Source organism: Apteryx mantelli, chromosome 8 (assembly GCF_036417845.1).
Source record: "Apteryx mantelli isolate bAptMan1 chromosome 8, bAptMan1.hap1, whole genome shotgun sequence".
In the NCBI taxonomy this organism is placed as follows: Eukaryota; Metazoa; Chordata; class Aves; order Apterygiformes; family Apterygidae; genus Apteryx; species Apteryx mantelli.
In genome coordinates this window covers 35,533,810-35,641,161 of record NC_089985.1, presented here as the reverse complement: position 1 = coordinate 35,641,161, position 107,352 = coordinate 35,533,810, and the positions used below count along the sequence as shown (strand labels likewise).

At 40.4% G+C, this 107,352-nt stretch overlaps 2 protein-coding genes across 2 annotated transcripts; one reads left to right on the top strand and one right to left on the bottom strand.

Moving 5' to 3' along the window:
* The first annotated feature begins 8,615 nt into the window (after window positions 1-8,615).
* Window positions 8,616-47,484, top strand: TTC39A (tetratricopeptide repeat domain 39A). Its single transcript, XM_013950600.2, has 17 exons — window positions 8,616-8,680; window positions 13,822-13,953; window positions 14,623-14,699; window positions 15,214-15,281; window positions 17,810-17,874; window positions 20,298-20,397; window positions 23,946-24,011; window positions 30,299-30,407; window positions 31,371-31,438; window positions 31,569-31,628; window positions 32,399-32,560; window positions 34,279-34,370; window positions 35,443-35,563; window positions 37,907-38,018; window positions 40,761-40,875; window positions 41,576-41,692; window positions 45,578-47,484. Exons 1-17 carry the CDS (start codon window positions 8,616-8,618, stop codon window positions 45,696-45,698), a joined length of 1,650 nt encoding a protein of 549 aa, XP_013806054.2. The 3' UTR covers window positions 45,699-47,484.
* An 8,666-nt stretch (window positions 47,485-56,150) lies between these two features.
* RNF11 (ring finger protein 11) lies at window positions 56,151-89,034 on the bottom strand. The gene is made up of 3 exons (XM_067301227.1): window positions 88,662-89,034; window positions 57,946-58,115; window positions 56,151-57,363 (listed from the first exon to the last, which is right to left on the bottom strand). Exons 1-3 carry the CDS (start codon window positions 88,782-88,784, stop codon window positions 57,192-57,194), a joined length of 465 nt encoding a protein of 154 aa, XP_067157328.1. The 5' UTR covers window positions 88,785-89,034; the 3' UTR covers window positions 56,151-57,191.
* Between the last annotated feature and the right edge of the window lie 18,318 nt (window positions 89,035-107,352).

Here is a 107,352-nt window from a genome sequence, read left to right as displayed (position 1 = left end):
CTTTTGTCCTCACTTTGGTAACAAACAAAATTTCAGTCATCTTTTGTGGAAAAGCAATAATGGGAAGAAAATTTGAATGTTAGGATGGTTACTCAGATATACTTACTTAGACTTAATGGCTTAAATCTTGAATGTGAATCAGAGTGCAGTGCTGAACTTGCATGTGTTTTTTATCTGTCTTTCTCCTTGACTCTAACTAAAAACGTCATCCTGAACTGGTGGAATCTTGTATGTCAAAGCTGTTGGCTTTGATAAATCAGGGTTTACTGTCAGAAAAGGAAAAAATGCCAGAAAGTTCCCAGAGTGCTGTGTATCTGAATTCGAAGTCCCCCTGGTTTGGGGGGGTTTTGTTTGTTTGTTTGTTTTATCATCACGCAGCTTTTTTTAGTTGGTTTTTCACTCTGTGAAATGGGGAGAATAATAATAATCTGCTTCTTGGGGCACTCGTGCCTAAGAAGAATAACTCTTCAGAAGTGCTTTAAAAATATTGAATGCCAATAAAACTTACTACTAATACATTTTTTTTCTGTTCTTGCATATTGAGCCAACCAGTAGTTCCAAGAGCATTATAAAGGTGTTATTGAATTTGCTAAGCTTGAATTGTTATTTAATTTGAGGGAAAGTGGCATTGTTTTTGGCTAAGGTACCATGAAGCGTGCCTTGCAGATGACCTCTTACTCAATAATTCAGTTTGTTGGAAGCTCTTGGGAAACATAACCTGGAATTTCACGTAAAGCACTGATTAAAGGCAAAGCAGTAATCCCCTGTTTGTTAAAGTGTATTGTATCCTTCCTATGTATATTTTTACGAAAGCTTACTGTTCAGCAATGCAGTTTAAAAAAAGAGCATGCTTTTATTTCAAATTCGACTAAAACATGTTACTGAGTAATTTATTTTGAAAATGCTTTACATAGATTTAATGTTTAAAAAAAAAAAAAAAAAAAAAAGGCAGCTTATATAAGGAAAATGCAGGAGAATGTCTTTTGGGCCAAACTGTGTATTTCATCCCTTCTATGTTCTACACCACACTGCAGTCTGAAAGAAGTGAAATGCAGGTTAGTGTAAAACATCAGAAATCAGACATTACGAAACGCTGTAATAGGATGTGTAGGTAACTATTTTGTGTTCTACTAATTAATCTTTATTCAGATAATTATTACTAGGTCATGGAGAATCCAAACAAATGTGAAAATTCCATAACAGCATTCCCTGCATTCTCACTGAATCTCATTGCAGAAATGATGCAATCTTTCTGGCTTGATCTTGCACTCCTTACAAAAATAAATCCCACTGATTTGGGCTGGTTTTTTTATGATGAACTTGGCAAACCTGAACTTGCATTTTGCATAATTTTTTTTGGTTTTTGTTTTTTAAGTTTGTACCTGAATGTGCTCAACTCCATTGCAAGACAATGGCCTCGTCCAGATCTTGTTGAATTCTCATTAGTTTTAACGTAAACAGGATTAGACCTTTAAAAATTGAGAATAACTATGACAAAAGTGTAGGTTTGACCAGAGGTAGTAAAAATGTGAGAAGTTAGAGGACTTTGAGAAAAGAGCATATAGGTATTGTAAGGCTATGTAAATGTTGACCTTAAGACTTTATTTAAAAAAAAAAGAAAAAAAGAAAGAAACAAACCTGTGTTTCAAAATGATAAAGGTTGTTGAGCATTTGAATTAAAAAGGAACTGTTAAAACTTAAGCATGAATACAGACTGATTTACCATGAAAATTTACTCAACAGACTTAGCTTCTTAATTGCAGTGTGCATGTGAAGTCCTGTAATGCTGAATATATTTGTTTTCTTTTAACTTTAACTGTGTGTTTAATTTTTTGTTTGTATGTTCCAATAGATTAGCACAGTTCTAGGATGCTTGGGTTGATAATTTGTAATTGATCAGATTAAATTGCATTCTTTCCTTCTGTTTGTTGCAGACACTTCTAATAACTAGGAATAATCACCCACTAAATGCTGCAATTCTGCACTTTTGGTGCACTTCTATGAGTGGTCACGCCACTAAAACTCTGTTGCTTGCTGAAAAGGAAATGCAAAAATGACACAAACACTCTTTATCTACCTGAACAAATCTATCTAAATTGATTTATTGCATCGTTTGCCAATTCAAATACAGGATGAGAGCTGTCAGCATAGTGCAACTTAGATCCTGCTTGGTGTAAGTTAAACAGTGGTGGAAGCAAGGGCAGAACATAAGTCTACTGATTCTTTGAACTTTGTTCCGTTCGCTTGGCTGCTTTGTCACATCCCATTGTCTTGTGACCTTTCGCTGAAACATAAGGGCCAAAAGCATGAATGTTTTTTTTAACAAAAGACCTTCGACATTGTCAAGGCATCAACAGCTGTGGTAGTTTCAGAGCAGAGTTAGCCTCAAAAATAAAGCCTGCCAAAATCCACATACAATCTTGAAATATTGACTAAGATCTCCAGAATTCCAGAACTGCATCACTTTCGTATTACCGTACTGAATATTTGGGGAACATGGATACCGAGACCTTTGCTGTTGCTTTATTATTATCAGAAGTAATGACGTTTCTGCAGCACCTAGGAGCCTTAGTCACAGGCAACAAATGTATTGAAGAACAAAAAGATAAATGGAAATTATGCTGAGGTGTTGCTAACGTAGCACATAAAACAGGAAGGGATACGTTAGAATTGATTTTTCTTATATAAATTTCTTTGCTTTTGAATATGAGGAAGTTTCTGTGTTGTTTGAAAACTGAGTTAATAAATTATTGTGAGAACTGCTCACTGGCTCTCCTTTTCATCTAATGAGATAGGTGTTCATATGAAATTATTTCTGATCTCACACGGCTTTGGAAATGCTTGCAGAATAGAAAAAGAATTCTTCCCAAGTGATATGCTTTTCGGTTTCTTTAAATATAGAGATTTTTTTTCAGTCTTTAGATTCAGAAGATTGTTGCTTGAAGTAGTCAACTGTTTAAAAAGGACTTGACAAACTTGAAAAGGCAAAAGAAAATAACCTCAGTTATCTGATACCTCCTAACCTGTCTGTGATTGTCCAGCATTATGGCAATAGAAATAATATCTGTGTTCAGCGGTGATATTTTCGAAAACACGCAGTGGGGAAGATACCTTGGTGCCAGTGACAGTACTTACTGCATTTGGTGGCCTGACACTGTCTCCCGTAACATCCTCATAGACAGGCTGACGAAGTGCATGTTAGATAAATGCGCAGTGAGGTGGACTGAAAACTGACTGAACTGCTGGGCTCACAGGGTTGTCATCAGTGGCACAAAGTCCAGCTGGAGGCCACTCGCTCCTGGTGTCCCCCAGGGCTTGATGCTGCGGACAATAATGTTTAACCTCTTCATTAATGACCTGGATGATGGGATTGAATGCACCCTCAGCAAGTTTGCAGGTGATACAGAATTAGGAGGAGTATTGTGTTGCGTAAGAAATATATTTTGGTGGAACGACTCGGCAACAGAAGCCAACTGTGCCATGTAGACAGATCTGCAGCAGTCGAGCCAGAACCCCGGCTGATATTCACTAGAGCGACTTTGCTGATGTTCGTGAAGAGCATTAAAACGGTGCCAGTTATGATCGGACCCAATTGTGCTAATGCTGGTCAAGCTCCTAAAACAGTATGATCCCTAGTATGATTGCAGAGGTTATGCTGTGAAGTTTCTTTGGGACTGGAAAATAATCTTTCCATTAGATGCTTTTCTCTGATCTTGCCTCTCACTTGCTTTACATGGTTGTGACTGGGCTGCATTTGTAAAAGCATCATGTGCCTCTGTTGCTCCCCACTCTGAGATGCTGATTCTTCCCCGCTAATGAAGAGAAGAGGGTCAGCTCCTGAGTCACCAGCAGTTGGGCTTCTCTGGGGTGGCTTCTCACTAAGTACTGTTTAGCCCAATTGTGCTTGACTATTTGTATTTTGCTGTGTTCCTCCAAATTAAGTTATCTATGCATACTGCCTAAATTGCCTTGTGCAGATGATGTAGATTTGTCAGAGAAATGTTTCCATATCTTAGGGTATGAACTGATTTAACTTGCTTTCAATGTTTCACAATATTGAAGGAGCTGTTGAGTTAATATTGAAGGCATTGCAAAGGTTTGTGGGCACCAATTTTGGACTTAACTTTTTTTGCAAAGTCCTGATAGTTACTGAGGTCAAATGAGTGAGTAGTTCAGCATTTTGCAGAATACAAGGTTTGAGTGTTGTTGTTGTTTTTTTTATTAAAGAAATCCATAAAACCAATGACATTTTATATAAGCATATGTGCTCTTCAGCACTTGAGAGCAACCATACAGTAAGAAACCAGTCGTCATATACACAGTGAAATAAAGAAAACCTATGTAGAAATATGGTAATTCCCATCCTCCAAAAAAAACGTCCTCCTTTTTGACCATGAAAAGATCATGGTTCTATACTTCTGAAAATGCTTTACTTTTCATTAATATTCAAAAAACTAATTTATCATGTACTTTCCTTAGTGCTTATTTATGGTGTTCAGTATTGCTATTGGCATAGAAAGGACTTGATGTTTAAGCAAGAAAAACATTGCCTAGGATGTCCTGAGTGCTCCTGTCTGGAGGCGGCGGGGCTGCAATGGAGGACAGAGATCAAGTCTGATGTTAAGCCATAGGATATCCTGTAATCATGAGTTGTGAAGCACCCCCGGTTGTGGTCTCCAGGGCAGAGAACAATGATTTCATAAGTACTAAAATCACAATGAGAACCATATGCTTGTCCTTGTAAGACCTGCTGCCAAAAGGCAAAAAAAGAAAGAAAAGCTTCTAAAACCAAGGAGGAAACAGCCTAAACTTGAAAATATTCCTCATCTGAACTGTTTAGATTTGTTGGCTTTAGTTTTAAAAGAAAAAAGGAGAGAGAGATGTGGGTGGGCTGAAGGTTGTCTAAGCATGTAATTCTTACCTGAAATCTGCCAAGTCAAGTCTTGAAGAATTTACCAGAAACAAGCAGACCCTTCACCATACAGAACTTTAAAGACTAATTTGGGAAATACAGTATCAGTTAGAAAGTATATAAACAGCTAGTGGAAACAGTGGGTAATCTTCTAGACTAGCTCATGACCATGATGTAGAAGCACCTTGGTTAATTTTAAGTTGTAAGCAGTAGCTATGCCCAACTTGGGGCGGGGGAACAGTAATGTCTTTTGTCTCCTGCTGTAGCACAAGCACATACTGCTGTTCTGAACTTGTAGCAGTTCCTAAAGGGACAGCCTCTGTGTCTATTAAAATAATTCTTATACCTATGCAGGACACCATAAAAACAGCAAAAGGTTTAATCTGGTATGTTAATGTCTTCAGAGTATCTTCCTGACATTCTCCTTCCCTTGTTCATCATTTTTGGGTCCTCCTTCAGCAGTTGATGTCTCCATTAGTGGTACTGCTTTGTGTAACCTAACAAATAGGACCATGTGTAGGATAAAAGACAGGTCTAATTTTTAACATTAAACTATAACCCTTTGGAGAAACTAACTTAGTTCTTAGATAAATCAGATCATAACTGATCAACTTCTACAGTATAGCTGTTGTAATGGAGATACTGCGTCTGCTGCTTGTGGCTGCCTTTCTTACGTATAGCAACAGTACGGCTGATCCACCAACAGGGCAGTTTGTGAGCGCACACCATTTTATTTTGACAAAATCAGCCAGATGAGCTCACTCCAATGATTTAAATTGTTTATGCCAACCCATCTAATTTTTGCCTGAAATTAAAGAGAGTTTACAAAGAACATGTAAAATCTCACCACCTCCCAACTTTATAGGAACCAACAACAAGCAGCAGTTTGGCTTGTGGATTCAAGCCTGCTTTGCGGAGAATCCTTAGTAAGAAGAAATGCTTTCTTGTCTTACCTCCTTGCTTCTCATGTTCGCAGCAATTAAGGCCTCAGTTCTCCTCCATTTCAGCTGGTCTAATTCGACTCTCTGTTCTTGTTCATAGGTTTCTGAAGTGGTTCAGTACCTCATGCAGTGATTTTTGTTTCAAATCTGTAATTACAGGGATATGTGACTTCTGCCTTGTTTGCACAGAATGAAAGACAGCTGACGTGGTCACTAGTTTTTGACAGGTCTGTGACAGCTTGTAGATCAGAGATATGCTGGCAGCGACTGACACCCTCCAGATTAGTGGTATTCAATGATACATGAACTTAATGTATCCTGGGATGGCTTCCAAATCACTCATTCATAGCATACTATAACTGAACTACTGAGGCTCGTAAGTATAATCATAACATGGCTAATGACCAATCAGAGAGTACAGTGTCCTAGGCAGGCAGGCAGGCAGGCTCTGCCCTGCCTCACGGTGTGACTGTCACTCCGAGCTGGTTAAGTAGCACTGAGTGCCTGCCGCTGCCGCATGTTCTTGCTTAAATGCTGACCAGGCATACAAATGACTATGTCAGAAAACACGAGAGACGTACCGGAAAGGTAAGTACCAATGCACGGTGTTTTCCGTTTGGATTAGAGGCGGTTCTGATCTTATAGTTGAAAATAGGAGAGAATCTGCAACCCACTGAAGCATGACTAATCAGTTTGCTAAAATGCTTAGCAATCTCTAGATAAAAGTATTTCTTTTTGCCCTGTTGTTAACAGCAATAAATGAGAATTTGTAGTATTTATGTAAGGTGTATATCTTAGTTCAGGTCTTAAGTTCTTTACTGGGAAACCACATCAAATGTCTGGTTTCCTTAGAGCATTAGAGAAGTGAGCTACTTACGTTATTGCTGCTGCTGCTGGGGATGGCACTGTGTTCATTATTCTTATTCCAGAAAAGATGTCAAGTGATTAACATATCTTATCTGTGCTTTGAACTTCAACAGTGCTTTTTTTGTTTGTTTTTTTTTGTTTTTTTAATCAGCTGTCTGTTTTAAAAGGGAGCATTTTGAAAAGGTTCACTGTATTTTTTTTTTTAATTCTCCTGCATTGAGATAAATTAAAAAAAAAACAGATAAAATGTTACTAACAATAATGTCTAAAGACTTTAAAACAGATGAAGGTGTGTTTATTACAGTGTTAAATATGCTGTTTGGTTCAGGGATGCAGATTTAAAAAAGGCAGATACAAACTGTAATTAACATGCAAACAATAATTGGCAAAGTTTTAATTATTATGGTAAGTAAGGCTCAGAGCAGCTTTCAGGAGTTAGGCGGACATGATACTGCATATTGTATGAGACAGGGTGCTCACGTGTATGCCCAGACTTGGTTAATCAATGTTTGCAAAGCACTTGGGAGGCTCTTGGGAGCAGGGCTGTTTGCAGTGCATCTGAAGCGTGGTGACAACAGCTACTGTGAACACTACTATGTAATGAGTCTCTCAAACTTATAATCCTGATTTTCATATATAGAATATAACTATGCTCTTTTTTTCTTTGTAGTAATTATTCTTAAAAACAAACCCAGAACACTATGCTGAAGTCCGTGGTTATTATTGATGCTGTCAGTTTGTTCTGTGCTCCCCTATTTTCCTTAAGATGATACCAGGATTTTGCTCTCTGTTTTTTTTTTTTTTTTTTTCCAGCAAGCTATGTGTTTTGCCATTTTTTAAGGAAGTAACAGTTTCCAAGTCACAAGACAGTTCACATCAGTTAGAGCTGTTGGAGTCAGGAAACTGGTGAGGGTTTGGGTTTTTTTTTTTGGTACAGGCTTCTATACCGCATATTAATGCAATATAGTTCTTCTGTCATGAGATGCAAGATGCCCATGTTCCACCTGCCTTGAAATTGGCCAGGTTGCCGTGACTTTGTTAGTGTAAAGTCTGATGTTTTCTTCTTTGGATTTTTGTACAGCAATTCTGATGGTGATGAACTTGGGCCAGATTTTTTCAGCTGGTCTGTATTATCCTATTGCCAGTAACCCAGAGACCAGCTGAGAACCCTCAGGAAAGGTCAGGCTGACATCTGAATGTTGTACAGGAGAAAAATACAGACTAAGCTACCAAGATAATCTTCTGACTCTGAGATGCAACAGCCTTTTTTAGGGAAAGTGTGTTCCCAGGAGCGCGCACAATGCAAAATTTTAACCAACTTACAAGACCGTAGTAGTTTATTGGTCAGGAACCGTACTGAGTATGAGCTGAACTCAAGCATCTGTTCCAGTAGCAATGAGTATAATAATCTGATGTAGTACGGAAACATTTCACCTTTAACAAAGCGACGGCATAATCATGATGCAACTAGCCTATTGTCTGGGTCAGACTTGCACCCAGTCAAGGTGTGTGCTGTCACCCAGTGCTGCTGTGTTCCTGCGAGCTGAGCTCATCAAATTACCATGCTCCCACATGGTAACTTCCACATGTGCAAGTACTTATTTATAGCACATGCTTCTCTTTCAGAAAGGAGAAAACCTGAATTGCTTTCCACATGCTGCAGTGTAAAGGTTTGGTTAAAAAAACCCAGTGTCTGAAATGGAAGACACCTTCATCTTTTGCAAGTATTAGAAATGAAATAGCAGATTATTCACATGGGAATAAGGCTAGCGCTGAAGGTGACAAATGCAAATGTAGCAGTGTTGTGCCAGCAGAAGGAGAACAGATGTGCTGAGTTTATTCTCTCTCCTGGCAGGTCACCTACATCAGACCTCAACATGGCATTGCACGAATGCATGGCGGCTCTGGATTTATTTCTTAGCAACAGGTTCTCAGATGCTTTGGCTTCCTTACAAGCAAAGTAAGTTGACTACTTTTACTAGCTTTCCTGTATTTATTTTTCTTTGCTTCTCCATCTTTCATGAGAATGGACTAGACAGCTTGTACTCTGTCAGTAGTCGTTAGACTGTATAGTTCTGGTTCGGAAAGGGGTAGTAAATAATATGCTAAGTTTTTGAGAAGACAGAAGAAGGACTTTACACTTGAGTAAGTAAATAACAGGATTGATCAGAGGTAACTGTAGAAAGTGCTGAATTGCTGTCTAAAGAAATAACCCTTTAACTGTAGAATAGTATGTGAGATTCTTACTCCTGAAAGAAAAAAAAAAATCTATCTTCTGTCTTTTCTTTTTCGTCTTTTAATGTATTTCGTGCATACAGGGGGAGTTTGTGAAATTGTGTCTAAACTGGCAACTGGTCATGAATGTTAGGTTTGGGGCATGTTACTATAGGTTTGAATTCATGTTATAAGTTTGCTTTGTGGCCTGTTTTCTTGTTTGTTTGTTTGATAGATACCTACTTTCAGAAATATTCTGACAACTTATCTTACAATTTAGCGTTATGATCATGTACCCTGTTTCAAAATTAAGTTACATGACTGGCCCAGCTGCAGGTAGTGACATCATAAAATAACTTCTAAAAGTTTTGGCTCTTTCCAGTTTCTGTTATTTTTGTACCTTGTCCTGAAGTTACCTGTGCTCTTGGCTTGTAAGTCTATTGTTATTTTCCATCTCTTCCCCCAGTTTGCTTCATTTATTTTTGAACCATCAGCAAATTACATCATGCCATCTTTCAGGTCACTGGAATATCAAGCAAGTGTAATTCATAGGTAGTGCAGGTTATATATTTTACCACTTCAGTTTGCCATTTCCTTTATCCTTGACTGCGTTTGTTCAGAAGTGTTTCAGGTTGTCAGTGATCTGATGGATCACATAATCTGAACTCCAGTTTCTCACATGCAAAAGTTCAGTGAAAACCCATACAAATGCTTTTCTGTAAATATTATGGCTCATGGTGTCTGCATTCGCGCATACCTGGATTAGGCCTCAGATATCCTGAAAAGTAGCAAGAGTAGCAGGTTGCAACAGCTGCCTTTTCTGCCCGATTATTCTTTTATTCACCTCACTCAGATACGTTATATGCAAGTAGTCCTCAGTGTTGTGCATCTCCTTCCCTTCCTCTTTCCATGTCCTCCTCAAGATATGACTGCTATGGCAGGAGCCACCAAAAGGGACTTAGTGTATATTTGTTATACATCAGGGATGACTACAGTAAATACTACATATCTGCTTTACTGAGGTATCAACCTCAGACTTTTTGGTATCAAAATCTGTAGATTACCCATTTAAGTGTACTCTGTAAAAGTTATTCTTGATAAACTGTGGGCTTGGATATGTTCCTAATACTGGCTTTATTCACAGCAGTATTGTGTTTTGTGTTTATATGTCATCAGAAGATATCATAAAAATGGTAAGAAGAATAACTGTGTTCTCATTAAATTCTGATAGTAAAGCCCCTGTGCCCATCTGGAAACACTTACTCGGGGCTTAGCAAAAAATAGGGAGATACTGTGCTGGAGGCAGTTTCCAAAACACTGCAAAAGCTAGTGAGGCTGTGTGTTTTTTTTCTGTAAATCCATTTTTATTCTATTGCATGTGGTTTTCATTTTACTTTGTTAGGCCCTGCAGAATTCATTACATGGGCTGACATGCTGTCTTTGCACCTGGAATATGAATGTATTGCATGTTGCAAAACCATTTTGAAACTGATTTTTCATGTTAGCGTGTTGTTAAGAGGAGGCCCCTATTCCTGTTGGCCCTTGGCAGTGACAGAATTCTGATCTTTGTGAGTGTAATGCAGAAACAGGAAGCTAGATTTCGCTCCAGATGATATCCATTATAGACACACTCCATCTCCTTAGGGAATGAAAAGGGTTGTAAAGCAGGCACATGTGGTAATATTGAGTATTTTCTTTGGGAATCATCAGTTCCTCACTGTTGCCTTTTAGCATGCTGAGATTTGAAATTGGTTTTCACAGTCCATAAACATGCTATCTTTGTTTAAAAAATACTTCTCAGTTTTTACACGCTTGTAAAGAATTTCTCATCTTAGATTTTGCAGCTTTTCCACTTATGTTGTGGGACATACTCTGCTTTGTATTACATTATTGCAGATTCACTAAATTACTCACATTTGGCTTCCACTCTCAATCTCCAGCTGATTTGTACCATGTGTAGCTGAGAGCAGATTTTGGCAATGTATGAAAGTTAAAACCAGCAGATCTTTCCTAGCAGCTTAAAAATAAATATCCAGGGATGATGTCTAGACTTGTGTTGAAGTAAAGCTCTTTTTTCCTGTTAGAAAAACATATCCTCCATAAAGAAGAGATGTAGTTTCATAAATATTTTAATCTGGCTTTTTTTTGCTTCATGTTACATAACTTTTTTTTCTGTAGCTACCTTTTAGGTTTTAGAGTCAGTTTTCTCTTTCTTATTAATATTCATTACACAACAGTGGCTTCCAACTCTCTCATGGTTTCTGCACTAGGTTTAATTAATTTAACCTCTTATATGGAATATTCATATCAAGTCTAAAAACTCCAATAAATTCTTTAAATTAAATCAACAAACACAACAGTGATTTTCGATATGTATCCTGTTAACTGTGACAATGAATAACATTACTGTGAAACTGTCCAGTTATTGGGGCAGGGAAAATCTCATCTTCTTCCTCAACCCCAAGATGCCTACAGTAAAGGAATTAAAAGCTGAGTAGATTTTTAGGTCTCGTAATTGCAAACATATCATCATCATTCAAAGAGTCATTTTTGGTGAGGTTTCCTCTTCCCCTCCCCGAGACAAATGTTGTTTAATTTAATCAACATTCTGAAGGAAAGCATGAAATAATTACCTGATAGCTTGCTGATGACAAACCATTTGGGAGAACGGTAAATGACAAAGATAAATTCATGACGTAGAGTAATCTGGATCACTGGCTAAGATGCAACACATCTGTGTTGCTGCTTACAGGTTTATACGTCTGAGAATGACAAACATAGGGCAGTTGACTTTGTTCTGGGAATAATCTCCCAAAAGTACCTGGAGGTGTTGGTGAAATGTTAATTTTAGTAGCAAGATGTCTGAAAAGGTAATTTCAGTCCTTGGTTGTATGTATATGGATGTATGAATGAGTATTGCAGGTAGGTGTGGGGAGGTTATGTTACCTCTCTGTTAGTTGCTTATGGAACCTTTGTTAGTGTTCGATGGTACCAGTTTACCACCACTGCAATTTTTAAAATAAGTCCAAATTACAATATTAGATGCTATTGTGTGCATTCTGATTAAAAAAAAAAATTAAAGAGGTTATTAAGGTTTTATTGGAAATACTCAGTTGAAATAGTAACTGTCTTCATTGGGTGGTGAAATATGCTTGCCCTTGCAGAAGAAAAGCAAAAATGAGGTCATTCGGTAGGGTGGAGGGACTTTCTCTGGGAACGGTTCTAACCGAGAAGATGGGTGAGTGTGAAATTGAGAACAGTAAAAGAGCAGGGGGAAGCACATGGAGAGAAAGAATGAAGCTCTAGTATCTAGATCTCAAGAAATATATATACAAAGTAAGTCCGGATCATATCATCACTTTTTTTTTTTCTTTGGTGATTTAGTTGCTCAGTATCACTGATAGGGGATTACTTCAGGTGTAGCAAAGGTTATTTTTTGGCTCTGAAAAACATTAACCAAACATGAGGGGCTCCTGAGGATACTTAGGGGTATTTCCCTCACTCCATCGAGCAACAGAATTAATGTATAACAGTGTATGAATACCTGGAAAACTTAAAAGGATTCAGTTAATCACAGCAAGTTATTGAATCACTGTTTAATTTAGGACTGTCTTAAAAGTTAACCTTAAAATTATCTTTCAGTTCAGTCCAGGTATCAAAATTTGGGGAGGCACATGTATTCCCAGGGAGAGAAAGTAAATGGACTGAGATATCTTTAAAGTTTGGCTTTTCCCCTTTAAACAAAGCCACTTTCTCCTTGAAAGAAAAAGAAAAGGAAGTGGCTTGTCTTGAAAAACAAACATGTGAAGTACACGTATTAAGAATGGGTATACTGAGGGTGGAGGTTTTGTTGAAAGGATATCCTTGTTTTATTGCAAACATATTTGAATATTCCATGTTATATAGAACTAACCGATCCCTTCTAAAAGTGTAAACAATTAAAATAGAAAAATATTGCTGAAGAACAACAATTTTTAAATCATGCTGTTTTTCAGGGGTGAATTAAATGCAAAGTCCACAGAGAGTTTCTGTGGCAGGAATTCATCCCAGATTCCGCTTTAGCTTGTTTCCCAAGTCTTTCTTACTGGATCTCCTAGGCTGGAAGACATTTTGATTCATTTTTATTATAACCTACACGGGTGCTGGGAGAATGCTGAGAGTGTGTGCAATCTATAAACCCTCTTCCTGCCGGAAGAGAGGTCTTTGCAATGGCTGCAGATAGGAGTTACTTGTTTTCCCTGAATCCTTGCCAAAGTTTTTGGCTTTATTTAAAAGAGACACCATCTGAAATCCCACAGAAAAATATTTAAGTTGGACAAATTGGGGTGGGAGATTGTCAGAAGGGAAGAGGAAGAAAAGGCTGTAGTCTTTGGCTAAGACTGGAACAATTTTGATAGGAAGATCTGTGTGATGAAGGTTCTACTTTGGCCACTGTTGTAGTATTGTGTTACTTATCTCCTTGATTCTGTCCTGAGTAACTGTCCCAAAATAGAAGAATAACGCCTGAATTCTTGTCACATGGTAATAGTGTTCATTAGATAATTCATTAACAAAACAATGATTCTTTTGTCCCGAATGGTTATCTGTGTGGTTAATTCCTGTGCTTTTTGTTATGTATGATAAATACCTATCCTCAGCTCAGAATTGGAATATTTTTAGCAGTTACTGCCTCTGGAGCTGTAGACATGATTTACTGTACAAACAGGAATCTGTTAGCATTTCTTGATTGTGTTAACCTCTTGCATGTCCTTTGTGTTTGATTTCTAGTTCATTTAGACCTAGTTCCCATCAGACTAATATGGTCCTGGCTTTGGATTTGTATTAGTTTTTTAAAAGTAATAATAAAATCAAATCAGCTATGCTTCAGCATCTTGTGTTTTCCTGCAGAACTAAAGACAGTATGTATCATGCACTCACTTACGCCACCATATTGGAAATGCAAGCTATGATGACATTTGATCCTCAGGATATACTGAATGCAGGAAACACAATGAAAGAAGCGCAAGCCACCTGTCAAAAGTAAGTGTGGGGAAATTCAGTCGACATAGTCCCTTCAGGGAAAAGTTCTGAAAGATGTATGGATTAAAAGAGGGCATGTCATTTCATAGGAATTGTAGGAAAATTCAGCTTGGAAGGAATGTCATGAGGTCTTCTAGTCCAGCCTCCTGCTCAAAGGAGGGTCAGCTATGAGGTCAGATGATGCTACCCCGGGTTTTTACCAGTCTGGTCTTGAAAACCTCAGTTTCCTGCAATATCTGATTTTTTTCTTGTCAGTTAGATTTTAGTCCTCTCTCCGCTCCCAGTTCTGCAGTGTCTAGAGGCCATTTACTGTTTATAAACAGTGCAAAATCTTCCCATTTGGTGACAATTGTGCTGTAGCCAGCTGCCTTTCTGAACCAGCCATGTTCCTGCTTCTCTACACACATGTACAAAATGAATCAAAAAGCCTGCTTATCTCCTTCCACCATCAAGACATTTTTCTGTGGGGGGTAAAAAAGACAGATCCCAGGATATCCATGTTGGCAAAATTCTATATGGAGGGTGCTCAGGTTTGCATAGATGGTGGGATAGCAGAGGGTTTGTTAACACTAGAGGAATGTTAATGCCTGTATGGATGGCCAGCTGAAAGGTACGGTTCTCTGTTGGTTGTGCTTCTTGTCAGAATGACCAAACGGACTTTTTTTGTAGGTTTAGGAAGAAATCTACAGTAGCTGATTCCTTCAGCAGCCTTGTGCACAGACAAAGCCTTGAACATTTTACTGAAGGTAACGCTACCTCTGACATGCTTTTAATGCTTTCCTCTTTTTCCCCTGGAATTGGAATTGGGTAGAATTGCTGACCCAGCATGTTTTTGCAAGTTGCTGCGTCACTGACAAAACTGCTGACTTGGCGTTTGCAACATGGCTGGTTTGCTGTTTTGGCAAATTGCTGTATCACCACTTTGAAAAAGGGAGTTTTTGCTCATTGTTGACTCGGTATTTCCAAAAATTGCTAGGTGAGGAAATCTCTAGAAAGAAGTGGGGAAATACCTAGAAATGTTCTAGATCCAAGAATTCCTGGAAGGCACCAGGGAAATTTCTAGGAAGGTTCTTTAACCATGTGTCATTACTCTTTGGATTACTTCAGTAGCCTAGAACTGAACATTGCAGCCAATTTGGAAAAGAATTTTCTCAGTCTTTGATTTGAGAGCTTATTCTTATATAAGTGGTCCAAAAATGTTTTAAATTAGTTTTTGTCTGATTGAATTTGTTTTTTCTTTCTCCTTCTGTGTGATGCTAGAGGAAATCCATGCAGAAATTTGCTATGCTGAATGTTTACTTCAGAGAGCAGCACTCACATTCCTACAGGTACAGATTCCTATGTGGTTCTTTGGAAAATAAGCAGCACAATGTCCACATACTGTTTTCCTTTATTAAAATTAGTAAAATGCTAGAAGACCCTAGTTTAATGTATTGGATTTAGACTCTTTCATCTGAACTAAATTTGGATTTTTTCTGAGTTATCTGCTGGGGAGATAGTAGCATGTCTTGTTATGCCTCTGGATTATCTAAAAATGCTTATCTCAATACACATAGCACTGAATACCTCATGATGTCCTTCTCCAGTCGCTTTGGATGTGTGAAATATCACCACAAATATTGTGTGTTGGGATATCGGATAAAAAAGAGATGGTCATTGTAGTTGTGCTGTGCTGGAATGCAAGGGAGATCTTGTTTCAGTTGGACTGATGTTTGCTTTCCCAAGACTGCTTTCTCACTTCTTTATTCTGAACGTGTATTATAGCCTGCCTTGCCATTAGGCTCTACACATGAACTTCACTGGTCAGTGCTTCCTGCCTTTAAAAGATGGAGCACGCTCCCTCTTCTTTGTATTTCATCCATCTGGAATACAGAAGTTTGATTTGCTTCAGGAATCAACATCAGCAATAGTTACTTGGGCTCCAGCTTGCAATTTAAACTGTTAATGATGATTGGAATAACTGGTTTTTCTTCTTGATTTGGCTGTGCTTGCTATATGACAGCAAGCCTCTTCATCTATGGCGAGAAGATAATAAAAGTCGCATTCATGAAGGGGCTTGTGATTCTTGGCTCGAAGATGCTGATAGAGAAAGAAGTGCAGGTGGTAATTTTATTATTTTTGGGAGCTGCCAGATGGGCTCTGATAAATGCTTGTGATAATTTATGAACTAAGTCAGCTTTCTCAGCTATCTACCGTGCCCCTCTGCTGGGACCTGTTGCTTCATAGCAAGGCCAGCAATAGAAATAGTGACCTCTGAAGGCTTTTAGAGTGCTAATAATGGTGCCTCTACGAGAAGATGCTGGACTTTGACTGAAATGGCTATTTCTGCTGCTGTGGGATTAGTGGCTTCTGGCATTGGGGACTGTTAGGGTGATATCTTAAGCTATGGCAGCAGTATTTTTCAGAACTTGCCCATTGTGGCTCTAAGAAGGGATTATTTATTGCAGGGTCTTTTGGTTTTAAATGCTGTTTTCTCAATTATCTTTATTTTAAAAAAAAACATTTATAGATACATGAGCTATTTATGGGTAAGAGAATAATTTCTTGTCCTCTTCTGCGTACAGGATGCCTGTGTATATGCTTCCTTTTCTTTTCTGTGTTTAATTTTTCATGAATGGGTTTTAAAAATTAAACAAAGGCACTTGGTTCCAACAGCTACTGAAGTGGGTTAGTTTTGATCGTTAATGTAAATGACCAAAACACACACAGAAATTAGTCTCAGAATTTTTCAGGAGCTGGAGTATTCTCATTTTGGTTATCCCTGTTTTTGGTAACAATGAGTATTCTCCATTTTTAGTCTGAAACTGAAGTAAATACTGCATTTTTTTTAAAACATCTTCTTTCCTCTCCCCATTTTCTATTCAAAGGAAAATGTACTTTTCATTCAAAGGAAAATATAACCAGGCCTTTAGATATGGTTAGGTATGCCACAACCCCCCCACCTCCCCGCCACAGACGCACCTGCATTTGCTAACAAGAAACTGATTTTTTTCTACTGAACAAAGGAAAACAGGGTCACATCTTGCTTCCTGTACTAGTTCACAGTTCAGCTGCTTCTGAACTTCCTTTTCTGTAACTTTGATGGGATTGAGTTATTGAAAAATCATCTGCTAAAACACATGTAGTCTTTCTATCCTAAAGTAACTGCAGGTATCAAAACCAATCAGAGTGACAGATTAGATGTTATGAATGAGGCAAGAAACTGTTACAAGAAAGTTATGAGGCTGATGAAATCTCTCTGAGATACAGCTATAAACTGAAGGTCCTGCAGAAATATTTTCCTGCAAGTTCTCAGTTTGTTACAGCTTGTAATACTAGCATGGATCTCATATATGCTTGAATATTTGGGTCACAAAGAGCATGGCCTGCATAACTTTGCTTACTCTGCTTCCTTTTTAGTATGTGAAACTATATTCTGTAGACTCCTTAGGGCAGGTAGTTATTTGTATCTGGTGCTGAGCCAGGAAACATTCAGAATTTAACTGTGCTGGAGGTCAAATGACAGAAAGCTATTTTTTGAAACAGACACAAGTGCGTATATCTTAGATGCCATTCATTAGGTTTGTTCCTGTGGCCATTAATGCAAATTTTAATGGCCCAGAGGACATTGGAGGATGCCATCAGAGGCCCATAGAGGAAAAACTAGTCACAGAAGGCATCAAAATAAAGTGAGTATGTCTGAAGACAGTAAAAATATTTTAATTAGAAAGGAAATCCTAAACCCACATATTGTTTCTTAGAGACTTATATTGTCTGTCTCGTGATGATTGTGTTCAAGACGTGTTCATCTTCAGAAAAGAAAAGCCCTTCATAATGCTCACAAATTTGTATTGCTAATGTGTTTCATTTCTAATAGGATGAGAATATGGTTAGCTTCATAAAAGGAGGCATCAAAGTCAGAAACAGTTACCAAACGTACAGGTAAGTCAGAGTGATGGTATGGTTAAACATACTCTTTCAATAAAAAAGTGCCGCTGGTGGAATTCTGTAATTCACAAATTAATCAATTACTGTTGTATTAATTAATTTATTCTTTGCATAAAAAAGGACAGTGATATTGTGTTTGGTTCAGATTGTAAATTTGTCTTAGATGCACAGTGAATGGAAAAAAAGACAGTGGACCCTATCCCTGTTCACTCCTAAGGTTTGCCTACTTTAAATACGATATCATTAACATTATGTCAACAAAAAAACTATTCTAAATGGTGTAGTGTTCATTTTGTCTCACAGCAGAATTTGGATGACTCAGGTCATCAGACATTTGAAATGGCATTTTTGTATAGTTCTGGCTGCAACTTTGCCTTTCGAACGTTCAAAACCAGTAGCTGAAGCACAAATAATTCAATAATAAATGCATGAAACTAAAATAAATTTAAGAGACAATTAAGTGAAGAACTTGTAATTGAAAAGCATAAATGGCTTCAAATAATGACTGAACAAATTCAGAGGAAATAGGTTTACTGGGGCTAGTTACCATAATAGAATGGATGCAATCTCTCCACATCATGAGGTTCCTGAACAGTCAATTCCTAGAGGATGCTTTCCCAAGCATCTCCACTGTCTGAGTGAAATACTGGGTTAGCTGGACCTTTAACCTGATTAAGTATGGCGGATCTACAGAGAAGGTGTATGCCACTGAACACGATAAGCAAAGCTGAAACTCATGCTACACCCAACCCTTAGAGTCTAGAAGCCTAAAACATCTGCTTAAGCAGGTCTCTCTTCATTCAGAAAGGTATATAGAGCCACTTTCAGCATGTGCAAAACGTTTTGAAGTATAGTAGTAAATTGTAAAAAAGGTACGTTGCAAAGTAGTCCATAGGAAATGCGCTTAATTGTGCCTCGATAAATTAACAGCAACTCTAGTATTTGTAAAGACAAAGTCTTATCAATCTAGTAGCTGTTATGTGGTTTCCTTTTGAAGAAGTATAAGTATCAACTTGCATAGTACTAAAACACATATTTGACAAAGGGAAACTTCATATGTGAGATTGCTAGTTAGGATTTTTGTACTGTATGTTTGATGTGTCAAGAAATATTGTTTGTAGTTTTGGTGAGCGAGTGGTGCATCAGGTTACAGGGAAAACTTAATGAAATATAGAATGGAGTATTTTTCACGCCATAGTTTCTGACATAAAAAGCCATCTTTTCTTCCCCCACTGCCTCCAGCACAGTTTGGTAATCTGCAACAACAGCCTCCTTGGCAAAGACAGCAGGATAAAAGTTGCAAACATACAGTTTTTAAAACTGTTTTTCAGGGAGAAAAAGATGCCACACACTATAAAAGATGGAATTAAATCAAATAATTCAGAATGAAACATTTGCTTGTTGTCAGTTCATTAAAAAGTATGAGGAAACTTGTACAGCAGTACAGACTATATGAATAATTTAAAAAGGTGAAAACTAAATATGCATCATACTTTGTTTCATTTTAGGTCATCTTATTTCTTTTTATTTAGGTTTTAAATTTGGAACAGCCACAAAAAGTCACACATGTACCAGACAGAACAGCACCTAGACTGGGTTCTCCAGAAATATACTGAAAGAGGGAAGGATGACAGTGTCCATGGTTGTGTGGGATGAAGGTAGCTCTGAAGGCAGGTCCATTATTGAGACTGCAGTTACAATAAATAATCTTATATCTGTTGGCAACAACCAGCAGATAAAAACATGACAGCCTAAACACAAACACAGGGCTGCTCTTAAAACAATGTCGTCGTCGTCCCCCCAGTGTTTGATGAAATAAGCTAAAACAGTAGTGTGAAAGTAAGGGGATGCTACAAACTTGGGATCTAGGAAAGTTAGAAAAATAAGTGAAAAGTATTTTTTAGTTATCCCATCTGCCCCATTTTAAAATATTTCTTACAATCATATTTTCCTATCTGTAACAAAATGTTCTTCTTCTGAATGAACACGCACAAAAAAGGAATAATTCGTCCAGGGATTAGTGAAACTCAAATCAAATTTAGTAATTTAAAAGTTACAAAATCCTCTCTTCCCTCTGCGCTGCCCATCATCTCCTTTTGTGATACTGAAGGTTGGTGTTGCTCCCAACTGCCATCCTTAAAACATTTTCAGGCAGAAATATGGCTGTAAATTGACTATGTGTGTTTGACAGGAAATCACCTCCAGAACTCCATATTTTTGAATTGATGGTAATGGAATGGTTTGTTGATTAACTCACCAAAATGTTGTAGGTGTTGTTGACCTGGGTGAGATGAAAAATTTGACGTTTTTTGAACTACTGTATAGTTCAAGGTAATTGGGTTACTTTCTTACTGAATTGTAATTAGTATTAACCATTTTATTCACCTACATTGTGACACAGTCTTCTGCATTTTCAGGGAGCTGGACAGTCTCATACAGTCTCCACATTATGTCAAAGGCGAGAACCATCTTCATTTCGAAGGAGGTGTAAAGCTTGGAGTTGGAGCATTTAATCTGGTATGTACCAGCAGTTCTTCACTTGAGATGAAGTCCTGCAAACTCCTGAAAATGTTGTTAACTTAAATACCTGAGAAGTTCTACTGACGTCAGTGAAAACTAATCATATGGTTAAAATTAGGTATGTGCGCTGATACTTGCAGGATCCAAGTCTCTGGTCTGACAATGTCAGATAGTAATAATACACTTTAGAAATAATGCATGAGTCTGCTTCCCGTAACCTGGGTAATGCAGCTCTGTGTGTGTGCAGCCCCACTTGCGCATCCCATGGAGCAATTAAAAACTGAGAAATCATCTCATCTGGCATGGGCTAAGGACATGTTCTTTGACAATATAGCTCACTGTCTGTGCCCAGCTTCCATTTGCCATAAGAACAGCAACGGTGTTCAGTAGCCAAGTGACCAGTGTAGGGAGGTGTTTTGGGGAGGGTGGGGGGATGTAGTCTTGCAAGAAGGGACTGCTGACCTGGGGGAAGCCTCTCACAGGAGCAGCAGGTGCCTGTGCCTGGCTTCCATTTGCCTTTTAACTGCCACTTAGGGAGAAACTGGGGGCTGCAAAAGGGAACTTGGCAGGGCAGGGTGCGTGCAGGGGGCCTGGGATGCTGTTCTGGCTGCTGTTCGCTGTTGTTGCTTGTGTTCTGATAGGGAAGCTGGTGGTCAAATGGTGGTGACATGACACAGGACACAGTCTTGTGTAGCAGCTAAAAGGACAGTTCCTAGCATGTCAGAGGCAGTGACCTAGAGTTCTTGAGAGGAGACATGGCTGTTCAGGCAATGGGCTGCAGAAAGTGCCTGGTACTCTTCCCTGGGGCTGAGAAGGGTGTGAACCTCACCTGTTGGAGGTGTGCCCAGAGCTGTCATTGAGCAGGTGGGTGAAGGAAAGAACTGTAGGAAGGAGGTCATCAGATTATGCTTCATCAGGAAGGGTGAGGAGGAAATTGAGAGGATGCTAGCAGCAATGCTGCAGGGGCAAGAGCTGAGTTCTCAGGCTGCAGACAGAATAGGGTGACCAGAAGCAAGGTCAAACAGGAGGACAGCAACTCACAGAACAAGCAATCTGGAAACCTGTGACTCATCTCAACCAGAAAATGGCCCGTGTCTGGCAAAATTCAGATAACATATACAACGTCCTGGCAATAGAAGGGGAGGACAAGAGAGTTCTAGTTCTGCTGGAAAAGACAACTGGGCAAACAATTCCTGCTCAACCAGTCAAAACCAGCAGGGAGAAAGAAACAGCAGCATCTAGCGTTAGTAATGGGTGACTCCCTTCTGCTGACCTGACATTGAGTCTTAGCAAGTTTGCTGCTTGCCTGGAGCCAAGACCCAGGGTGCTATGGAGAGACTGCCAAGGTTTTTCAAGTGCACAGACTGCTACCCCTTTTCCTCTTCTGTGTGAACACCAGTGACACTACAAAACATGACCTGGAAAAGATCGAGCGGGACTACAGAGATCTGGACTCCAAAGACAAGGGGACAGGTGCTTAGGCTGTTTTTTTCCCCTCATTCCTGCTAGTCGAAGGGAGGGTGCAGTCAGAAACAGACATACCGTGCAGATCAGCACCCTGCTGTGGGGCTAGTTTCACTGGCAGGTGTGGCTAGTTTCGCTGGCAGGATTTCAGCTTGCATGGGATGCTCTTTGAAGACTGGAATACTGAGGAGAGATGGGATTCACTTACCAAAAAGGGGCAAGGACATCTTTGCCCGTAGGCTGGCTAATTTAGTGACTCAGGCTTTAAATTAGCTTTAATGGGGGGTGGTGTCCAAAGCCTGGAGGCAAAGACACAGATGACAAAGTGAAAGTGTATGTGGAACAGAGCAATGGGGGAGGCTCCCACAGGTCTGTAGGGTCTGACAGGTCTGTAGAGTGCCTTTGGGTGGAAATCAGAGGGACTGCCATCAAAGGAGACCTTGTGGTAGGTATGTGCACCTGATCAGGGAGAAGAGGTGGACAAAGCCTTGTTTAGACAGCCTGGATCTGCAGGCCCTGTTCTCATGAGAGTTTTCACCTACCCTGGTATTTGCTGGGAAAGCAACACAGCTATGCGCAAGCAGTTTAGGTGGTATCTGGAAGGTATTGAGGACAACTTCTTAATGCAGTTATTGGATGTGCCATCCACAAGTGGTGTGTTTCCGGACCTACTGCTTGTAAATAAGGAAAATGTGTTCGGAGATATGACCATCAAGAGCATCCTTGGCTGCAGGGAACATAAGATTGTGGCGTTGAAGATTTTAAGGGATGTAAGGAAGATGAGTAGCAATATAAAGACCCTGCACTGCAGAAGAGCAGATTTCAGCTTACTCCAGGGAACTGTAAGAAGGCATCCCATTAGAGTTTGCTCTAGAGCACAAAGTTGCTCAGGAGTGCTAGGAGATTTTCTGAGACCTCCGCAAAGCAAAAGAGTGGTCCATCCCCCTATGCGGGAAAAAGAGCAGGCATAACAAGAAATAACCTCATTAAACAGTGAGCTACTGAGAAAGCTCAAATGCAAAAAAGAAGCATATGAGAGATGAAAAAGGGGATGGGTTCCCAAAGAGGAATATAGAAATATTACTTGGACATTCAGAGATGCAGTTAGGAAGGCAAAAGCCCTGCTGGAGCTCAAGCTGCAAAGAGATGTCAAGAATAACAAGGCTTTTGTAGGTGTGTTAGTAGCAAGTGGAAGTACCAGGAAGATGTAGGTTTGCTGCTGAATGGGGTGGCAGGTTAGTTACAAATAACATACAGAAGGCTGAGGTACTCTGGGCCTTCTTTTTCTTGGTCTTCTTGGGTAAAGTTAACCCCCAAGTCTTTATGCCATTAAGCAACGACGAAGCAAATGGTAAACTACCGAAAGTAGAGCAAGGTTGAGTTAGGGTCCATCTGTACAAATAGCATACATACAAGTTTATGGGACCTGACAGCTTGCATCCAAGGGTGCTAAGTGTAAGTAGGAATAAGTACAACTCTGCAAAATGCAGTAAACAACATAATTTTGAGTTGCTGGTAGTTTTATACACAGGGCTTGACTTTATATGTGAATCACAGGCATGACTGCAGAGTATGATCGTATACTTGTGTTGAAAGTCTGGGGATCCTACAGTCTGATTGCACCTATTGAGCTTGAGTGCTGCACATATACATATATTCATATACAGTAGAACTAGTGCTTTCAGGAAGTGCTTGCCTTACTGTATGTGAGAGTCTGGCACGTGCCCAAATGTTGGATTTACTGCACACATGGAATAGACCTGTACTGTGCAGTATGCACACAGTATTTCTGAAACTTCCCAGAAGTACTGGAGTTACTGAGCATGCGCTGTGGAGAACATATTCCTATGCAGGGACTCCTGGAGAGAGATGCAAGAGCCCTATGGGTAACTGATACTTCTGCTTAAATCATATGTAAAATATAACAGTTGTGTACATTTACCCGGGAAATCCTCAGACATATAAAGAGGTTTTTAGTGATTTTTATTGACTGTTGCTTGCATTTAGAAAAGTTTTATCAGTCAACTTGCAGCTGGGAGGTGGAAACTGTTACTGCATAACTGTTGCATTTCGTTCTGTAGACATTGTCCATGTTTCCTGCACGAATTCTGAAACTATTGGAGTTTGTTGGATTTTCTGGAAACAAGGTAAATATGAAATATTACTGATACATTTCCCTCATTAAAAAATGGAGACAGGAATTTCTCTCTTCTTCCTCACTTTAACTATAATAGTCAGAAATACTCTGATTGGTATTGCAATGTGATCATTGTTGGCATTGATGCTTTTTGCAGCTCAGTTTTCTCTTACATTTCTGTCCAAACTATTACACTTCAAAGACGGCGATACCATTGTTCAGTGAGGAAGGATGAAACATGATAGAAGGCAATGGCTAATACAGTGATGTTGACGCACTTTAATTTTTTTATTTACTTTTACTTACTGGTCTTTGATATATACTTGTGCTTAGAAAGCCATAGCCAAACGTGTATTCTTAGCCTTTAGGAAATTATACAGTCATCACCTTATCTGAATGTCCCTGACATATTCCTGCATGACATCCAGGTGGGGGGGAGGGGAAGACTTTCAGTTTCACTTCTGTTTTTTTTTTTTTTCCTCCATGTCATTAATAGCAACTGATAACTTGAACGTGGTACCTAATTTCCCCAGAATCTGTGCATGAAGAGTAATTGGTCTGACCTGTGTTGTCTGTGCGTGCAGTAGAGGACAGAGGTTTAGCAATGACACAGCAGTAAACTCACATGAACCTCAGTTATAATGCAGGACAGATGCACAGAAAGAGATACTCCTGCTGTGCTAGGTTTTTGTGGATTTGTTGTTTCAAAATAGGATACTAAAATTAATGGAAATTATTCACGTCTTGACCTTGATACCTCATACCTGCCCTTGTCTCTGGTTTTAACACCAGAACATGAGATTCACTGAAACTTGGGTTCCTGGATTATAGGAAAACATAATAAATTTAACCTAAACTACTAGTTACATTTATCTCATAAATGCTGGGTAAGATAAGTGTTTAATGTCCTGCAAACGTGGCAGAAGCTATACAAACATTTTAAACTTAACTCTTTTATAAAGCTTTCTATTTACAAAGCCTGTTTCAAGGAGAAGCATGTGTTTCCTTAATCAAGAGTTGCACCCTAAGGTGGCAGATGGGTGATTGTCATCACCATTTTATTAGTTTACAGGAAGGATCTTAGATCTGAAAATAAAATGTCTTGTTTAAAAGCAAGGAGTTTTTGGCAGAGTGTGGATTAGAACGTGGAAATTCGCAGAAGTTAACCAGCTTTATCTGCCAGTTTTACAGGCAGCAGAGATAAAAATCGAATAGTTCATACCTGTTAACCATGAAAAAAGAGAGCAAAATATTCACCTAGAAAATGTAAGTGTAGTCCACATACCAGGAGAGTTTTGAGACTACTTTGGTGAACGCTCATCTTCTTTTTACTACTGATAAAAACTTTCCCTTCTCATTGAATTTCTTGAATTATGTGGCTGTGAGTGGGCTAGTATTTGTGTTGATGAGTCAGCTCCTGTTCCAGTTTTTTGGTAACTGACTGAAGCATGACCTAGACTACCATCAATACAAGCAAAAACCTCCTTTCTCCACACCATAGAAAAGGAATATTTTAGACACCATTGATCAAAGTTTGCTGATATTCATTTATTTTAACATCCTAAAAAAGTCTTTCTGCATTTAACATTTGTCAGTCAGATGCCCAAAGCCAGAACCAAAATTGCAGCTGTGTGTGTAATCCTTCCCAGTGGTGGTTTTCCAGAGCTTGCAAGAGGAACCTGTCCCCTGCAGTACAGACAAGGGTCTTGAAGGTGAAAGAAACAGTAACAGAGGAGGAGAGGGAAAGTGTGTGTGGTATGTGCTGCACACCCTCCGGAAGAAGGGAATTTTGAATACATCTGTGTTTGATCATTTGGTCTTTTCAATTAAATGCTCATGGTAAGCATCAGGCTGTGTGAAACCCAAGAGCGCCCTGGTTAGTGCCTTGAGCAGCTTATAGTTTACCTGAGAGGGCTCTAGTGCACTGGAGGACGGCTTGCCTTTGGTGTGGGTTATGTGCTTACTAAAACCGGATAGAAAATTGCATTGAGATATCTTCCATAACACTAATGTGTCTTGAAGCCAGCAGACTTGCCCCTAGGGACTCTCCTTGTTTCTCAAACATGTCGTGTCTGCTAGTAAATGAGGACATGCCCAAAGCTTGATTACTTCCTAAGCCATTTGTGGGCACGGTGAACAACGCAATCAACAGCAGTCTGGAACCTCAAACAGTAGGTAGGGTAGATCAAGAAAGTATAAAAGTAGCCTGAAGCCACCGTTGTTCCCTTCCACTACAAGATGTGCCAGTTGTGCCATACTCACTGCTCAAGGTCCTTTTTCCCCTACGTCATTAGTTAAACTAAGGGCTTGTTTGTGTTTAATAGCATAGCCCTGCATTTGGGTATTGAGGTTCGAGGCGCAGGAATGTAGTTGTGCCTGATTTCATGAGAAATTCTTTGTGGGCTGAGGTATATGTTGCACAGAGGCAACTACACGGTGCTCTAACTGGGGAGACTTGCCTTCCCGCTTCATGTTCTTGGAGAACGTGTCCCATCCACACTTTCTGTGTTTAATGGAGACTACCCTGTGACACGAGATCTCAAGAATCCTTGTGCCATCACTTCTGCGTTCTCCCCAAACAGTCAGCCCTTCTTACTGACCCTCTACCAGGTCTCAGGCTCATATTTACTGTTGTTCTTATTTTATAGTATGCTACAAATATTGTGCTGCTAAACCATAGAAAAGTTTGACGTGAATCCTCCATATGTTAAATGCAATTTGGCAGAGGGTCAGCTGACAATGTGATTTCAGGGGAAGGCAGGAGATTTTCAGAGAGAACCAATTTCTTTTAAATTATACTGTTTGATGTGGGAGTGCATTTTTCCCAAAGCAGTTGAGCTGGAGGATATTTTTGATGTCTCAATTTGTAATAAATTGAATTCCAGTTTCCCACTAAGCATTTTTTTTATTTGCGTTTTGGTCTTTTCTGTAGATTTTAAATGAAAGTTAAATCTAAAATGATTTCTCTGAGTGCATTCAAATGCCCTGTCTACCAGTTTAGCTAGTCAGGTCTTCATAGAAGCTAGTAACATCCATCATATTTGCTAAGCCTGAAGTAATATGGTCAAGTCCTGGCATATGAACGCTGATCTTGTTTTGCTTTTTTTGTAAAGATCCCTAATTTAAAAAGGTGAAGAGCTTTTGCTTCAGGAGAGTGATTTTAGTCAGTCACAGCTGAAATAGGTATGAACCAGTCTGTATGTTGTCTAATAATAATTTTGAACATTGTCCTTGTTCTTCCCACACTCACTGTGTGAACCCCCACTGCTCCCGGGGGAAGTCCTGGATGACAGAACTGTGGAGGTCTTGGAGCAAGATTCAGACCACTGGGATATTGCTTTTCCTGTCGTGTAGTGGGAATTAAAAGAGCATGGGATGCTGTGAGTAACTTTCACAGAAAGATAAGTTTGTCACATTGGATCACAACATTTGTCTGTAAGAAAAGTGTGTCATTGCTTCCAGCTCTGTGTTAGACCTGTTGCTCTTCAGAGTAATTTAAATATTGTCTGAATACAAAAACTAAATATGTATTAATGTGTCATTTAAGTATTTTGGAGAAATTACTAACACTTTTTGCCTTGACATCTGTTTTATATAGTAGCAATATGCTCTGTAATAGACTTTGTTTGGAAGCACATTCTTGGTGTTTTGGGATTGCTCATATCACCTGTGGCAGAGTTGAGAGAGGTATTTTTGTGTGTTAGAAGGTGCGTCCGAACAATTACACATAATATATTCCCTTAGTGACTAGCACCAGTGAGTGTAGTTTGTTTACAGAGTTACTTCTTAAGCTCAGGTAATAGCTGCTTGTGCTTTTGGTACTGAGATCCTCAGTTTGATCCCCACGGAAGATTATATGGGTGTAATAGTGTTGCCTCGTGACTCCTCACTTAGCTTAGGTTAGCTGACAAATCTCCATAGGCTCCGTGTGAAGAAACAGTAGGCTCTTGTGAAGATGATTCATAATCTCTGACTTAGGCTTCTGTGCTGAACTGTTCCTTGGAGGAATGCATCCATCTCCACCAGCTACAGAGGGAGCCCAGGGAGACTGGCAGACTAAAATTGGTATCTAGAACATGTTTCCCAGCTACACCCTTCATGATCCCGCTTTACTGGTGATCTCATCATAACAGCAGCAATTTGCAAGAGGTTTTGGGGGAGAAATGTTGTTGCAGCCTTTTTTACAAGCAAATGCTATAATAATAATAACTACTTCTAATTTATTTTTTTCAGACCGTGTCAATGATTGTGTTGTTACTCTAATATAGAAAGTTTGGTGTGTTTGAGGAACAGAGTCAAAAATAAGCATTCTGTAATAACTGTAGAGGACAAAATAGGATCATAGCTGTAACACAGTGTGACCTAACTTGCTCAGTGGGCTTCCCAAAGCCATGCAGCTACTCAGTTTGAGATCACAGTTACTGCTTTCCAGGACACAGTCCTGCATGGGGTGGGTATGGTCTGCATTCATTGTTCATAGAGACAATAACTTTGAGTTTGGTGGTATTAAAATACATTTCTGGGATTAAAATACATAACTGGCATCAGCTTAACAAATTGCTCTATATGACTAATATCACTTGCCTCTCTGTCATTCTTTGTGCTATTCACAAATGTGATCAGCAGCCATTTCCTATGTAGTTTTATATTATATGGAAGATGTCAAGCACTGCAAGACCTAGTACTGATGTCCTTAATGGCTCATTGAAACATTCAGGCTGGGGATATTTCGCTTTAAAAATACACTTTGAAATTTTTTCTGCCAGAGTTTATTCCACAGAATGTTTTGTCTTGTTGCTGTCTTGTGGTGCTATAGTGCTACTTTAAAAAAAAAAAGAAAAAATGTTTGTGGTATTAATCTGGGCACTTTAAAGAAGGTGAATATATCATATTTTGTTAGTTACCTGTATCAGTCAAACTTTTACTCTCAGCAGAAAATGAAGCTGGGTTTATTTGCTAGAGCTTGATTCCCCTAAAATCGTGTTGATTTTCAGTAATGATTTTCCTATTTTTTAATTCTTCTGATACTGCAAGTCAGTATTTTCATTATTTTGTCCAGATGTCAGACTAAATAACCTGCAGATGTGTGCGTAAATGGTCCCTTTCCCCATAACAGTAATTAATCCAATAAATTAAGCTTTATTAAAACACAAAATAACTATGTTCATGTGAAAACAATTAACTACACTAGTATGTAAAAATATACATGTATGACCAAAATTAGAATATGACTGCAGGCTTCAGGGTTTACAAAGTGGTAAAAGTCATGTAGTGTAACACCCTTCCATCAGCAAGGACACCCAAAAGGTGAAAGTCTATGTTCAGATCATGCTCTGATAACTCTCTGTGATACCTTCCACAGTGGCTCCAATAAACATCCCTCAGGGTCGCTATTTTCAGCGTAGCTTGTTTGAGTGGAAATCCTTATAGGCACATACGTTGGATTCCAATAATTTTCCATTACAATCATTCTATAATTTAAACAGAATTTGCCCTGGGACACAGTGGACATCTTATTGTGCATATTCACTGGTAGGCAGATCTCGTGTTTCATACATTTACATCTTTATGTTTGTGTTATTTATACTGTGGAATCAGGCCTAGAATGGGCTGCTAAATGCTGTTGCCTCAGTAGCTTTGAATCTCTAGCACTGCTTAACTCTCTTGCTCTCACTGAACGTGACTGCAGTGTTATACTCGATTGCTCTACTTCTTTCCAAGAGAACAGAAGTATTCTTCTTTCCATCACATTTTTCCATTTATGGTAGTGGGCCTACATCTTTGCTAAGGCTTCTTTTGTTCTTGATATACTTACATGCATCCTTTTGCCCTGTTATCCTTTGCCCTGCTAGTGACACTCTTTTTTTCTTGAGGTCTTTGACTTATGCAGTGAATAACAACAAACACAGATACAATGCACAGTGGTGATACATGCTAGTCGTCAGGCATTTCAAAACTCCTTCTATTTTTTTATTTCTAGAATGATGTTTAACAGCATTTGGATGATGGTAATAAGTTGTCTCATTCTCTTATGTTAACCAGGTAATAATCCCCAACTTGCTGCTTTGTCACAGATGTTTTCCAGAAGCCAAGCAGTAACTCCATGAAAAACTGTTAAATAATTTCATCAGTGTGTTTTTTTTTTCATTGATCATTATATAAGCAATTTATGTCAGTTCATTTTTGGCATTTGGTGAGTGTGCAGTCTATAGATGATACTACAGAAGTTATCCAACTAGCAAAATACAAGTTTGGTTATTATTCAATACTTTGTCCTCCACATGTCTGTTTGCACAGGAGCATGGTCTGCTGCAGCTTCAAGAAGGAGCATCATCATACAGCTTTAGGTCGGTGCTGTGTACCATGCTGTTGCTTTGCTATCATACTTTCATGACCTTTGTGTTAGGTAAGATTGTTTATAATAACTCTTGGATTTGATTAGTTCTTGTGGGACACAGAAGGGAAAAAAAGGTGATTCCATCACCTGTCTGTTGGTGAATTGTTTGTTCAGGACCAGATTAAATATAACTCATTTGTGAATGATTTTACAACAGTGATTATAAGTGAAGAGAGTGTCTTAATCTTCAAGATAGAATTTGGTTTAATACAGAAGAAGGGAGGAGATGGGGATAGCAAAATAAGTCATGAGAACTAAATCTATTTTCTCTAGTCAGATGCATTATGTTAAAAATAATGGTTATAAATGATGACTTTCTGAATACTTTGCTCATGTTTATTTTTCATCCCTGTCTTTTTTGGGAGTATTCCTCCCATGGAAGGAATACTCTTCCCTGTCATCTACTCTTAGAGCGTTCTACAAAATCTGTTGGTCTACGCATAGCGAGTTTTCAAGTTCCCAAGTACAACATTGTCAGGATCTTCCTGAATGTTGGCTCTTCACAGCAGTGGAAGTCATTCACTGTTGCCCAGTGGATCCTTACTCCATCCCATACTGGTCCTCATGTTTTGCTTTTTAACAGGGTTGCCATGGCACAAGGTAGATATCCTGTGTCTCCTTGTTAGCTGAGCAACACTGTCAGGCCAAAATCCTACCTGATCTCCATTTTCTTCTCTCTCTAGCCCAAGATTTAGAATTGGAAAAGACCTAAGGATGTAATGCAGGGAAAGGGGTTGTTTCTGGCAACTCAGAACTGCTGTCAACATTTTGGAAGTGCACCTGTGGAAGCCCCCTTGTGTTTCTTTCCTTTATGCCTGACTAGTGCAGCACCAACCTGTATTTTTGCCTCACTGCTATTAGAGAGAGGAATTTATGTGTTGGCCAGGTGAGGATGGCTAATCAGTACTGTTCCTTCCTGTACTTCTTTTTTTTCTGACTATTTTTATCACTTGCATTTTTTATGCAATCTAGGGACAGGAAAAGGAAATGTTGAAGAGGCAGAAAGACTACTTAAGCCTTACTTGGCTCGCTATCCAAAGGTAAAATGAATCATAATTTAGTTTGATATGACTGTTTAGTGTTTCCCTGCCAAATAACAAAGAACTAGACTGTATGATCAGCCTGAAAATTGTTATAAAATACTTATATTTTTATTATTATTTATTACAGGGAGCCATATTCCTGTTTTTTGCAGGCAGGATAGAAACGCTAAAGGGTAATATTGATGCGGTAAGTCATCCTTTTGCTCTTGGAAAAATAAGTCTTGAAAGCTTTGGAAAAACTCCTCCAAGAAAAATGTTTCCTTTTTGGTTAGTGTGTCTTGTGGCTTTGGCTTATCTGTAATTTTTGAATTACAAATAGAAATTTTGAAAACAATTTTGAACAGTTTGACCAGCTGCTTTTTCTACCCTTCTCAATTTTTGGTGGTAACTTAATCCTCCAGTATTAATGACACGTTTTTTTCATTGACTTCTCTATCCTGAAGTGAGTGGTGCCTTTAATAACATCCAGTGGTATTCCTTTGCCTTCAGTCTGGATGGAGAGTCACATAAGACTTAAAGGAATTAGAGAGGTGAAGAATACATGTCCAAAATACTTTGAGACAGAGAACCAGCTGGTGTGCAGTGCTGTAGCTCTCTTGAAGTCTTTGAAGCTATGACAATAAAAGTCAGCTGAGTATTTTTCCTCTGACTTTAGTTTCCTAATTCCTCTAGGAACAAACACTCATTTTTCCTGTACTTAGGATTGGATGCAACTTCCAAAAATGGGGAGCTCTGTTGTAGGGGTAAACTCGATAACACCAGGATGACTGTGGAGCCATGGGTCTCATCCGATTACGTGAAGCCAACAGACATGATTTGGGGGCGTATTGGGCTCTGATTATTTTGGAAGCTGCATGAGCCATGGAGACAGACCATGGAGTCCCAGTGTCTGTCACAGTGCTGGTGTATGTGCGCTCACGGGTGATGAAGGTTGTGTTTGGAATTCTCTTTGTTCAGGCTGTTAATAGGTATGAAGAATGTTGCGAGGCTCAGCAATACTGGAAGCAGTTTCATCACATGTGTTACTGGGAGCTCATGTGGTGCTTCACCTACAAGCGCCAGTGGAAGATGGCCTTCTTTTATGCAGACCTGCTAAGCAAAGAAAACACTTGGTCGAAGGTAAGTTAAGTGGAACAGTAACAAAATATTTAACAAAGGGTAGAAGGCCCTGTAGTATCTGTTAACTTTCAGTCGGATTGACTTGACTTTTTATAGCTTTGAACTGAGTGAAGATTGTAAAACAAAACCTGGTCTGCTCTAGCTTTTACAAAACAATGTAAAGTGCAAACATTCAAATCTGAACAGTTTCTGAGAAAACAGGTATGTTTGGGGCCTGGTTGGTGGTTGAAGAGCAGACTGTTGAAGATGCTCTGTTGCGGATTGATTGGTCCTTTAGCCAAAACACTGCAATTAGTGGCAAGTTGCCATTTATGGATATGAGCTCTTTTGGTGGTGAGTGAAGCTAGCCCCGATGGTGCCTCTAAGGTAATAAATGAAATTAGAAGAGGTACCTTGCCTTGTGCATCTGAAAGGGAGAAGTTTTCTCATCCAGAACCCTGGTAGCTTTCTTTCCTCCATCTTCACCTGAGCCCCAGGGAAATCTGTCAGAAGGGTCTGGGGGTGGGGTTTTGTTTTTTTTGGGGGGGGGGGTTGTTTCTTCTTAGTGTGATCACAGTGTGTGTGTGGTGGGGGGAGAGGTGTCTCTGTCTGTTTATTCTATTACATACTGGATGTATTGGCCAAGTGCAACCAAAATTGACAAAAGCTCAAAACAGCCAGGTGAGAGAAACTCTTGCAGTGCTTCCACTTAGGTTAAAAATTGCAGTATAAACTCCTTATACCCCAGAGGATTCCAGCATTGCATTGGGCCGTAGGATACCCAGATGCATTAGTCTGAGTAGTTCTACGGAACTGTTGTCTAGGAGGGGAGCCCTACTTAACTAAGAGCTTTAATAACCTGAAACACTGTAGTATTAATATTAACATGTATGTCCTTTTAAAATGCGTGTAGAGTTTTATAGTATATTTCAGGGGGGTTAGGAAGCATCTCTGTTTCTTTATTAATAGGTAACCTACAGTGCAATATGATAGGGGCAAAATAATAACAAATAAGTGAATGATGGCCACACATATGGACTGTTGGATTCTGTTTAAATAAGCAACCACATCTTAAAATATGCTCTTGAAAACTCTTGAAACTTACAGATACTGTATAGTCCTTAAATCAGTACTCGGGAATTCACCAACTCTTATTCTCAACTACTGAAATATTGTCATGTCCTCTGCTGCTTTTCTTTCTTGGTTTCTGAATATATGATTGCTCGGGAATCCCTATGAGATCAGTACATTTCATAATCTGAAGTCTTGAAGCCCTTTAAAAACCAGCTGATGTTCTCTAGGGCTTGATATTTGAGATATGCTACCAAGTTGTGACTGAACATGTAGACCATATGATATTATTTTCTTCTCTGAGCATGACCTTTTCATAAGTTTTCTAGTGTATATTCTTGAGGGTAATAAAAAATTCACTTTACACAAGTATGACATTTAATTGTACAGTTGTTCTTGGAATGTGAACAGAAACTGGTACAAAGAAAATAAAGGCATACATGGTTTAAAAAAAACCCCAAAACTCATCATTTGCTCTTCTCCCCTTTTTGAAATACTGGAACCAGTGTTTGAAAGCAGATTTTCTGCCTAAAATTTTGTAGAATTACTTCTGCTGACAAGCAAAAGCAGCAATGTCTTCCTCTTTGTTGCTGTTTTGTTCTTTACGTCAATAATGGTGATGATGTAAATTCATTTTACTGTACAGGTATTCTTGATTGCATTTGCAGGCTACCTACATTTACATGAAAGCTGCCTACCTCAGTATGTTTGGTCCAGATGACTGCAGTCCTTTTGGAGATAATGAAGTTGAATTATTTAGGTAAAATTTACTAATTCCCAGTTCTGACAGTAATCAATTTCTTATCCTTTCAAGCCACAGTGTCAAGGGAAGAGAGGGAAAATTACTCATTGTGCAGTTAGGAAGATCTGTACAAATAGCATTTGAATTGGTAAGTAATTGGGGAGTGAAACTTTCCCTTTAGATTTATGTGGATCCTGAATTGAGACAGCAGTTTTCTCCTGATCTAGAAATACTTTGGAGGCAGGATATTAGTTTTATCAGCCATACAGTGGCTGCTGCTGTTGTATGTAACGTTCACATGCTTTTTCAGTTGTTTCCTTTAATCAATGTGATGTACAATCTCAAAACCTTAAATAGATCGTGCTACAAAATGTGTGCCTCCTATAACAACTATTGGAGACAACATCAATACAATTTGATTCTTGAGTTTTGTATCTGAGAGGAATATGAATTGGTTAAAAGTGCAAGTGAATATATGTGCTATTGACACAATAAATTAAATCTAGTTGTAATGTTTAAGCTCAAAAATACCTGAATTTTGTTGGGCCGAAGAAAACCAATTAATTTGTTTTTTGAAAAATTTTCTATAAAACTTAAATATCACTTTTTATGTACTTACAATATATTGATACTTTTCAAGCCTTTCATATTTTATCTAATCATTACAAGCAGATTTCATTGGATTTGGGGTCCATTATGAAGTGAGTTAGTTTAGTCTTTGGGAGAATGGGAGTAAGACTAACAAAATCTAGCTTGTCTCTTCCTCAGTCTGTGAAAGACATGGGCCTTGCTGCATGTCAGTGCAGAGTTATAATAATTTAGGCTCATCACCTAATTTATTCACTGCAGGGGGGAAGCATCCCTCTTTCTCCTCCTTGATTAGAGAGGAAGCCTAAAGAGAGATGCTTCCCCTGCATAAAGGCAGCTTTGATGAATATGCATTGCCCTGCTTCCCCAGACATAGCAATAATTCAGTGTGTAACAGCTTTTATAAACTCTCTTCAGTTTGATTTTTTTTTTTTTATTTGAATGTTTTTTCCCCAGAGGTTCATAGAATAAAAATTATTTTCATTTTCTTTTTAACCTTCAGAAGCGTTCCCAGTTTGAAACTGAAAATTGCAGGGAAATCACTGCCTACGGAAAAGTTTGCCATTCGTAAAGCTCGACGATACCTTTCTTCAAATCCTATTCCTTTGCCAGTTCCACCTTTGGTAAGTTAGAAATATTCCTCCCTCTCCATTATTGTAATTTTTCTTTAACTTATAAAATGGAAATGAAAATGAGATTATTATAATAGTATCTTTCCATGTTTCTAAGGTAAAACCTCTGCAGGAGACTGGAATGTTCCCAAAACAAAGCCAAATGAATGCAAGGAATGTTGTAAAACTGGGGCATGCATCAGCCACAGGGAACTAAGCCAGCTGTTTGTCACACGCAAATGTGTTGCGTGTGTAACCCATGATTCCAGCTTTAGACTAACATGCCTTTAACAGCTTTCATTGATTACCTTTTGAGGAACATTGCCTTGGGTCTCTTCTGTCATGTATGTCATTTACTGAGGCTACTAAATGAAGACCTTAAGGTACAAGAGAGGGGGAAAAAAATCAAGGAAACAGTGCAAGAACTAGGGGACTGCATGTAAGCATCTGCTTACATACCCCTGCGTGTTTGCAATTTGGCGCTCTCCAGAGCACCTCATGGGTGGCAGGATGAAATACAGCCAATTCTTTTTGGCCAATCCAGAAAGCTATTCCATTGATTGATTTTTGTGCCTGTAGTGCTGGGAGATTCCCCATGGCCAGGTAAAAACCACTTCATAAGGTGCCCTTTTGCCTAGTACGTAGCATTTACAAAAATCTGTCCCCAAAGAATGGGTAAAAGAACATGAAAAGATTTTGGCTCCACAGGTTTGCCAAGTGCAATGGAGTTAACATTTGCAGTGCTTTGAGCGGTTGTGTTTGAGAAACAGATGGATAATAGTGTATACTCTTTAAGAAAATGCCGGAACAAGGAGAGCTTCTTGGAGATGCCAGTGAGTAGTGATTTCTTAGCCCACAAGCTGGGTATGTGACACAGTGCTTCTTACAGAAATGTAGTCTCTTGTGGATGAATTACAGCATAGCATGGATATTCACTAGAGGCCACTTTCCACTAAGTTCTTAAGACTGAAATGAGAGAAATAATCAGGTTACCTTGATTTGCCTTTCAGGTTTCAGAAATTGTGGCGAGTGAGAAACGTGCACGCCTGGGTTTTGGTCGGGCTGTTGCAATGGGATTGCTGGCGGAGCAGCTTTCTCTGCTAAAGGCTTTCCGTGGTGCGCTGGGGGCACTGCGCCGGCTTTGCTTCTGCTGCAGTTGCATTGCAGAGGCAGCAGATGCCGCAGCTGAACAGTTAAAAACACACTGAGGATGTGTGGAATTGGGGTGCAGAGTCTTAACTGAGCTGTTACTTCTCAGGTTTTTCCTTTCACTGTGAATGGACTTGCTGAGAGGAGGGAGGTCTCAACTCAAATATTTAGCCTAGAATAAATGTAGTTTGAGTACTTCTATGTCTAAGCCATGTTACCAAATCTACATGAGATACAACACAGATTTTCCAGATCAGATTGTGAAGGAAAACATGACTGGAGTTAAAACACTGTTTTGTCTATTCTATCCTGACACCTTTCGGTCCTATAGCTCCAGAACTCAGTTATTCTGTACAGGAACTTTATAGAAAAGCTTTAAATTATCAAATACAGACCAGGTCTTATAAGACAAACAAACAAAAACACATGTCATGAGGACCTGTAGTAGGTCTCTATACTGTTTCCATCTTTAACTTTGTGAGTGCCAGTAGTAATGGGCACTTTAACACATTTGGTCTGGTGAGGCATTCTGAGGGAGAATCCCCAATAACAAATAGGAATTAAACCAATAGCTTTTAATAGCATTTACTCTGAAAAACATTTACAGTATACAGAATACAAAAAAGTTGTTTTTTGAGGGAACTTCAAACAAACCTGAAAAATTTAATAGAGGTTTACAATTCTGCTCTAGAAATTCTGTAGGTTGGTTTAAAGTTTGGCTTAAAGATTGTTGGAGGGTTTTGTTTGATGGTTGGTTGGTTTGTTTTGAAATTCTGAGATTTCATAGTTTCTATGGAAGCAATGTATTATAATTTATTTGTATTTATTACAGACCTGGTTAGGTTAGAACTGAAAAACAAGAGGAGGCCTTATTCAAAGGACATTTATCCATGAGGCATTTGGGTTTTAAGTCTGTTTTTCATGTTGGTATTGGCCTTTATTTATAAGCGAGTTAGTGTTCTACTCGAGCAATCCTCTTTGTCATGTGAAGTAAGTGGCCCTTTAGGAGTTTTCCAGGACTAACTTTTACTCTGAAAATGAGTGTAACTAGTTTTCAGTTACAATGAAAATATGTATTGACAAACTGAGTTTCTAGTTAAGGAATCTGCAAATTTCTCACCATGGATAGAGATAAGCTGAAGTACCTGATATCTGAATTTATCCAGTACCATAATTAACAATGCTGTCTTCTCTCCCTGACCCTAGGAAATGATGTATATCTGGAATGGCTATGCTGTAATTGGAAAATGCCCAGACTTAACAGAAGGAATGTTAGAGACTTTAATTGAAGCAGAAACAGCATTGGCAAGAAGTTCAGGTAAACAGCGATATGGTTTAAGCAGGTATTTTACAATGGGATAGCTGAAGATACTATCTGTGTATAAAGAAAGTCTCATTAGTAAAGTTAATCTGATCGTAGGCAGAAGGCAAATAATGAAACCATAAACTGTTAATGCAGATGGGAATAATTTTCGTCTTTCAGTATAGCAATAACTTATAATGGTAACAAACTGTTTTACATCTGCAGATAGGTGAGAAGAATAGTCTATGACATATATTAAAGGCTTGTTTATTTTGCTATATCTGTTAATTTTAAAAGATCAAAATTAGCATATGCATTGACTTGATTACTTGGACCAGAAAGTTTTGTTATCCTCAGAGACTGTATTTCAGTTCTGAAGGATAAATGAAAGGAGACAAAGTATCAGCCTTGTTTTAAAAATGCTGTCGACTTAGGACAAGACCTTGGAAGGCTGAATGGTATTTGTACGTCAACAGTATGCTGTAGAAAGCTAGGACATCAGGATGGGCTTCCTTTGTATGACGAATGAGCACAAGAAGGGGGATTGTATGGAACTAGAACAGGCTCTGCTGCCACATCTGTCAGTCTGGTAGTTAGCCATCCGTGAGAGAGCTAACTGCTGTTAATTTCTTGCCAATCTTTCCCAGCTCCTATGGGAGTGCAACCACACTCCCATAGGGGAGTTCACAGCCTTCCTCACAGTGTTTCCTCCTACTAAATATGTGATCTTATATACTACCTTCCTGCAAAAGGATCGAGCCCATCGTGACAAAGGAGTGTAGGTTAAATCACTGCATTGCAGTCTTCCTGTGCATATTCCGGGTGTTACACAGGTGTTCGTTTAGAGTTGAAGATGTTGCTCGAAAGAGGGGCTAAAGCTGTCTCCTTTTTAAATCCTTGAAAAAGACAGGAGAGAAGTATTTGCAGTGAAGGTGACATGTTGGAAGGCTTTTCACAAAGCCTTCTTTCACCTTCTCGTTTGGCTACATTATTTTAGATAAGTGATTTATTACTCTGTTTCTTCTTTTCCTGTTTTGTGAATAAGGCTGGCTAACTTTTTGCAGGGATTTTTTGAGGTTGATTCATCTTTGTAAAACGCTGTGAGGACCTGTGGTCAAAAAGTGTGATATATTTTAAAGACATCAACAATTTAAAGTATTACCAGTTTCAAGTAGTGACTTGCTGTTTTCAGGCATCATGCTTTCCTTGAGCTTTCCTGACAGCGTTTGAGGTTTTACTATTGTATTTTCTTGTCTTTTCAAATATTGTCCTCTGTCTTATTGTTAGATTCTTAATGCAAGAATCTAATGCTATAAAATTACAAGCCTGAAAATGTGCGTATGATTAGTGTTATACAGTATAAGGAGTCAAAGGAAGTCAGTTATTGGAAATACATCTAGAAATATAAATCTGATATACATAATTATATCTAGGATAGATCCCTAAATGTTTGTTTATATAATCCAGGGCAGTTTGTCCAGGATGTGTTAAAAGTAGAGAAAATATATGCATGTGATTGTGTTCATAGAAAAGTTGGCCAGAAGGAACAATTGATCTGCTTTTTATTCTTCTAATGAAATAAGGAAAACTTTTTTGTGGCCCTGAGCCATCTGGCTGTGGACATACTTTGTGTGTCGACTTTTGCTCTCTTCCCCATTCCTTCTAAGTTTGTTTTCTGAATAGTCATTGGTCATCTTCCCTGGGTTTTGCTTTGGAGATATACATAGATGGTATAGTAGATTTCTCTGTAGGACTTAGCAATAGAAGTGACTGTGTGTATTGCTGTAGGTGCAGGAGTTTTTCAGTGCATATCCAACTGTAAGATCAAGGCCTCTAACTGCATACCCCAAAGGGGAGCGACTGTTTCATGCTGTGGGTGCCAGCATTTAATCAGCTGGAGCGACAGAGGAAGAACTGTGTGACCTTGAGGAATGCAGTAATAGAAACAGGGTGAAATTCAAGAAGCCAAAATGCGGTATTACACATTTTGCAGAAATTCTTAATAGTTAGTATTTCATGAGTTGGAAATGAGCTTTGCTTATAAATTTAAAACTAAGCTGCCAATGTGGAGAAGTTATTACACAGATGTTTTCAAAATGTACCATGCAAAATTTTCCTGATAGAGAAGGGGTATTAGTGATGACTTTGGGCTAGGCACTGTTAAGACCTAGCATATGTAATTCTGGGCAATCATGGCTAGAAGGACAAACTCAAAGTGAAACAGGTGAAAAGAAGGTACTGTAGGAAAATGAGGGAATGTTAACTGTAGCCAGCAAAGTTAGGCGTATTTTCTTTAGCAAAAGGTGAAGAATTGATAAAAATGTTCCCTATGAACAGATCATGTGGCTAAAAGTCAAGGAGGGAGAAGAGCTGTATTTACTAAAGAACAGTGAAGACAAAGTTGAAAGATTATAAATTGGACCTCAGTATTTCCAAAGTAGAAACTTTAAGAGTTTTTAGGTGTCAGAACAATAAGATTGTGGAATTGCCTTTCAGTTGGGGCGGTGGGGACAGAACAGTTCAACAATTTTTAGACAAAGTTTGATCGGTTTATGAAAACGATGATGCGTGTTTGTGATAGCAGAAAATGGCACTAAATGAATTAAATGAACCAGTTGGTTCCTTCTGTCCTGCCTTCCGGTAAATAAATCATACTCATACCTACCTGTGTAAAAGTTTCCCTGCAGGTAGGAAAATCTCCAATGCTCTAAACAGTTTTCTAAAATGTGCCATCTCATAATTTCCTTCACCTTGCAGCTACAGAGTTACTAGCAGATGACCAGTGCGTGATAAAACTGTTAAAGGGTTTATGCCTCAAGCATTTGGGCAAGATCTCAGAGGCAGAAGATCATTTTACTTACATCCATTTAAAGTAAGTTTTCATAGCTGGCATACAGGAGAACTCCTGAATTTCTCAGTAACTCTTCATTTTAAGCAAGGGCAGATGAAACATTGTTATGAATAGAAGGGAGAGGACTACAGAATCTTTACTATTTATTTCACTTGCTTTGATGTCAAGGGATCACAATTTTAATTGCTGGTGGTGTTAGGCATATAAGAAAGAAGGATTGCAAATCTGCAGTCTTTACTGGGATATTTTCTCATTTTGGGGGACTATACATGCATAAAATCTGTGAGATACCAGTGCTTCCCCACACCACCTTATCAGTCCTGAAGAAGCTATGCCCAAAGAGCCAAACGCAGTCTGCAGAGACAGATGGCAGCACAGTTGTACTTGGAACTTCTCTACCTCATGCAGTGAAAGGCATCTCTTTTTGTCAGTTCACATGGATAGGGCTCATAATATTGTCACCTTTTCTAATTCTTCCCTGATAATAAGGGCGATGTTTTATAATCCTGAGAAATAACATACTGTGCAGCATGGTTATGCAAAATACACATTTAATAACCTGGAAGGTAGTTTTGGATAGAGAACATGACGAGTGTTGTAACAGAGATTGATTACTCCTTCAGATCTTAGCTAATCTCTTATTTATTTGTGTTTGGAGCTGTTAAATGAAGGAAACGGTATATCATTTCAAGATCTTGATGCTATTTCTTTTCCAATGCAGTGAGAAGAAGATAAAATACGACCATTATCTAATTCCAAATGCTTTGCTGGAGCTTGCAGTACTGTACCTGGACCAGGGAAGAAGAGAAGAAGCAATAAAACTACTGGAAAGAGCAAAGTAAGCAAGTGAAAAGCCTGTGCTGATGTCTGATGGGTCAGTATGGTATTTTACTGAAAAGCAAGAAGCAAAACCATTTGATTAATACTATGGGAACTCATTGTTTGTTTATTCACTGAAATCCCTCGTTTTGACTGGGGCCTTTTTAATGGTAGACACTATCTGATTATTCAGTCTATGGCTATCCATCCATTCCTGTAGGAGAAAAAGTAATTTTAAAGATCTTAATATAACTGTCAAGGGCTTCCATGAGAAATAATCCATGTATGACAAAATTAAATAATCTTTGTAGGCTCCTTACTTTTTCATAAAAGATGCATTAAATGAAATCAAAACTCCGTGTTATGGTTGAAATAGCATTACTCAAATTGATGGCTAACAGTGCTGTTTAATTCTATTTGATGAAATACATTTAAAGATAACTCTTCAGGTTGCATTTAGTATCTTTGCTTCATTGTTTTATCTGCATCTGGAATACAGCTGAACCACCTGCCTTTGGTATTTGTGTTGTGTGATTGATTTTTCTGTCAAAGTAAGTTTATCAGGAATAGTTGGACTTGATCACGTATGTCCTTTATTGTAGAACTAACAAAATATATTTGTGCCTCGGTCTCACTCTTAGCTTCTCTGCTGAGCCAAAATTTCTTGGGGGGGAACTATCGAAACCAAACCACCTTTCAAGCATCCTGTCCAAGCAGGGTTGTCCGTATCTCTGCCTGAGTACTGAATGATTCCAGATGTCTGCACGTTTCAATGCACAGGGTCAAATCCACCACTGCTGCAGGTGTGAGTGGCTGCAAAACTGATGTCTGGCCCCAAGCTTCAGAGAGGTCAGATAGTGTTTTTGTGTTGAGGTTTTTGTCCACATCAGTCCACTATGCAAGGAAGAGTGGTGAATCAGTCTGCTAAAGATTATGCCAAAAGCCTGTCAACACAAAAATTGAAACATTGCAGTTCTTAATCTTCTATGCTTGTGAGCCTGGACTCTGTAGACTCATGGAAGATATTAACAATAGCAAAAATTTTGTTAGAAAATGCATTGGAAAGTGTTTCACTCAGTTTCACATTCCTCAAAGCACACATTTCCTTCTGTTCTCATTTTCTTTGTTCAAATCTATCTTAAAAGAGGCCTAGAAATTAATAATTCAGGACTTCTCGTTCTGTCTAGTCCTTTTATCACTTCATGCTGAGCCATTCGCATTCCCACTTGTCGCTCTGTGGCTCAGCGCACAGACCCCTTCAAGGGTGGAAGTCAAGCTTGAAGAGGAACACAACAGATAGCTGCTTTAAGTATGTTGTTACCCAATGTATGAAAAACTCATACACAGGTGTGCCATGCTCAAAGAACCCATGGAAACTGAAATTATATGCAAAATATAGAAGTCTTGTTTCAATCAGTTATAAAAAATGCAGTCCCTAAATGGTCACCTGTGGCTGTTATACTTGATTAGAAGTGCCAGTATTTCACAGTACCAACATGATTTGGGTCCATGTGGCCTTTCTGCAATGTAGGCACCTGTGGTGGGACTCTAACTTCAACCTTAATTTCAGAGTAGACCTTTGTGTACCACGGTATCCTTAGCAGTCCTTCATATACTGTCCAAACTCATTTTTTATTCCAAACTAAAGCTGTTCAACTCACAGGTAGTATCAGTAAGTCGAGAGAATATGCTATGTCTGTCAGGAGAGGGCACTTTTACCTTCTACAAATCATCAGACACAGCCGCAGCAGCAATATCGGGATTAGCGAAGGTTTAACTCCGAATGCACGGGTATTTCTAAGCGTTCAGCTTAAAATGCTGATTTTCTTTTTAGCCCCTAGAGGGAGAACGTGTTGTCCATGGTGGGTTTCGGGAATGCAGAATTAGGTTTGCCATTGGCCAGAGTGGAGATGAGCACTCTGCTTGTGGATGACGCTTGATTTGCTTGAGCTGACTCCATATACTACTGCTGGCTTCAATGCTTCAGCTCTAGGAGAAAGGGTGGAATGAGATGATAAACAGTTTTGTCTTGATCATGCACAGAATCATTTCCATTTGTATTACCATAAGCTACAAGCAAGAATGTCAGCCAACTGATGAGAAAAACAAATGGTGGTTTTTATTTTTTCTTGACAAAGTCTACTTAATTTAAAGCAAAAACTCCAAAGAGTTTCAGATCAGCGTAGAGGACAATCTGTTCATTTCCTCTATTCAGCCAGCTTCTTGAGTGCTGCGTGCATAATATTATAAGCTGATGAAGGATGGCTGTGGAATTCCTCCTTTTCCACAAAGAGACTGCCATGGGGCAGATACCATGTTTTCATGCTTGATTTAAATTATGAATTTTGAACCGAAATGCTTTTAAAATATACGGATTGTTTAATACTTGATGTTATGTTTCTGTAGGGGAAAAATGGCAAATTCTGCTAAAAGAAAATTAGGAAAGTCTTACAACCATTGGTGTCTAGATCCTGCATCTGTCCTACAAGAGTTGAAATGTTCATTCCTAGAAAGTCTACACTTTCTTCAAAGGCTCTTTAGAACATAACTTAGCTACTGGAGGCTATAGGCAGATGACACCGCTGAGCCAGCCACTAGGTGTTTGTGGGGGAAGGAAGAAATTCCTTTTTTTCCTGCCAGTCTTTCCCTGGGCTGGCGTACTGCTCCTTGAAAATCTGTGTGGAGTCTTGCGTGCACCCTCTTTCTCTTTCCAAGTTTCCAGGGCAGCCGATCATCTGGCCTTATTCCCCGCTCACATGATACAGCGGTGCTCCTGTAACACATCTTTGACAACCACAGGATGGAGACAAGGGGTTTCTCTCTTCAGGTTCAGGACTTCTCTCTCTCTCTTTCTCATTTTTTCTCTCTGTCCTTGAAATGTGTCTGCTGAATTAAGATGAGTTCAACATTCGTCTCTTCTTGGGAGTGTTTTGTAGGTAGTACAGGGACGGGGGTGAGTAGGACTGCATAGCATGGCTGAACAGGCTTTGCATCTGCTGAACTTCAGCAGCATCTCTCCTTTCCAGTATCAGAAGCACTTGAAAAATACAAGATTTGGTTTGCTTGTGTTGATTAACATCAGGGAATGATGGCTCATTTATGATCTAAGAGTAACTTCCAGATTGAGAATGATGCTCCCTTAGTTTCTTTGGAAGTCTTAGCTTTATTCTTTTCCCCCACATGTTGCTTTTAAAATGTTTCTTAAGTTCTTTTATTGTGTATTTGGAAAATAAGTGGTAGATGGTTGAAAGCATCCAGAAGAAACAATATCACTGAAACGTATGTCTTTCCTGTTACCACTGTACCAAATATAGGCAATTGAAGTCTTCATCCCTTTTTTAATATATCTAGAAAGTGAATAAATTCTTAATTCATTGTAATTTTCATTCTATACTGCTTAACAGTTAGCAGTGGCTGTCGGTCTCATTCCTGTCCATACTCTAGCTAACAAAGGTCCATATCACTGCTGCCAAGTGGTTAAATCCTTGCCCTTAGCACACACTAACTATCTTATTAAAATGAGGGAAAAAATCCCCAAAATGTTTGTTTTCAAATTTGTCAGTAATACTTTGGGAGGCAAAAATCTAATTTCTGAATGTAAACTAAGTGGATGTTATGGATATTTAATATGGACTCAATACTTTGATTGAGTGGAACAGATTCAATTTCTTATTAAACTATATTTTCCCTGGTAATTGCCAGACAGTGGAACTACAAATAAAGAACAAAGAGCTGCATTGTTTGTCTAGGAGCACATGCCTGTGTTTTAGAGGAGGCAACAAAGGAGCTTGTGAAGAAAGGCTTTTTGCTGTCTACAGTTGTTTTGCTTAAAACAGTAACATAGAGATAACTTGAAAATGTTTAAAATATATATATTCATCATAGTGGTCTGCTTTTGTTTTAGACAAAACTACAAGAATTACTCCATGGAAACAAGAACACATTTCCGAATTCAAGCTGCCCTGCACCAAGCCAAATCCGTCCCAGAAAACCCAATGCACTCCGGAGCCTCAGCAGTGTCGTAACTTTTTCTTCTTTGACATCCTGTTTGTTTGCAAACTTTGGTGCAGAAAACTACTGATACTTCAGAAATTGTTTTTCCTTCTCTTTCAAGTCAGTGAGAAACCAAATCATTTAAAATTTTAAAGGTGATGCATAAAACATTAATCTAATGTAACAACATGGCAAAAAAAATCAAACCAACCGTAACCCTTAAAAAAAAATTTTTTTTTAACAAGTGGCTTTTTGAATACTTACATCTGTGTAATTCACTTCCACTCATGTATGCCTTTTTTTCTGGTGTCCACAACATTTACTAAGCAAGCTAGAACATAAAGCAGAACAATTGAAAAAAACTTTTAAGGATCACAGATTTAATCTGTGTTAGCTATAAATGTTAATTTGAATTTATATTGCTAGCAGTTGAAAAGGAAGCATCACTTTTTCCAGGTACCTATTTAGTTGAAATGGTGTGAGAAAATCTCAGTGCGCAAGAAGCATAACAGGGAGCGGTTTTGAATCCTGGGCATTTCCAGTTGTGCACAGAAAGCTTCTCTTTACTAGCTTTTACTAGTCATTTATTTTGCTGCTGTAAGAAATTTGCTGGTGAAGAAAATGGTCTCTCTTGTGCGGGTATCTTGGCTTTTTCTTTAATTTGATCTTCATGTCAAGCCTGTCATTTGTAATGGCTGAATAATTTACAGTCTACCAAGAAGTTTAGAAAAAAAACAAATGAAGATGACAGTATAAAACTGTATCACTTCTTCTTTGACAAGATTAAAAATGGGAGGACCTTAGGAACCAGTTCTGTTGTTAGACTGAACATGATTTGGAATTTATATCATATTTAAAACACAAGTCCTTGAAGATCACTTAAGAAATAGCAATATGCCACTCACTGTACAACAATACAAAGTTCCTGTGACAGTCAGCTCCTTAAAATGATTGTTCTTAGGCTTACCTAGCCGAGATGTCCATGTTTAAAGAGATCGTATGGCAACATTTCCTTGTTAGGAAGTTTAGGTTGGAGCAAGCTCTCTTGATGCAGTGCTCTGCATTTTTACAAAAGAGGACACTTACTCTTTTTGATCTTTATTGATTTTTTGGGGAATCTGTGAGGAAGGTGCTTTGAGGGGGATTGAGGATAGAGCAAAGGGCTAGCTCCTCTTTCCAATGGTGTCTGCCATAGAATTGCTACTTTTCTGCGAAACTGCTAAAGCCAGCAGTAACACAGATTTGCACTGTATTTACTGTTCTCAAGGCTAGCTCCATGCTTTTACTCCTGGATTTCTTTGGGACAGATTTCTACCTCCCTTTTGAAGGAGATTCTTCCCCATGACCTGTTCTGATATATGGAGATGGGAGGTCCTCTGACAACCCTTTTTTTCCAATGGAAATGTTTGTCAGGAAGATTCCTGTCTATGTATCTCACAGTGAATATTCTTTCTCAAGTGACTGTTCCTAGCAGAAGAGAAAATTGACAGTTTGTAACTTTGCTTTTACCTCCTCTAGGAAAATGACATTGTTTTATAATGCAAATTCATGTGCAAGGAGACAACCGCCTGTTCCTCAACACTGAGAACTTGCATTGTCTTAAAAACAGACACCTTTCATAAAAGTCTTCCCAAGTTAAAATCACAGATGAAGAATGCATTTTTTTTAAAGAAGTGACTTTCTCAGTTCAGATGATCATAAATAAAATTCAGTACGAACAATTACACTATTTACGTATTGTGCATCAAAATTTAAGTGTAAAAATTCAGCCATTCTTTGTATATAATAAAAAAGATTCTTGTTCTACTTCATGCATATAACGCCTCTTCTTCCAGTTGTGTCCTTTTCAAATACTTTGGCGGTCTAAACATCTTTGGAGCAAGCAGTGCCATGAAAATTAGCATATCTTGTACTTTGCAGAAAGTGAACAATCCTTGGGACTGTAGATTCATCTCACAAGGCCACTGAAACACTCTTTGAAATTTCGCCCACATCCGAGTTTCTCTTATGCTGTCAACTACATTGCACAAAGGACAAATACTGTGTAATATGCAATCAACTTCCCTGCTGCTTTGCAGAGGTGAAAATCCAAAGACTTTCCTAGTCATCTTTGGTTCAGCACAAACACCAGTCATATCGTGGACCTGATCTCCAGCTTTGATATCTCCATTAAGAACCTTGTTGTTAGCCATTATCGAGTAGTCTGTCCTTTCACTCTGACTCTTCAGCTCCCAACCAATAGGAGAGAGTCACCTTCCTGGTGCAACGAGGACTCATAGACTGTAATATTCCGAACTCCCTAAAGGAAAGCAACACCTTGCTTGCGGAAGGAGGAATGGAGGATCTGGTATGTGATCACTGTATATTAGCCTTGATTTTAGATATGTTCTCTTTTGACTGGCCCACCCTTGCACCCTGTCCATGAGCGTGCTTCATTTTGATGCTCTTCTCTGGCTGGTAAGCAAAAATTCAGTGTCAGTCTGGCCTGCAAATAATGTAACGATATCTGGAAGGTCTGTCCTGGGGTTGTCTCTCAGGCTGGAGAATCTTCCTGTTGCTTTTACTGAAGCTACTGCGTTCCTCCCGGAGGAGCTCTCCAGAGTGGTAAATGGCTTCATCAATCTGGCTTACCAAGTACAATGAATTAGGGAAAGCAGAATTGGTGGGAGAAGTTCTCAAACAGCTTTAGAGTTCAGTATATTCACCTACCAAAAAAAATAGGGGATATGCTAGTGGAATAAAATCAAGGATTTTCAGCATGACCTAAGATTCACAAAGAGTAAATACTTCTTCAGGTAGGTATAGCCAGTAGCTCATTTGCAGAAGGAGTGATTAATTCCACTTTCAGACTTTTTACAGTCTGGCTAATGCTTGAGAAACCTACTCCATGTGCTAGGTTTTAGCCAACAGCTGCTGGTATCAACTCTCTCTGTCCTCAGTAAAGCCAAAGAAGTTAACCAAAGCCAAGCTAATAGCTCATGTAGCAGAAAATAGTATTCTGCACTTGGCAGGACCTTGATCGTAAAACTTACATATTGTATTTCTTTTTTTTATGTATTTTATTTAGTAGCACTGATGAGTGGTTTCCTGTCAGTAGCTGAGGAGAAGAAATTCATACTTGGTTTCCTGGATCTCTGCAGCTGTTACCGTGACTCACCATGTGATACTGCTGCCTCATCTGAATGTGGTAGTGGCAAGGAAGGGAAAAACAGTAAAATGAGGATCGCCTTCATCGTTACATCTGATATTTGGAATTCACGTACGTGCGGTCTCTCAGTAAACTGAAGGGAGGTATGGGTTGACAAGTCATCAGTGAGCAGCTCATACTGAGTTCTAGGTATGCATCAACACCTAGCTCCTATAACTAACACTAGATGGGATAACCTGTTGGGTGAAGAACAGTGAGGCAAAGCTGAACCTGCACACAGGTTTTCTTGATGATCAGAGGAGAGTATTTTGATGAATTCACAAGCATGATGCAATTTCTATTATTTGGAAGCACCCACTTATGATTGCTTAACTAAACCAATAGCATAGGAGCACATTTTGATTTATTACAGATAAGCAGTTGTATAATCTCCAGTTAATGCCTTCTGTCATGGATGGTTAGTTTAAAGACTGTCCCATTCGGACAGACACTATCCTAGCCTCAGGTTATTTACGCTGGAGTGATACAGCATTCAAAACTTTGCTTAGGAGACTTTGTCATTTATAAAACATAGCAGCACAAAACAGGATCGAGTCAAACCTTTCCTCCCTTTTCGCACTGCTTTCTGCATTCAATTCTATATCAAGTCCATGCCTTTTTATTTCCCTGCTAGTTGATCTAAGGCCTGGCTCCAAACAGCTAAAAGGTAACGGCTTGATAGCTACGGCACCTTGCACAACTGTGGCCCAGCAGAAGCACCTGCAGTAACAGTAGTGCTCCTCCTCATGGCACAAAGCTTTCCTAGAGGGCAGTCCCGGAGTGCAGAAGGCACCCCAGGACCTTAAATGCAACCCTCGCAGCCCCCGGTTCCAACTGCAAGATACGTTTCTCTCCCTTCTCTAGCGTAAAAACGCAGCAGCAATGCACATGTACGTGAGACGACCCGAACGATGCGGCCCCCCTCTGGGAGGAAGAGGAGGAGATAAACAGGTGAGTCATGTTGTTTACTGCTGTACGGGGAAGGAGTTGGAAATGTCATTGATGAACAAGATCTGAAAACCTGAACAGACTAGAAATGAACTTGCTGCTTCTTGAGTTACATTCTGCCAATACCCTCTTGTGATAATATGCAGTGTATGTTGGCGAGTTTTTTAACTGAATGATTTGTCAGCGTAAAGTATTTTTAAAAGATGCTGTAAATTTAAGATGCTCTCTAGGTTCGCTTCAAATGCATCAAAAAAAGCCAGATACAAATATTTTCTTTAAAAAAAAAAAAATCCCAGCAAATCCCTATGTCAAAGACTTATGAACAGAGCTAATAAATTGCATTGCACTGTGGTAAAAATCTGCATGGTGTTTTTTTCCAAATTCAACAATATTTTTGTAGGACTAGGCTATGTTCCATTATTTTCTGGGCTTTTTAAATCTCTGAACCTACTTACTTTCATTGCTGGCTAGACATAGGCAAAATGCTTGTTTAAAACTATGGATTGTGGTGAATTCCAAGTGCTTTCACTGTCCTTGGCTATTTTACAGGAAGAATACAAAACTAAGTGTTCCCAAGCCCCCTGGCACAGTGTCTTTATTGGCTACTTCAATTAAAAAAAAAAAAGCCAAAAAACATTTTATCCCATGTTAGTCAAGTACTGTAACAACTGTTTCAGGTCTGCAGATGAATAGTAGTGTAATAGTCTCTTTTTTTATCTCTTGCTTTTACATTAATTGTGTTTCTGACCTATTAATCCAATTAGTAATGAGCTTCATGAAGGGGCCATGATGTCCAGCTATTTTAGAGGAAATATCTAGTGTTTGAATCTATTAAATTGACATTCAGTACTAGTGAGGGAGACAATGATAGTTAAAGGTTACTACTTATGTATAAATAAGGCATCTAGGGCCTGTGTTTTTGACTTGGACAGTGGAAAATGCTATTCTGTTCTGCAGAATTAGGTAATTTTTTTTGAACTTTCTGAACTTCTCTATTAACAGTGAATCAAAATTGCTGTGGCAAATGCAGAAAAATCTGCAGAAAGACCTATTTCTATGCTCTGGATTTTCTCTTCTAATTATGTTGCAGTTGGCAACTAGCACTAAATGCAGTTGTTTGTAATTATGCCAAAAGTAAATCGTAACTGTAAGAAAAAAGAAAAGCAACACTGTTTTCCCTCTTTTATGCGTGTGACTTATTTTTTATTACCGAGAAAAGCAATATAATCAAGTAAATTGCATATATAAGATATCTTCACCTCTTCGTGACTTCATAGCTTGTGAGTTTGAAAGATGACTAGTAGATGCCAGTGATGGAAAACCCTTGATGAAAGGGCTTTGCTCACAGCCTTTTATTAAGAAAATATATCTAAGGTTATTATAAAAATGCTGCTTTGGGTAGCACAGGTAATGTTTTGTTTAAATACTTATCAAAAATGCTACTTGTCCCTTAAACTTTTGCACAGGCAAGCTGCTGGAATGCAGATGGTGGAGGGCTTTTGGAGTAAGGATTATGTAGGATACAGTAGTTGTGGCTGTTTGGAGTCCATAGTTTCCATAGATTCCATTTCTGTGTCTGTGCTGGCGTTGCGTGCCTACATTTCATGCACTCTGCTTTCGGCAGTGGAGCAATTAAAGAAGCCAGAAAATTAGGAGTCTCTGGGCCCATTAACATCGCGATCATTTAGATTAGCGAGGCAGTTTGGGAACTGTGCGGAGAGGACAGCTTCAACACCTGCGGGTGCTGGAGAGCAACAACCTGTTCTTTGTTCAACTGCTTGGTAACGAAGAGTCCGGTTCTGCTTGTGTGGACCTAAGATGGATGCTGCGCTCCTGCAAGGCGTGTGGGCATCCTTGAACGCTCCTTGCAGGGCCAAGGTTTCCATTCAGTCTGGAAGTCGGCAAGGAAACGAGCAGGTCAGTGCACAGATTTGCGCTCTGCATCGTTCTGGTGCGGGGATCCCTGCCCCAGCCCGTGCGAGGGTGCTGCTGTATGGGTGAAACGCGTCCTTTCTGCCCAGATAGGTTTCTCGCTTTTGCAAACCCTTTTTGATGGACAGCTTTCTAATCTAATGTTATTCCTACCAAACTGTCCAGAAACGGAAAAGGTAGTTACCAGAATGCAAGCTAAAAACTGTAAGATCCAGAAAGGACTTTGATTTGTATTTTAAAACAAGAGCTACCAAGAAAATACAGACTGAGAGTTTCATGGAATTTGGATTAGTATCCTATGATCTGGCTTTGCTCAAACACTCACTTTTCTTCTTTCAGTTCTTTCAGAGAAGCAGCTTGCTGAATTTCTGGTTATTTGGCTCTTTCTCCCAAATGATCCTGAGCAGCATATGCAGTGTTTGCATCCGGGACACAAGCAGGTCCTACAGGACTTCAGTTGCTCTGCTGAAGCACATAACTGATCTGAGCCTTTCGTCTGTTGGGAAAGAGGAGTAGAAGCTGCAGGATTCTGGACGGTTCTCATCGCTCACCGTGTTCCTCTTATTCTGCAGCACAAGTGGGGGCTGTGGAGGTAAGGAACTGCTTCGTGCTGAAGTTGGGGGATATTAGTGCCATAGATGCAATATATAGATTTTTCATTTGCGACTGTGGCACTGCCTAACGGCTGCCTCTGCTGATAGCATCTGAAGATACAAAAAAGGAGCAGCATCTCCAACACGCTGCAGAGTTGTACAAGCACGACCATGCAGCTACCACTGACGGGTGTGTGGCAGAAGGACAGAAGATGCTAAGAAGCTCCAAGTGCCTGTCCTGCAGTGAGAGCTCTGGCAAACACGCGTCTAGTGAGCCAGAGTACACCTAATATGTGTGGCAGCTTCAACGTTTACTGTTGTGTGCCCAGTTCTCTTTGAAATGCTTTATTAAAAAAAATAAATGAATCTCCAAGGTTTGAGGCTGGAAAGAACGGGTTTATGAAGGCATTTCTTCTATTTCAACCGAGAGGACAGAGGTTTGGGCGCTTTTTTGTTTGTTTGTAATATGGTTGGTCCCCTCCGGCTGAGTAAGGCACGTACATACCTCTGCACTGCTAGAAAAAGATACAGGCGTTTTCAAAAATATTTTTTCCATTATGTATCGGTTCACGTCTGCAGTTTTTCCTTAGCTGTTCCGAGTCTATATGCAAAGCGGATATTGTGAGGAATTTGTTGGCAGAATGCAAATACTGTTAGTTCTGTTTAAATCAAAAGAACACTTCTGCAGACTATGCTTTTTATCAAAAGGCATAAACTGCATTGTACGCAAAGAATTCCAAAGCCCCAAATTCTTATCCCAGAATAGGTTTAAATGCAAGATAGTCAGCAAGGGATGCTTAGCAGAAACTATATTCCTCAAAGCTAAAATTCTATATAAAAGGAAAACTTAATCCTTGAAGCTAATTTTTAGTCTGGGTATCAAATCAAGAAGTGTTCTTCTGGACAGATTTTTTTTTGTGTCCAGCTTGTTATAGGTCATCAACTAGTATGTATGCTTTAAATAAAAATGTGGTGTCTCTAATGGTGTCCAAGAGGTGTGTGCACTCATAAGGTGTCTGTAATTACCTGTATTTCCAATTAACTAATTGCCACTTTGTAAGGCCATTTTAATCCAGGCTTTAACTGATGGGAGGCCCTGTATTTTAGGCTTCAGCCATCTATTTGTTTAACTGACAGTGTGACTCAGAAGAATTTTCATCTTTACCAAGATTGCACAAGGACAGGAAATATCAAGGCTTCAATCTGTGACAAGTTGAAGTTCCGGCCTTTCGTAATCCCTTAGCCTGGAAGCGTGCAATTTCCACCACTGCAAGAAAAGAGGGCTGTCAGCTTTCCAAACCTGTAATTGCTTTCAACCTTGGGAAGCTGCAAGATAGTAGGAACTTTTAAAATATTACTCAGTTAAAGCCTTTTTACAGCTCTAGCCCTTCACAGACTTTAAAATTCTCTGGACTTTTTTTTTTTTGTTTATGGAAAAATTTAATGTTTATATCTCTCAGATTTACATCATGAGATGACAATAAGTAATAGGGATTATTGTCTTTAGAAGTAAAATTATTTAAATGGTAATCCCAGTAGCATGCAATCATTTTTAAACATAAAGGTCATTATAGAACTGAGTACCCTTTACTTATCGTTGCTTTTTTTTTTTTTGCTTCAGGTTTGTAGGAATGTTTTCTTCTGCTCTATGAGACAAAACCCACTTCCCCTGCAATCTGAGACCATAACCTAACACTTTCCCTGCTGTTGCAAGCATCTGGGATGTGGGTTGATGCCCTTGCTCCTCCCCTGCTCTGTATCTGTGTTATTGAGTAGTTCAGCTTTTGGTCTTTTTAAGTGTGACCGCAGGTTGCTGTTAGGAAGTGCGGTGTTTGGCAGTGAGGAGCGTGAGGAGCGGTGCGGTGGCCTTTCAGACTCGCTGGCTCTTGGGTTGTTGCTTGAAATTGCAGGGGACTGAGCGTCATGCTCCACTCAGTCCTTTTGGGGTGTGTGCCCCTGTGCTCGTTTTGCCAGGTAGTTTCTAAACTGTGAACAGTGTCGCACTGAACATTTTCGTGATAGAGCAGACCACCCATGAAAGGCTTTAAAGCAACTTTTTTTCTTAGCTTCGCTTGCTGACTATTGCTAAGCCTGATGCAGCTACGCGTTTTCAAATAGGGCATTTACAGTCCTGGTTACTTGTGCACAGTAGCTGTGAGAGTATTTTTTCTTCTTCTTCAAAACACTTTGCAGACATTTAACTGTGGCCCTGCCTGCCCTGAAGCATACAGCCACATCGTAGGGCTGGCTCTGGTCAAGCAGGTCCAGAGGAGAAAGAGCTAAGCTATTCACTGAGCTGGAGTAGACACTGGTTAGGAAACAGCTGTGCTGTGACTGGGCTGCCTAATGCGCTGGAAGTGTAAGTAATCTATTAGACACCTCTGAGGCAGGAGGCAAATATAATCCTCATTTTACAGATGGTGGAATCAAGAGACAGATATGGTTTCACAGCTCTAAACTCAGGTGACTGGAAAGCTCAGGTTACACATTATTTTGCATTAAGTTCAGATAAACTACTATTTTGAATGAGAAATCATCCAGAACAGCATTACACCTAAAAACTTGAAAAATCAATTGATTTATTCGTTATATTTACACAACTGTTTTTTTAAGCTAAAATTTGATTTTTTTGGAATGTTCTTCTGTGATCAGCTCTAGTTTTAGCCCTTCACACCTTTTTGTTATTTAAAAAGAAGTATTTTAGTAAAGGTAATTTTTTCCTCTTAGCATGGTAAGTATATCAGTGTTAACAGTTCAGCTATACAAAGTGCCTAGAAAAGCATTCAGCTCAGTAACCAGTCACTTAATATTTCTTTCAGATCTTTCTTAATCAAGTCTTGTAATAAATAAAGACCAATACCAACAGGACAAAGGTGTTTTTTTAAATTGTTCATTTGCCAGTTTTAACAAGATAAAAGAAACTAATATTTTACGTGGACATTATGTTTTATGTAAAAACAAAAAACAAACCCCAAAACAAACAGACAAAAAGAAGGACACAAAAGAACACACATGGAATGATGCAAAGGAACAACGATTTCCCACTGAAAAATATTGCACAACTTCAGATCTGCCTTCTCAGATTTTGCTGAATGGAATTAAGTAAGTATGAATTAAGCAAAAAATTGTGGCCGGAGAACTGTGTAGCAATTTCAGTGAATCTAGAACTGTTGGCTGCTTCAGCTTGCTTCTGAAGGCTCCCTGGAGCTCTTCTCTAAGAGAGCAGGTTGCTGTCAGCAGCAGGAGTAATAAACAAACCAACACGTTGATTCTACGTTCTGCTGACCAACCCTCCAAAAATTATCCATGACGTGTAACTCCTCTATAGTGTAAGTACACAGAGTCTTCAAAGCACTTGGTTCTTTAAACGCAACTTGTTATACCAAGTACTCAAACTATATATGCAAAACAATCAAGAATGATCCCTGATTTGCTGTGGTTAACTTGAGATTGCATCTCACTTTGCCAGACCAAGACTTCTCAATGCATCGGTGCTGCACTGAACGTATAAAAGTCACAGTAGGGTACATTAAGAAAAAAACAAACATGCTAAGTGGATAAGAGGACTTTACAGCTACAGTCTTTGCTAGACCATCTCTTAACAAGCACGTACTTTTTGCTGCAAAAGTTAGATAATTGTGTCATTCTGGCTTTAGCAGTACTATTTCCCCACTCGATTGCTACTATGAAATTCTGTGTTTATATAAACTTTGCCTTTATGTGCAGAACATAAAATATATTTTTCTCATATCTGATTCCATAGCTGCTTGGTGGACTGATGTGTCAGCCAGCAGGGCTTAACAGATACAGTTAATACAGGAGACTGAGATACAGTATGTTTATTCTTAACTTCTGATAACCTAAGAACTACAGGAACAAGAGATGCAGTATCCTTTTGCTGTGATCAAAACCAACCATTTTTAGGGAGCAAAAAAGTTGAGTAAGTTATCAACACTAATACTACATTTGTTCCAAATACTTTTTTTTCCAATCGTGATAGCATTTATTGTCTATCTATCTGGCCCACTTTTAACTTGATCAAGTTAAAGACGATATACTAAAGTTTAAGGATCACTGTTTCATTGAAAGCCAAGCAAGTTAAAAAACCACGAAACCATAATTTTAGTGTAGGACTTGTTTCATATCTTCTTATTTAGCATCACTTGCAGAAAAGGGATAATGCATCTCAGTTTGCTTACAAGCTAGGAGATCACTTTGAATTCTGCATATTCCTAACTGCAAACAAAATATAGCACTTTTAACAGGTTATAAATAAACTGGTTTTCAAGCACAGAGCCAGCCCAACAATAACAACACACTATTAAAAAGACCTAAGGCAATGAATTCCATCTCCAATGGAAAAGGAAAAAAAAAACAAAACTGTGCAAACAAGCTTAAAACTATTTCTTTGTGCCAGTGTTATAAAATGTAGATTTTAATAAAGCCTTGACCCAAATGCCAGGACTTGTGAAAAGAATCAGAACAAAACTGGTTACTTTATTTAGGAAAAAATACTCTTATCTTGCTGCTAATAAAATTGGATACACGCAGTTTAAACATTTACAGTTGCTGTAACACTTTACACAATTCCTATATATGGGTGTAAGAACAAACATTAAAGGACAATGGTGGGTCAAGGCTTTACATTAAAAATAACAACCTACTTTTTCTATAGTCTCTAAAATATTATGTTTTTTTCCAATATTTGCAGCCATTCAGGAATAATTTTTATTTATTTATTTAGGAAATGTATATTTTGTGCATGACCTTAATTCCTAATTCCTGGCTCTTTGGGCTGAATGACAAAAGGATCAAACCCAGTAAAGTGGATGGTCTCTTTGAAGGTTCAGTGGAGAAACCCTGGCTCAGTTAGTCTCATACGATGAAAGCAGTGCTGCATCCACTGGCTCCATGCAGGAAGGACAGGTAAAGGATCTCATCAACCAGTCATCTATACAGTCCAGGTGGTAAATGTGCATGCACGGCAGAAATCGGATGGGGTCCCCATAAACAAAGTCCATCATACAAATGACGCATCTGGAGGGAAAAACAAACAAATTGTGAAACATGTAAAATGCTGTTACCACACTGGAAATGTAAAAGGAAGAACATCCACCCTGGTTATCTTTGTGTCAAACTTGTATTATTCGCAGATACTGCGAACATTTCTTAGCCCCGTCGATGCTGCCTCCAGCACTAGCTTTCTCGGTGCTGCCTCTGCACCATCCCCCCCGTTCCCGTGTTAGTGGGGCCAGGAAGCCGTCTGTAGGCAGGGAGGGGGCAGCTCCGTGGCGTGCAAAAGGGAGCCCTACAGGTGAGGAAGTAGCCGCGGCTTGAAATTATTTATTTCCCCCATGAAGAGGCAACAAAGAAGGAAGAACCCTAAAAGGATATGAATTACATGGTGAGGAAAGTAAGTTTGCTTTGTAACATGAAAGCAAAGAAGGATAAAGGAAAGTGACTTCTGCACAACCGTGTTGGAGACATCAAATTCTACTCTCTGAAAATAGGGCAAAAACAGGAGGACAAGAGAAAAGGAACAGGTTATTTCACATGATCAGCTTTCCCATGGCAACGTCCCATCACCCAAAATAGTTCAGTTAAATTTCTGTAACTTACTCTCTGATCTTCTTCTCAGAGCCGTCTCTTCCAGGATCATAGACTCCTTTAGGTAGGTGCTGAATAAGGCCTATCCTCTGGGCTATTCTGATTTGTTCCTCTTCTGTCAGCTGCGTTGCTAGCCGAGTCTGGCTAGGCGTCGGATGATAAACGGGAACAGGGACCTGCTCCTAAAATTAAAATATTTCAGTTGAAAAAAATTGCTCTCCTAGTATTTCCTCGCACAATATAGGCAATACATTGAGCTCTTTCCTCTCTTAATCCTACAAATGGTTGTAGGATTTTCCAATCCTGCTTTGCAAATTGTGGATTATAATTATATGGAGAAAGGGATAAAACGCAAGGCCAATATCTTAGGAAGACGGGCAAGGAGCTCCTCCTGGCTGTTCTCTGCAGAGGCTTTTGTCTCTAGGAGTCATTCAGAGATTCAATACATGCACAAATGCCACATGAGAACAGGTAAATAATAAACCTTCCAGGTGCTTGGCCAAGTGGTAGATATTGAATTGAACAATGTAATGGCTAAGGAAGAGACCCAAGTACTTGTAACAAAAAAAAGTTTTGTTTTTACACTTAGGAGCAATTATTTGCAAAGATAAGGACAGTGTATGTTCTTAGAGCTTTAGCGAAGAATGTTTGGTTGGTTCTGAAATAAATAAATAAATAAATAAATTATATATATATATATATAAAATGGGAACTAGTCTAGGCCACCCAAGCAACAATCCAGAATTGTAGATTTAATTCTTGCATGCTTAAAAATGTAAGCAAAGAATTGCTTAAATTAGTATTTCAAGTTTTACACTTGTTCTCATACATTAATGTGATTTTACAAGTTCTCCCAAGCTGGATCTCAACTGGCATATATTTAGAATACATATTTCCCAAAGAAAAAACATGCAACTTCTAGATGTTGTGCACTCTTTCCTCTGCCACATTCTCAAGACTTCTTTTGAGCATTAATGAACTTTAGATCAGCTATTTAGGCTTTTATATTAATATGGTACTTATTTTACATACATTTAAATCGCATTTTGGGGAATGAATAATAATTTGAACAGGCGATATTAGGACAGTATTGGCTAATAAACATAAATCTACTGTTAATGGAAAGAAAATTCCTTGCAATAAGCTTATTTTAACAGTGCCTCTTTTAAACTGAAAATTTCTACTTTTAGGAATGTTTTGAAAATAAACCTGGTGTTTCAGAGGCATGGTAACACTGATCAGTGTGTTTGGAAAAAGCAAAAGTTCACGTTTCAGAGGACGCTGCTGCAAATTGAGCAGGTCGCAGGAGCGCGAGGCTGCGCCGCGGGAAGCGCTGCCGTGGCACGGGGCCCGTTCAGCAAAGCCCCCCTCTCCCCACCCCGCTCTGCTGGCACTGACAGGGGAGAGGCACAGCTTTCGCCCTCTGCGAAATGCACGTGTAGTACGGAGCTTGTAAAACCTGCTGAAGGCATTCCTCTTTCACCACTAGCAGGGATGGCAAGCAGTGAGACTGTAGCTACCCACAGGAGTTACGAGACCCCGGAAGGCTGGGAGAGAAGGCTCATCCTGAAGGACACATGGGGTCTCGCTCACCGATGCCGGGGGTTCCTGGCGACAGCAGTCCTTGTTTACAAGTAACACTAGTCAAAAATACAAGTTTGTCTGGCACCTCTTCTTTTAACACTGCCACTTGCAATTCTGCTGCGGGGTGGGAATCCATGGTCTTCTTCTCCCCTTAATTTCACTACACTAGGGTTTCCCCCTTCGGATTCCCCAGAACTCAGAGGATTTATGAGAAGGTGGGAAGAGAGTGATAATACAGCCATGATTCAGGAAAAAAGTCCTTCAGCAAGTTTGATTAATTTCTGGACTACTGTAGGCTGTATTTCTTCCAGCTCAGCTGCCTTTTAATAATTTAAACTCTCTGAAGTATTCTCCAATCGCTATTTGGAGAAGGAAGAACTGCCACTGAAGCTGGGGGTGACCTGTCAGGTATGGGGTGTTCATGAAGTGCCTCTGTAGCCTGGGGTGCCGGGCGAGCAAGTCCTCCCCGTCCCAGCTGCTGAAGACCCTCTGCACTAAACACATCAGTGTGATGAAGAGCCCCGTTCTGTTTTAATGTCTCAAGAAGTTAACACCACAAACTATCAATCATCAACAACGTTTTATACTGACTGCTTTGCTGCACTTCTATGGCAACATGACTATTCAGTTAATTGTAGAGGACGTTAGTGCTGGCTCCCTTCAGAGGCACGGAGAAAGAGGCACGCGACACACAGCATTTGGACACAGATGCACCCTCCTTGCTGCATAAAAAAGAGGAGCAGGTGTAAATACCTAGGTGCATTGCACAGATTGGTGCCAGTAAGGACAGGAAGAGGCAGCGGCTATTCCCATTCCCAAAACCTTGCCCACTGGTAGACCTGTGCCTGCAAGTGATTGCACAGGAACGTAAGGATCATTTGGGAAAGGCAAAAAACAGGAAGAAAAGAAGATGAATGCTCTTAAAAGGTGTAAAAGCAGCAATCACACTGAATTGATAGTGAATTGCTAACTCAGAAGTCTAGCAAAGCCATATAAATTCTATAGCAAATGAAGTTACAGTTCATTAAATAAGATTCTGCTGTAAGTGAAACCTATGCATTTTGGACAACGCCAAAATGTGTAATTAATCACGATGCCCAACCGCTGACTGCTTCAGTTAAGTTTTGGACAGTAAATTAACACAACTTCTAAGCATCTAAAGGCCAAATAAGGAGGAGAACGCGCCCGTGTTTTAGTTCTTTACAGCTGCTTGCTGCTCGTTGCCACATCGCTCCAGGCCCCTCTCCCACCGGCAGCCTCCTCCCCGCAGGGAACGGACAGACGGACGCGGCGGGACAGGGCCCGGGCCCGGGCCGCCCCGGTGCCCCTCCGCGCGCCAGGCAGACGGCGGCTACGTGCCTGACGTCCCCTGTTCGGGGGGGTTAGAGCCGCCCGCTCTGCGTCTGCAGTTGCGCATACTGCACCAGAGTCTCCTGTCAAACGAGTGACTCTGAGAAGGGTGCTAGCTTGCAGCATGAGGTCCTCACACCTGTGAATATAAAAATAATAAAGGTGTGTGGGCTGGGGGGGGGGGAAGCTGCCGAGCAGTTGTGAAAAACACATAAATTGCGTTATTGTAACTAGAACTGAGTGACAGCGCCATACGTGTGCTCTGGTGCCCTTCCTGAACACGCAACGGCTGATGGGACCCTTAATCGCTTCTCCAATTACTATTAAAAGCCTGCCCAAACTGAGCTGCTTGTCCGTTGTATAAAAACATGCTACTAAGACAAAAAACACAACCGCACACACTGCGGTGAGTCAAATTATAGGTTACACCAACAACGGCCTTTCCAAATCAGCCTTTTCCTCCAACAGGCGTTAAGAAAAGGCCTGTTCATATCTGTATTATTCTGAAAAACACTATTTATTCATCAGAACAGGAGAACCCAGCTTTCTCCGCCTCGGTTCTGGCAAAGGCCACGCGACAGCATCTACTGCAGGGTCTCGGTAACAGATGGGGAGAGCTGCGGCCTCTGCTCTCCGCTGCCAAGCCTCGGAAGCGGTGCGGGGAGCTGGGCCCCGCGCGACGGCAATTCCACGCAGCCCTAAGGACAGAGTGGGGGGTTGTCACCCCTCCGCGAGTCTTTGGCAGTTTATAAGGGCTAATTTTCTCACCCCCGCTAATGCAGCCGGGCTGCTGAAGAGCAAGGGCTCGGGGGCGCCGGGCCTCCGTCCCGCTACGTTTGCGGCTGGAGGCCCTTTGCCATCTATCCACACACAAATGAGCTCGTTAGCCAAGTGAGCGTTGTTACACTGCAAAGAGGAGCATGAATTTATTGCTCTTTTGTCTCACTTTTCTCTCATCTACCACGGAAAATGGTTTTGCAGACATAATTATGAAATACTGAATTTCCAGCCAAAGCCTCTGTTATTTATCATTTGATAAAGATGTCAGACGTTTCAGGCTAAGATGAATTTCATGTTAGCTCTGTTCCTCCATGCAAAAAACTAGAAAAGGCCAAAACAAACAACCAAAATCACATATTAATGTCAGCCAACAAAGTAAAAATCACTCTCTGGCACTCAGCTTGCTGTAATCAATTAATTACTTTTTCCTGTATGAATTTAATAATGATGAAACATCTCAGCGTGCCAGTCGCGGAGAGGCACAACCTTCTACTCGCCCACAGAGGAGGAGGTGTCAGGACAAGCTCCCCTGGCTGTCTGTGCGCACAAATAATTCTTTCCCAATGTTTATCCAGTCCTTAAACAACAGGCTGGAGGCCTGCAGCTGCGTTCACGTCTCCATCGCACCCTGACTCCTCCTCCTCCTCTTCGGGAGAAAAACCATCATACGGGGAATCGGGATGTTTGTTTCCATTAGGAATGAAAACTTCAGGCATTTTTGCACATTGCCCAAAAGGCCCAGGCGACGCGTTTGCGGGTGGATTGCCCAGCCTGGAAAAAGAAGGTTTCGTTAAGGCACCGTGGTTAGTCTGAAGTGTTGTATCAGTGCAGCTTAACTTGGTTGCTTACGCTGCCGTAAAACTGCTTGGCTTTTGTGTTATAACATTTTCGTCTTGTTCTTGCAAGTGTAATGAATTTCTAATACACCGAAAACAGGTCAGTGGTAGATCAGAAACTCTTAATCCTTGGATAAAGATTATTTTAAGATCCCTCTACTCCACATATCAGCATCGTGTTATCAGGGGGTTGTTCTGTTTGTTGTTTTTAAATCATTGCACCAACGTGCACAAACCCTTTCCACAAGGTTACAGGAAGGTAAAAGGTGAGACAAATAATTCATAACATACCCAGAGATCCATCTGTCTGCCCTTCAGAAGAAGGAATTACTAGTGATTGCTGTGAGGAACAAACATATTTGGGGGGATAAACATTATTTAAAATGTGAAGTGAATTTTAATCTTAAATGATACTTAAAAAAAAAAAAAAAAAACACAGCTATATTATTATAGCTTAGATGTGTGATTTGTTTCTGTATTTTTCCTAAACTGAAAGGAAAAAAAAAAATCATGCAAGTCTGAAGTCTGGTAACACCAGTATTATTTTCTTACAATGCTGCAAAAAATCACAGATTTTTTTTTTGCCTGACTGCATAAAAATAAGGTTTTTCCCCACTGAATTCATAAAAAGCAAAACAAGAATGCAGATAAATGAAAATATTCGTTTCTGTAAGGTTAACAAAAATTGGCCAGATAATTTCTATCGTTAATTCAGGTACGAACTGACCAGAGACGGACAGAGGAGCAGTAAGGGAGAATTACAGGTTCAGAAGGGCAAGCATAATTTTAATATCTGTATTTATTTTAAAAACATTTTGCACGGAGACTTAAGATCTAATCTGATGATGACATTTCAGACAGAAAGCAAGGCAGTATCACCATGGACATTCCCCCGAGTACGGAGCAATACAAGCCAAGGGAAAGCAAGTGGCAGGTCCTGCACTGGAGAGCACGTTCCTTGGGGGCTTGGGACAGAGCCACCAAGCAGACCCACCGTCCCCACCACCGCTTCCAGGCACCAGCAGGTGAAGAGCTTATGCTGCGGGCGGCCGCTGAATAATCAATCAATACGAACGGAACAGCTCCATTTGAACGTCCCCAGTTGTTGCCACAGCTCTTCTCTGAAATCCCTTCCACATGCAAACGTCTTTCTTGAAACGTGCTGCCGGAAAGCAGCTGCGCTGCTTCACGGACAACTGCGCCGGAGCCGCACGTGCTTCGCCGCTGCCAGCGCGGCGCCTGCAAACCTTCGCCTGCAGAAGGCACTGGCCTTCCCGCAGCGGCACCGTTTACTACGACGCTTGTTATCACTACGGAAGTTTTCAGCCCTGTTGCTTCCCAGTCTTACATTTATGTACGTAAAGTCAGGAGGTGGTAAAAATAAGAAAAAAATCTTCCATTTTCTGTGTTTTTGGCAAAATCCCCACTGCATTTTACAAAATTTTCTCTTCTCCTTACTTCATTACTCATAAGCGACTAACTGGGATAAGGGTCCAGAGGCCTTTTCTGTAAATGCCATTTTGATTTTGGTGGAACTCCATCCGTGTGGTACTACACATTCCAAAATAATATCGTCTCCCAAGACACATTACTTTAAAACCACTCACCATTATACTGTGCTTTATACTACAGCTTACTTTAATAATCTTTAGAATATTGAATATTATGAGCAGTCTGCCAGCTATAAAAAGCTTTTCTTGTCACACAGATGAGAACAGTTCATTTACAAAGCTGAATACGAGTTGCTGTAAAACATAATGTAATGAAATTGTCACCCAATCTTTTATCTCGCTGCTTCCAGGTAGGCAATTTAAATAACTGCGATAGCTGAGCACTTGCGCTAACGAGACCTTTTGAAAGGAAAACTCCTTCCTCTCACCTCTCCCGTTTGCAAGAGACACCTAGGACCAACAGCCAGGTTAGACCCACGCACCGGCAAAAGAGCAGTCCTGGCGTAAGCTGGGGTCTGAAGAACGAGCTTGTCTAGAAGACCCGATTCCCTTAAGAGTAATGCAGACAGAAAATAGATTAATTGTTAAATTAACACTGTATTAAGTAAAACTGCAACTGGTTCTTTACCAGATTTTCAAACGTGCCAAAGACTTTGATGTCCTTTGCTTATGTAAGAAGCACGAAGACGCAAGTAGTCCTCTCCCAACAAATGCACAAATGATGATAATACTTTTCAAAACAGATTCATTGCACCACTCTGCTAAATATATATTCACCATGGCTCTGATTCTTTGCATTTCTCAGGATCCTCGCATTTCTCCCTAGGACGACTAATCATACAATAGAAATTCTAAAGATATATTTGATTTATCTGGAACTTTAAGACAATACACGTGTATTTCATTTTTAAGATGTATTAAGGGATTGCTCTGCTATCACTGCTCGCTAGAGAAAGCTCATTTGAACTGTTTGTGATGATTTTAAACAAATCCACCTTACTTGTATTTTCCTCTGAAGCATTCATTGCTAAGTCTGAGAGCACTGAAGGACAAAAGAAAATCGCAACATAAAACATTTCACATCTCAGTTTTCCCTTTTAATTAGTATTACAATTACTTAAACAATTTTCATGCAGAAATAAATGTGTGCACTAGCATCTTACTGGTCCATAGCTAGACGAACAGCCCCCTAAGAAATAATAAAACCTCTCTTCACTTCGAACACGTTTAGTTTTGTACATGCTTCCTACCAGTGCACTCTTATGTAAAGATTAATAAAAATTCTGAATTGGGCCCTGTAAATATGGTAGGTAATTAATATAACAACTGACTAAGAAAACCGCTTGCAAGGGAGGAAAGGAATTTGCATGTCTCTCCCCAGCTGCCTGCACCAATTAAGAAGCGACAACTGGTCTGAGCCCTGTTGTTTCAGAGGGTGGTATTTTTTGGTCAAAGCCACAGTGGTTCTGCACTGATGGAGCAGCTTTATTTAACCTGTTACTAAAACTGTAAAATAGTTTTTCCACTGAGATTGCTGAGAAACGCATTTGCGTTACAAAGGGTACGTAAGCACCAAGCAAAAAGCGGATACCGGCTGCTGACTCTAAAACGTTACCTGTCTCCAGAGCAGAGCTTTGCTACTGGAAACGCGGCTGGGGCTCGGAGAGGGAAGGTTCGGATCAGACCGCGCCGCCTGCTCTCTCCTAGCAAGCGGCAGGAGTTACTTCAGCCAGGGGCTTCGTTTTCAAGCTTCCTACAGGCGCTGTCACGCAAAACCAAAGCGGCCATCCGCTGCCAAGACGGAGAGCTGACTCTGCCCTTCCCGCTTCGGCCAGTGCAAACACCTCGTCGTGCGCTGCAGAGGCCGTTACCTGCTGTTCTAAAATCTGATTAACCATCAACGCAAACAAACACAAAAGATCAGCACGGAGTTGTAGGGAAAAAGCAGTAATTAAAAAGTAGTAATTAATCCCTAGAAGCACAATTTCCTGACGCAACCAGGCAATTTTTACATTTCCAGACTGCACAGCGAGTTTCTCTGGCTCCGGGACCTTATCCTTGGGTACGTTTCAACTAAACGAATTTTCATTCACCAGTTTATCAGTTTTAGCTCTCCTGGTTCCGTTCTCCGCTGATCCCGTCACACATCAGGACGAGCCTTTCGCCTGGAAAGATGCAAATCTCAACGGATAACGCTGACACCAAAACATTCGTACTAGTCCCGATCCGTCACGCTGCTCGGCGGGGAACTGGCTCCATCTCCAGGCAGAGCCCCACGGACAGACCGACCTGCGGCATCAGGCCGCAATTCCTCTAAGATAACAGAGCCCTCCTCCCACAGCGCCTAGCATGGCGTTTACTTTAATAGGTTATTTTTATACGGGCAGGGGAAGGATCCGTAAACAGTTTACAAAAATCCCCGCTCTTCTGTCAAGCCGTTGCAACGAGCAAAGCCAACGCGCAACAGTTGCCCCAGGCATTAAATTAAGGAGACTCGCACGCAAAGCGCGGCCTCGCGGGACTTGTACGTCCCGAAGACTACGAAGCAAAGCAGCTGGCAGGGCGAGGAGGAAACCCAGCGGAAGGGGCAAACAGTCATTTGTGTAGCTGGTGGCAGAAGCGCAGCGCAGCAGCACGCGTACACAAATCACCCGACCCATAAGCAAACCGCAGCATCTGTACCGCTGGCGCCTTCTCTCTCCTGCTTGCACCAAGCGGTTATCTTTGCAGAAACCCCTTCTTAGGCCTGGCAGGCAGAGGCAGTTATTATAACGCTGTAACTATATTAAACACACCACGCATGGTTCAAGCTACCACACATGGTAGCTGGAGAAATGAGGAGCAGATTTAAGAGCACATAAAAACCTGAAGTTTTGAGAAGAAGAAAAAAAATAAAACAGAGGCACTTGGTCCGAGTCAGTAGCGGGAGAAGCCAAAACCAAACCAGCCTCTCGGTGAGATGGTCTCCTCTGCTAGGGGACGAAGGGTACAACTCAGTAAACCTCCTGCGTCTCAGTCGTTCACTGCTGTGGAGCTGTTGGCCAGGCAAAAAATACACAGTGGCATCAAGTAAAGACACTTGGAAAAAAAAAAAAAAAGAAATCCAGCTAACACGCTTCTGGGGAGGCCGCCCTCGAGCACGACAGACGAGGGAAGCACTGGCACATATGATGAAAAAGCCGCCGGACCGCTAGTGGTCCATACGGAAAAATGGAAAATCATTCACACATTCCTTGGGAGGCACATTTATGTTTCTAGAAAGTGTAAAACGTCAGTCAGTGCAATTCGCTTGTAATATAAATCAAAGAAATAAGAATAGTTAAAAACATTAGTACTGATCACCCTAGGCAAGGCGTTGAGCCCGCGGCTGCCTGGAGCCTCCCCGCGGCGCTGCAGCGAACGGCTCTGCCCGGCCGCCCTGCGGTGCCGGACTGCTGCCGTCCGCCCGGGGCGCCGCGGGCCCCCGCCGCCTGCCCCAGCCCCTCGCCCGGGGGCTTCGCCCGGCCTCGGCAGACACGAGAGTTAAGGCTCGCTCACGCCGCCGAGCGGCTCGCAGACCGGCCACCCGGCGTCCCCGTTGCGAAATCCTGACCGCAAGCGCTTTCCATTTGATACGAAAGTGCTAACGCGTCTTTTGGCAAGAACTAGGTCAGCTTGAAGGCAATTCTGAGAAGAGCCTTTCTGGGTACTTCAGGAACAAGGCAGCAAAATCATAGAAACGGGCCCTAATTAGGTAGGAAGGGGAAAGGCTGCAGACAAAAGGCCAAACTAGCGAGCGAACATGAAGATGGACATAAGCTAAAGGCGCAAGTAACGGACCTGGTGAGAACTGGTGACGTATAAATACAGGCTGCACTTACACGTGTAAATACCCAATGTGTATATTTAACTGTAATAAAAGCCCTGGTTTGAGCTAATAACGTATAGCAGAAAAGACATTACAGAGATTCATATACAGAACTAGGAGTGCATTTTAGGAAAAGTAAACAGCGAGCAGGATATCAAAAGATCAGTGAAATCAAGTGCAGAATGATCTCATCTCTAGGAGCAGCGTATGGTGTTATTTTGTCAAGTATTTCATCTTGAATACTGGTCTGAACTACTGGCCTAAGTATATGGCTTTGCTCATAAATAAATATATTTCTTTCTGACCTCAGCAAGGAACTTTCCTCCATCCATACTGTCCCCGTTTCTGCTCCTTTCGATGAGCCCAAGTGCTGTTCAGCAGAATCCCCCCTGTTCCCACTCTCCCTTTGGTGCTCCTCGCGCAGGGACGGCTGGCCCCTCTGTTTGAAGGAGCAAGCCTTCTTAAAGAAAGTCTCCATCCTTTTTCCAGTAATTGGCTGGAAAAAAAACAACAGTCTTACCTCCTGTTCTCATACTGTGAGCTTGCAAGAGCCACAGAGGACAAAAATCGAGAATACCGCACAACCACCCGGGCGGCTCCTCCAACGTTCCTCCAACAACACGTGAGCATCCTTCGTGGGCTACGCAGAGGGCAATTTAATGGCCTTGCCTGAAACAAGTTTCAACGTGCATCCAAAATGTAGTATCAAATTCAAGTCCTAATACGCCAAGCTGCTAAAACAGGACTTAAATAGACACCGACAGTCAGAGCTGAAACCGGAACGTCGCCCTTGCGTAAGGCCTTCTGGGATGTGTCAATTTAGCCTGAGATAAGAAGCAACACAGATAACGAAAACAGGCAGATCAACAGCGGCTGCTGATTATCCGTCGATAACGCCGACTGGGGTATTACCCTATGCAGTGATATAAAATACTCTCCTGTGGCCACCCAGTTAGAAGCAAGCATCAAAAAGAGGTCTGAAAGGGGACAAAGTGTTATTTCTATAGACGTGCAGGGCCCTCCTGAAAAAAAACAGAAGAGGCAACTTAGGAGAGCGCAATTTTGGCAAAACTTGACAGACAGATCACAATTTAAGATGGTAGGACCTTGACAAACGGTGCAAACTTCTGCACAACCAAGGAGAAAGGAGAGAAAACAGACTGCTCTACTAAGGGTAAGTGACTTGGCGGGGGGAAGAAAGGGAAAACAGTCCACATCGCACTACAGGAAAGCTTCAGGAGACAGACAAGTCAGGTGATGACTGGGGGCTGTGTAACCAGAAAGCAAGACAAACTGCCTAAAGCAGAGAGATGGCGGGTACGTGGCACCTGCTTTGAGAACGTGGCAGTTGCAGAAGTAACCCACAACAGCGGGATTTGCTCCAAAACTCAACAATCTGTGTTACAGTTAAGCCTACTTGATCATAACTTTGTACTCATTTCAAATACTTTAATTACCTTTCTAACAAAACCATCTTGAATTAAAAATCTTGCTCAAGCAGGAAGCTGCCACACCTTGGCAGTTTGATGCTACAGCCAGATCCAGACCTTTTTATCTTCTTAATTGCATCTGAATTTTTAACACAAAGCCGATGGGCATCCACTATGACCAACGTACATGACTCAAAAGCTTAACCTAGGCAACGCAGCAGGGGCCGGGATCGTGCAGAGGCAGCCAGCAGCTTCCTGAGGCTGATGAAAGGATATTTTCAACCTTGGGTTTTGCAACTGCTTAACCATAGCTTTTTTAAGCATGTTTCTGCATTACCCTGCCAGAAAGCCACAGATATGTGAAGCTTCACAGACATGTGAAGCATCCTCAATACACCTGCCATACATTAGGCCTCCTAAATGCAGTAAAAATCTCTGCGAGCAGCTGCCCGGCGTGTCGCTGGCTTTGCTACGACCATCCTACCGTCTGCCTAGTCTCGGCTCCGCGCCAGGCAATCAATGCGGCAACTGCGATTTCTTCTGCCTTTTCCTTTGAAGTTGGTGCGCTCTATAAACTTCAATGTTAACAGGGCTCAAATCAGGTAGCACTGACAGCCCCCCGGACTGCTAGGCTGCATTTACCAGCAATTCCCAGGCCCAGCCCAGAGCATCGGATGTGAGGATACGGTCACCTCTCACAGGCACGTATTCACTTCCATGTCCCACTTTTGTGAGCATTAACACACACAAAAAAAGGTGATTCAGCTATTTGTTTAGTATCATTGAATAATAGCACCAATTATTTCAAATATTTTTCTGAATTAATGAGCAACAGGAGCAAATAGCCACAGGCACCGTTTCAGGCCATCAGCTCATCTCGGATGGTCATTTCTTAATCTTAAAGGAATGTCCCACGTGATAACAATTATTGCTAAATGCGTTTAAAAAAAAAGAAAAAAAGCAGTGCTGTATCTAAAAGCAAGGAATGATTAGATAAATATTACGGCACATTAAAGCACTATAAAGTTCTACTTTTCAATGCAATATTAGCAGTGCACACAAGGGCAATGTTTCTATTTTTTCCAGCCGAGGCTTGTCCTCACAAGCAGTGACTCCGCATTTTCAGCTTCCAGGGCACGAATCCAAGCGTGATCTCATTCAACTGTCAAACCGCTTCTACCATGTGAAAGGCCTTGTGCCAAGAACAGGTAGAAAATTCATACATAGCTCTCGCAGGAATTGGTTATGTGAGTGAAATATTCCCAGAATGTATTTTTCTTGTTTATTTTAAAGTTTTAAGTGCATGGAGACAGTTCAGTGTCTAAGTGAACATCTGGTTTTGTTTTCTTTAAATCTGTCACCCCAAAGCACGTGATCATTTTCCAGTTGTGTGAAACACGTTCAGTCGCCGGTGCCATCGGCACAAGCTATGTCAGATGAACGCGGTACGATGCCCATCGCTAACTGCATAAACAACTGCCAGTCCAATCAATATTTTAAGGCAGTGTTATTTCTTGAAACACTCTCCTTTCGATCTTGCCTGTGCTAGTTTTACACCAAAAATAATTCCGTTCGTTTCAGCAAAGGCACTTTCGGAGTAGACAGTTTTAACAGAGAGCTGAACTAGGTCCAAACGCTACCAGCGCAAGGGAGAAGGCGAACGGGGGCTGCGGCTGGCGTCTAGACCAGGCTCCTCCGGAGAGGAGCAGCTCGTGCTGCACCGCCGCGTCCACGGGGAGCGACGGCACGAGGCTGCCTTCGATTCAGCAAGCATTTGTAACAGATTCCTTGAAAATAATCCATCGCAGTCCTCGCAGAGCCCAGGCGCGCTCACGGGGGCGCCACTAGCAGCCGCGGCCCCAATTCAGTGGAGCGCGTGCTCGGGGCCCATCGACTTCAATGGGACTTAAGCATGCACTTAAGTACTTCCCTGCACTGGGACTTGTACTGCTACAGAATCTCAGAAGAATAGAAAACTGTTTAAGAGGAATACAGAGAGGTCATTTTTCTGCATATGGACTGAATGGTTTGAAGACAAAGGACTGTTTTAGCCCGAAATACCCGTATGCGAACAGCTGCAAAACTTGAAGATATCCAACACTGCCTGAGCTCATACATATGCAACGAGGGATTTTTCATGTTATGTGACAGTGTACCGGAAACCCAGAATACCTAATATGGTGCTAAATATGATGCAGTTTGCTTTAATTCTTAACTGCAACCACAAAAGTAAAATAAAAAGGGAAACTTAAGGTTGAAAGCACTGATTTCCCAAGACTTACCTGTGACTGTCAAACACTCCGATCTGCACAAAGGCGTACGAGGCAGCCACTCGGGTGCTGCCTCCGCGGGCAGCTCTAATGCAGGTGAGGCATACGTTGCTTTTGATGCCACTCAGAATCAGAAGCGAAAGCCTAATGACGTTATGTTACTGGCACTCTTTGAGGCATTACGAAGATGTAAAGAAATATTTTATACTAGTCTTAAGGTTTGGGACAGAATAACCATGTCCTGCTACAATCCACACTGTCACTACAATAAATTTTGCCAGTTTATACAAACGCAAATAAACCTCAGTCATGATGAAATACTGTAATGCAATAACATTAAGCCACAGATGGAAAGCTCCAAGATAGTAAATACGGAGGTATTCAGCATGTTATGGTGTCAGAAAAAGACACACAGCCACAGCAAAATAGTTATCAAGAAAACCCTGGGGGGGGGTTGTTTGTTTGTTTGTTTTTTAAGGTTTAGTTTATGACATTTAGTCCAGAATATTCCTGTTTACATTGGGAGTCACAATGGCAAAACTACAGAGGTAATGATAATGCTAGATATTTTTCCCTTGTAGATGAGGCTTAAAGAGAAGGAGAAAAGGAAGGGGAAACTTCTTGCTGGGATACTAACTCTTTATAAGCAGAAATATCATCAGTCAATTACTACAGAAATATTTTAGTTAATCTTTATAGCTTTTTTTAAAGCTCATTTGCTAGGCTGAACCCTGTCAGTAATGCGTTCTTGAAACACTTCCAGACACAAATCCCTTTCGACATTATCACAGAACTTGCACAACCACTGCTTGCTTAATTCAAAGCTGGGCCTAAAAGCTTTGCTGGGAGCCTGTGTTTGAACATCAATCACTCCTACTGGTGTTGGGCTTATTGAATTTTTGACACTAAAGAGGGAGAAGTCTGTGGCTGTAATTTTTTCCTTGTGCATTTAAATGCAACAAGAACATACATACCAAATGAGGTGGCAACCTTGATCTCCTCAAAAGCTTGCTGTTTGGCTCCTGGAAGGCCAGCTCTGTTAAATGCATCTCCGAGAACAGCTGGACAGATTCAGCTGCACCAGATTATAACGACTCAGAGGCCAGAAAGCCAGCTAGGAAGGGCACTGCATTTAGTGCCTCTCCTCCAAGCCTCAGAAGCTCCACAAAAACGTTCACCTCCATCTCCATCCGCACCACAGTGGTACAGTTAAGTGAAGGCAGCAAAGGTGCATTAAAAGATTTGCCAAGTAACCTCTAAACCAAACAGACAAGGTTATAAATAACATCAGTCTAAATTCTTGTCTTTATTTGGGATACCTCCATTCATATAGGCAGGTTTCCCCTGCAGTGAAGAGCAGAACAGAAATCACAGCAGCAAACCTTCTTCTTTCTTTCATCTGTTGTTCTGGATCAGACACTAGAAGCAGAAATAAAATGGTCACTTTGGGAGATGGTCAGCTGCCGAGGTTTCCTTGGAGGGGGGCAGAAAAAGGCTAAGCATTGCTTTGTCCTGGGTTACCCTGTGGAGCAATTTCAGACCGGTGTATCAGATTGAGGAAAATTTCTTTGCTCAGCCACACTTTGTATAGAAAATAGCCTTAAAATAACTCACAGACCTAGTCCTGATTTTGTTTACTCCGTATCAGTTCATGTAACACTGTGTTCCTGATTAGGTCTTCAGCATATTACTGCATCGTTTACTCAAATAAGAGGGGATAAGGACAACTAGCTTATGGAAAAGTGCTTGCCTCCTGACCTCTCTCTGCTGCATGTTCTGCAGATTTAAAGTAAATATTATTTGTGACTTCCATTATCAGTCATCATGGCAAAATTCACCAGGCCTTAATGCTGCAAGATGCTGAGCAGTCAGTCAGTGATTCCTCAATCACTTAAAATATGCTTTGCTTTAATTTTTATTTATTTATTAAGCTTCACTGACTATGGATAAGACTTTGTTTTTCAGGAAAATCAAGTTTCTTGAATTTTTTCTCCACTAACAAACAAAATAAAAATAGAAGCGTTAGCCTAGACAAACAAAGGCTGAAAGGGGTATAGGATTGATCTCTAAATAAATCAGGAGAGTAAACATCAGAAAAGGAAAAATAACTGAAGATCTGTTTGGTACAAGAATAACAGATGTAAGCTGGCCATAACCTAGAAACGTAAAAAAGCTTATTGAGCCTTAGTTCTCTGATAATCTAAAGAGATCCCTGTTACGAGCAGTAAGGGCAGAACTTGATCAACTTCTGGTGAAAAATTATATACTATCTGCAGAAAATACCTTCATTGAACACATGTGTAACCATCACCTTCACCAATGTGCACATTCCCTTGTTCACAGACACCAGGAAACAGTCCAGAAGATGCTCATACGCTTGCTACACACAATTTCAAATACTGTACTGAACGTGGCTGTTACCTAAATTAATATCATCTATGAAGCAGGAAAAAAAACCCTAGCAATAACACCTGTCATATTTAACTCAAAGCTCATTTAACTAAAATACAGAAGGTGACGTTCATTAAAACTGAGCCACATTTTGAAGCTACTGTAAATGTCTGCAGACACTGTCACCAGCGAGTCCACCTGAAGTTTAAGACACTAACAAAAACTGCTTTAAAAGAAAAACAAAGTTCTTGGACAAAACTTTTTTGCATTAACAATTCTGGAAATATACGGATTCACAGTTCAGGACAACTGCTGAGGAAGAGATTTTAGGACCTAGTTCCAGGCATGGACTTGCAGTGCACAGTCAGTCTGGTTTATGACAATTACTATGTTTTGTTCATCACTCAGTTCTTACAATTTCTCATTACATCTACTCCAATTATTCTCCTTTATTGGTTCTATAATGTAATATTTTATATCGAAACTCATTAATGACTTCTCTGCCATAAAAAGTAATATAAAGGTATTTTTAAAGGATTATGTTTGTATTTCAGCTGTCATACAAAATGTAAAGGCCTACATGCTTTTTATGCTTTTGATACATTCATGCTCAGCATTGTACAAGCCTGGCGTTCGAAAGGACATGAAAGTCATTACACCTCCGCTCCTCCCTGTGGCAGAAAGACAGCGCAATCCTAGACGTAACCTGGTTTAATCGCTGCTGGTTCTCAGTAGCCCGCTGGCGCAAAACACCTACGGCTGAAGCACACAGGTTTCTGGCCAAACCCCCTTTCCCTGCAGCACGCCTCGTGCGTAGAAGTAAGAGCAACGGCAGGGCTGAGAAGAGACCTTTATAAAGCTTATTCTGCTGCCTGTACGCTAGCTAGAAATTTTACTGCATAAGGAAATCTCCAGTTTTGCAAACCCGATAATGTTGCTTGAGTAGCACTAGGCAGCTGCACCACAGGCGAGGATTTGGCCTGTGGCAAGCAAAACCTAAGGTCTTCAATGAAAAAGTCTATGGGGGATTATTATAGTCTACATTGATATGCAGCCACTGTACTGCTGGAACATGGTAATCATTCTGCAGCTAGAATTAAAAAAAAAAAAAATCTTATTTTTAGTTTGGTTGTGCTACCTAAGTCTTTTTAAGGGAGAAAGGGTAATCGCTACTGGTCTGATTTAAATAGTTATATTCTGCCTGGCTGCAATGTGTTACTGTATTCAGACTGAAACCTGGCCAGCACGTTTTGTGAAATAAAGCACGGAAATCTTGGTGGCAGCGAGCGGTCTCATTCAGAAAACAGTGTCTACAGCGTCGCAGTGCTGCCCGGCCCTAGCGATATGCCGAGCGGATTGCCTAGCGGTGACCGACAAGGCAGCGCGCCCCTCACTGACGCGGCGACCCAGGCGCCGGCAGCTTTGGGGCTTTTTTTGCAGGTCTAAGCCAAAAATTAAGCCTGACCCAACTTAGCTCACGAGATCCCCAAAAGCCATAAAGATGGTATTTACTGCCCATGTTCAGTGTTACTAGTTATGAACTCAGAAAAACTAAACAGAAAGATACTGAGCAAGGAGGTTTGGTCCGTGTAAGAGAGCAGCTTTACTGTCAAACTTACACGAGCTGGTAACACCGCGTAAGCAGACGCATGAGAAAGCGGCAAGATTTCCTTCCTTCTCAAGTTCGTTTCTTGAAACAGGATTTCATCCCTCCATTTGCATTAACTAAGACCGGCTTCAATAGGAAACCAGTGGACTCTCCTGAGAAACACCAAACTAGAATAAAGAGTCATAACATATTAAATTGTGTGGCTAAATTAAGGTGCCTAGTTTAGAATTAGGAAACTATGCGACAGCAAAAGCTGAACGTTTTAGACATCAAGGAGGTTACTTTATGAAAAGCCACACACCCTGGCAGCACTCACATACATATGGACAAAGGTAATCAAACTTTTAGCAGTACTGACAAGGCTGGCCAAGCTATATTCAGACTTTGGAAACCATCCACAGAGCAGTAACTGGAAGGCCTGGGCGAGGACAGAGGCACAGCAGCACCCCACGGTGCAAATGAATGGTGTTGCTGTAATCAGCTCTGTCCCTAGGGATATCACAGTCTGCTGCACAACGTGAACGGGCTGGGAAAGCCTTCACCGATTCCTCTACTTACCGCATATGCTTATGAACCATTAGGTAACATTAATGAATTTCCCTAGGAAAAAAAAGGGAGGAAAAGCACTGAAGCTTCTTTAATGACAGTTGTAGTAGACAGATTTATATTCTTTCATTATGTTTTGGGGGGATCCTTTTTTCTTTCTTTTTTCCAGTAAGATCACTATTGAAAAAACAGAATGAAATTGAGGCTTTGTCTATATTGGAGATTTGTCCTGAAGTGGCCTGATCCCTTGAATTGCAATCACTGCCCCACTGATGTCCAAAATAGCAAGTTTAGATTGCATTTCTTATGCAGACCATTCCCAAACGCATTTATCACCCAAATATCAAGCATTAATTCTGTGCATGCTCTGGTATGTAGTTAAGTCCAAGTATATTCTTAACCACAACATGGAGAAGCCAAAAATCCCGTAATGCTTTGTGACAACAGCACATGTCTAATATCTGGCATTGCTAGACTTTTCTAGAGATGTCAAAGTTAAAATGGAATATAGAGATTGCAAAGAGCACAGCTAAGTCCAATCAGCTCTTCTAATGGTTCAGTGCTTCCAAAGAGGTAGTTTCCTCCTCTTCCTTCTCCCATGCTCCCACAACGTGCTCTGACGCCTGTCCGCACCAGCTCACTGCCCCACCACGAAGCAGTTCAGTTCACTAAGTGGACAGGAGGAAAAGAGAGAGAAAGAGAGAGCGAGAGCCCATTTCAGACACCTTAATGGTACAAACTGACTCTCTGAGGGATCAGATGAGAACCAAAGCTGGTGTGAAGAGATGGTGGAGCACGTGGCTGGAAACGGAAAATAGGAAGAAAAAGTGAAACAATCCATTCTGGCGGTAGCAAATACTTAGATTGGAGTTCCTGAAGTCAGAACTAAGGAGGCATGGAAGGCGGATCACAACGCGCTGTATTTTAGCTTGGTTGCAGACTCATGCTCTATGGAATATGGAGTCAGCTCTAGAGTCTTTTCTTTGGCCTCCGTTGCATTCGCTCCTGAGTACAGTCTGTCAAAGCTATAATTTTTAAGTGGTAGAACAGAATCCAGCATTAAATCAATTTAAACGAACACAAACTGTAATTTCTGTACATGCTTGAGGTGTATACACACTAACACAGGGGCACCGATGTCTTTAATTGGCAAAGTCCCAGCAAAGGCCCCAAGACGGGAGTATTTGGTTTCCTTAGACAGGAGCACTTTCTTTAGCGACATGGAAAGTACCCCTCTCTTCCTAGAAACACTGTAGAAGCCCAAACAGCTCAAGTTACTGATGCACTGAATCAGACAAATGCCCTTATATATTTTTTTTTATTCTTATGTTGACAAAGGGATGGACAAACTTCTCTCCCACTACAGTATTGTGACTGTTTATTCCGAAATGACAGCATTTGTCTGATCCGTCAACACGAACAACTTGTTTGGTAGCATCTGTTATATAGTTGTTACTACCATTTTCCCAGTTCTTGCTTTTCAATAAAAATACTGCAGCACCAGTTATTAGAGGAACCTCCTAAAAAGAAAGAAAAAGCCTCGGTGACGTGACTCAAGAGACGTGCATATTGACCTCAGGGCACCAAGTCCACAGCCACAGCCCACTGCAGAAATTCCTGCCAGCACGAACACTCGATCTGATGCACTCTTTAATGAAGAGGTAATTTGTTGTTATTCAGCCACAGCACACTAAGAAGATACTGAGCTGAAAGAAATAGGCCTCATTTCTTGATATTACAGCCGGGAGTACAGCAGAATCTAGACAACGGCATGTGCATAAGAAATTCTTAATGGCTAAAAAAAGATAAAACACCCTCCATTCCCATCCCAACATAAAACTACAGCTCTTTTCTCCTTAGTTTATCAGCTCAGAATAGGTGACAATTTTAACAACATAAAGATGCTTCAGGAAAAACTATATGAAGGGTGAAGAGAACTTTTCCCCAGGAAGCTCTAAAACTAGGCCATCTTGCTGCTTCTGGGAGGCGAAAATGCAGGTTACTCACTGAACGAAAGAATACAGCCTATAAAAAGGAAAACAAAGATGACTCAGAGCATAAAGATTTTTGTGTGTGCAAGTGGCTGGGTTTTTTTTCTTTTTTAAAAGATTCTTCTGACTTTTTTAAAATAAAACTAATTAGACATTTAACACTGTTTCTCTGCACAGCTGACTATCTCATACAAACCAATAAATCCTCTATATATACACAAAAGGAACGGGCATTCTTTGTTAAACTTATTTTCAGTAGTTTACTCACACAGTCAAATAAAGAAATACAGCTTAACTTCTCAGAAATTCCAGCAGGTTTGTCTAAATTCAGACATAAGAAAAAAAACAAAAAACAAAAATGATTTTTGTGTCTCATTTTTGGTTCTTATAGATGGCTGGCTGGAAGGATTTTCTAAAAAGCGGCATCACACAAAAAGCAGCAATCCAGCTATCACACGAATCCATTCCAGTGGATTAACGGCCCCAGCACCACTTCCAGCGAAAGGCAAGGCGGCCGAGCAACCGAGCATCTCGCGCGGGTTCGGGCAAAGGCGCAAACCCAGGCGCCCTGACCCAGCAGTCGGCAGGTGCTCGGCCACTGCAGCCCCCGGGGTGCCGCGAGCCGGAGGCCTGTGCCTCCACCAGAGGAGTTTTCGTGGCTCAAGACAGACCTTAGACTAACACTACTTATGCAGTGGGGGTTTTTTTACTGCAAAACATCAGGAACCGGCAATGGCAATTCAGCAAGTACTACTGTAGAGCACAAACTAGAGTTTACAAGTGTTAAGATCTTGATTCCAGTGTCTTAACTAAATCTGAATTAGATCATTACTTTCCCAGTCTGAGCTTTTTTAAATGAAGTTTCAACTGCATAAAGCTTTCTCTTAAGCAACCATACAGACCAAACCAGTTTAACAGTTTGGTACCCATGTAGTCAAGCAAATTTTACACCTCTTTGCTCAAACGCTGAGAGCAATCACTTCTCTTTCTGAACTTTAAAGAAAATGAATTCAGGCAAAATAAATATTGGTCTTAATCTATCCTGCAAAGTTTTACTATGTCTGAAATACAGATTTCAACAAGCGCGTTAATAAAATGCAGTGATTAACATTCAGTGCACAGAACAAACTCTGTGCCTGGGTTTAATTACAATGATGAATAAAAGTCAGATGCGGAGGCATACTCCCAGAGTAGTCATGCATTATACTGTCCCGGAGATATTGGAATAATGGAATCTGATGCACTTTGATCTCTTGGATAAGTCTCCTGCAGCCCTAAAAGAGAAAGGGCAAAAGCACCAAGCCTTGTCCAATTCCGCAGCGTTCGCACACTGAGTCATGAGAGATTTGGATCCTTAACTACCAAGATGCATCTTATCTGGCTTTATTTATTCACATAAGTATTGCTCTGTTTCCTTCTGGCTAGATTGCGTACACAAATCATCAGGAGAGCCATATAAAGCGATAGTGGTGAGGACTAGAGGGAAACCTTAGAGCATCTACAGAACTGCTGTCCAAGAGTATATGGCTATCTTATATATAGCTATTTCTGGGTCATACCTTAGTCTGTCCTTTCTTTTTCCAATCAGTTTTGACATGACAAAAATTGGAACCTGACAGTATCGAGCAAATTCAGTGGTTTTAATGATGGCCGCAGGATAGTCGATTCCTCGCTCTTGTCCAAAACAGCACTGAATAATTTCTCTTACCACTGAATGCTCATGGGGCTTTATTAAACTTTATTAGTCATAAAACAGGCATTTCCTTGATGCTTCCAAGACTTTTATTAGCAGTCCAAGCTCTAATGGCATATGGGTTAACTACAATTCCAAGTTCTGGAAAACTCGGCACTGTTGGCCAGCTGAGATTTGTCTCTGACTGGGGATGAGGTTGTCTCTGCATGGGTATTTGGCCTTTGAGTTCAGTGAACTAAATACAAGGACTGTTCCTGACCTACGCCTCTAGAAACACAAATTGCTCCGAGTGCGGAAAAAAGCAGGAGAGAGGAGACAACGGCCTCTTCAGCGTCCAAAAAATAAGATCAAGGGAAACAGGTTCCACCGTTGCAGGGATAAAAGTCTGCACGTTCACCACCGCACGCTGGGGCTAAGGGAGGAACTGAATTTCCTGAGTCACAGTTTCTCTCGTTCCTCCCACAGTTTCAGTCCTCCCCCAGGCATTTCAGGTCTACATCATTCCTAGACTAAACCGGTGGCTAAAAACAGAGATGGGATGAGAACTCTCAGAATCAGACTCGCCTTTGACACGATTTCATGTGCGCGTGCATGTGTGCAAAGCGGAGAGCGGGCGTAAGCATTCTGATGGATCAGCAGAAACGTCCAGTGTAACAACCCAGCTGGTTGTGATTTGGCTGACGCAACCGTGGCTGAAAGGAAGGCGCTTTCATCTTCTCCTCCAGTTGCTGCACGCATCTGTTGTTTGTCCATGTCACTGCTCAGGGCTTGCGGCCGAGCAGCTTTTGTGCCCCGGCTTTGCAACTTTCTTCTTCGTTGTCGAGAAACAGAGTGGCCTACAGAGATTCCTGCGGAGGACTGGTAAATAAAACAACCACTCTCTGTAACACTTTGGTCTCCTAGAAATTGTTTCATTAGTTCAGAGAAGAGTCATGGTTGATTTGCTTTAGTCCATTCCACAGACCATTATCTTTTCAAAATATAAAACTGGTTTATTTTCCGTGCTTCTGTAACCTAAGCCCAGAAGTACAGCCAGGAATGTCTGCTGAGCACCTAACTGAACTGGTGGTAAACACAGGAAACATAAAGGCTTCCTGAAAACCAGGTGGCCCTACATTTTGGGGAGGGCAGGATTGTTTTGACTGGCTTGCCTGAAAGATTCCTAGCATCTCCCATGATAATGAAGACTCATTATCCTGATTAGGAAGGATTTCTTACTGCATCTCCACAGCCTCTTTTTTTCCTACTAATCCGGCATCTTGAACGCAGGCTGCCAAATAAATACAAAATTATCAGATTCCAGACAGATTTTAGGAGACTATTGTCTATTGTCTTAAACAGATTCTTACGATAAAGCTCCCCGTCTACAGCAGATTTGTCATAAATTCCTGCAGAGATTCATTTTATAACAGAAGAATATTATTTCATTAAAATCAAATTATCACAGAACACTTTACAAACACGAATTAAATTACTAAGCATGTCTGCAGTAAAGATAAGCTTTATTGCTCCTCTTTTTACAGATGAGGAAACCAAAGCACAGTTAAGTGATTTGTCAAAAGTTATAAACTAAACTGAAGACCGAACTAAAAACCACCATAGCTTGCACTAGGGCTAATCAAGCCCTAATTAAGCAACTTTTCTGAAGCCCACAGCCAGTTATAGCCAGCAAGAACAGCCAGCATCGACGCTAGCTGTGTTGGGCCAGGTAGCCGCTGTGTTCTGCCTACGGCAACCTGCAGCAGCTGCCTCCCAAGGACTGGCAGAATGGTAAGAGACCCTGGATCCTCTACGAAGCCATATCCTACCTTCAGAAAGCAGGAGACATCTTCCACGTCTGAGACTCTGACGTCTGGGCAAATTTTTCTGGCAGTCTAAAACCCGCCTGAAGCCTGCTTTGCTTTTTGCAGAGCCACAGAACGGTGACTCTCCGGCTTCCTCCCCCAAAGAGGTTTTATTCTAATTCAGCCATGACGCACCTAAAAACCTGCTCCTTTTATAATTCTTCAGTCTCTTAGGAACTGTTTCATTAGTTCATTGAAAAGCAACAGCTGATTTGCCTCAGCCTGTTCCACAGACCATTAACTCTTCAAAATATATTTCTGCACATGTCTATGAGGAGGAAATAGTAAGGACAAGCATAAAAATCACAAGATACCTGTCTGTCACAAGTACCTACCATTATTTTTAGTTTCTCAACCTTACGTTCTGCAACGAGTTTGACTAGCAACATTAACAGGGCCTACAGAAGCATTCATTAAACCTTGCTCCTTCCTTTTATTAAGGTGGTGAACAGTGACACAAGCACACAGGAATGGACCTTGTATAGTATCTTGACCCAACTTAGACATTTCTTGCAGAATTGCATGCAAAACAGGGAGCAGTATTCTGTCAAATAATATTATACACATTCCTCTTCCTTTTCAAAATTCCTGTTGCAAAACCTTCTGGCCAGCATGGTCAGGGACAGATCTTTCACAGTTGTTGAATCAGCAATCAGTAATCTAGAAACCAGCTCTAATGTTCATAATAGAAAGAATCTAACACAGAGAACTCAAACTTTCGCATACACACCACATTCGCTCTAATCAGGCCTAATTCTTATGTATAACCAATTTAAATCAGGGTTAAAGTCTATTTAAGATAGCAAACAATTACAATATTCAGACAATATTCAAAAGTATTCTTTAAAACCAGTTTACAAAAGGATATTTTCCAACATTACTATGCCAAAAAAGTTATCTAACTTTGTGATACCATATGATATCCTTTATTCGCAGGTTTCCTAATACATTTCTCTTCTTCTATTCCCTTCCTCCCCAATCAGACGTTTCACGAGCAAAACGGAAGCGGGCACCAGTCAGCCTGGCGGCCTGTGCTGAAACCAGTACGCATTAAGACAGGAAATACAGGTGCACAGTTTTTAATCGCTGTTATCTAGAAAGGAAGTCATACTCAGCACCCTCAGGAAACGTTCTGTTTAGCATTGATTAGCAGCAACCAAATTCTCCAGACAGCTCTCTCAGTTCTTCAGACATGGCAGGAATAAGAAATGTCACGGCATATTGTTCACTAGCCAAATATCCTTGAGTGTTCTTATAATGAATTCGTAATACACGTTTTACTACTGTCTGGATAAATAAAATCTATATCCCTACATAGATATTAAACCACAAAAATGTCAGTTTAATAACCCTCTGCACACACAAAGAATTTACTATAACAGCACCATTTATGTACATATATATGCATGCCTGTATGTACACAAGACACGGAGGACTTGCATACTTTCTAAATACAGCTGTCTAAATTGTATCCTAACAATTTATCAGGAGTGACTTTATCATGTAGCACTTGGTCTTTCACAGTTAGAGATATTATTAGAGGATGTTATTACAGCACTTGTTCATTTTTGAAAACAACTTATATAAGGTAGCTTAAGCAATCATATTCTTGAGAAGAAGTAAACACAAAACAACACTGGCTTACTCTGCCATTTCTCATCTATGCCACAAATGCTAAACTTCAGCTCCTCTGTCACCTTCTCTTCTCGCTGAGGCCGATCTCCACCCGTATCGATATTGCCCGAACGCACCAGGCTCGCGACATCCGAACGGGGAGACACTCTCCTTTGCATGCCTTTCAAGTTTCCCCCCCGAATAAGGAACTGCGCACTGAAACAGCACTTCAGTTCAGGTCCACAAATGCAACTGTAATTCACGCACATCAGCAAGGCCTGGAGGACAAGGAGAGAAAAGGCCTGCACGTGCAGTTTTTAATATACTCCCTTCTCTTACATAAAACTACTAGTTGGTTTGCCTTTTTTTTTTTTTAAATAAAATGATGGCTAGCTTTCTGTATGTAATATTTTCCCATCACATCTTTCCTCCTCTTATGCTGCTCCAACGCATACGAACAGCCTTGGCTTTGCACAGCCACTCGGTGCCACCTCCGACACCCTGCAGGACTGCAGCGTTCGTTCTCAAACGATGCATGCAGTCACCGGTGACAAACCATCTCATTCACAGCCCAACAGATTTCTCTATAGATATTTCTATAAGTGAGTGCAACTCCAATACCAGAATTATTTTGGTATGCAATTTTTAATGATGTTAATTACCACGCCTTTTAGAAGACAACATCAGAATACCAGTATTACTCCAGTCATGACATAAGTAGTGAGGAGCGTATAGTAACAGCTTTGTCACTCTGTTGAGCAAAATAAATTTAATATATGCATCCACGATGACAAGTTTCAAACAGAAAAGTAGCAGAATGCTTCAAGAAAATTTCCGACTGTTTAAATTGAGTTTTTCAGCATCTCAGATAAGCAACGCTCAAGGGCTACACCTACCACATTGGGCTCTGAGGATCCAGCAAGAGGAACCCCTGGGGCAACGAGGGCGCAGTCAGGCGCGAGCGCTGCGCCGGCTCCCTGAGCTGAGGGCAGACGGAAGCAGGCGCGACAGGACAGAGGGATCAGGGCGAGCGTACGCCATGTACTAGCGATGCTCAATTAACAGAGGAGGCCCAAGGAGGCTATTACGGCAGCCTCAATTTAAGAGAGGCCATGAGACATCCTAAATTGTGCTTTCAAAACTTGCTGTCCCCAACAGCTTCTTCAAGATCATGGGAGCACAGCGTTGGCTTAAGCTCGCCCGTGTGATCTCCCTCGTCTCATCTCACAGGCCTGCAGTCTACTCGGAGGAGTTTCCAGGTCTGAAGGTTTTAAATGGATCCCTCCAAATAAAAAAAGACACTAGGTCCACTGAAATATTTTATGTAGAGGCTGGTACAGAGTGCCACAGCTAGCTTTGGAGCCGCTTAGTTAAAGGGGTAAAATATCTTATTAGCCTATAATCCATACCACAATTTCAAACATACTTCCAAGCATTCAGCATGAATACCAAGGACCGTCACTTACTTCTTGTGCTTTTAGCTTATTAATTTAGCAAGTGGTTTGCATCTTTTTATAAAATAGAGATTCCAGTGTATTTTGACTACAGTTGTACTTTTTACATCTTTTCTCCCTAAGTATTGGGTAGTTTACTGTATAAAATTCCAAAATTTAATAAACTGAGAAATTATTTTCTGCAACTATTAAGGAACTATTTAAGAACAGTAATACAAGACAAGGATTAAAAAACTGGCACATCTGTTCTGCAAAATAAAGTCTTTGAGAAGAACTACTAGAAGCAAGAGAAAAACTGGAAAAAGCAGTCAACTTGTCTGGAAAAGCAGCAGAAGGCATATTGCCAACAGATGGCAAAGAAGTCATACACAGAAAAGAAAAATAAACTTGAAAGCATACTCAATTTTGAGGACTTGAGAAAAAACAAAACCAAAGCTAACTCCTTCCTCATCACAGATTCACTAGTTAGGAAGGGAGTTGTGTTTGCTCAGTGCTTAGACAAACAGTTTCAGGTTCTAAAATGGAGGCACTGAAAATCAGTGTCTCTAGGAAAACATTGGTCCTCGCTTGAAATCACTTCTCCCCACCCCCCTTTTACTTTTGTCTTTTAATCATTTCCCATGTTAGCCCTTAAACTTGATGCACTAGAGAATGGATGATGCTCCAATGGACCACTTTCTCATTTATTCAGATCCCTGTTTGGAAAGATGCTTTCTCTGAAGCCTTTCTGCTGTAACATACAACCCCTATTGCCACAGAAATTGGTATCAGACAAATAGGTATAGGCACAGCTTCTGAACAGAAGTTGTATCTCTCCATTACGTGGTGTGTCCATACTGCCAATCCAATTTTCAGTCTAACTTTTGGAAATAGAGCAGGTTCAATAGCACTCAGAGCACTGATTAAAATAATTCAACATGCAATTCCGAAAGGAATATTGGAGGTGCATTTTGCAGTTAAAAGTAATTAGCTAAATAAAAACTATGGCCATGGACAAAAGTATCAGAAGAAGAAAGAAAAAAAAAATTAAACACCAAAATAAAATTAGTTACAAGAGACATACAAGTCCCTGTCTACAACAATGGGGAAAAAAAAAGAAAGAAAGAAAAAGACAGGGGGAGATATATGTATCAGGAACAATTTTACTGATTTCTTCTACTGCGAAGGCCTGGACTGTAAAAAACTTTAAAAGTGAGGGTGGGGGAAAAGAGAGACTGGAAACAAAGTAAACCGGGCATGAGTAAGGGACTAACATGCAGGACTAGCAATTTTTAAAGACTTGCGAAGGCAGATGCACGGAAATGCGTCTTTACCAAACAAGCTTCCTCCCCTCAGTTTGCACACCTTCCAAGATCGATTCAGAAAGTCGGCACATCATTGCTGCAAATCCAAAGAAGCAAACATAAGAGATTTTATTGACTTCTAAAATATGTCCATTTTATGGTTCAAGCTTCAGGAGCTAGATTTTAAACTATCAGTATTGCATAGTTTCTTGTGCAGGCTGCTAGTTGCCACAAGCAAGTTTCCAAACTCTTTTTAGCCTTTTCCTTGCTTTCCTTCCTCAGGCTTATATATTCCCATATATATTCTAATTCTGGTTAAAACACTGAAAGAAGCAATTATCACACACAAGGATAAAACACCTAAATTCCCATTTGTAACACTGAAATCACATTGTCACCTGAAAGCTGAAGTAGCATAGTTACCTATTGCTATCATAACGGAGCATAAAGGACTCTTCAACTTTAGAGTTTGGCCTACCCAAAACAATTCAAAATTATAAATCCCTTAAACGTAGCATATTTCCCTTGACCTCAAAGTGTGTGAAATACTGTACAATATTGTAGGTAGTGTTGACTTCTTAACACAAAGCATCGTGGCTCAACAGCTGTGGGAAGCGTAGCTTTGAATTTTGCCTATAAGAGGCAGATTTACACAAAATGCCACATTAAAGAGAACGGGGTTTGTCCTCCCCAGCCCTAAGATTTAAGAATTGTGAAGATCAGTATATGAGGTTTCAGGGCAGCCAATGCCATTCAAGACAGCCAAACTCTTATGCGCGCATCACTGAATGCTACACAGCTTTATTCAAGCAAGGGAGGTTTTAGTATGAACACACTTACTCAATAACAGACATCTATAAGTTCATTTATTTTGCAGTCTACTGTTTTATCAGTCAATCATCCTCACTTATTTCCAGGAAGTTTTTAATCTGAAAAAATAAGAAGAGTCCTAGACACTGAGGAAGACAACTTATCCACCACTGAAATCAACCCAAGAAGGCCTGCAGAGCGCGTACACTTGATTCATGACTCCTACAGGTTGTTTCCAAGGGAAAAACAACCCTCCACAAGCCTTATTAGAAATCACAGATAAATATGCAACAAATAGCACAGCCAAACTTCATACATTTATTTAACAAAAAATGTGATGCATTCCTAAACAGGAGGGATGATTTAGGCTTAGCTTAGAATAACTAATCCTTTAAAAAGAAAAACTTCATCTGACATGAAGTACTTTCTATTCATTGGAGTTAAACAGACATAACTCAGAATTCAGGAAAAATTCCTCACAAGGGGAAATTTATTCTAATATTAATCTTTTGCATGCATGCAAAACAAACAGCTACACACTGCCAAGAAATACCACTGTTGTTTCACTGCATCACCAATGACTGCTACATATGTAGCTTCTCTTAAATGCTTAAGAAAATTCCTATCAGAGCTGTAATTCTGGAACTTGTAAAAGCATTTGTAGATTACAAGTCTACCCAGCTAAATACTTCCTGCAATTTTGATAATTATATGCCAGTTCTGCAACTACTGAATGACTCCCATCCTAGAAAATAAAGAGCTCTCAAGTCTCCTTACAGGATTTGTGTGTCAACCTGCCATTTTTATAGATTTCTCTGGAACATATTCTATTCTTTCAGATAGTACAGTATTTTTGAAACTTGATTAAAATGTGCAGTTGTACCACTGAAATTCTCTTATTTCTTAGACTACTTTTTCCATTTTTTATTGCTGTACAGTCATCTATTTTAGACGGTTTGTTTAAAGCAATATACGTTTCTATATACGGGGATGGAGACGAAAAGGAGCGGACAAGTGCAACCACAAGTTCAGCTTCCTTCTTTCTGCGGTCGTCACCGAACAGAGGTCAAAAACAAGTTCTTTTCCGATATTAACAGCATCGCAATCCTATATCAATGTTATCCTCTGCTGTGAAGAAAATTATAAAGAAAACACCCAACATTTTTTTTTTTTTAAACCTTCCTGATTAGTCATAAGAGGTAAATTAACACATTCTTTCAGAGACAGAAAAAAACAATGGGAAAACGTTTCCTTTCTGGTATCCCACGCAGCCGAAGGAAATAGGATCTACCGCATTAGAAAAGTTACTTTCTGAGGAGGTTAGGGCTAAAACAAGAGAGCAAAGCAGAGGCTGGAACAGCACAAGGAGACAAAGGCCGGCGCGGTGCCTGCGGGAGCGAGGAGCGACCCCAGACAGTGATGTCACCGCCGGGGACAACAAAGGAGGCGGCACGAGCCGCGTCTCCCCTCTCGGGCCAACGCTTGGGGACCTCCGCAATCGCTCCGAATCCACGACCGCCTCCAAATGAAGGCGGAGGGCCGGGTGGAAAAAAATAAAAGTGAAAAATAAATGAAATAAAAAAAAAATAATCAGCTCTCTCCTCTGGCTTCAGTTCGGGTCGGTGCCTCGCTTTGTGCCCGTCACCTACGGGCTTGCGCCTCAATTTAAAGTCGCCCCCGCGTCGTCAAAATAAGTAAATAAATGAATAAAATCGTTTCCCACTTGCCGAAAGGCCCAAATTCGCGAGGCCGAAGGAAACAAAGAAACTTCCCCAAGGGGACGCACCGGGAGGAAGGGAGAGGCTCGGCGCTCAGGTAGCTGCCAAGCGCAGCACCGAGGACGTGCGCGAAGCTGGCTCCCGGCAGAAGGGAGATGGGGCCGGGGCCGCTCACCTCGGCTCACCTCGGCCTCCCTCCCGCCCCGAGCGGGGCCCCCCGCCGCTACCTGATATGGCGGCGGCGGCTCCTGATCCGGCTCGGTGCCATCGCCGTAGCTGGCTCTGTCCGACTGCGACTCGTGCAGCAGCGAGATGTCATCCGAGGTGGGGGACTTGAGGCAGTTCCCCATCTTCCCCCCGCCGCCGCCGCCTCGGCGGAGCGGGGCTTCTCCTCCTTCTCCTCCTCCTCCGCGGGGACGGAGCGGCGGCCCCGCTGCCTCAGCCCCCGCGCCGCAGCGCGCAGCCCGCAGCGGCAGCCGCCCCGCCGGGGAGGCTCATGCCCGCCGCGGCCCTAAGCGGCTTAGCGGCGCGGCCGCCCGCCGGCTCCCGCCCGCCTCGCTCCGGGGGAGGGGAAGGGAAAGGAAGGGAACGAAGGGGGCAGCGCTCGCCTCCCTCCCTCCCGCCCGCCCGCGGGGGCGGCAGCGGGGCGCAGGTGGGGTCCGCCCGCCGCCCGCCCCGGCGCGGTTCTGCTTCCTGGTCACCGCGCTCTGCGCACGGGGCTTTGTCGCACAGGCCGCGCCGGCTCCTCCTCTCGCTCCTCCCCGCCCGGGCCAGCTTGGGAGCCGCCGCCAGGCCCGGCGGGGCCGCCCGGCCCGGTCCAACCCACCCGCGGGGGGGGACCCGGCCGCCTCTGCCACGGGGGAGCCGCCTCAGCGCGACCCCCAAAATGGTGGGCGCCGCCGTGCCCCGCCCCCAGGCAGCGCCGCGGGCCGCGTTGTTCGCGGCCATGGCGGCGCGGCCCGACCCGGCCGCGGCTCCTGCCCCTTTTTTGGTAGCTTGTTTTGTTTTAGGGTTTTTTTGTGGTGCGAGGGCAAAGGTGGCTGCCCGGGCCGCCGCTCAGGACGGGCCCGCGGCGCCTCCTCGCCGCTCGCTGCGGGGGGACGCGGGGCGGCCCGGCCCGGCCCGGCCCGGCTTTCGCGCGGGCGCTGGCGAGCGCGGCCCTTCGCGCCCTTTGCACGTGAGCGCAGGCTAAGATAAACCATGCACTTAGCTCCTGTAGTTTTTCTTTGTAAAAGCCCGTTTTAATCACTTTCTGATGCTAAATGCAAATTTCAACAAAGTAAATGCCCGCAGCTTTCACTGCGTTAATACACTAATGTGTGTGTAAAGACCAGCACAGAGGGAAAAGCATTTCCATCCGTTTTTCTTCCATTTGGTATTCTCTCCAGCTTTGTCATCTGGGATAGTTCTTCAGAATCGCTCACTGGCTTTCAAATTCAGACCTCGAAATACGTTTTTAAATCCACTTTTGTTACAACATTTTTTTGAAGTTAAGCAAGTTTGGTGCAGATGAGAATATTTAGAAAGCAGAGTGTCTGTAATACAGTGTAGCATGGCCATTTTTTTTAATTTCCTAGCATTCTCTGCTGATCTGCTTCGATCCCAGTTTGCGCTGTAGTTTCCATCTCAGCTCCAAGCATCCAGCAGCCGCACTGATCCGTTTGGCCCTGCAGCCTTTAAAGCACGGCGAGGTCCTGCGGGGATTTACGTGCTTGAAGAACGGGGAGCAGACTTTCTGCGGATTACCCAGGTAGCTTCTCCCTGAAGATTTCCTTTTACTCCTGTTATGGAGGTTTGCGTTGCTGCTTATCAATGAATAACCTAAACACCTTCAATAGGAAATCTGTACAATAGAAGAGTCATTAACTGGCATTTAGGGAGTTCAAACACATTTTTAGTTGGGCTAAGAAACTGAGGAAAAACATGGTGCGCAAATTGTGAGGGTTACTCGTGATGGAAAGTCTGTGCAATGCAGCGCTGTATAATAATGACTGCTGTACGTGACTCCGCCATTTGGGTGTTTAACGTATAAGTGTGTTGACTTAGTTTAATAGGACAATTGGGAAGCCAAGCAATAGTTAGAGAGGAGCCAGTGAACCACCACCTCGCCCAGGGGTGATTTCAAGGTTACGGCAATGTCAGTGCTATCTTCTGTGAGACTCTTACGGTGAGATTCCAGCTAAGTTACAGATATTTTCAGTTATGCAGTGGCAACGTTGGGAACAAGATTACTGGCAATTAAAAAGACTTCTTTATTCAGCAGTCATTTGATGTTTTATTCCTACTGTGGATATTAAGCCTGTGTAGTCACTATAACTCCACATAGTCCGCGGGCCAGGCACGTGCCTCGGTGTACCTTACAATCCTGCTCTCTCAGGCATACAGCATAGAGGTCCTGCAGGAGCGGGTGGTATCTCCCTTCTGGCAAACATGCCAAGGTTTCCTTTCTTTGGAAACCAGCCTACAGAAATGGGTCTCACAGCTGGGATATACTCTGGGGTGCCACAGTGTAGATACTGCCTTTATTTACCTTGAGTCAGATCGCCAAAAGGAAAACCAGTAAGCGCTAAGCCCAGTTAAACCTTGTCCATAAACATGTACAGGATACTGTAACTCCAGGCTCAGTTTAAAAGATGGAGAACTGTCAAATGCCAGAAAAGATCTACGTTTTATGACGGACTCACAGAGACCAAAGAGGAAGCACTTCACATTTGGCCTTGCGACACGGCAGGCTCTGCAGTCATGAGAGCTTGGAAAGAGAAAGAACAGTTACCAGTCATTACTGATTTCTTCAAAGTAGGGGTGATTTAAGCCACTTGTTGTTCTAGGCCATTTACTCCTATTTTTTCAGGTAGGCGGTTAATAATAACTTTGAGCCATAGGGTCAAAAGTTGTACAGCGGTCCCAGGACTGAGGATGTCAAAATTCGTGTGCTCACGACCACAGGAAGGTCGCCCTTGTAATAGCACCGTGCATGCTGCGGTGTGGCCGGGACGGACTGTGAGGCTGCTGCTTTTGCCGGCTATGTGCTTTGCCGCTTGGGGATGAAAAAGTAGCGGAAGAACTTTTCAGGGTAGATGTTGGTTGTCTCTAGTGCTCAATAGCCATTTGGAAGGAGTCTTGCTCTAGAGAACGCATGAACTGTTTTCACTGTGTCTCAGCATTAAGTGACAGAAAATTAAACAGATCTGGCAGGCTTCACTGTAACTACTTTCTGTAGATACTATTTTAAGTACATAGACTGCTTAGAAGGATCTGCTTTGGGGAAAATAGGCACAGAGGTGATCCTTGTGCATGCAGAGTGCTGGAGGTGACTACAGACCAGAGCAATGCAGGCCCCCTTGCAAAGCCCTTCGTGCCGCAGGAGATCCTCGTTCCATGAAGGCTTGGGAGCTCACAAGTAAGTTTTTACTGAAATTTGCCAGTGTACAGGAATAATATTCTCAGGTCTGTTTTGGCCACTTTGTAGTTATGATTTGGCAGCTAGCATCTTCCAAGTGAAATGTATTTTTAAAAACAAAATGGAAATGTATGAAAAATGTTTATAAAGGATGTAAACAATGGAATGTTTTTATTTTGGAGTTTTTGATGTGAGGGGAGACAAGTTACATAACACTGTATTTTTAAGGCTCGTATGATCTATCCAGAGATGATGAACTATACTACTAAAAAAAACCCTAAAATTCTTTTGGAGTTTAAAATCTAAAACCCACTGAGGACCTGAAGAGTCTTTCTTGTTAACAGTTTATCTGCATTGACATCATAAATTGCCTGATTTAGCAATTAAAAAAAAAATTGATGACTTCATTTTACATGACCCATGATTGTTTTATTATTGGACATCATTTTATATATGTTTAATGTGTCATGCTCACCAAAAGCATTTGAAAGGCCTGTTCAGTCCTCAGCAAGAAAAAGGTTTTTCATTTCCTTTGCTTCCATCAGCCTCGTCTTCCCAGCACTTACCCTCTCTTCTCATGTCTTGTCTTTCTTCTGGAAAAAATTTGTTTTCTCAATTCATATACAGAAGCCCAGTTAACTTCTGAGTGAAATCCCTCCATGCCATGGAAGCCACAGTTTCAGAGACAGCCCCGATTGTCCAGGTGACATTGATAAATAAGGCGCATTCTAATTTTAAAAACCTCTGGAAAAAATGTAGTATGTCCCTTGGGGAATACCAGTAAATGACATTCTTCTGTTATACATGTGAATCTGATTGTGGGAATGACTGAGTTAATTTATTTGGTTATAAAGAACACAGCATCTTCCAAATTACACATGATTGTTTTCAGTTTTGTTGATATTTTAGCTGAATCATAGACATTTCTGAGTATATATTACAAAAGTGTATTGTTTTCCAAGAGACACAATAAAGCGATTATGAAACTAATATATTTGCCTTAAATGCACTTTGTGATACAGTAGTTTGCTCATGTTGCTAAAAATTACCTAAACTTCTGCTTAAATTTTCCCAGTATCACAAATATCACATGTATCAGTTATCCTGAAGACACCATCTTGGCAAGGATACACTTTCCATTACTGGCCTAGTAAGTTACCTTCCATAATAGCTTTTTTCACCAAATCCAAAAGTTTTTATCACCAAGGAGTGTACTGCCTGCTCCATACATTGGGGATCAACACAGTTTGTCACAAGGTAGAAAAAGGGCATGTATTTTGGCAAAAAAAAATTAATCAAAGTAGACAATCTTCATACAAAAGTCATCTCTTCTCTCCTCTGCCACCCAGCTTCACAGTAATTTTTGTGTAGTAGTCAATTTTCCTTTTTCTTAATGTAATACATGTCACAATCTCGACTTCAAGAATGATCAGAGACTAGAAAACATGATCTGAGAGGAGAGACTGAAAGAATTGGGGTTGGTTAGCTTAAAGAAAAGTTTTGGGAAAAGAGATAATCATCTTCAAAAACATAAAAGGTCTCTGCAAAGATAAAAGGAATGAATTGTTCTCCATGTTCAGGGCATGTAGGGCAAAAGGTAACGGACTTAGAGAAAGAGATTTAAGGCAGACATTAGGAAATTATTTCAAACTACAGAAGTAGTAAGTAAGTAGATTAGCACTGGAAATGATTACCTGAGAATCTCATTCACTGAAGGCTTTGAAAAGCAGGTTAGGCAAAATGTCTCAGGAATGGTTTCAGATGCAGTAGTTCGTATGCAGATAGCCCCCAGAGGTTCCAGACTATTTTATATTATTTAATTTCTCCCAGGTGATTTACAACAGTTCTATTACTGTTATGTTAATTTTCACTTTTCCTTACACCCTCCGAAAATATCAATAAGAAAACATGGCAGTAGGTAAAAAATATGGGGAAGTAGAATGGGTTGTGAAGTTCCCAATAGCAAAATATTAAGGAATCACAGTTATTGCAGGATGACTCATCTGTTCAAATGGGACTGTGACTTCCTGATATTTCTGCATGGCAGGCCTTGGGAGACTCGAATACTGGGCCAGCATTCAACTCACAGTGGACATGCAATAACTGGAAATTATGATTTGAACAATCTTTTAAAAAATTAATTTAACTGAAGCATTGGTCTTTCTTAACTTTTTGCTGTGTGAAATATTTCCTGCATTTGCTAGGAGCAAACTTTGTCCCAAGGTCTCCAGTGGTCAGTGTGCAAATCATCAGGAATCATGACTGTAGGTTCTGAGATATTCTGCCTGAGATGTGGGGAAAAGATTATTAAGCTATTTATCTGACAAAAGAAGAGAGATGATCCTAAGGCCCATTTTTAGCAGAACCAACCACATATTGATTAAATAAATATTTCCCACAAATTAAAACAAGACAGCAAAAGTCATTGTAAGTATTTCTCTTTTTGAAAAATATTTCAACATAGTTGTCATTTATTTTGAGGTGCATACCTACAATTAATCTTTTAAAACAGCAAACTTGCTCCCTCTTTCAGTTAAGTGAGTTTCTTCAAATTATGGGTTGATCCTGTGAAACGACTCATCAAAACTAAAGATTATTGGAATCTTAGGAATAAGATGTACAGATATTACTGAGATTTTTGTGCTTAGAAATGAATATTTCTGCTATGTCTTCATTTAATTTCACTGCAGTTAATGTTTCATTAATAAGAGGAAGAAGATAAGACAGTATTGTTTGGAAGTTTCAGTTTTATAATCCTTGTTTTTCTTGCCTGTGGTGAAGCTTTTTCTTGATCATTTCTGGATCAACAGCTTAATTCAAATACAATAGGAGCTGTAAATCCTCCTTTTGCATTAGTGCTTGATGAGTCTGAGTTCAGGTTTCCCCTAAGCATTTTTTTTTGTTAAGGAAACTTGGAAAGAGGAAACAGCTGGAGAAAAGCCACAGGCTGTTTCTGTGCTTTCACTGAACTAAGATGTAAATGAAGGTGATCTGGAACTTTCAGTCAAAATCCTGTTTGGCATATTGAAGCTGGCCTCTGAATCTGAGCTGTCCAACATGACTTTTTCAACAGCACAAAAGTGATGTGTAATACGAACATCAGGAGCTGTAATGACATTTGAATGTTGTCCATTAGTATTTCCATGAATTACTATGTTACCATGAGAACAAATTCGATTATAGTAAACTTAAGATGCTTTTTCAGGGCAAGTGTTTACAGTGCCAAAGTTTAAATAATGTCTACCTATATATATATGCTTCTCCTTCTGTCTATATTCGGGTAGTAATTATGAAGGTACTGTAATTACAAAAAGACTTTTCAGAAGCAGCTACTGCTTTTCAGAGCATAATCTTCAGTGGGGTCTGTGCTCCTGAATATGACAGGTGCCTCACAGATTTTTCACCCAAATTCATGCAATTGGAAAGTTTTCCTGGACTTAATTATAACACTTGCAATACAGCGGAGCATGTGTTTGTAGAATGGAGTCTAATGTGATGTCTGTTGCAGTTCACAAAATATAATGTGGGCCATACGTCAATTCTCTCTACTCTCTCTCTCTCTCCGTTTTTCTCATCTGCCGGTAGTTTTGATAGATTTTAGCCAAAAGTTAAGAGAAAAGTTTGCTGGAATAAGAGAAATTATATATTTGGCATGTGCAATAGTTTATTTTGCAAGTTTTAATCAATATTCTGTAGAAAACATTGTAATTAAAGAATAAAATGTTAGAAAGGTCAAAGATATGTGGAGATTCCTTTTGGACTGAGAGAATAAAGGGCCAGGAAGCTGAAAAATTGTGGAAGGTACATAGAAATACTGAGGAAAATAGAAGCATTACTAGAAGGCTAAGAGAGAGAGATAAAAGTACTGTAGAAAAAATCTTTTCAAAGCAATCTGTCCAAGTATTTCTGTAGCATAAGTTTCTCAGTAAGCTTATCATTGCCTTACATTTTTTAATGCATGATAAACTGTATTTCTGTTTGGTTCACTGCTTCATGTCATACATGTGGAGGAAACCTGTCATGCAGTTCTCTCAGCACTGGTACCTGTTTTATTTCGTCTCTGTTCACCAATGGAACCACTTCCTCTAACTCTTGCTGCAGGTGTTACCATCTTAACAGGAACATTTTAACAGTGAAGTTGCAGTCTGCTTTAGAAAGTCGCTTATTACACTATGCATTGACTTAAGAAACGTCTCAGAACAACATACACTTGATAGCTCTTGGCATTTTGAACTGTGTATTATTCCACAAAAGTTCAGGTAGAAGTAAATTGCTTTACAGAATATCTGGAAGACACTGGACATTTTTTAATGGTCATATTACTTCTGAGTGGTAAGTTGTACGCTAGCACAATGCAAAGGTTAAGAGCAAGGTAAAATCACTTACTGTTGTTCTGATGTAATGAAGGAATATCGTTCTTACCTGATGAATAATGGGAAGTGTGGTTCCTTTTGCGAGAACTGTTCCTGCGACAGAATGTAAAGGTATGGGCGAAAATGTTGTTTCTACGAACTGTGTCATCTGTAGCTCCTGATTCTGAATTTTACTTTTGGATAGGGAGATCTCTGTTGTAGAAGCCCCATCTTGTGGACGATGAATCAATGACTACTTTAGCACAATTAAGATTTTAAATACTTAGAAAACCTAAGGATATTCTGATAATCTTTGCAATAAACTAGAGAGTCTTCACAATGCTGGAAAATATGGAAACATCATTCATATGTAGAAATCAACATATGTTTTTTGAAGACTGTTTCCACAAGTAGGAAATAGTGAACTACAGAGAGATGAAAAACAGAGTCAGAAACAGGATGCTGTCTCCAGAACTCTGTTTTAAGTCTGAATCTGCTAAAGCACTGCAAATCCAAATCCTGCCTTGAATTCGCAGACTGGTTTTCTGTAACATTTGTATGGTATAAATGAGTATTTGGATGACAAAATCCTAGGTTATTCATATAAGGGCAGAAGAACATTCTTTGAGAAATTTGTTCAGACAGAAAGAACAGCAAAGTATGCGTGGAAACTGAATCTGGAAACTTTGGAAACATGCTTAAAGAGATACTTAGTTTCAGCACAATGTAATGGAAAAGCCAACATATTTGCTAGGAAGAACATTAGGATAGGTAAAAAGAAATGTGAAAACAAGTCTGTGATAAAAACTAATCTCAAATTTCAGAATGACAGTAGTGGGCATTGCTTGTTTAGCATACATTTTGACACTTTGAAGGAAATAGGCTACTATATGATTGTTTTCCATTTTATAATAATAAAGGTGATAGTAAAATAGCCAGAAAGTGTAGTGAAATCTAGGGAAATTTGGCAGAAATGCCGGTTCTAATTCTAAAACATCTATAACTCCTTTTTTTTTTTTTTACCTCATAGGTTGACATTTTTCAGACTTAGTCTCCATGCAGAAAGAATTACTGTTTTGAGTAACATAACCTCTTAAGAAATAGACATAGTGGATATGAAAATATGATCTTTATTTTAAGGTTTTAGAATCATCCCAGGAGGAGTTTTGAGTGGGGATAGTAGAAAAGACCTGCTTTTCACTGAATTTACAAGTTAGATCTGTGTGAAAATATAAGCAGGAGGCAGCTATGCGCTTAAGTCCAATCTGCTCTTTAAATCAAAGATATCCTGCATCTTTAATTGAAAATGTAACAACTTTTTTTTCTGTGAATATAGTGTATCCAGGGAAAGTTTGGTGAGACTGGCTTGCTTGGAATTTGGGAGTAAGGAGGAATTTGGCATGTGAATAGGGCATGATATCAACCCCTTTGTGTTGGGGGAGAACACAAGGTATCATTCCTACAGGTGGATCTCTGATTTAAAAAAAAGACAAACTTTTTGATCTGGACCTGTCTGGACATCACGGAGCACAGAAATAATTCCCTATTCTGTATCAAGAGGAGTCTGGATGAAAGCTTCACTTTGGAGACACTTAAAAATTCCCTGTAAATCTGCCACTGTCTGCCACTTCACAGTGCAGTTTAAAATAACTGTTTGTTCTCTTTTGAGCCAAAACTAAAAACTTAGATTTTCATCCCTTAGTAGTCTGAGAATTTCATAAACACAACTAGTTCATAACATAAACAGATCTAAATAAGTCACTGTTGTTAGTAAATTAATGGATAAAACTATAAATGAACTTTACTAGCAGATTATAAAGAACTTCACAGAAATGCCTGCAATTAAAAAATATATTTGTTGATGTTTGGGAGTTCCTGAATGGCTCCTTTTGTTTCTATTAGAAAACCAAAGTCTTTCTTGAAATAGAATTCTGCATTTTAGGGGATGAGCATCTTTGATGAGTTGTCTGACGCAGGGCAGAAACTTTGAGAAAGATGCATATTCTCAGCTTTGACCTCAGTCTGCCCCTTAAGGAAGGGAATATTAAGACTTTAGGGATACACAGGACTAAAATTGTTATCTGGAAGAAAATTCTGCTGGAACCAGAGTGCTATAAAAATCTTTCCACTTTCCAGAGTGTGGAACGAGGCCACTAAAAGAGTGTAAGGTGTCCCTTTCTCAAGAGACTGAAAGGGAACAGCAGATGCTAGTTCTCCCCTCAAGGGAACAGTATATGAAGTAGGAACACCTACTTATAATTCCCTGCACTTAAAGGATGAAGCATGAACAATTCATCAAGAGAAGTACAGACAGATATGAGTATGCTGTGAAATCTAGAGAAGCTGTGGCCCAGGAAAAGAAAATGAGTATGTAAAATTGTAGTAGGAGAGCTTTGGAAAACAAGAGTTTTGCAAAGCAATAATTTATTCAGGAAATGTCAGGAGGGAATAATCATTGTTCAGAATCCCTCCTCCAACAAGTGAATTCTCTATAGTTTACAGTAAGGATAATCCCTGATATAAAAGACAGATTTTTTTCCTTATTCTAGGGAGAAGGCTCTAGAAAAAGCCAAAATCTCCTGTAGAGTATTTATTTGGTAGTGTTTAAGTGAATTTGATGTTTGAAGGACACAGACAAGGCAAGATTAGAAAGTTCAGGTAGTATCTATGGTAGAGAAAGCAGATCAACTGTCAGGCATTTAAGATACCTAAAGAAGGGCTTATGTGCCTGAAAACCTGTCTCCTCCCAAATAATTTTGATTGGAATATATTTGGCGCGTTTAGCTAAATGAAGGCATACCAAGCAAGGAAAATTACCTAATATATCAGGAGATATACTGCGTCAGACAAGAGGTCTACCTAATCTGGTATTCTGTTGCCAGCATTGGTAAAGGCGGATGTCTAGGGAGGAGTGTAAGAACAGGGCAAGCATTCACTGATGCTTCTGATATTAGGAATGCAATAGAAATTATAATTGTTTGTATATGCCTATGTAAGAAGGGAGGAAACTGAAAATGTGGCTGCATCCTGGGACTGCAAGACACTGAAGAGCAAACTGTTGTACATTCCCCAGCTAATATGTATGATAAAATGTTCAGTTACAGTGTATCATAAATAGATGCTTAATTGCTAAAAGTTGCAGAGTAATACGCATCTCTTGTTGCACTAACAGACTTTATGAAGAAAATAGAGCGGGATTGTAAACTCAAACAAGTGTAGATTTGCAGTAACTCCACTGACAGAAGAGTTAAGTAGGTGTATAAAATTGACATGAAAGGGAATGAAGAGCTGTGACTACTGAATAAATTGTTACTATTTAAAGATGGGCATAATGATTCATAAAAAAATTAATGCACATGACAGTTGTGTTAAAAAAGATAGTAAATCTTTGTCCTTATCTCTTTATTTTATTATGCACATTTTTGTAAATGTTTTCTTTGGTTGCCTCTAACCTTTCTACTATTTTTAATCTTTGCACATTACATTTTTATTGCTATCAAAATTTGAAGAGATAATATTGATGTATGAAGTTATTTAACATAAAAAAGAAAAGTTAGATTTTCGACGGCATTATAGAAATTTAAGCCACTAGAAAACAAGGTTTGATGTGTTATTTTACTATAAAACTAAATATATGTACTTGAACTCTGAGCTCTTGTGTTCATAATATATGAAAGTGATCTATTATTTCTTTGTCTCAGTAATGGTATTTCAATTCCAGCTTTGGTATGTAATTTTGGCATAGTACTCTATTTTATATTTGGTTTTCAAGTGTAGATTTTTGCAGCTAGGTGGCTTGGGAGTTGTTACAAGCATCTGAATGCCACTTCTGTTTGATGTTTGCTTGCTTCTTGCCATACAAAAAAAATTTACCAAATTATTAATTTGTTAGAGATACCTTTATTAATTAATTTATATATTATCACCCTCTCAAAAAGGAAGACTAATAAAGTGACTTCTTTCTTAAACTTCTTTCTGAGAAGTTTCAAAGTATCAGTCAAAACTTCTGAACAGACTTCTAGTTTGACAAGATTCCAAATCATGCATTTGGATGAAGTAACATATTTAAACTGTATCCCTTAATAGGTGGCAAGTTAAAGTACCAGCTCATTTATCAGACTTTTGTTATAGGATAAATAGTGTCATATGCTGTAGATTTCTTTTTCAACATGTTAGTGGACAGAAATGGAGAAAGAAAAGAAGAGGGAGGGTAAATTGTACTTTCCAAAGAAAGTGTATACAAGACATGGAAATAGTCCTCATCTAAAGGCTGCATGGACACGTCACATGAGACAGGAGCATGTGCACACTGACTGGTGCTACTGTGGGATGGAGTGAAAGGCCTGTTGTTCCTCTGCTAAGTTTACACCTGTACGTGGTAAAAAGTCCACCAGAGAGCCTTAACAGGAGTATGGATCAAATGTCTTAATATTTAACAAAAATACAATGAAATCACAGATACTTTAGCTGACAAGTCCATATTCTAGTATCTCCAACATTCTGGAAAAAGCAAGGATTCTCTCCGTGTTGCACTGTGGTCTTGAACTTAAATTAAGTAAGGAAAATATCATGTAAAACTAACATTCCATATAGAGCTCCCGAGGACTGAGGAAAGGGACTATAATATGGCTCAATGCCATACAGTCAGATATTGAAAGGATTACCTTCCTTCAGGGCATACTGGAACTGATTAACTGGAAGACAAGAAGGGATTTTAACTTAAATTACAGAATCACAGAATCACAGAATTGTTGAGGTTGGAAGGGACCTCTGGAGATCATCTAGTCCAACCCCCCTGCTCAAGCAGGGTCACCTAGAGCGCGTTACACAGCATTGTGTCCAGATGGGTTTTGAAAATCTCCAGAGAAGGAGACTCCACAACCTCTCTGGGCAACCTGTTCCAGTGCTCTGTCACCCTCACAGTGAAGAAGTTTTTTCTTGTGTTCAGAGGGAACTGCCTGTGTTTCAGTTTGTGCCCGTTGCCTTGCGTCCTGTCGCTGGGCTCCACTGAAAAGAGTCTGGCTCCATCCTCTTGACACCCTCCCTTAAGATATTTGTACTCATTAATAAGATCCCCTCTCAGTCTTCTCTTCTCCAGGAAATTCTCAAGCAAAATATATAAAAAGAAGAGTATCTTATGTATTCTCAAAACTGGTTATGTCTTCAGAATCCTAGGAAACTGGGTGGTTAATCATATCAGAGTACTTTACTTTTCCCTCTCTTCCTAAGCAAGAAAAATAATGAAGCTGGGAAATTTACAGGAGAACCAAAATCTGACCGCACATATGGAAGCTGGTTGATTTATCCTCTTTAAAAGACAAGCGCTTCTTGGCATAGACCCCAAGATTTTTGTTTCTTTACCCTGCTCCCACTTTAATTTGGGCTCCCTACAGACCACCAGTGCATTCTTCCTTTTAATCAAAAGTGAAGAAAGCTTTTGTTCTACCTCTTTATAAACTCACCAGACAAACTCCTTCATACCAAAATTCATGTTTTATTTACAGGACAGTGTTTTGTCTTTCTAATTTACTTCTGTAAGGATACAGTGCTATAGAACCTATTGAAGGGCAATATTGATGTTGTTATAATATTTTATCAGAATAGTAACTTTAAATATACAGTTATTTATTCATATTTTCATGTCTGTGATATCAGTCTGTTATACTACTCTGCACCTGTACTTTCTCTACCTTGTTTCCCTACCTCTCCCAGCCCTGTCCTCTTCTCCAGAGCTGTGGTGGTGCCACTTTGCAGTAACCCCTAGTACCAGCCACCACCATAGGATTCAGTTCCCCAGAGACAGATTTTTGGTCCCTGGGCAGAAACAGATCAGGAAATTAAGCAGAAAGAAAGACCCCTAGCACCACCAAAGACAACTTAAAACTCTTCTGACCGCACTCCGAAAGGCTTAATAATACTACAGTTCCTTAGGGTAAGATACTTTTTCTGATTAGTATCATGAAAATTTTCAAATGATATCAGACATTACTGTCAGAACTTTTAATTCTGGGTTTCTGTTTCAAATTTTCCCCAGTTCAATCAGAACCAGAAGTTAATATCCATTGGCTAATTTCCAGTGCATGCTTCCACAGAACAACCGTTGCCTTTAACTGATGGTGAGATCAAGGCTTGAATTGACAAAAGACATCTGTATCTTGGAAAACAAATTAATGTTTATGTTTTAATTTATAAGTTCCTGGCTCTTTTATAGTTCCTGTTTTTCAAGTAATATCTCTTTGGATCCCTAGCTGATGGAGAGTCAAAATGGAAAAGGCCCATGAGAAAATTATCACAATACAACATCTGGTCTGCATTGGAAAAAGCTAAGAAGGATATTCAACATCTCTGAGACTAAGAGGCAGTTATGAGGCACTTTGAAAGATCAGTCTAGGAAAAATGGTGCAGGTTGTGGCCACCTGGGCCAATCTAATGTTGTTTTAGGAAGAGCTATTCTACTTCCTAGCATCTAAATTTTAATCTCACTTCAGCATGGGTATGTGAGAGCTGAGAGTAGTATGAAAGGTGTTTGCTTCTCTTAACATTAGTCTGATTTACAGCATTGTCCTGAATATATTGGTGTTCTTGCTTGCCTCTCAATTTTCTTTTGGACATGGCAGTTGAAGAGTTGAGACGTCTTCCCAGGACTTTTTGACATAGCTTTATTGACCTTTTTAACAGGAATTGGAATGGAAAGGACCTTGATTCTGCATATTTTTTAAAGACTATTTCACATCCTGCTTTGAACTTTATTCCAGAAGGTAAAAAGTCATTAATTAGACTGCATATTGACTGCTGCATTGGTATGGCACTAACGGCAAGAAATTTTGCTTTACCTATTCATTCCTGTTTTCTGCAATAACAGACTATAAGAAATGCAAAGAAATCATGGACCAACCCAGGCAGTAAGAGTACCACTGAATTAAGAGGGAAAAACTCTTTCTGCTACATGAAACTTCAGTCCTTTAAGTCATCATAGCTCATGAAGAACAGAAACAATTTGGCATGTAGAATAAGAAACAATGAGAATTGTTTGCCAAACAAAGACATATACTGCAGATGAAAGATCTGATGAAAATTGTTTATAGTTGAGGAACTAAATGTAGATTTTTCAAGAACAAGGTTGTTCTCTTTCTTGCCAAGACAAACAAATCTAATAGAACATCTCATTGCTTTAGGCTGCCTGAGGACCCACTGAAAGGTCTACGGACCTTTCTCTACAGAAAATTTGCATATTGTCAATGTATTGTCCACAGTTGCACTGTGGCAGCTGCAGAGGAAGTGGAAGGTTTGAAAGAATACATAAGGGAGAACGGGATTTTTGGCTGCTGAAACAGTATGGAATGCTTTTTGAAACTGTAGAAGTTTATGAGCTGGATATTACTGCTACAAGGGTTATCTGTGAGGTAGTTAAACACAACTGTAATTAATCTGCCATCTTTAGATTTTAGCACTAGCAACATGATGAAATTGAGAATTCCTATCTTTTAGAATTGCTTTTTTCCAAGATTCCTGCATTCCTACGGAGACACTTTTACACATTTTCAATATTATCTTTATAAATACACAGTGCACGGATGTTTTTACAGGGCACTGTATGTTAAACCTAAACAAGTATTTTTAATAGGCCATTTGTTTAGGAAAAACATGTAATGAGCATAAATGCCATCCCTGATACTGACATGAAAGATGTATTAGCAGCAAAATACGGCTTATACTTCCCTGGCATATAGTGGGCCCTGGAAGTGTAACACTAATCACGTCCTTAAAATTGTGCTGTGTCTGCAAATACGTATATTGGAAAAGGCCAACAACATCTTGGGCAGCATTAGGAAGAATGTTGCCAGCAGGTCAAGAGAGGTGATTATTCCCAGCACTGGTGAGAGCAAAGCTGGATGCTGTGTCTGGTTTTGGCCTCCCCAGTGCAAGAAGGACATGGACATACTGGAGCAAGTCTAGTGAGGGGTTACTAAGATGTTTAAGGGACTGAAGCATCTCTCATACGAGGAGAGGCTGAGAGAGCTGGAACTGGTTAGCTTGGAGAAGGTTTAGGGGGGGATCTTATCAGTGTGTAGAAATACCTGATGGGAGGGTGTAAAGAAGGTGGAGCCAGACTCTTCACAGTGGTGCCCAGTGACAGGATGAGAGACAAGGGGCACAAACTGAAATACAGGAGATTCTATTTAAACATAACAACAACAAAAATGTGTGGGTGACTGAACACTGGAACAGGTTGCCCAGTGAGGTCGTGGAGTCTGCATCTTTGGAGACATTCAAAACCAAACTGGACATGGTCCTGAGCAACCTTTGAGCAGGGGTGGCTGGACTAGGCAATCTCCAGAGTGCCCTTCAAGCCGCAATGATTCTGTGAGTCTGTGAATATTTGAAACAGTTTGCTTATGTCTTGTCAACATGTTAAGTGGAACCTGACTGTATAGGACTTCTAAAGAAAGCAAAAGCTGTAACTCCAGAAATAAGACCTAACTGCTGATGCCCCAAAAAGGCATAATGGGAGCCCCTAAGTATTTTGAATGTCTCATCAGAATGATAGTTGATTTAAAAATATAAATACAGATGTGACTTGGGTCTTTTTATCAATGATATTGAACATTCATAATGCTCACTTCAGCTGGACTGCATCAAGCCCAGAAAATAATGCAGATGGTAACAGTCTCTCTTCTATTTGGAAACCTATTTTAGTTTAACCTTGCTCTGGAATATCTTACCATATACTTTACTCTAGAAATTAGTATTTGGTGCTTTATGATACTGAATTCATTTGTTGGTTTGTTACAGGTTTCCTTTTCTTACTAATACTGTGATATTAACAAACCACAATGTATTTTGACATACTACTTTAGTAATAACCACATACCACTCTCAAGGAGTTGAGAATATCACAGTTTGAGCACGATAAAATCAAAATATTGATTTACATTGAAGTCATACTTCATGGCACTTTATACATTTAGCCTTTAACTATTCTTATAGCACCACCAGAAAAAGAACAAAGCTGAAATTCAAAAATGGCTTGCATTTTTAATAGACACAAGATTTCTATGGAAAGGTAGAGATAACGTATTTGAATCAGCTAAACAGTGCTATAAAGATTTACCTGTGGTTTTTCATCATGCAAATGCTGAGAAACTGACTCATAGTGTTGAGAATTAGCAGATCCTCATTCGTTTGAGAACTCTGTCTTTCATAATGCTTCCAAGAAAGAAAAGGCGTTCTGGAAAACAAGAAATTGAGTAACATTACATACAGAATTAGGAAATATGTGGGTTATAAAGCATTTGATTTTTAAGTCTTCATGCTTAAATAACATAGAAAGGTCAAATACACATAGTTAGAAGTTCCCATCTTCTATCACCACTTTTCCAAGACTGACAGTGTGCTCCTTTCCCCCCCACCCCAATGTGCTCTCTTCCCCTCAACCTGACCTCCCTGTAAACAGCACATATGTAGGGGCTAATTGAGCATGGGCTAACTAAGGCCCGTCTAGTATGCAAATATGACTATGAGTCAATCATCTCCCCCCCATAAATAGGGGGCAGCCCAGAGCCCATTGAGCTCTCCTGCATGGCAGTGGGCTGCACTGCAGAAGCTCCCCTTGAGCAGTGACACCTCTCAAGGTTGCTCCTCGAGGTTGAGAGATTCCTTACCCGCGACAGATCCTCGGTAAGTGATTAATAGCATGCTGAACTTTTGCGAACTTCACGAAACTTTGCTGAGTTATATCTCTGATTAACTGTGCACATAATCCCTTAGACATAAACTGTTGACCAAGTCTGAGACTAAGACTGGATCCAGCCACACCTAGGTTCCTCTCCAAAGGAGTTTAGAAAGCAAGGGGGTCCAGTCTGAACCTCGTGACTCAACGGGAGGGTCTCCGTTGCACATGCATCTGACCCTGTCCTTCATGCAGTAAATAACTGAGTGAACCTTGCCAATCGAACCTCGTTAAATTGTTCTTCCTCACGACTGAACTTTGTTAAGTCGCTGTCTTACTGCAATAAACGTAGTGCTGCTTCCCTCTTACGAGTGAAGTGCATCACTCCTTTTGTGACAGTGACTTACAACTTTTATAGCATATCTCTGCTGATTGTAATGGTCTCTGCACGGGGTGGGGGTTTTTTTGGGTGGAGGCAGTATTATAGTTTAAATTTACACCTTTAGTAGCAGTTCCTATGTCTATTGTTTTCCTTTCATATATTTATAGCCTACTATAGCTATTCAAGTCTGGCATAGATCCAAATTACCCATTTCTCAAGAATACAGGAAAATAAATTTAATGTCTAATGAGCATGGAGGCTTATGCAACCTTCAATCACTGAAAAATATTAAATATCTTCATACTACCTTGTCTTTTGATAGTTAGAGAGTTGTGCACTTTGTTGTTCTGTAGACCAAATGCATTCTGCATTTGCACTAGGGTATGCCTGGATTTATCCCTCCCTTCCTACAAACTTTCTGTGTGCGATCTTAATATTCTGCTCTGGTTGAAGGATCCACGTAACTTCCATGTCTAGTATTTGGTGGCTTTCTCCACTTCTCCTGATGTCAGGAACGAGAGTCCGTTCTTTCCTCAGAAAAGGGGTTGTGTCCTCATTCTCTTACTCTCCTTTCCTCTTGACACCAAGAATGCTGTTCTTCCTTCACTCCTCCTCTACACTCCTGGTACTGCCTGCGATTCCCGTATCCCCTGCATCGACTGTACTGTTCACTGACACAAGGGGCTTCATGTACCCCTTAGTCTTACCCTTGGGGTCCTGGATGCTTTCTCACTGATTCTCTGCCTCCCAGGACTTTCTCAAACCTTACAAGGTTTCTGTCTGTTCCATCCCATTTTCTGCTAATACCTGTTACCGTTCAGTTTGGATGGGTATGTCATTTGGCTTAGCTTTACACTTTTAATACAGGTGCCTAAGTCAGAAATTCAGTCTCCCTGTATAGTCAATGGACAGAGACAACTCAATGACCTTATTCAGAGCATGGAACCTAATTTAGATTTTTTTTAATTACAGCCTGATGAACCTTATCTCTTTACCGATAATAAAGAGAACAGAGAAAAATCAGCCACTTATATCAGGCACCAGCTACATGCATAAATTTAGATGGCATGGATGTCCCCAGTAGTGTCCAAGTGCAGAGAAATGACATTTAAAA

Coding starts and splice junctions, on each gene's coding strand:
- RNF11 (XM_067301227.1), bottom strand. CDS start 88,784: ATGGGGAACTGCCTCAAGTCCCCCACCTCGGATGACATCTCGCTGCTG. Junction 58,116..88,661: donor AGCCGCCGCCGCCATATCAG/GTAGCGGCGGGG, acceptor TTTTAATTTTAG/GAGCAGGTCCCTGTTCCCGT. Junction 57,364..57,945: donor TCTGAGAAGAAGATCAGAGA/GTAAGTTACAGA, acceptor TTTTCCCTCCAG/ATGCGTCATTTGTATGATGG.
- TTC39A (XM_013950600.2), top strand. CDS start 8,616: ATGGCGGCTCTGGATTTATTTCTTAGCAACAGGTTCTCAGATGCTTTG. Junction 13,954..14,622: donor GCGCAAGCCACCTGTCAAAA/GTAAGTGTGGGG, acceptor CTTTTTTTGTAG/GTTTAGGAAGAAATCTACAG. Junction 14,700..15,213: donor CCTTGAACATTTTACTGAAG/GTAACGCTACCT, acceptor GTGTGATGCTAG/AGGAAATCCATGCAGAAATT.